This window comes from Chanodichthys erythropterus, chromosome 17 (genome assembly GCF_024489055.1).
Source record: "Chanodichthys erythropterus isolate Z2021 chromosome 17, ASM2448905v1, whole genome shotgun sequence".
Classification (NCBI taxonomy): domain Eukaryota; kingdom Metazoa; phylum Chordata; class Actinopteri; order Cypriniformes; family Xenocyprididae; genus Chanodichthys; species Chanodichthys erythropterus.
This window is the reverse complement of record NC_090237.1, coordinates 3631103-3763588: the sequence shown is the minus strand read 5'-3', so window position 1 is coordinate 3763588 and position 132486 is coordinate 3631103. Positions and strand designations below refer to the sequence as shown.

The window sequence follows — 132486 nt, the reverse complement described above, 5'->3', positions numbered from 1 at the left end:
TTGTGGGAACAGTTTGGGGATGGCCCCTTCCTGCTCCAACATGACTGCGCACCAGTGCATAAAGAAAGGTCCATAAAGACATGGATGAGCGAGTTTGGTGTGGAGGAACTTGACTGGCCTGCACAGAGTCCTGACCTCAACCCGATAGAACACCTTTGGGATGAATTAGAGCGGAGACTGCGAGCCAGGCCTTCTCGTCCAACATCAGTGCCTGACCTCACAAATGCCCTTCTTGAAGAATGGTCAAAGATTCCCATTAACACACTCCTAAACTTTGTGGAAAGCCTTCCCAGAAGAGTTGAAGCTGTTATAGCTGCAGAGGGTGGGCCAACTCCATATTAAACCCAACGGATTAAGAATAGGATGTCATTAAAGTTCATGTGTACATAAAGAATTCATTCTGGAAAGAAGCGGTACTGTACTCAGTGTGAGAGGAGTGTAGCATCTGTTTGTTACCTCAAAGATCCTAAGCAGGAACACTTTCATGGCCTCATGCCACCTAAAACAACTTCAACAGGTCACCCCATGGTGGGCAAAGGGCAATGTGGCCACAGACACTGGCCAAAACACCAATATACACACACACACACACCCATAGAAGAACTATCTGAATGTAACTTATAGGTTAACCATTCCAGAATGTACGTGATGTATTCCGTTTGTGTGTGCATGTCCTAATATTGTAATTAGCCTAGTTATGATTTTTAATTATTTTAGGATAAGTTTAAATGCTTGTAACCATATTTGTGTTTTCTAATGTCCTTCCACCATATCGTGTTTAGTCTAGATTTAATCCTCTCGGGATGCTTTAATATACTATAAAATGCATTATTCTATTATTATCATCCTTTGGAGTAAAAACGACTAATTTTGACACCGTCTTAAATTACGCAAATTAGGCCATAAAACATGTCAAAAGAAACTTTCTCTCGTGCAGAATCTACCCTCACTTTTGGCTGGTTCATCCAAGAAGGCTTTTTGGCTTATTTGTCCTTAAAAGACAACATGCCTGTTCTATCGTCTCTCGATTGTTTCTCGCCATCTCACGTACATTTGTCCTGTACGCCTCTCATCTTCCGGCGATTGCGCTCCCATCGTGCACTTATCCTCCGTGATGAACACACTCAGTCTTCACTAACTTTGGACGAGACAGATTCTTCCTTTCTTATTTTCCAGCTATTTTACCTTAGTCACATCCCAGGACGTATTGTTTTTCTTGTGTAGTATGTTTTGGTGGTGTTTATGGTCATTTCTGTGTATTGCTGCTTTTGTTATTCCCTTTCTATTTTCTTTCTATGCTGATGCTCTTCAGATGCTGATTGGAAACACCTGTACCATTGGCTCCTGTAAGAAGAGGGCCAGCAATAAAAGCAGCCTCTTCTGCCTCAGACATGTTGCCAATTTTTTTTTTTTTTTTTTTTTGGTGTTAAGTGAGTAATCTTAAGTGTTTATCGAAAATGTTGGATTGTTTCTGCCAATTATGTGCTATGGTATAACTCTTTGCTGACAGGTCATTTTGTTAATTATTTTCTGTTATTTGGAAACCTGTAGGGAGGTGGGTGCCTTTTTCTATTTTTTAAATTTTCTTTTTGTTGAAGGTAATTCAGAAGATTAAAATTCTTTTTGTTTATTATTTTGGCCTTGATCCCTCCTGAAGCTTTTGTTTCCTATTTCTTTTCTGTTTTAATAAATTATGCTTCAGTCTGATCTTTGGTTGGCAGTATATCTTCTTTAAGCTTGGGCTGGAGATGAGAAGTTCCCCATGGTTTCCCCCAATTTTGTAACATTTTCAAGTTAAATTCCATTTGAAAATCCCGCTGAAGACCCTACCTTGGGAAAAGACCAATCGGACGCTCTAGCTCGAAAGCACTGAAACTTCTGCAGAACGGCGAATGAACCACAGCACCTTTGCCTGTGTGTATATAGTCCCCAGTTTCCTTTTTCAGTGTTCTGTGTCATCAATGTTTAACGCAGGTTTTTTTTTTAGTTCTTAGTTATCTCCTGCATGTTTCCTTTTGGATAAAGAAAGAATAAGAAAAGAAACTTTAATATATCTGTAATATATCTCCATCATTACATCATTACAGCCACAACACAATTATTTACTATATATTGACATAAGTATTATATTATTCTGAATATCACCTCAAAAAAGATAATGCAAAAAAGACCCATAGTGTTCTCCAGTAAATTACATTTTTCTAAGTGATATTTGGTGCCAGTTTCTCAGGAAGTGACAATTTTGTTCTCTTCGTCTTGCTGGAAATGGTGCTTTATTTGGAAATGTTTTTATGCAATATTCCAATTTTGCGGCATTTGCAAAGTTGGATGGAAACAGTGTGTGATCAGAGTTTCACTCCATCTGGAACCCTGAAATCTGATATTTATTTCGTGTTCACTTTTTTCAAAGATGCGTTTTTTTTTTTTAAAATTAAAATAGGAATAATACTAAGTAAAACAATACTGTGTTAAATGTATTGTCAGCCAAAGCAATGATGACATGATACTATACTTACAGATTTTACATAAAAGAAGACACCCTAATTAGGATGTAAAGCATGTGCAGCAGAAAAGCAACATTATTTTTAACGGAGTGGAGTCTGTTTTTTTTTTTTTTTTTATAATAGCCAGCGAATGAATCATTTCCCAGTGCAGCGATGTGATTTATAGAATATGCGGCCCCTTTAAGAAGCTATGACATCGTGTGCACTGACTGAGGATGCGCAGAAGAGAGAAGCGCGAACAACAGTTCAAGAGGAGCGAGTTAATGTTAACTGATTAAAGACGATTGTGGAATATTTTCGACGGATGCTGTATATCTCTAGTCTGCTTAAGAGATGTTCCTAATCTACATAGCTTGACATTAATTAGCTCTAGTGTTTCAGCGCTTAAAGATGGAGTTTATTAAAGAGGAGATTGAAGACATGAGTGATCCAGAACCATCCAGAATAAAACATGAAGATACTGAACAAACAGGTTGGTGTCCATTTTTATGCTTTACTATGATTACTTTGGTAGCTATGAAATGTTAAGCAGTATATGGATGATAAATGCATCTAAATTATCATAAGAAATCCACCTTTTTTCCTACGAGCCTACTTTGTTTTATTGGTGGTACTTCCGGTTTGGGGAAGTTCCCCATAAAAAGACAGTTTGATGAATAAACTGTCAAATGTTTATGTTATATTTTCAGACGTCAGGAGAATACGCTTGGTATTCTAATGTAACAGGAGTGATTCGATCATTTTGTATTGACCGCGCATGCGCAACATTCCATAGGTTCTGTACATGAAACAGAAACTAGTTCACCTCGTCTTTGGGTTCGAGTCGTTGGTTCATCACGTGACAGCCCCATAAGGCAGGCAATTAAAGGACTTGAACAACATTTTACTCGTATGATGATTGACGCTCTTCAAAATTACAGTTAATTTTGTCAAATAGAATAGTGAATGTTGTTAGTTAATAATAGTTAACGCTAGATTCTGAGTGAAAGTAGATTGCTTGGAGCTTTGTACAACAGGTATAAAATTCACACTAATGAAACGTTAAACAACTGCTGCTTTACAGCAATCCACTTACATTCATATGCAGGTGATCGCTCTGTGTTTTTCTGGGAATCTATTGCGATTTAGTCAAGTCAAGTCACCTTTATTTACAGGTGCTGGTCATATAATTAGAATATCATCAAAAAGTTGATTTATTTCACTAATTCCATTCAAAAAGTGAAACTTGTTTATTATATTCATTCATTACACACAGACTGATAAATTTCAAATGTTTATTTCTTTTAATGTTTTTGATTATAACTGACAACTATGGAAAATCCCAAATTCAGTATCTCAGAAAATTAGAATATTACTTAAGACCAATACAAGGAAAGGATTTTTAGAAATCTTGGCCAACTGAAAAGTACGAACATGAAAAGTATAAGCATGTACACCACTCAATACTTAGTTGGGGCTCCTTTTGCCTGAATTACTGCAGCAATGCGGCGTGGCATGGAGTCGATCAGTCTGTGGCACTGCTCACTGCTCAGGTGTTATGAGAGCCCAGGTTGCTCTGATAGTGGCATTCAGCTCTTCTGCATTGTTGGATCTGGCATATCGCATCTTCCTCTTCACAATACCCCATAGATTTTCTATGGGGTTAAGGTCAGGCGAGTTTGATGGCCAAATAAGAACAGGGATACCATGGTCCTTAAACCAGGTACTGGTAGCTTTGGCACTGTGTGCAGGTGCCAAGTCCTGTTGGAAAATGAAATCTGCATCTCCATAAAGTTGGTCAGCAGCAGGAAGCATGAAGTGCTCTAAAACTTCCTGGTATATGGCTGCGTTGACCTTGGACCTCAGAAAACACAGTGGACCAACACCAGCAGATGACATGGCACCCCAAACCATCACTGACTGTGGGAACTTTACACTGGACCTCAAGCAACATGGATTGTGTGCCTCTCCTCTCTTCCTCCAGACTCTGGGACCCTGATTTCCAAAGGAAATGCAAAATTTACTTTCATCAGAGAACATAACATTGGACCACTCGGCAGCAGTCCAGTCCTTTTTGTCTTTAGCCCAGGCGAGACGCTTCTGACGCTGTCTGTTGTTCAAGAGTGGCTTGACACAAGGAATGCGACAGCTGAAACCCATGTCTTGCATACGTCTGTGCGTAATGGTTCTTGAAGCACTGACTCCAGCTGCAGTCCAGTCTTTGTGAATCTCCCCCACATTTTTTAATGGGTTTTGTTTCACAATCCTCTCCAGGGTGCGGTTATCCCTATTGCTTGTACACTTTTTTTCTACCACATCTTTTCCTTCCCTTCGCCTCTCTATTAATGTGCTTGGACACAGAGCTCTGTGAACAGCCAGCCTCTTTTGCAATGACCTTTTGTGTCTTGCCCTCCTTGTGCAAGGTGTCAATGGTCGTCTTTTGGACAACTGTCAAGTCAGCAGTCTTCCCCATGATTGTGTAGCCTACAGAACTAGACTGAGAGACCATTTAAAGGCCTTTGCAGGTGTTTTGAGTTAATTAGCTGATTAGAGTGTGGCAACAGGTGTCTTCAATATTGAACCTTTTCACAATATTCTAATTTTCTGAGATACTGAATTTGGGATTTTCCTTAGCTCCTCTTATATTGAAATCCTCCGACATTTCTCTTTTAGACTTTTTTAGACATTTTTGTTTTGGTCTATCCTCTGCATTTCCGTGTTTGTCAGCGGTTACTCTTCCGCCACAAATCGATGCGTACAGCCGTCTGCCAGATGGATGGATGCACTTTTTTTTTTTTTTTGCTTCAAAAGCTGACCCCCTGTTCACTACCATTATAAAGCTTAGAAGAGCCAGGATATTTGTAAATATATCTCTGATTGTGTTCGTCTGAAAGAAGATTGTCATATACTCTTAGAAAGGCTTGAGGGCGAATAAATCATGGGATAATTTTAATTTTAATTAACCCTTTAATATTGCGTTCATACAGCGAACCTTTCACTGATTGTTTACAGTTTAATGGAAGTTACACCCATAATTCCCAGCTCAGTATCTTACAACAAATACATTAGGATCATTCATTGTATGTTGTCTTATAGTTACTAGGCCTATCATTAAACATTTCATCAAAAATAAATAAAAAATTCTTGTTACTGTCAGTCTCTTTTTATTGTTAAATGCAATCTGCAAACCTTTCACTGAAGTTACACCCATAATTTGTGGGAAAAAAGTGGATAGCAGTTGTAGTAATCTGTTTCTTTCTGCTATTAAATTTGAGTTCACTTGAGCTTATTTAACAATATAATATTTTTTATTTTAGATTGGATGGAAGAGAAACAGCAAAGACATGAACTGAATGAAGTGGAGGAGGAACATCACAACTTCATAAATCAAACAAAAGCCAAAAAGAGACACACCTGCTCTCAGTGTGGAAAGAGTTTCACACAAAAAGGAGACCTTAACAAACACATAAGAATTCACACTGGAGAAAAACCGTATACATGCACTCAGTGTGGAAGGAGTTTCAATCGTACAACAGCTCTCAGTAAACATATGCTATGTCACTCTGGAGAAAAACCATTTAACTGTGATCAGTGTGGTAAAAAGTTTATTTCGTCATCAGATCTAAAAAGACACCTGAAAGTTCATTCAGATGAGAAGCCTTATGTGTGTTCTTTCTGTGGAAAGAGTTTTTCAAGGCTTGATCATTGTAAACAGCACCAGAAAACACATAGTGAAGTAAAAGATCATGTGTGTTGTGACTGTGGGAAGAGCTTTACTAGAGCTGACCAACTGAAACAGCACCAAAAAACTCATACTGGAGAAAGACCTTACAAGTGCTCATCTTGTGACCAGAGTTTCTCTCATTCTGGAAACCTGAAAGAACATGAGCGAATTCATACTGGTGATATGCCGTTCCAGTGTGCTCAGTGTGGGAAGAGTTTCAAACATAAAAAAAGCATTCCGTATCATAAGGAAAAATGTTGTAAGGTATTACAGTTGTCTGTTAAAGAGGAGAATGAAGACATTAGTGAACCAGAACCATCCAGGATAATTCATGAACATACTGAGCAACTAACAGTTTTGTGTCCAATCTTGATTCTTTATTAGTCAGGGATGTAACTGATGAATAATTGCCCGCACACTCTCCATTATTAACTGTTAAGAGGATTTACAGTTAAAACCAAGTATGCCAGTAATGGTGAATGAAGACCAGGGCTGTGTCTGAAATCCTGAGTAGGTACTAATTTTGAATAAGTAATTACTTCATGACTGCTTACTTTTGTCACATACGGTTTTTAACCTGCCTTATAGTAGGGAAGTATGTGATTTCAGATGAAGCCCAGGAATCAGAGATGCTGATGGAGCCAGATGTTATGATTATTCAACCCCTAGATGGCGGTGTGCACCAGTGGTGTAGGTCACCTGTTCATATCACATGATATTTAAACTTCCCATGGGTGGTATCAGGAGTGACGGGGCGGAACATGTGGTTCTTACCATAAATCTGTGTGCTTATATTTTTCATTAAATGGACTTCATTTAAAACCGATATTGCTGTGTGGACATTGTTTATTCCAAACTATGAGTGAAGAACCTGCCTTGGCTTATATGAAAGCCATTGCAGATGCAATCAATCTAATAATTTGCAGTTTTTAGTAGAAGTCAGCTTTAACACTCGTCAAGGAGTTTGTCTGCCACTGTTCACACATACAATATGCAGCAAAAAGTTTACTCTAACAGAGATAAGTAAACTATGTCAGTACTTCAAGTTTCATGATTCTGCCATCAGATTGTGTCTCAGATAATGTAAAATGTCTCCATAATCAAGTAAGTCCACACTTGCATACATGCCATAACCTCCGTTGGGCAGCAACCTACTTGAAACCTTCAGTTCATTCCCTTCCCTGTTTTTAAAAATATTCTTTAGAAGCAATTACTTTGTTCTTCTTCTCGAATCCCTCTGTCAAATGCTTCATATATTGACTAACAATAAAGGTAAAGTGTCTGTTGTTTTCAGTACATGCCATAAAAATATTTTTCTTACAGAACTAACATTTGGCACATCAAAGACCTGATACTTAAAGGGTTAGTTCACCCAAAAATGAAAATGTTGTCATTTATTACTCACCCTCATGTCGTTCTACACCCGTAAGACCTTTGTGAACACATGAACTGTTTCAAATATGTTTTTAGTATCTTTATGGACCTTGAGAGTTTGAATGGCTTTGCTCTCAATAGAAGCCTCACTGAGCCATTGGATTTCATCAACAATATCTTAATTTGTGTTCTGAAGATGAACGAAGGTCTTGCAGGTGTGGAACAGCATGAGGGTGAGTAATTAATGACATTATTTTCATTTTTGGGTGAACTAACCCTTTAACGTCACAGGACATGATGAAATATTTCGTGTATCCTATAGAAAACAGTTGTAGAAGTAGTTTGCTTACTATAAAAGCTTTGTTTTGTGACTGTGATTACAAGGGTCAAATGTATCTGAGAAGTTAGCTTGGCCACCTAGTTGGGACCATTATTAAAGGTGGCATGTGAAGGCTTCTTGTCTCTGTGGAGTGTTGATTGTCAATGTTACAATGTTTAATTTTGCCTATGACAGAGGATTGACCATCAGTTGGCCGAAAATGTGGTGAAAATGTTGGGGAGTACTCCAGGAAGAGTAAGGGAGAAGAGCACCTGTAAATGAGATCATGGAAAAGAACTGAAGGGGTGATTTTTTATCAGAGAATTAAGCCACTTTGATGTGAAATAACAGATAAGAAAAGTGCATAAGAACTGCGCCTTGGCCAGAGACCAATTCAGATGTGCAGCTGGCATCTCACTTTGCTGCTTGTCAATAAAGTTAAACTCCCATACAAACTCTTCACCTACACACACCACTGGCAACCCTCGCACATACATACAAACTTTTAAATAGGCTAGTTATTTGTGTTATTATGGTGTCTAAAAGAAATTACAAGACAAACATTTTTTTGAAGACATTTTCACAGTGTGTATTTGTATTTGTATAATGCTAGTTCAATGACTAAACAGTATACGAAACACCAGATTCTTTTGCTTAATTATATTTTTTACCTTCTACACAAACATTCAACATTTTAATCATTTGTTTTATTGATACTCTCTTTTCTTCGTCTTGTCAGTGAAGTAAACAGTCTCAACTGATGTTTTATGAATCTTGAAGGCTTCTATATGTACACATATTATTAATAGTATGCCTATGAAAACGATTTCGTCAGGGCTACAAGAATCAAGTTACATTTTCAATTAAAAATGGCAAAATTATACAAGGTTTATTAGTTTGCATCCCTGATATTTCTGTCGGTCGTTTAAAATGTTTACCATAAAAACTGCTGTCAAATCTTGTCTCGCACTTTATAACCGTATAACTTTATTATAACTCAGCACAACAGCTTCTGTGAACATAAAGCCCGCCTACTTTGATTTGATTGGTCATCTCAAACATGCTGACATTGACGAGCGGTTTTGCTAGACTGAGGCAGCTCAGATGAGAAGGTCGGTTATCTTGGCTTCTTACAATGTTCTTGCAGCACCAAAGGAGAGTTAATATCTGGGAATTACTTCACAACCTTTATATATACACAAAAATGTCGAGGGTTTAAGATTTGTCATCAAGGCAAAAACGGCATTTACATTCTTGTTGGCTCCAGTAATATAGCTCATGTTCTGAAGGCGGCGACTGACACACTGCGCATGCGCTTAAGGTTTGTTTGGGTTCGGAATACACCTAATACCAATGTAAACTATATGCGAATTGTATTGCAAAGTTTCAGAATCTGATTCATTACGAAAATAATTGCATGTGAACATCCAGTAGATGGCAGCAATACACTAAAGGGGTTTCTAGTTTGCCATGTAAATCCAAAAGAACAAATATAGGATATGCTGAAGAGAGATACGAGTGCTGAACGTTTGAAGACCACTTCAAGCATTTCTTGATATTAATCGAAGACTATTCAAGAGTTTGAATGGACAGTTGTGGAGTATTTTCGCCGGATGCTGTATATTTTCAGTCTGTTTGTTGTTTCCACTCGTGAGAGATGTTCCCGATGTTTACATGAACCAGCTTGAGAGAGGAGGTATTTAATTACTAATTATTATGTACCCAGGTTTCGTGTTAATATCGAATAAACTTGAATTCTTTCTTCTAAGTTTCTAATGTAAGTATTGTTGTCATTAACATAATATTAATAATGTGTCACAATGTAGGGCTAATGTTCTAGAGAACAGAATTCAGTCTTGGACTAAATCAAATAAAATTAAATAGTTTTGAATTAGATTTATGTGCCCTGTTTATTTTAAAATCCTGGGTCAGGGCAAAGATGAACTTGCTTATTTCATTTGTTTTTATATAGTAATAATATAGAGCACTCATATGTTCACATAATTTCAGCATTCAAAGTAGTTTAGTCACTTTGATTTTTCCAGATCTGGTCCAGTTTTCACCTGCAGTGAAGCTCCTCCCGTAACAATTCACCAGTAAATACGGGGAAAATTCACATCATCCTAAAAGAGAAGAACAATCTCCAGGAGTATCAGCTGAAATCTGTGTGACCGTTAAAGATGGAGTTTATTAAAGAGGAGATTAAAGATATGAGTGATCCAGAATCATCCAGAATAAAACATGAAGATACTGAGGAACAAATAGGTTGGTGTCAATTCTTGATTCTTCATTGTTGACTGTTGAGAAACATTAAGGTAACTGATTCTAACTGCTTAATATGTTTATTTCAGACCAAATGGAAGTGAAGGAGCAAAGACAGAAGCTGAATGAAGTAAAAAAGGAACATGACTTCAAAACTCAAAAGAGTTTTTCATGGTTGAACAGTTTTACGCAGAACCAGGAAACGCATAATAAAGTGCGAGATTATGTGTGTTTGGAGTGTGGGAAGAGCTTTGCTGCGTCTGCCAATCTGAGACAGCACCAAAGAATTCACACTGGAGAAAAACCTTACAAGTGTTCATATTGTGACAAGAGTTTCACTCAGTCTGGATCCCTGAAATTACACGAGCGTGCTCATACTGGAGAGAAGCCGTACCACTGTGCTTTGTGTATAAAGAGTTTCAAATGTAAAATCAACCTCAAGTATCATCATCTGCGTGTTCACTCTGAAGAAAAGCCATTTAACTGTGATCAGTGTGGTAAAGATTTTAAAATGTCATCAAATCTAAAAAAACACCTGATAGTTCATACAAATGAAAGGCCTTATGCATGTTCATTTTGTGGAGAGACTTATTCACGGCTGGAACATTGTAAGCGGCACCAGAAAACACACACCGGTGAGAAAGATCATGTGTGTTTGGAGTGTGGAAAGAGCTTTATTACAGTTGACCATCTGAAACTGCACCAAAGAATTCATACTGGAGAAAAACCTTACAAGTGCTCATATTGTGACAAGAGTTTCACTCAGTCGGGACACCTGAAAGAACATCAGCCAGTTCATACTGGAGAGAAATTGTACTGTACTCAATGCGAGAAGAGTTTTAGACATTCAAAAAGCCTTCTCAGGCACATGAAGAAATATCATAAGCCGTCACAGTGAGCAACATTTTATTTTCATGTCAAACACATTGAACTAAATGGTGTGAGATGAACAAAATATGTAGTACAGTAGAAGGATCAAAGGATTTTTAATGTACCTGTGCGTGTTTGTGTTTCTTCAACAGAGCAAATGTACATCTTTGTTGCGTTCTATTTTTTATATTTAATTTAATAATATAATCATTTATGTTGGTTTTCAAGGGATGTTTGTCTTGAGAGAATGTTTCCAATTCAAGGGTTTAACGTCACAGGACAATGTTGTGAAGCCGTATTTTCCATTGTTTTTGCTTTGGTATGATGATAACATTTGTTGTATTTGTATTGATCATACAAACTCTGAGCAACTAAGATTATTCAATAGAGTACTTCAGGGATGACGTGTTTTTGTAGGCAAAGCCCAGAAGCGAGTTAGCATTTTAGGACTTCTGGTTCCATTGCACTAAAGTCAATGGGTTTTTTAATGGGATTTTGCTAAATCGCCTGAAATAAGGTCTGTGGTTAACAAAGTCTCTAAATATTTTCACGTTTTGATCTATGACATAAAACACACCAGTTTTTTTTTTTTTAAACCTTTATTGTGTCTTAAAAACGGTGGTTGCCAACAAGTTGCTAAAAGGGACTACTTCCTTTGGCGGGGTCTTTAGACGTCATCATGACAAACAGGACATTTGGACAGCATTTCTCATGGAAAAAGTGGACAAGTATTCACACAACGCAGATCATAATCAGTGAGCATGTTTTTAAGTAAAGTGTCGTAACCCTTTGTTAAACACAGCTGATTTTTTACGATTTTCCAAAAGTATGGGAAAAATGCATAGGCTTCCGATAGAGGGATCCCGTGCGCTGCTAACTTCCGGTTTGGCCAACAAAAATACGTCATTTCTGAGGTATAAGCTCTTGATTTATTACAGTTTCATCTCCTGCTTCTACATTTTGTCAGCAGGATGTCAGCACTAACACGGTGTAAATGATTATTTGTGTCTCTGCTACTTGGTAATTACTCGTGAAATCTGCTTGAATAAGACATAATTATGTAATTTACTTATTTAGTAATGTTTACTGTTTTTTGTTCTGATTGTAAAGAATGACTAGTTAGAAAATAACTCACTGTAAAATGTTAAACACTAAAAAATAAAGTTGATCTCTTTATTTAGATGGTTTAAAATGCCATTAAAACTGCTGCAGTAAGTTGCAAGAAAAAAAAATACAAGAAAACATTCACTTGTGTGTATTTTGATGTGTATGCAAGTTGCACTGTACCCTTAAAACTACTCAGTCTGACACCAGTAAAACATTAACAATATAGCACATACCACATAAGATATTGAACATTTCCAGATAAACCACTGAATGTGATGATGTTTAGTATGTGGCAGCCCATGAAAAGGTTAAAAAAAATCATGAAAAGTGAACAGGTGGGGAAGACAACGGGAATGATGAGGCACAGGTGTGAAAGGACAACATTTATAGGCTACACAAATAAAGTGGGCAAAAGAAGTACGGTAGCATATCATCAACAGTCTAAAGTGCTTCTTACCACAATAATATGAATAAGGCACTGTGAGTTAAATGAGGAATCACACTTTTATCAAGACTCATAATGAACAATGTGAGAGATGCGACAAGTAATTTCAGTTAAAATAACATGCAAACTAATAACTGAATGGTCAATTTTTAGGGTTCATAAAAACAGCTTTCACAATCTGAAATCGAATGGGATTCATTAGAAAAATGAGTGCATGTACATATCCAGCAGGTGGCAGTAATACACTAAAAGGTTTCTAGTTTACCGTGTAAATCCAAGAGGATGCGCAGAAGAGAGACACCAGAGCTGAAAGTTTGAGGACCAGTTCAAGTTAATCAAGTTAATAACGACCGTATAAGAGTTTGAGTGAAGTTTTTCGCTGGATGATGTACATTTTCAATGTTGCTGCCACACGTGAGAGATGACATGAACCAGCTTGAGAGGTAACTACTACATTGTGCTCAAGTTTATTATTGAATAAACATGAAATCTTATAATTTATTAATGTAAGAATTGTTAATACTGATTAACAATATTAATTAATAATGTGCCATAATATAGAGCTAAAGTTAGTGCCCTAATCTAGATCTGAATTTAGTCTTTAACTTGATTAGTGTGTAGTACAGCAGCTGCTCTGCCTGAACTAATTAAGCCATCTTGGAGTCGCTAATTAACATTAACACTATAAATGACTATAAATCCCTTGTTTGAGATGTATATAAAGCTTACATGATTGTAATACATGTGTAACTTATTTATTTGCCACGAAAGCAGCTTTGGCGCTCATAGACACCGACGCATTTTAACTTTCTTTCTTCTTTTTTTTTTAAATGTACATTTATAACACTATAATATTATATTACCTTTACATCAAATTAATAATAATAATAATAATAATAATAATAAAAATAAAAAAAAGTAGTTGATGTGTGTTTCTAGAGAGACGTCACTTTCCCGCCGGAACGCGCTCCCTCAGCTGGACTGAGTGGCAAAATAACCTGCTGCATGGCTGGATTTAATAGAGAAAACTGCGAAAACACGAGTAAAACAAACGATTACAACAAAGGTTGAGGTCGAAAGTGTTCCTTGTCAAAGAAACCTAATCCATGGATATTGACATGCAGCCAGGAATCCTGTTTCCTGACATTTATGTGTGCCTGATTTCGACGCCAGGGAAACACATAAAACAAATCTGCCTGTGAATGCTTTATATAACTACAATATTAGGTAAGTCTAAATAGGAGTGATCACTTATCAATGTTATATATATATATCAGCATATCCTCCAGCCCTAAAACTTGTATAGTTTTTGTCAGTGTATATTTAAAAACGCCCAATACAGAATATAAGATGGTAAATGTTTAATTGATGAGTTGTCAACACAGTATGTGACAATTTTTGTCACATTTTGACACAAAATGATAACTGTAAAACATGTTTCTCTGTCTGGAGTACAGCTTTTTCTGTGAATTGCAGTGACTTATTTGCTTCTTTTCTCTGTAGCTTTCAGCAGCCAAAAATATATAATTTTGTGTCAGTATTTGTACACATTTGTAAACATATTTGTACAGTCAGTCGTGTACACTGACATCAAATAAAAACCAACAGAGACAAAACAGCTGTATTTACGTTATTACTTTTTAAGAACTGCTTGCACTTGCTTAACAAAGTAATATTTAAATGCCTTACTTGCATTCTCAGTCTGCGGCCAAAACACTGCACATATTCATTGTGTATCATACACTCGAATAAATCATTTTCACTGTTGTGTTCTGATGTTTCCAAGCTGGAAAGCAGAAATTGCACTTCATTTGAAATCCGTTTTCACGCTAATTGTGAGAGCAGCCAAAGCAGTTCATAACTAGGGATGGGTACAGAAATCCGGTATTAAATTGGGGCTAAATTATGAAAGACCGGTGTATCAGTAAGCTCTGACATTAAGGGTTCGGTACTGGAGAAATTATAAAGAAAATACACAAACATTTATTATTGCTATTTAGACATTATCATTATTCTATCTCGCCAGAGTCGCCAGCTGTGTCTGTATGCAATAATATTAGGACAATTGTCTATTATGCATTTTTTCTTTCGCAATCCAGAAGAGTTCACGCTCAAGCAGAGGAGCTACAGCGCGCGCAGTCCCTCGCATGAAAGCCTTGTTTAATGGTGACAATGGAGGAGAGAACTAAACTACTAAATGTCTGCTTACACTTTAGGCCATTGATATTAAGCTAATTTTATTTTTGATTTAGATTTTGGCTTCCAAGGATCAGAAAGAAGATATCTGAGGTAAAACAATTAAAAACTAGCCGTGTTTCATCTTTCGTTCACGTTCGTTCCTCCCTAAACCCAAACTTAAAGTCAGAATCAGCACAATCGATTATTGTTGTAAAATGCAGTCTTTACTGTCACTAAATTGTGGTAAATGTTTGATAATTATCAACGTTTTAAAACGCTGAAAGCACAATAATCCACGCAAGAGACACCGTTTCTCAGGCTAAATTGAGTGCTCGCGCTCCAAAACAGATCGCAAATAGACAAATAAATTACACGTTGGGCTTCAAGTAGCTGGAATAAAGCAAACCAGTGTCTCGCTATTAAAGTTTTGATGAGTGAGGATTGCAATCAAGGTGAAGACAATTGCGAAGATGTACAGGAGTCGTACAAAAAAAGCATTTGTGAGACCATTGTCATTGTCGTCTAGCCATCATAATTTGGCCTTTGTCAAACTCACTCAATTCCTTACGCTTGCCCATTTTTCCTACTTGTAACACATCAACATTGAGGAAAAACTGTTTACTTTCTGCCTAAAATATGCCACCTGCTAACAGGTGTTATCTCATCTAACATGTAAACGTGCTCTTTGCTGTTGCACTGTAATTATTTCAGCATAATTAAAGTAGTTCAGTATATATTTAGTCCCTTCTTTTTGATTTTTCCAGATCTGGTCCTGTGGGCGTCAGTATCACACAGTGATCACAGTTCACACTTGCAGTGAATAGAAGGACAAACTCCAGGTGTAGCAGCTGAAATCTGTGATGGAGTTTATTAAAGAGGAGATTGAACACATGATTCATCCAGAACCATCCAGAATAAAACATGAAGATATTGAGCAACAAATAGGTTGGTGTCCATTTTTGATTCTTCATTGTTGACTGTTGAGAAACCTTAAGGTATCAAAGCTTCAGTTCAACAGATCTACTGGCTGTAAAATAGTGAGCACTTATATTATAATAATAGAGAAAATGCATTGATGATAATTTATTTATGACAATCTTACATCTGTTTGATTGTATTAACAAGGGAATGACAAACTAACATTTTGGCACTTTAAAGATCTGATACTTACCTGATAGCTGGTCTTTTGTTTTCTGCTATTAAATCAGAAAACAAAAGAAACAAAAACAAAAGTTCAGTTGCATTTTCACATTTAACCTCCTTGAGCTGATTCTCTTATGTTTACTTTAGACCAGATGGAAGTGAAAGAACAAAAACACAAACTATACGAAGTTGAGAAGGAACATTGCAACTTCAAAACTCAAAAGAAAACACATCATAAAGTGAGAGATCATGTGTGCTTAGACTGTGGGAAGAGTTTTACAACAGGTTGCACACTGAGACGGCACCAAAGAATTCATACGGGAGAAAAACCTTACAAGTGCTCATATTGTGACAAGAGATTCGCTCACTCTGGAACACTGACAGTACATGAGCGACTTCATACTGGAGAGAAGCCGCACCACTGTACTCAGTGTGGGAAGAGTTTCAAATGTAAAACTGAACTCAAGTATCATCTGCGCATTCACTCTGGAGAAAAACCATATAACTGTGATCAGTGTGGTAAATATTTTAAATTATCATCAACTCTAAAAGAACACCTGAAAACTCACATAAACAAGAGGTCTTATTTTGCATGTTCTTTTTGTGGAGAGTTTTTTACGCGGCAGGATCATTGTAAACGACACCAGAAAAAACACACCGGTGAGAAAGATCATGTGTGTTTGGAGTGTGGGAAGAGCTTTATTAGAGCTGACCATCTCAAAAATCACCAAAGAATTCATACTGGAACAAAATATCACAAGTGCTCATATTGTGACAAGAGTTTCACTCATTCTGGAAACCTGAAATCACATGAGCGAGTTCATACTGCAGAGAAGCCGTATTGTACTCAGTGTGAGAAGAGTTTCAGATATAAAAGAAACCTTCTGAGTCACATGAAGAAATGTCTTCAGAAGTCGTCACAATGAGCAACATTTCATTCTTCATGTCAAATAAACATAGTAAATGGTGTGAGATGAAAAAATATATAAAAGCTCAATATAATCTAGTTTAACTTGGTGAATTTGAAATGTTTAGAGAATTATAAAGACTTGTAGTCTGATTAAGGAATTAAAAGAGAAAAAAAATGTAGTGTCAATAATTATTTGTATATTTCTGGTAATTACTTAGCAAAATCTGCTTGAATAAGAAATTCATGTCATTTAGTTATTTTCTAATATTTACTATATTTTGTTCTGACTGTACCAGAGTCAGTGATTGTAGTTAGAAAATAAGACACTGTAAAATGTTAAACAATAAACAAACTGCAAAATAAAATTGCAATTAAGTTTTCTTGATTTACAAATGGATGAAAACGCTATAAAAACTGCTGCAGTAGGTTGCAAGTTTTTACAAATATAAAGCTTTACAAGACAACATTTTTTAACATTCACTGGTGTGTAATTTGATTTGTATCATACGAGGTTAATGATAAAACATTTATTATCTAAATCCCCATTGGTCTGTTGCATTAAGCCAGTTTCGGTTGCTACCAAGCGGCAACCTCCCCCAGTTTCTCTTGAAGCCAATACAGAAGTGACTTAAAATGTAATTCATTGTCTGGCTGCTAGGGAGAGGCTCCAAAAGAGAGCAGAATCTCATTGAGTCCCATGTTAAAATGCCCAACTTTACAGTAGAAAAAAAACATGTTTACAGCCTGGTACAAATTGTGGTTTTGGTCTATAGTTGCTACCCAGTGGTGAGTTTCTCAAAAGCATCATTAGTCGCAAATTCGGTTGAATTGTGTTGGTAAATACAATTTTGGGAAACGCACCACAGGTAAGTTTAAAACTAGTTTGAGAACTTTTTTTTTAGCTTAAGAAGGCGGTGTAACGATCACCATCTGTTCCTGTCACGTTCCTGCTCACTCCGGACTCCATTTCCCATAATCCTCCCTTGCCTATCACATGCACTCACTCCACCAATCACCTGCTGCCACATACAGCCTAGCACTCCACACTGATCACCACACCCAGCTGCACATCATTACCAGGACTATAAAGGACTTTCACACACACCACCTCACCGCGAAGTCTTGCTTAACTGTTGTTACAATTCTGAGCTTTTTCCTGTATTCCCTGTCTGCCTGTTCCCTGTTGCCGTTGCTGCCTGTCCTGATCATTGCCTGTCCCTTGACTACGACTCTGCCTGTTCCTCACTGTTCCTGTTTGCTCCTGTTTTGACCCTGCCTGTACGACCACTCTTGTTATTAAATAAATGCTGCACTTGGATCCCCTGCTTGAGTCTCCATTCACAACAGGTGGATTGGTTTTCAGCGGCATTTAATGCCATAGTAAATTACACTACATGCCATTTATTCTGGGTTAGAGATCACAAACCAAAACTCGACCAATCCGCTGTGAGTAAAGTCACATATCTGAGGCAATAAAGATTTAGGGGGAGTTTTTCTGTAACTCTCGAAGCAAATTAAAGCAGTTTAAGACAATTAATTGCTTATATTATTTTACTTTATGCATATCATCTTTATTTTGTTGTGCATGGCAGAAGTTTAAACACAATATTTTGAGTTATCCTATGAGTGACGTCATCAGCAACGGACCGATCGCAGAAGTCAGACAGTAATGCTCCTCATTACACTGCAAAAAATAAAACCCTTTAAGCAAATAAAATAAAAAAAATAAAATGCTTTAAGCAAAGCTTTGAGTTAATATCAAGAATTTGAAACCAGAACAAGTGTGTATTTGTTTTCCTGTTAGCTGTTTGGTAAATATTTGTTCTTCTCTCTGTAATTAATGTATACAAAATATGTTATATATTGGTCACTTGAATTTATTTTGTCTGTATTTATGTGAATTGACTATTAGTGTTTTATATTTTATTTTCTTTAATGTATGCTTTGTTTGATCTGTCCACTATATGTTATACGATAACTTTGTAAAAATGTGTAAGTAGCAGAGTCTAATATCTCTCCCTGCTGCTAAGACTTCTCATGCAACATTGATGCACTGTATTTTAACAAGCATTTTGGGCCTGTTTGTCCCAGTCTTATTTTTTTCCCCAGTCCCAGTAACCTTGAGTGACCATCATCCACCTGATCTCAGTGTGAATTACTCCATCCAACACACACACACAGTCACATACTATATAAATGAATTGCAGTTGCTGAGAACAGTACCTAACATGTATTTTCTCATTCATCTTTCAGCTGAAAGAGTGAACATTAAAGCTTGAGTTGATTGTCAATAAATTCCAGGTATGTTTAACAATATAAGAAAAGAAAATCACTATCTCTAACAAATTGAGATTTATTGGCTAATTTAAGTGATTAAATGTACTGTTGATGTAATTTTATTTTTTATAATTAAATTTGTGTGAATGTGAATTTGGTTTAGTGAGACACATAAATAAATTGACTATTGTGAATGTGATACAACACTTTATTGTATACAATACATAATCTTTATCTGTTTAATTAAAAATTGACTGCATCCTACCAAATTAAAATCCAGATTAAATAGTTTGATAAGAACTTAAGTAAAAATTTAAAGGTGACAATCCTGTAGTTTGTTTCAGTCTGTTGACACCAATAAAATGTGCTTAATGTGGCAATTTACAGAAGATCTCAGACATCACCATAATGAATGAGGTGAAAACATGTAACTATTGGCTTTTCAGCAGCTCAGTTAAACATGATGGTCCTGTACTTTTTAACACTAGAAGTCCCAGAGAGCAGCCATTTGGCTTTTCTACCTATAAAACCCGCAGGACAGCCGATGGGCTGGAAGTCTTTAGGCTAATATCCTTAATCAGCTGTGAACAGTTGCTTTTGTTATGTAAACAATGTGGGGCCATGCTGAGCCACTTCAAGGAAACTTGTGTTTCACTTTGCCATCTTAGGGATAAATCAACACGTTTTTTTTTTTCTTTGTTGCTGAGATCTATTGATAAAAATAGTACGAAATAAAATAAAGAAACCAACCATTTGTACACATATTTACAAATAATATTAAAAAGCGAGTGAGTACATTTCAGCAATCACTCTTTCTGGCACTGCCTGGCAATATATTATAAATACATTTTGTATATATTCATTATATATTAATCTTATATTTGAAATACATCATAAGTCCATTTTTAAAAGTGTTTGAAAGGTGGGTTCAAGTGTACTACAAGTGGTAACTAAATACATTTTTCTATACAGATAGTATGTTAAAAGCACATTTTAGTTCAAATTCATGCGTCTCAAAATAGCACAGTTGAGTACACTTAGATGTTCTTAAGATTATCTTAAGAAGTACTAAAGAAGAGCTTTTAGTATATTAAGTACAAAATAAGTGCACAGAAATAGAGCACTGGACATTATGGAAGTGTAAAAGTGTACTAAAATAAAGTGTATTTTACTGCACTTTTTTTTTTCACCTGGGTAGACACTCCAACACTTTCCGTTTGCATTAAGATTATTTTTATTACCACACTGGCAGATATTGATCATTTTACTTTAGTAAAATGCACTTAATTTAGATCCCCCCAGGAAACAAGACTAAATATCATATATAATTTTCTCATATAGAAAATCCATCTTGATTTAAGATTTTTTTTTTAAATTTACTTGAAATAGGATAAAAAAATACTTAGTATGAAAAGCATTTTTGCAGTGTGAATGAGTGAGTTAACTTTTTAAACATCACTTGCACTCCCTCATTTCAGGGTTAACATACTCAGAGTTTTCACTTAACCTCCTTTCTGAAACCGGCCCATGGTCAATCAAGTTCTCTGCTTTTAGCAGCCCTCCCTCCGCCACACATACAAACAAGCCACCAGCAACCATTCACACACACACACCCCCAACCCCCCTGCAGATTGCTCAGGTAATGACCATATTTACACATGAATTGATGCTAATGATAGCCAAAAGACTAGCCAGTTAGCAACCACTTGGCTAAAGGAGGGTTACAAATCTCTGGGACTTCTAGTGTTAAATGCAGATTGAACAGAAACACAGTGATCACAGTTCACACCTGCAGTGAAGCTCCTCCCACTACAATTCAGCAATAAATACTGGGAATATTCACCTCATCCTATAAGAGAAGGACAAACTCCAGGTGTAGCAGCTGAAATCTGTGTGACTGTTAAAGATGGAGTTTATTAGAGAGGAGATTAAAGACATGAGTGATCCAGAACCATCCAGAATAAAACATGAAGATACTGAGGAACAAATAGGTTGGTGTCCATTCTTGATTCTTCATTATTGACTGCTTTGGTAGATGTGAATTAAAGGATTAGTCTACTTTTAAATAAACTTTTCCTGATAATTTACTCATCCCCATGTCTAAGATGTTCATGTCTTTTTTTCTTCAGTCGAAAAGAAATTAATGTTTTTGATGAAAACATTCCAGGATTTTTTTCCATATAGTAGACTTCAATGGGCACCAAACAGTTGAAGGTCAAAATTAGTTTCACTGCAGCTTCAAATTGTTCTACACGATCCCAGATGAGAAATAAGGGTCTTATCTAGTGAAACCATCGCTCATTTTCTGAAAAAAAATATTCTGCATTTATTGCATTTTTCATATGACCTCAAAACTATACATTTACAAGGACACATTGTTAACTGTGCAGTTACTAATCACACTATCCATTTCTCTGAACATCTTTATTATTACTATAGCGCTTTGACACAATAATAGTTTAGCGAAACCTGCAGACTTACAATTACGTAGACATATTGTACATGTCTGTATTATGTCTATGGATGGAGAATGCCACCTACGGCTGAAACAGATAATGATGGCTTTAAAACCTTTCAAACTAAAGGAAGGAATGTGTTTGTTTTAAAAAAATTAAACCAAAATGGAGTGCAGTGTGTCTAGATGTGTTATTAAAAGTTGAAGTTTGACATCATTTGACATGCCGTTTTAAAACACAGTGTGAAAAAAATGTAAAGCAGACGAGGCATCAAGGCATCTGTTTTTAAATCATGTTGTGAAATATACAGAACAACCTCTTTTTCATCATCATAGCCCAGGGCGAAGAATTTATATTAAGTGCAAGAATTTATACTAAAATCTATATTATTTGAAATCTATAACATGAGTGAATCTTCACAAATATCAAGTGACAGGTGCATCCTTTGCGGAAGACTTTATCCTCGTGAAACCTGACGCACGCATAAATTCTCCTCCCCCTTCATATCCGTCACAATAATTTAAATGTATGCTTTACTGTATGCAGTTTAAAGGGATAGTTCACCCAAAATTGAAAATTTGATGTTTATCTGCTTACCCCCAGTGCATCCAAGATGTAGATGACTTTTTTTTCTTCAGTCGAACGCAAATTATGATTTTTAACTGCAACCGCTGCCGTCTGTCAGTCAAATAATAGCAGTGATTGGGAACTTGAACAATAAGATTCGAAAAAACTTCCATAGACAAATCCAAATTAAACCCTATGGCTCGTGACGGCACATTAATGTCCTAAGACACGAAACGATCGGTTTGTGCGAGAAACCGAACAGTATCATTTTTTACCTCTAATACACCACTATGTCCAACTTCGTTCAGCTTCCGGTTAGAGAGGTCTGATCGCGCCCTGACAACGGAAGTGATGTCTCGCGCTCATTGAAGTATATGGGCATATTTATAACTGAACACACACACACACACACACACACCTACACACACACAGTGAACAAAGTGAACTTTATTCACTTTCACATAGCCTAATAATGTTTTTGTAATTTGGTGTTTAGTTGGTTGTATTGTTTGTTTATACTGTTCTGTCTCTGTTTTGTTTCCAGGAGCATCATATTGGCTGCTGCAGGCTGATGAGTTCTATAATAAAAAATGACTTCATTATATTGATATTGATGTTCATTTTATTTGTATTATTAATATTTTATTTACCCATAAACATGTGGAATCCATAAGTTATAGAGACAAGAATAACTTTGTGAAACCTTTGGGGACAGTTTCCCAGACAGGGTTTAAATTAAAATAGGAGTAGGCCTTAATCTGCTAATAGTGTTTTTAAAAATAAAATGGCTTTCTGAAACACAGATTAAGTACAGATTACTAACAAACAGAAACTGATGTTTTGTTTTTTTTTTTTGCATTAAAATAATTGTCTTTTGGTTTTTTTTATGGCAGTCTTTTTTGCTGCCATTTATGCTTCTCGGTTCCATGCAATTTTAAGATTTTCTTGGTTCATTCCATATAGGCGACCACTGTCACAGTTTGTTTTACAGTTTTTTCAAATTGCTTAGACACTAAAAGTGTGACTTGAGGCTCACTCACTGAAACCATTCACTCATGTACAGAATCTTAAGAACAAGTCTGCAAAACTACAAGCACATTATATGCTTTACACACAGTTTACAATTGAAAAACAACCTTTTTGCAAAACTCTAAACACAGTTTTCTACATAGATATGTCATTCAAAACGAACAAAACCTTTTTGGTCGGGGGTGGTGCATTGCCATTTACTGATGACCTATACAGCCAATGATCATGTGTGAAACACTTATACATAATTTGATCACTTAGAAATCAAAACTCAGGATTGAGAAAGAAAGAATATGCATACAAGCTATACTGTTTAGCTTCAGTAACAAATTCAAAACAAATTCTGCTGCAAAGCGGCTCTAACAAGCCAATATAGTGTCAATATAAGTGACTTCAGTGTTGATTCAGTTCAGTTGTGCATATTTGTGTGTAGTTATACAACATTAAACAACATTTTTGGAAGAGTTAAAATAGTTTTGCGCAAAGTGTTGCTTTTGCAAGAGATGTCTGATGTTTTGCATGTTCTGTGTTTTGTGTGTAGAGTTACAAGAAATGGAGCCATATTTTCAAATATTCTGTGTAAGCAATTAGATAAAACTGTAAATGAATCCTGTTTATTTTAGTTCAGGACTCATAGTCCAGGTGTTAGTAATCTGTGTTCCAGACAGCAATTTTTTAACCCACGATGAACTATTCATTAAGGCCTACTCTTGGCATAATTTAAACCCTGTCCAGGAAACCACCTCTTGAAAATCTGCATTGATAATTCATAAAATGTGGTGTGAGCTCAATTTAATTTACAATTACAGACAAACACACATTTATGATTAATAGCCATTTAGAAATCATTCACAGTGCAGGGTTGTAAAATAAAGTGAAACACTGCATTTATTAACTTTTTATCCTCAGAAAATCCTCTATCACAATTTTTTAAATAGCTGCATTTAAGTGTTTCTACCAATTTTGGACCATCACTTCTCAAAACTTTGTTTCATTTGATCAGTATTTCTGTGTTGTCTCGATTGCATCCATCGGAAGTATCCATGTATCGGAGAAAGAACGCAGGACAACTTAAAAGGGCGTGACAAATCATGACATAAGGCTGACATCACACACAAAACGTACCAATGCTCCCTCGATGTTTGTATATGTGCATACCAGCATACCATTACGACATCCTTAATGAATAAACATGACATCTGATGTTTGTATACGTATATACCAACCAGGCCATACGTACCATCGCCTCACATATGCAAATATAGTCTCAAATACAACAATTTCATTGGCTGCTGTGTGTGTTGTCGCGTTGACGCGACAAACAGTGCGTGTTGACACGGTCAAAAGTCACGCGTTTCGTTTAAAGACATTTGGCCCCGTTCGCGTTCCATACTATTAAGAATTGAGAAGAACCCCAGATTTCACAACCAAACACACGCGAGAGGAAACAACGCAATATCACGCTTTCAATACGAATTACCTGTGCGCTGATTTACAGCGAAAACAAGAAAAAGAAAAGAAGAATATGGAGGAGGAAATGGTTGGGATACGCGAGGAAGACATTGTGTTTTCTGCAACGATAGTTGGAGGTAAATACATAACTTTTCAATGTGCTACTGTTGCAGATGGGCAAGCAAATGTTTGTGCTTTGTTTCTGTTTGATAGAATTGTAATGTTTATGTGTACGAAGCTGTACTTTGGTGAACACTAAGCAGTGTTATATAGCCTGGAAATACTATTAGATAAATCTTACCTATTTCATTTACATATGACTTACAAATATGAATCACATTAAGTTTATTAGTTTGTTTATGTAAAAAAAAAATTGAATAGAAATTGTAATTCAATTACATAAAACTTATGTTTAGCCTGAAATTTTTTTTGAGTGTATAGTGGAATGACACAAGGCTTCTTTTCAGCAACTCTGTTATTGCTGCTACTGTTCTTTTTTTGGTTTATATTATACAAACAGCCATTGCACATTAATACAGGGCCATATGCAGTTTGTATATCGACATAATCAATGTTAAGGCGCCTCATTTGTCACTTTTTTCTGGACAAAAAGCACAATAAAATTTTACATGTCTCAACTGAAACAGATAGAAAAAGATTGGGCTTAAAGGTGCCCTAGAATTGAAAATTGAATTTACCTTGGCATAGTTAAATAATCAAAGTTCTGTACACGGAAATGACATAAATTGAGTCTCAAACACCATTGTTTCCTCCTTCTAAATCTCGTTCGTTCAAAGGACCTTTGAAAAACAGGCAAATCTCAACATAATACTGACTGTGACGCAACAGTCGGGATCATTAATATGTATGCCCCCAACTTTTGCATATACCAGCCCATGTTCAAGGCAGTATTAACGTTGTGGAGCTGCACAGCCAAATCATCAGAAGTTCTGCAGGTATTGTGAAGCAAACAAGCATTGACAATAGCGAAAATGGCAAATGGATGCATAATAACTGTTCATGATCCATGATATTATGATATATTTAGTGATATTTGTATATTGTCTTTCAAATTGTTCCGTTAGCATGTTGCCATCGTTTCTTTCTGTATTCATGGAGACCAGAGCCATGTCGTTATTTTCATTTTTAACCCGAAAACGGTTGCAGTCCGTAAAATTCATGAATGCATGTTCATTCTTATTGAGTCTCTCCAAAGTGTGTAGCTTTAGCCACTTTAACCGTGCAGCACGCTATCAAACTCAATCAGAATCAAATGTTAGCATCCACAAAATACATTGCCATATTTTATGTTGTTATTTATGATCTTATATGCTGCACCATGAACAGTTTTCAAAGATCCATTTTGAGAGTCATATTTGCTGTGTGAACGTACGGTATTGTTTATACAAGAGATTAAAGGTGCTAAAGAGGATGTTTTGTTTTATACATTTTTGCAATATTACTTAACTGTCTTTACTAACTGATAAAAGACTATTTATTAGGTGCACTGAAAGTAATAATATTAATATACATCATCTGTGCACGAGGTAGGGCCTTAAAAACATCAGCCAATCGTGTAAACGATTGGCCCTCTGGATTGTCAATCACTGCCGTGACGTTCCTTGTGAGAGATGAGCGCTGCTGCGCGCTCCAGTAACTTTCCACACTCCACAGGCGCCGCATGCAATGTTTTTGTCAGGAGACAGGAATAACAACTGCAGATTATGAGTTAACTGCGGTGAGTCCGACATAATGAAACCACTAACACGACACAGCGAATGCCGGTGGTAAACACTCGTGTTCCAATACTCGTGCACGAGTTTTTGAAGGCGTTCCCTCGAAAGGAGGGGGGTTGTTCTTACGCATGCGCTGATTTCAAAAACTCAGTAACTGTCTTTGGATTCTCAGTCGACGAAAAAAATCCTCTCTATCACCTTTAAGTACAAGAACATTTTGTAGGCCAGTAAGTTACTTGATTGGTGAAAAGAATTTACAAATTAGGTGAATAGTGTCTGCTGACATTTTTTATTGTTTGAACTGATTTTAACATTTAAAAAGGCTCATATTCACACTGAACCAATACTGTAACACAAGATATAAATCATTGTTATTTTTTCACTCCAAAGTTCCAAACTGACAAGTGATGAAGGCAAAAAAAAAAATAAAAATCCCAAAACATTGTGGGTCTCTGATACAAAAACTTGAGGAAATGAGATCCAGGCAGTAGATAAAGTTGATGAAAAATTATTTATTCATTACAATTAAATTTAGCCTCACACGCAAACTTTAATCGACAATGAAAATACTTAGTAAAACCAAAAGGCAAGATAACCATCATAAAGGAGTAGTCAATAGTTAATAATAAAATTTAGAGTATTGTAAAATCCAGAGTATTGTATCTAATAGATGAAGATCAAAAAGAGCAATGATTAAGACATTTGCAGATAAGAGACAAGAAGTAGAAGCCAAGGAGAGCAAAGAAGGGAAAAAGCTGAATTATCAATGACCCGGTCAGCTTTATACCATGAGCATATAGGAAAATTTACATCCCACACAAACGGATGTTTTTGTTAAAAGAAAAGGTTAAATGGTTTTACCCGGTGTCAAAAATAGATATAAGAGTTGTTTTGACACCATTTGGGAATTTTGCAAATCTTACCCTTTTAAATGTCATCAGGAATAATAGACATATTTTGATCAGATTTCAAATTCAAATGGTTATCTCTGAAAAAAAAAAAAAACCACTTATACAGTACTTGGCAGGCATCCAATGTCTAACCATAAACGTGTCAGCGTGACCTGTCACACCGGAACACTTGAAGAACAATTGAACATAACAAGCATACTCTTAAACATAAAATAACCATTAGGGGTACAATAACAAGTAAATCCTTGAAAATATGATAAGAATTATTATATAAAGTATTAGTACAAAAATATTGGAAATCAAGCCATAAATGATTAAAATAAATATTAATAGAAATGCATGAATATGAATATTGATCATTTTGGATGCATCAGTCTCCTACCTTTCTCATGAATATTCAGTACACAGTTATTGATCCAGTGAAGTAGAACTAGAATTTGGGAAGATAACTGCTACCAATGCCAAATAAAATGCATATACACATGGAAGAGTGACATTATCCGTTATTAAAGGATAGATAAATAGTAACATAATATAGCTTAATTTAGCCTGCTTTCATGCAACTGACGGGATAGCTGGAAAATCCCAGCTTTTTGTGCAATACCTCTCAGATCTCAGTGTGAATTATTCCATCAACACACACACAGTCACATATTGGCTATAATTTAAATGTGAATTAATTAACTGGAGATGCAATTTTATTTTGTGAATTACTATTGTGAATGTGATACAATACTTTATTGTATATAATACATTCTATTTGTCTGTTTTATTAAAAACATGATTGTCCTGTACTTTTTAGATGCAGATTGAACAGAAACACAGTGATCACAGTTCACACCTGTAGTGAAGCTCCTCCCACAACAATTCACCAATAAATACTGGGAATATTCACATCATCCTACAGGAGAAGGACAAACTCCAGGTGTAGCAGTTGAAATCTGTGTGACTGTTAAAGATGGAGTTTATTAAAGAGGAGATTGAAGACATGAGTGATCCAGAACCATCCAGAATAAAACATGAAGAAAATGAGGAACGAATAGGTTGGTGTCCATTCTTGATTCTTTACTAGTGGCTGCTTTGGTAGATGTGAAAAAATAAGCAGTATATGCAGTGGTAGCTCCAGGATTTTTTTCTTGGGGTTTTTCTTGTTCAGAGGGGGTGCCAAGAGATTTTTTTAAGTGCATCTATAACTTCAATGTTCTGCATTTTTCATTTGACCTCAAAACTATAAATTTAAAAGGTCACATTGTAAACTGCACATTTATTAGACACAATCAATTTCTCTGAACATCTTTATTATTACCAACGAGCTTTGAATAAATAACGGTTTATTGACACCTACAAACTTACAATCACATAGACATGTATGTCGGGGTCCCACCTACAGATAATGATGTCTTTAAAAGCTTTAAAACTAAAAGGAAGGAACGTATTTATGCTTGAAAATATTCAGACAAAATGGAAAAGACTGCAGTTTGTCAAGATGTGTTTTTTTAAATTTGAAGTTTTTATTTGACATGCCATTTTAAAACACGGTGTGAAAAAATTTTAAAGCAGACAAGGCTTCTAGACATCTTTTTTTAAATTATGTTGCGATAGATAAAAAACACAACCCTCTTTTTCATCATAGCCCAGGGTGAAGAATTTATACTGAAATCTATATTATTTTACATGTATAACATGAGTGAATCTTCACAAATATCAAGTGATTTTTGACAATAATCAGCGGCTCAAGCCAGCAAAGTAGATACTCATGAAGTGCTTCATATGATTATGATGAGGAGCTTAATGAGGAGCTCTTGATGAGGAGCATAATACGTTCATTATCCACTAATGTGCACATACATGAACATGGCCTAATTGACTCCTTCCCCATCAAGACTATTGAGTATACATATAGGCACATTAAAACATTTATTATATCTTCTTTTTTAAGGACTTTTTTTATATTTTTAATGAAAGTGACACTACGAGTAAAAAACTGGAAAATCATTAGAAATTCTTTGGGGGGCTGCACTGGTGCTATGCAAATTTGTGGGGGAAGGGGTGGATACCTGATACCTGTTTCTTTCTGCTTTTTCTGCGATTCTAACTTGATGTGTGTTTTAGACCAGGTGGAAATGAAACTGCAAAGAGAAGAACTGAATGAAGTGAAGGAGGAACATGGTACCATTAAAATTCAAAGAACAAATGCCAAAAAGCTGCAAACCTGCACTCAGTGTGGAAAGAGTTTCACAGGAAAAGGATTGCTTACAATACACATGAGAATTCACACTGGAGAGAAACCGTATACATGCACTCAGTGTGGAAAGAGTTTCAGACAAAAAGGACACCTTAAAAAACACATGAGATTTCACACCAGAGAGAAACCGTATGCATGCACTCAGTGTGGAAAGAGTTTCAGAGAAAAAGGAGACCTTAACAAGCACATGAGAATACACACTGGAGAAAAACCGTATACATGCACTCAGTGTGGAAAGTGTTTCAGACAAAAAGGACACCTTAATATACACATGGGATTTCACACCAGAGACAAACCGTATACATGTACTCAGTGTGGAAAGAGTTTCAGAGAGAAAGGAGACCTTAACAATCACATGAGAATTCACACTGGAGAAAAACCGTATACATGCACTCAGTGTGGAAAGTCTTTCAGAGAAAAAAGGGACCTTAACAATCACATGAGAATTCACACTGGAGAGAAACCATATACATGCCCTCAGTGTGGAAAAAGTTTCTCAAGAAAAGGAAACCTTAAAACACACTTAAAAATTCATACTGGAGAAAAACCGTATACATGCACTCAGTGTGGAAAGAGTTTCACAGTAAAAGGACACCTTAACAGTCACATGAGAATTCACACTGGAGAAAAACCGTATACATGCCCTCAGTGTGGAAAAAGTTTCACAGTAAAAGGAGACCTTAAAACACACATAAGATTTCACACTGGAGAAAAACCATACAAGTGTGATCATTGTGGAAAAAAGTTTATTTCATCATCAAATCTAAAAGCTCACCTGAACGTTCATTCAGATGAGAGGCCTTATGTGTGTTCTCTCTGTGGAAAGAGTTTTTCACGGCTGAGCAGTTTTAAACTGCACCAGAAAACACATGATGAAGTCAGAGATTATATGTGCTTTGATTGTGGGAAGAGCTTTACTAGAGCTGAGTATCTGAAACAGCACCAAAGAATTCATACTGGAGAAAAACCTTACAAGTGCTCATATTGTGACAAGAGTTTCACTGTGTCTGGAAACCTGAAAGTACATGAGCGACTTCATACTGGAGAGAAGCCGTACAACTGTACTCGGTGTGGAGAGAGTTTCACCCAATCACCTGATCTAGTGAATCATAAAAAGCATTGTTCTGTGTAACAAATGTTTTCTTCATATCCAAAACTTTAAATTAAATCATGTGAGATGTAAAATGTGGGAATGTGCATGTTGATCCAGATGTTGCGTCATCTTAAGTCCTCGCAGGAGTTGGTGACAATAATCAGTTATTTTTCAATATATGAAACAATTCCCTCAATTTGATCTTTTAGATTTAATATGGATTTTTATTTATTTATTTTTTTTAACTTTTGTTTTTATAACAGATTTATTGAAGTCTACACATTTCTCTGCAACATAAATATTGTCTATAAGTTCTGTACAATAACAACAAATAACAACGTGTGATTTTTCTGAACAAAAGTTAAATACAGATAAACTGTGAGATTCAGATATAGCAAATGTAAAGTGAAATAATTTTTTTTAGTTAACTTTCTGACCTGTCATTTAGCTGTCACTTTCATTTCACTATATCATATACATTAAAGATTTTTTTTCATAAACATAATTTATTTATAAATTCACAAATTTCTCATGTTCACTTTTATTGTGAAAGTATACTGTTGATTTATGACATGTTGCCATCCATAGTTTCTGTATAATAAATGTTCTAAAACTTCTAATTCTGAGGCAGGAACAGATTGTAAAACAGATTTCAATGGTTTGTCTCAGCATGTTAAATTAAATGAAATGGGAAATGTATAGTGGAAAGAGACAAGGCTGCTTGTGTTAATGGTGGTACTGTTATTTCAGTCTTTTTTGTTTTATATTATACAAAAAGCCATTGTACATTGATTCAGGGCCATATGCATTTTGAATATAGACATAATACATATAATGGTGCCTTATTGGTCTTTTTTTTTTTTCTGGACAAAAAGCACAATAAAATGTACATGTCTCAACTGAAACAGGCCTTAGAATTTAAATTTGAATTTACCTCGGCATAGTTAAATAATCAGAGTTCTGTACACGGAAATCACATACAGTGAGTTTCAAACACCATTGTTTCCTCCTCCTTATGTAAATTTGATTTGTGCAAAAGACCACTGAAAAACAGATGAATCTCAACATAACACCGACTGTGATGCAACATTAACATGTATGCCCCCAACTTTTGCATATACCAGCCCATGTTCAAGGCAGTATTAACATTGTGGAGCTGCACAGCCGAATCATCAGAAGTACTGCAGGTATTGGCAAGCAAGGACAATAGCGAAAATGGCAGATGGATCCATAATAACTGTTCATGATCCATGATATCATGACATATTTAGTGATATTTGTAAATTGTCTTTCTAAATGTTTCGTTAGTATAAGAGCCATTATTTGAATAAATCAATTTGATATTAAAGTTAGAAATGCATGAATAGGATACATTTTTATGTGTTTGGACATATATGTATATTCGTTAAACACCCCCATGTTTATTCTGTAATGGTTCGCTCCGTTTTATTATTGGACTGCCTTGGCGCCCTTTTTTTTTTTTGGTGCCCCTTTATGAGAAATAAAGAAAGACGGAGCTAGTTTTTTGAACGGAGTTTTATTTTCATTTTTTATTTCTGTTTTATTGTACAAGAACATTCAGTAAAAGATTATTGCTACCAGTGGCGGCTGGTTCAAAAAAATTTTGGTGGGGCACAATTAAGAAATAGAATTAATAGAAATGCAGGAATTAATAGGCTAATTGTTAAATAATCATTTAACAAGTGATATAATAATGTATCATTACTAATCTAAAACATGGAAAATTCTGTATTTAAGGCATGCATAGGACTGGGATCTAAAAAAAAAAATCTGTATTTAATAAAAAAAAAATGTATTTCATATCCTGCCCAATATTGTCCTAGAAACAATGTTCATATTGAAGGCTATAAAAACAAACATGAACTGTGTAGTATGGATCAAATAACATTACGCCTAGGCTACATTCTAAAATTGTAACTTTACAATGTAAAATCAAAATGTTTTTTAAAGCAGAAGTTAAATACACTCAACTAAAAAATGAAAATAAATAAAAACAAAAGAACAGACCAATTATTATACAACAGTCACACAGTTACTTCTATAGTACAAATACACTTAGTTGTATTTTCGAAATTGTACATATGGCATAATTATGTTCGCCAACAAAAACAAATTTTCAACTACAAATATTTTTAGCAAAATGTATTTTACTCAGATTGAACTCCGTCTGTTTGGCGCGCATGCGCGCGGCGGCGCTCGTTCACGGAAGTTTGTGCTTGCTGAAGACTCGTCCACGCCTGACTGCAAAATGGAAATATTTTCTCGACTTTCTAACATTTGCAGATGGAGAATATATCTGTGAAATGTAAATAATGGACTGAGAAAATTATTGGATGTCACTTCATCTTAAAGAAAAATATTAATGGAGGTATGTTTGTTTTCACCAATCGCTACACAAGTTAAGGTTACGTATGATGACGAAAGCACGTTAGTGCGAGCCCTCCCGGAACCCATAGAGATTGCATTGCAGTGCCTGCAGTTCGAAAAATAGTTCTTTGAATGGAAGTCTATGGGAGTAGTCGGGGCAAATCTCGGCCAGACTGAAATTGCCCAAAAAGAGGCGGTACTCTACAGAGCGTGACTCGATGCTGATTGGACTATATCCAGAAGCAGAACAAATGGCCTAGCAGTGACAGCTAGCGTAACTTTGGTTGATGTGATTGAAAAATTCGTCCCTTTCTCACTTTGGTGGTGCGTTGCCCTAATGAAGAAACCGCCCCTGATTGCTACTACAGTTAGTATGTTGATAATGTACTATTAAATGTGGTTAGAGTTACCATTGTTTTTTATTGTATTCATGGAGACCAGAGCCATGACGTTATTTTCATTTTTAACCCGAAATTCATAAACGCATCTTCATTCTTATTGAGTTTCTCCAACAGTGTGTAGCTTTAGCCCCGTTAGCCGTGCAGCACGCTTTCAAAATCATTCAGAATCAAATGTTAGCATCCACAAAATACATGCCATACTTACGTGTGTCACAGACATGCCAGGCTCCAGCATCCACCAATCACAGCGCACACCTTCCCCTGAGTACTAATCACAGCCACCTGCGCTGCATCCAGGACCGGCGCAAGCTCAACTGCCGCTCTAGGCAAAACCCGTCGTGCCGCCCCCACTTTACACTCACAATTAAACTCAATCTTTGAGGTGCATGTGAAAGACTGAAGGTTTTGTTTATTGATTTAATAATAAATTTGCATTAATATAAAAGCATGTACAAGCATGTTTTCTGATTTCTTTTTTCATTTTGCAATGTAAAAAAATAATCAACACGTAACCTCTAACTACAAATGCAAACACTTATGTTAAATAATAGTAAGAATATCACCTGGAAGATTCAGGAGAATTCCTGGTGGGCCGCTGATAAATTGGGTCGGCAGTAGCCTACTTCGACTAGACAGTTTTCAGGATGCGCAAAGCACAAGTCTAGACACAAGAAAGCCGCAAATCGGTGGTAGTTCTAGCTAATTGAGAAGCAACGGTGTGCAAGCGGTTCTCACGCCCAAAATCCCGTCACTTGCGCGTGCACAGCTCCATTATGAATAGAAGTTATAAATATATGACATTTATAAATATTGTGCACAAAGGTGAGCAACGTGACTCCTCCACTTTCTTTCACACACATAGGCAAAAATCTCACCAAAATCTCATTTGTTATGAGGCTGTCTATTAATAAAAAACGGGGACAATCATTTTTTTTAATGTTTTTGTTTTTTTAATTGTTGCAGGTGCCCTATATCATTACATTAATAATTATTATGATTTAATTTTATTAGGATTTTTGTTCTGTTTTTAATAGGCCTACAATTCACCAAACAATATTACACTGTTAACCAGGCCTAACTAAGAAAAAACTATTACACTATTTATACAACAACATAAATATTAGATTAGATTAATAAAACAGCATTTAACAAATATTTGTAACATTTATTAGTGAATTCAGTATTTTCATTTTTACAAGCTGCTAGCCTGCAGTCTACAGAAATTTAAACTTTTTAAACTTGTAATTATTATTTTTATTTTGTATTTTAGTCTCAATTTAAGCACTAACTCAGCGCACTCATCACCAGCACTACTTAAGACACTCACACACAGTCACATTGTCCGGTCTCGTTTGCATCAAGGACTTCCAACTTACAGTCTCCGTACAACATCCTGTACTCCAAGTCTGTGTGTGAGTGTCATCTGCCAGCATTGTCTCCAGTCTGCTACTGCTTCCAACCTGCAAACCACAAAGGACAGTATTATCTCTCATTCATTCATCATTCACTTCTACAACCACTATCTACTCACCTGTTGTCCCTGTAACCTCTGCTTGTATCCAATAAACTACCTGAAGTGTTATCTTCTGTCTCCGACTATATTGTAACAACATGATCAGATATGCTGCATCATGAACAGTTTTTAAAGATCCATTTTGGGAGTTATATTTGCTGTGTGAATGTATCGTATTGTTAATGCAATGTATTATGCAGTCGAGAGCTTGGGGTGAGGAGCATGAGCATTTAAAGGTGTACACACCCCAAATCAGAGCATTTTTAATACCACCCCCAAAATAGGCAGTTAAAACATGGTATAATATAAAATCTATGGGTTTTTTTGAGCTGAAACTTCTCAAACACATTCTGGGGACACCAGAGACTTATATTACATCTTGTAAAATATCAATTCTAGGGCACCTTTCAATCACGCATTGAATTTTGTGTTTTTTAGGGTTACACAGGGTTACAACTTAACAGGGAATGTCCTGGAAGAAAAAAACAGTAGCAGTAAAAAAGTCTTACAGTGTACCGAACTGAACAACAATAATAGGTATAAGATAATAACATGCTCCAAATAAGCAGTGCACCACTGAAACCATCATAATTACAATTCAAGGAGTTACAAATTAAGTTGTACACTTTGCCTTAAATGTGACCAGTGGACATGCATGTTACTCAATATATGAATCATGAAGATTGTGAACACTTATCCACTATATGCAAATCTATTTTATCTATGTAGTTTATTTTATCTGTCTATTTAATCTATCTCCTCTATCTACTAATTTATTTTTATTTAGGGTTCTTTTTCTAATTAATTGATTTTATCTAATCTATAATTTGATAATTTGATCTGTTTTTATCTAATTGTTTATCTATTTGATCTCTCTTATCTATCTATCCTTCTTAAAGAACAACCCTGTCTGGCCGTAAGTACCTGTCTGTAAGTACAAGAACATTTTGCAGACTGGTAAGTGACTTCATTGGTGAAAAAAAGTACAAATTAGGTGAATAGTGTCTGCTGACATATTTTATTATCTGTACTGATTTTAACATTAGAAAAGGCTCATATTCAGACTGAATCATGACTGTAACACAATGTATTAATCATCGTTATTTCTTTTATTATGCAACATATTTACAGAAAACCATAGAGTGACTGTAAAACATTAATTTAGAATTGACAGCAGAACTAACAGATAAATCACACACAGTCACATATTGGCTATAATTTAAATGTGAATGAATTCACTAGTGATGTAATTTTATTTATTGATTTACTATTGTGAATGTGATACAATATTTTATTGTATATAACACGTTTTATTAAAAGTTGACTGCATCCTACCAGATTAAGATCCACTTTAAATAGTTTGACAACATCTTTCAAAAGTGTAATTTCAAAGGTGACGATCCTATAGTTTGTTTCAGTCTGTTGACACCAATAAAATGTGCTTAATGTGCCAATTTACAGACATCACCATAATGAATGAGGTGAAAACATGTAACTATTGGCTTTTCAGCAGCTCAGTTAAACATGATGGTCCTGTACTTTTTAAATGCAGATTGAACAGAAACACAGTGATCACAGTTCACACCTCCAGTGAAGCTCCTCCCACAACAATTCACCAATAAATACTGGGAATATTCACCTCATCCTATAAGAGAAGGACAAACTCCAGGTGTAGCAGCTGAAATCTGTGTGAAGATGGAGTTTATTAAAGAGGAGACTGAAGACATGAGTGATCCAGAACCATCCAGAATAAAACATGAAGAAACTGAGGAACAAATAGGTTGGTGTCCATTCTTAATTCTTCATTGTTGACTGCTTTGGTAGATGTGAATTAATAAGCAGTATATGCAGTGTGTAACGAAGGCGGGACTCCAAATGCAGCGTTTTATTAGAAGTGAGCGTGGTCGTAGGCAGGGTCAAACAGGAGCAATAAGGAACAGGCAGAGTCGTAGTCAGGGTACAGGCAAGGATCGAGGCAGGCAGCAATGGGTCGTAAAACAGGAATCAGGCAAGATCAATCACAGACAGGCAAGCAGGATACAAGGAAACGCTCTGAAATGTAACACAAGTGAAAACAAGACTTCGCAGTTAGGTGGTGTGAGTGAAAGTCCTTTATAGTCCTGTTAATGGGCTGCAGCTGGGTTTGGTGATTAGTGAGGAGTGTGTGCATGGCTGTATATGGCAATAGGTGATTGGTGTGGAGTGAACATGTGACTGGCAGGGAGGATTGTGGGAAGTGTAGTTTGACAGGAGCAGACGGTGATCATGACACAGTGTTCACTGATTTTTAGGGCCCAAGCGAATTAAGCGCGCAGGGCCCTCTTGTTCTTCTAAGGATTATTAGGGCCCAAGCGAAAATTCGCGCAGGGCCCTCTTGTTCTTCTAAGGATTATTATTATTATTATTTTTTTTTTTTTTTTTTTTTCCGTCTTCCGGGGCTTTTTGGGGGCCTTAACATGCTCAAAAACTCTTGAAAATTGGCACACACATTGGAATCCGCGGCCATTAGGACGCCGGAGAGGCTGGTACCCGGGCGTGGCAGGGGGGCTCGACAGCGCCCCCTTGAAAAAAGTCTGAAAATTTGGTCCATATATTAAACATGCTTGCACGTATTAGTATGAAACTCGGTACACATATAGACCTCATCGGGCCGAACAACTTTCGCGCTCTAAGTTAATCGCCACGCCAACAGGAAGTCAGCTATTAAGGGTTGTTTGAAAAACGCATGCTCTGGAATTTGATATACTCCTCCTAGACGATTAATCCGATCGCCACCAAACTCGGTCAGCATGAAGTCAAGACACTGATGATTAAAAATTGCCAGGGGATTTTTGATATCTCGAACGGTTTGGCCGTGGCGAGGCAACGAATTTATGGCGAGAAAAAGGAAACAGGAAATGTGTTATAACGTCTTAATACATATATTGATCTTTATGAAACTTCACGAGTGTGTTCGTTATAGGAGTCTGATCACATGGATGTGACTATTGTGAGTCAAAGTTATAGCGCCACCAACTGGCAGCAGGAAGTGTATCACTTTTTGAAATGTTTTGAGATCACCCTCTTATTTTTACCTGATTTGCTTCAAACTTCATCAGTGTAATGTCAATACACAGCAGATGTAGACCTATGACAGGATTTTTGATATTTGAAATATTGTTGCCATGGCAACAGGTCAAACTGTAATAATATTCTTGAGTGTTTTTGAGGATCTTAACATGCTTCAAATTGCATGAAACTCGACACACACATCAATATTGTCAACCAGTAGACATGGACAAAGCCATAGAAATGGGCGTGGTGGAGGGGCTCAGTAGCGCCACCTTTTGACAAAAGTGGGGGGTTAGTTTTTCCTACAGTCACCAAACTCGGTACACATATTATTCTCATCAAGCCGGACAATTTTCTAATTTACATTCATTAGCTCCGACCAACAGGAAGTCAGCTATTTTGGTTTGAATGTTAATTTTTTGAAAAAACAGGCTATGAATTTTATACTACTACTCCTACAGGGTTTATCCAATTTACACCAAGCTTTTTTTAACTTGTTGCTAACACATTGAAGTTGTTTAATTGCAAACGGATTTTGGATATCTCAAACGGTTTGGCCGTGGCGAGGCAACGAATTTATGGCAAGAAAAGGGAAACAAAGTGTTATAACTTCTGCATACATTAATTGATTTTGATGAAACTTTGGCTTAGTCTTCGTTGTACAAGGCTGATCACATGGATTTGACTATTGTGATTCAAAGTCATAGCGCCACCAACTGGAAGCAGAAAATGTGTCACTTTCAGCATACATTGAGATCACCCTCTTATTTTTACCTGATTTGCTTCAAAATTCATCAGAATAATGTTAAAACTTGGCACATGTAATCCTTTGAAAATGGGCAGGGAGGAGGGGCTCTATAACGGCACCTTGTAGTGCAGTAAATGTGGAGTGAATTTGACATAGTCCTTTGATGTTTAACCGTTTTAAGTGCCTATTGCCCGCTGTGCACAGTTGCCCTGAAGCCACCGGGGTGGCGGTGCCACCGGGCTTGGGCCCGCCATCGCTGCTCGCAGCTATATTTATTATTTTTTTTTTTTATTTTTTTTTTTCCGTCTTCCGGGGCTTTTTGGGGGCCTTAACATGCTCAAAAACTCTTGAAAATTGGCACACACATTGGAATCCGCGGCCATTAGGACGCCGGAGAGGCTGGTACCCGGGCGTGGCAGGGGGGCTCGCCAGCGCCCCCTTGAAAAAAGTCTGAAAATTTGGTCCATATATTAAACATGCTTGCACGTATTAGTATGAAACTCAGTACACATATAGACCTCATCGGGCCGAACAACTTTCGCGCTCTAAGTTAATCGCCACGCCAACAGGAAGTCAGCTATTAAGGGTTGTTTGAAAAACGCATGCTCTGGAATTTGATATACTCCTCCTAGACGATTAATCCGATCGCCACCAAACTCGGTCAGCATGAAGTCAAGACACTGATGATTAAAAATTGCCAGGGGATTTTTGATATCTCGAACGGTTTGGCCGTGGCGAGGCAACGAATTTATGGCGAGAAAAAGGAAACAGGAAATGTGTTATAACGTCTTAATACATATATTGATCTTTATGAAACTTCACGAGTGTGTTCGTTATAGGAGTCTGATCACATGGATGTGACTATTGTGAGTCAAAGTTATAGCGCCACCAACTGGCAGCAGGAAGTGTATCACTTTTTGAAATGTTTTGAGATCACCCTCTTATTTTTACCTGATTTGCTTCAAACTTCATCAGTGTAATGTCAATACACAGCAGATGTAGACCTATGACAGGATTTTTGATATTTGAAATATTGTTGCCATGGCAACAGGTCAAACTGTAATAATATTCTTGAGTGTTTTTGAGGCTCTTAACATGCTTCAAATTGCATGAAACTCGACACACACATCAATATTGTCAACCAGTAGACATGGACAAAGCCATAGAAATGGGCGTGGTGGAGGGGCTCAGTAGCGCCACCTTTTGACAAAAGTGGGGGTTAGTTTTTCCTACAGTCACCAAACTCGGTACACATATTATTCTCATCAAGCCGGACAATTTTCTAATTTACATTCATTAGCTCCGACCAACAGGAAGTCAGCTATTTTGGTTTGAATGTTAATTTTTTTAAAAAACAGGCTATGAATTTTATACTACTACTCCTACAGGGTTTATCCAATTTACACCAAGCTTTTTTTAACTTGTTGCTAACACATTGAAGTTGTTTAATTGCAAACGGATTTTGGATATCTCAAACGGTTTGGCCGTGGCGAGGCAACGAATTTATGGCAAGAAAAGGGAAACAAAGTGTTATAACTTCTGCATACATTAATTGATTTTGATGAAACTTTGGCTTAGTCTTCGTTGTACAAGGCTGATCACATGGATTTGACTATTGTGATTCAAAGTCATAGCGCCACCAACTGGAAGCAGAAAATGTGTCACTTTCAGCATACATTGAGATCACCCTCTTATTTTTACCTGATTTGCTTCAAAATTCATCAGAATAATGTTAAAACTTGGCACATGTAATCCTTTGAAAATGGGCAGGGAGGAGGGGCTCTATAACGGCACCTTGTAGTGCAGTAAATGTGGAGTGAATTTGACATAGTCCTTTGATGTTTAACCGTTTTAAGTGCCTATTGCCCGCTGTGCACAGTTGCCCTGAAGCCACCGGGGTGGCGGTGCCACCGGGCTTGGGCCCGCCATCGCTGCTCGCAGCTATATTTATTATTATTTTTTTTTTTTTTTTTTTTTTTTTTCCGTCTTCCGGGGCTTTTTGGGGGCCTTAACATGCTCAAAAACTCTTGAAAATTGGCACACACATTGGAATCCGCGGCCATTAGGACGCCGGAGAGGCTGGTACCCGGGCGTGGCAGGGGGGCTCGACAGCGCCCCCTTGAAAAAAGTCTGAAAATTTGGTCCATATATTAAACATGCTTGCACGTATTAGTATGAAACTCAGTACACATATAGACCTCATCGGGCCGAACAACTTTCGCGCTCTAAGTTAATCGCCACGCCAACAGGAAGTCAGCTATTAAGGGTTGTTTGAAAAACGCATGCTCTGGAATTTGATATACTCCTCCTAGACGATTAATCCGATCGCCACCAAAGTCGGTCAGCATGAAGTCAAGACACTGATGATTAAAAATTGCCAGGGGATTTTTGATATCTCGAACGGTTTGGCCGTGGCGAGGCAACGAATTTATGGCGAGAAAAAGGAAACAGGAAATGTGTTATAACGTCTTAATACATATATTGATCTTTATGAAACTTCACGAGTGTGTTCGTTATAGGAGTCTGATCACATGGATGTAACTATTGTGAGTCAAAGTTATAGCGACACCAACTGGCAGCAGGAAGTGTATCACTTTTTGAAATGCTTTGAGATCACCCTCTTATTTTTACCTGATTTGCTTCAAACTTCATCAATGTAATGGCAATACACAGCAGATGTAGACCTATGACAGGATTTTTGATATTTGAAATATTGTTGCCATGGCAACAGGTCAAACTGTAATAATATTCTTGAGTGTTTTTGAGGCTCTTAACATGCTTCAAATTGCATGAAACTCAACACACACATCAATATTGTCAACCAGTAGACATGGACAAAGCCATAGAAATGGGCGTGGTGGAGGGGCTCAGTAGCGCCACCTTTTGACAAAAGTGGGGGGGTTAGTTTTTCCTACAGTCACCAAACTCGGTACACATATTATTCTCATCAAGCCGGACAATTTTCTAATTTACATTCATTAGCTCCGACCAACAGGAAGTCAGCTATTTTGGTTTGAATGTTAATTTTTTGAAAAAACAGGCTATGAATTTTATACTACTACTCCTACAGGGTTTATCCAATTTACACCAAGCTTTTTTTAACTTGTTGCGAACACATTGAAGTTGTTTAATTGCAAACGGATTTTGGATATCTCAAACGGTTTGGCCGTGGCGAGGCAACGAATTTATGGCGAGAAAAGGGAAACAGGAAATGTGTTATAACTTCTGCATACATTGATTGATGTTTATGAAACTTCAGGAGTGTGTTGGTTGTAGTAGTCTGATCACATGGATGTAACTATTGTGAGTCAAAGTTATAGCGCCACCAAATGGCAGCAAGAAGTGTATCACTTTTAAAATGCTTTGAGATCACCCTCTTATTTTTACCTGATTTGCTTCAAACTTCATCAGTGTAATGTCAATACACAGCAGATGTAGACCTATGACAGGATTTTTGATATTTGAAATATTGTTGCCATGGCAACAGGTCAAACTGTAATAATATTCTTGAGTGTTTTTGAGGCTCTTAACATGCTTCAAATTGCATGAAACTCGACACACACATCAATATTGTCAACCAGTAGACATGGACAAAGCCATAGAAATGGGCGTGGTGGAGGGGCTCAGTAGCGCCACCTTTTGACAAAAGTGGGGGTTAGTTTTTCCTACAGTCACCAAACTCGGTACACATATTATTCTCATCAAGCCGGACAATTTTCTAATTTACATTCATTAGCTCCGACCAACAGGAAGTCAGCTATTTTGGTTTGAATGTTAATTTTTTTAAAAAACAGGCTATGAATTTTATACTACTACTCCTACAGGGTTTATCCAATTTACACCAAGCTTTTTTAACTTGTTGCTAACACATTGAAGTTGTTTAATTGCAAACGGATTTTGGATATCTCAAACGGTTTGGCCGTGGCGAGGCAACGAATTTATGGCAAGAAAAGGGAAACAAAGTGTTATAACTTCTGCATACATTAATTGATTTTGATGAAACTTTGGCTTAGTCTTCGTTGTACAAGGCTGATCACATGGATTTGACTATTGTGATTCAAAGTCATAGCGCCACCAACTGGAAGCAGAAAATGTGTCACTTTCAGCATACATTGAGATCACCCTCTTATTTTTACCTGATTTGCTTCAAAATTCATCAGAATAATGTTAAAACTTGGCACATGTAATCCTTTGAAAATGGGCAGGGAGGAGGGGCTCTATAACGGCACCTTGTAGTGCAGTAAATGTGGAGTGAATTTGACATAGTCCTTTGATGTTTAACCGTTTTAAGTGCCTATTGCCCGCTGTGCACAGTTGCCCTGAAGCCACCGGGGTGGCGGTGCCACCGGGCTTGGGCCCGCCATCGCTGCTCGCAGCTATATTTATTATTTTTTTATTTATTTATTTTTTTTTTTTTTTTTTTTTTCCGTCTTCCGGGGCTTTTTGGGGGCCTTAACATGCTCAAAAACTCTTGAAAATTGGCACACACATTGGAATCCGCGGCCATTAGGACGCCGGAGAGGCTGGTACCCGGGCGTGGCAGGGGGGCTCGACAGCGCCCCCTTGAAAAAAGTCTGAAAATTTGGTCCATATATTAAACATGCTTGCACGTATTAGTATGAAACTCGGTACACATATAGACCTCATCGGGCCGAACAACTTTCGCGCTCTAAGTTAAACGCCACGCCAACAGGAAGTCAGCTATTAAGGGTTGTTTGAAAAACGCATGCTCTGGAATTTGATATACTCCTCCTAGACGATTAATCCGATCGCCACCAAACTCGGTCAGCATGAAGTCAAGACACTGATGATTAAAAATTGCCAGGGGATTTTTGATATCTCGAACGGTTTGGCCGTGGCGAGGCAACGAATTTATGGCGAGAAAAAGGAAACAGGAAATGTGTTATAACGTCTTAATACATATATTGATCTTTATGAAACTTCACGAGTGTGTTCGTTATAGGAGTCTGATCACATGGATGTGACTATTGTGAGTCAAAGTTATAGCGCCACCAACTGGCAGCAGGAAGTGTATCACTTTTTGAAATGTTTTGAGATCACCCTCTTATTTTTACCTGATTTGCTTCAAACTTCATCAGTGTAATGTCAATACACAGCAGATGTAGACCTATGACAGGATTTTTGATATTTGAAATATTGTTGCCATGGCAACAGGTCAAACTGTAATAATATTCTTGAGTGTTTTTGAGGCTCTTAACATGCTTCAAATTGCATGAAACTCGACACACACATCAATATTGTCAACCAGTAGACATGGACAAAGCCATAGAAATGGGCGTGGTGGAGGGGCTCAGTAGCGCCACCTTTTGACAAAAGTGGGGGGGTTAGTTTTTCCTACAGTCACCAAACTCGGTACACATATTATTCTCATCAAGCCGGACAATTTTCTAATTTACATTCATTAGCTCCGACCAACAGGAAGTCAGCTATTTTGGTTTGAATGTTAATTTTTTTAAAAAACAGGCTATGAATTTTATACTACTACTCCTACAGGGTTTATCCAATTTACACCAAGCTTTTTTTAACTTGTTGCTAACACATTGAAGTTGTTTAATTGCAAACGGATTTTGGATATCTCAAACGGTTTGGCCGTGGCGAGGCAACGAATTTATGGCAAGAAAAGGGAAACAAAGTGTTATAACTTCTGCATACATTAATTGATTTTGATGAAACTTTGGCTTAGTCTTCGTTGTACAAGGCTGATCACATGGATTTGACTATTGTGATTCAAAGTCATAGCGCCACCAACTGGAAGCAGAAAATGTGTCACTTTCAGCATACATTGAGATCACCCTCTTATTTTTACCTGATTTGCTTCAAAATTCATCAGAATAATGTTAAAACTTGGCACATGTAATCCTTTGAAAATGGGCAGGGAGGAGGGGCTCTATAACGGCACCTTGTAGTGCAGTAAATGTGGAGTGAATTTGACATAGTCCTTTGATGTTTAACCGTTTTAAGTGCCTATTGCCCGCTGTGCACAGTTGCCCTGAAGCCACCGGGGTGGCGGTGCCACCGGGCTTGGGCCCGCCATCGCTGCTCGCAGCTATATTTATTATTTTTTTTTTTTTTTTTTTTCCGTCTTCCGGGGCTTTTTGGGGGCCTTAACATGCTCAAAAACTCTTGAAAATTGGCACACACATTGGAATCCGCGGCCATTAGGACGCCGGAGAGGCTGGTACCCGGGCGTGGCAGGGGGGCTCGACAGCGCCCCCTTGAAAAAAGTCTGAAAATTTGGTCCATATATTAAACATGCTTGCACGTATTAGTATGAAACTCAGTACACATATAGACCTCATCGGGCCGAACAACTTTCGCGCTCTAAGTTAATCGCCACGCCAACAGGAAGTCAGCTATTAAGGGTTGTTTGAAAAACGCATGCTCTGGAATTTGATATACTCCTCCTAGACGATTAATCCGATCGCCACCAAAGTCGGTCAGCATGAAGTCAAGACACTGATGATTAAAAATTGCCAGGGGATTTTTGATATCTCGAACGGTTTGGCCGTGGCGAGGCAACGAATTTATGGCGAGAAAAAGGAAACAGGAAATGTGTTATAACGTCTTAATACATATATTGATCTTTATGAAACTTCACGAGTGTGTTCGTTATAGGAGTCTGATCACATGGATGTGACTATTGTGAGTCAAAGTTATAGCGACACCAACTGGCAGCAGGAAGTGTATCACTTTTTGAAATGCTTTGAGATCACCCTCTTATTTTTACCTGATTTGCTTCAAACTTCATCAATGTAATGGCAATACACAGCAGATGTAGACCTATGACAAGATTTTGGTTATTTGAAATATTGTTGCCATGGCAACAGGTCAAACTGTAATAATATTCTTGAGTGTTTTTGAGGCTCTTAACATGCTTCAAATTGCATGAAACTCGACACACACATCAATATTGTCAACCAGTAGACATGGACAAAGCCATAGAAATGGGCGTGGTGGAGGGGCTCAGTAGCGCCACCTTTTGACAAAAGTGGGGGGGTTAGTTTTTCCTACAGTCACCAAACTCGGTACACATATTATTCTCATCAAGCCGGACAATTTTCTAATTTACATTCATTAGCTCCGACCAACAGGAAGTCGGCTATTTTTGTTTGAATGTTAATTTTTTGAAAAAACAGGCTATGAATTTTATACTACTACTCCTACAGGGTTTATCCAATTTACACCAAGCTTTTTTTAACTTGTTGCTAACACATTGAAGTTGTTTAATTGCAAACGGATTTTGGATACCTCAAACGGTTTGGCCGTGGCGAGGCAACAAATTTATGGCGAGAAAAAGGAAACAGGAAATGTGTTATAACGTCTGCATACATATATTGATCTTTATGAAACTTCACGAGTGTGTTGGTTGTAGTAGTCTGATCACATGGATGTGACTATTGTGAGTCAAAGTTATAGCACCACCAACTGGCAGCAGGAAGTGTATCACTTTTTGAAATGCTTTGAGATCACCCTCTTATTTTTACCTGATTTGCTTCAAACTTCATCAGTGTAATGTCAATACACAGCAGATGTAGACCTATGACAGGATTTTTGATATTTGAAATATTGTTGCCATGGCAACAGGTCAAACTGTAATAATATTCTTGAGTGTTTTTGAGGCTCTTAACATGCTTCAAATTGCATGAAACTCGACACACACATCAATATTGTCAACCAGTAGACATGGACAAAGCCATAGAAATGGGCGTGGTGGAGGGGCTCAGTAGCGCCACCTTTTGACAAAAGTGGGGGGGTTAGTTTTTCCTACAGTCACCAAACTCGGTACACGTATTGTACTCATCAAGCTGGACAATTTTCTAATTTACATTCATTAGCTCCGACCAACAGGAAGTCAGCTATTTTGGTTTGAATGTTAATTTTTTTAAAAAACAGGCTATGAATTTTATACTACTACTCCTACAGGGTTTATCCAATTTACACCAAGCTTTTTTTAACTTGTTGCTAACACATTGAAGTTGTTTAATTGCAAACGGATTTTGGATATCTCAAACGGTTTGGCCGTGGCGAGGCAACAAATTTATGGCGAGAAAAAGGAAACAGGAAATGTGTTATAACGTCTGCATACATATATTGATCTTTATGAAACTTCACGAGTGTGTTGGTTGTAGTAGTCTGATCACATGGATGTGACTATTGTGAGTCAAAGTTATAGCACCACCAACTGGCAGCAGGAAGTGTATCACTTTTTGAAATGCTTTGAGATCACCCTCTTATTTTTACCTGATTTGCTTCAAACTTCATCAGTGTAATGTCAATACACAGCAGATGTAGACCTATGACAGGATTTTTGATATTTGAAATATTGTTGCCATGGCAACAGGTCAAACTGTAATAATATTCTTGAGTGTTTTTGAGGCTCTTAACATGCTTCAAATTGCATGAAACTCGACACACACATCAATATTGTCAACCAGTAGACATGGACAAAGCCATAGAAATGGGCGTGGTGGAGGGGCTCAGTAGCGCCACCTTTTGACAAAAGTGGGGGGGTTAGTTTTTCCTACAGTCACCAAACTCGGTACACATATTGTACTCATCAAGCTGGACAATTTTCTAATTTACATTCATTAGCTCCGACCAACAGGAAGTCGGCTATTTTTGTTTGAATGTTAATTTTTTGAAAAAACAGGCTATGAATTTTATACTACTACTCCTACAGGGTTTATCCAATTTACACCAAGCTTTTTTTAACTTGTTGCTAACACATTGAAGTTGTTTAATTGCAAACGGATTTTGGATATCTCAAACGGTTTGGCCATGGCGAGGCAACAAATTTATGGCAAGAAAAGGGAAACAAAGTGTTATAACTTCTGCATACATTAATTGATTTTGATGAAACTTTGGCTTAGTCTTCGTTGTACAAGGCTGATCACATGGATTTGACTATTGTGATTCAAAGTCATAGCGCCACCAACTGGAAGCAGAAAATGTGTCACTTTCAGCATACATTGAGATCACCCTCTTATTTTACCTGATTTGCTTCAAAATTCATCAGAATAATGTTAAAACTTGGCACATGTAATCCTTTGAAAATGGGCAGGGAGGAGGGGCTCTATAGCGGCACCTTGTAGTGCAGTAAATGTGGAGTGAATTTGACATAGTCCTTTGATGTTTAACCATTTTAAGTGCCTATTGCCCGCTGTGCACAGTTGCCCTGAAGCCACCGGGGTGGCGGTGCCACCGGGCTTGGGCCCGCCATCGCTGCTCGCAGCTATATTTATTATTATTATTTTTTTTATTTATTTTTTTTTATTTTTTTTCCGTCTTCCGGGGCTTTTTGGGGGCCTTAACATGCTCAAAAACTCTTGAAAATTGGCACACACATTGGAATCCGCGGCCATTAGGACGCCGGAGAGGCTGGTACCCGGGCGTGGCAGGGGGGCTCGACAGCGCCCCCTTGAAAAAAGTCTGAAAATTTGGTCCATATATTAAACATGCTTGCACGTATTAGTATGAAACTCGGTACACATATAGACCTCATCGGGCCGAACAACTTTCGCGCTCTAAGTTAATCGCCACGCCAACAGGAAGTCAGCTATTAAGGGTTGTTTGAAAAACGCATGCTCTGGAATTTGATATACTCCTCCTAGACGATTAATCCGATCGCCACCAAACTCGGTCAGCATGAAGTCAAGACACTGATGATTAAAAATTGCCAGGGGATTTTTGATATCTCGAACGGTTTGGCCGTGGCGAGGCAACGAATTTATGGCGAGAAAAAGGAAACAGGAAATGTGTTATAACGTCTTAATACATATATTGATCTTTATGAAACTTCACGAGTGCGTTCGTTATAGGAGTCTGATCACATGGATGTGACTATTGTGAGTCAAAGTTATAGCGCCACCAACTGGCAGCAGGAAGTGTATCACTTTTTGAAATGTTTTGAGATCACCCTCTTATTTTTACCTGATTTGCTTCAAACTTCATCAGTGTAATGTCAATACACAGCAGATGTAGACCTATGACAGGATTTTTGATATTTGAAATATTGTTGCCATGGCAACAGGTCAAACTGTAATAATATTCTTGAGTGTTTTTGAGGCTCTTAACATGCTTCAAATTGCATGAAACTCGACACACACATCAATATTGTCAACCAGTAGACATGGACAAAGCCATAGAAATGGGCGTGGTGGAGGGGCTCAGTAGCGCCACCTTTTGACAAAAGTGGGGGTTAGTTTTTCCTACAGTCACCAAACTCGGTACACATATTATTCTCATCAAGCCGGACAATTTTCTAATTTACATTCATTAGCTCCGACCAACAGGAAGTCAGCTATTTTGGTTTGAATGTTAATTTTTTGAAAAAACAGGCTATGAATTTTATACTACTACTCCTACAGGGTTTATCCAATTTACACCAAGCTTTTTTTAACTTGTTGCGAACACATTGAAGTTGTTTAATTGCAAACGGATTTTGGATATCTCAAACGGTTTGGCCGTGGCGAGGCAACGAATTTATGGCGAGAAAAGGGAAACAGGAAATGTGTTATAACTTCTGCATACATTGATTGATGTTTATGAAACTTCAGGAGTGTGTTGGTTGTAGTAGTCTGATCACATGGATGTGACTATTGTGAGTCAAAGTTATAGCGCCACCAAATGGCAGCAAGAAGTGTATCACTTTTAAAATGCTTTGAGATCACCCTCTTATTTTTACCTGATTTGCTTCAAACTTCATCAGTGTAATGTCAATACACAGCAGATGTAGACCTATGACAGGATTTTTGATATTTGAAATATTGTTGCCATGGCAACAGGTCAAACTGTAATAATATTCTTGAGTGTTTTTGAGGCTCTTAACATGCTTCAAATTGCATGAAACTCGACACACACATCAATATTGTCAACCAGTAGACATGGACAAAGCCATAGAAATGGGCGTGGTGGAGGGGCTCAGTAGCGCCACCTTTTGACAAAAGTGGGGGTTAGTTTTTCCTACAGTCACCAAACTCGGTACACATATTATTCTCATCAAGCCGGACAATTTTCTAATTTACATTCATTAGCTCCGACCAACAGGAAGTCAGCTATTTTGGTTTGAATGTTAATTTTTTGAAAAAACAGGCTATGAATTTTATACTACTACTCCTACAGGGTTTATCCAATTTACACCAAGCTTTTTTTAACTTGTTGCGAACACATTGAAGTTGTTTAATTGCAAACGGATTTTGGATATCTCAAACGGTTTGGCCGTGGCGAGGCAACGAATTTATGGCAAGAAAAGGGAAACAAAGTATTATAACTTCTGCATACATTAATTGATTTTGATGAAACTTTGGCTTAGTCTTCGTTGTACAAGGCTGATCACATGGATTTGACTATTGTGATTCAAAGTCATAGCGCCACCAACTGGAAGCAGAAAATGTGTCACTTTCAGCATACATTGAGATCACCCTCTTATTTTTACCTGATTTGCTTCAAAATTCATCAGAATAATGTTAAAACTTGGCACATGTAATCCTTTGAAAATAGGCAGGGAGGAGGGGCTCTATAACGGCACCTTGTAGTGCAGTAAATGTGGAGTGAATTTGACATAGTCCTTTGATGTTTAACCGTTTTAAGTGCCTATTGCCCGCTGTGCACAGTTGCCCTGAAGCCACCGGGGTGGTGGTGCCACCGGGCTTGGGCCCGCCATCGCTGCTCGCAGCTATATTTTTTCTTGGGGTTCTAAGAGGGGCTTAACAGTTCAGAGGGGGTGCCAAAACAATAACAATAATTTTAAGTGCATTTATTGTATTTACCTGAAAAGTATACATTTACAAGGTCACATTGTTAACTGTGCAGTTACTAATCACACTATCCATTTCTTTGAACATCTTTATTATTACTATAGCGCTTTGACTCAATAATGGTTTATCGAAACCTGCAGACTTACAATTGCGTAGACATACTGTACATGTTTATGTCTATGGATGGAGAATCCCACCTACGGCTGAAATAGATAATGAGGGCTTTAAAGCCTTTAAAACTAAAGGAAGGAATGTGTTTATGTTTTAAAAAATTCTAACAAAATGGAAAAGAGTGCAGTGTGTCTAGACGTGTTATTAAAAGTTGAAGTTTGACATCATTTGACATGCCATTTTAAAACAGTGTGAAAAAAATTTAAAGCAGACGAGGCATCAAGACGTCTGTTTTTAAATTATGTTGCGATAGATGCAAAACAACCTCTTTTTCTTCACCATATCTCAGGGCAAAGAATTTATATTAAGTGCAAGAATTTATACTAAAATCTATATTATTTGACGTCTATAACGTGAGTGAATCTTCACAAATATCAAGTGAATTTGACAATAATCAGCGGCTCAAGCCAGCAAAGTACATACTCACCAATTTGCAGATTACAAGAGGACAATATGTCAGTTATCTTCTGAGCAATTCTGAGATGTGTATGAAGTGTGATTGCTCTTGATGAGGAGCTTAATACGTTCATTATCTGCTAATGTGCACATACATGAAGATGGCCTAATTGACTCCTTCCCCATCAACCATTGTTTATACATAAAGGTACATTAAAACATTTATTAAATCTTCTTTTTTGAATGACATTTTTATTTTCAATGAAAGTAACACTTGATGTGTCTTCTAGACCAGGTGGAAATGAAACAGCAAAGAGAAGAACTGAATGAAGTGAAGGAGGAACATCATAACTGTAAAACTCAAAGAACAAATGCGAAAAAGCTGCACACCTGCACTCAGTGTGGAAAGGGTTTCACAGGAAAAGGAGGTCTTGAAAGACACTTAAGAATTCATACTGGAGAGAAACCGTTTACATGCACTCAGTGTGGAAAGAGTTTCACACATAAAGGAGACCTTACGACACACGTGAGAATTCACACTGGAGAGAAACCGAATACATGCACTCAGTGTGGAAAGAGTTTCACACAAAAAGGAAACCTTAAAACACACATGAGAGTTCACACCGGAGAAAAACCATTCAAGTGTGATCAATGTGGAAAAAAGTTTATTTCATCATCACATCTAAAAGCTCACCTGAACGTTCATTTAGATGAGAGGCCTTATGTTTGTTCTCTCTGTGGAAAGAGTTTTTCATGGCTGAGCAGTTTTAAACAGCACCAGAAAACGCATAAAGAAGTCAGAGATTATATGTGCTTTGACTGCGGGAAGAGATTTACAACAGCTGAGCATCTGAGACAGCACCAAAGAATTCATACTGGAGAAAAACCTTACAAGTGCTCATATTGTGACAAGAGATTCACTGTGTCTGGAAACCTGAAAACACATGAGCGAGTTCATACTGGAGAGAAGCCGTACTACTGTACTCAGTGTGGGAAGAGTTTCACCCAATCACATCATCTTGTTGCTCATATTAAAAAGCATTGTTCTGTGTCACAGTGAGAAAATGTTTTCTTCAGATCCAAAAATCATGTTTCAAATAGGTTCCCTTTGTAAAGTCTTTATAAAGGTGTTTGTTAATGACTAATAACTCATTTACAAATGCATTAAAAGTCATTGATGAGGAGTTATATAAATGCATAAATAAAAAGGGTAACATAATACCTGCCAAATAGTGAGTCATTTTTAACTTGCATGTTATAAATGCTCAATAAATGTATTTATTCACACATATATTACTATGAACCATGATAATCTGCAATATGGCCATGAGTCCTATTCAGAGGAATGTATAAAAACTGATTTCATGTTTATCAAGATGAAATGATCAAACTTTATTGTGAAAAAAAAAAAAAAACATACAAGCAAAAAAATCACTTGATGAGATATTAATAATGAAAAATGTAATTACATTAGTTACCTGTGAACCCTAATAAAGGGTGAACCATTTATTCAGGAGTTATAAACATTAGCAACCTTGGTATGACAATTAAGGTTATGACATTACTTTTAAAACGCTCTTGTTCAGTGGAAATCAACATGGATAATCATTGTCAGAATATTTTCATTGATAATGTTGATGTTCTAAAACAACAGTGTAGCAACAAGGTTATAAGAAATGCTCTTTGTTATTTTCCTGCTGCAAGATTTTTTTGGTCTTCTTTTTTTGGTAATATCTCTTGGGTTAAAGCATGGAAACTTTCAAATAAGTTCTGTCTCAATAACAAATTTAGGGAAGTGTCTTACAAAATACGTCATAGAATTTATCCTGCTAAGCATGTTTCCGAAAGATTTAAGCTCAGTATTTAAATACCTGTGAATTTTGTGGACAAGAAAAAGAAACTATTTTACATCTGTTTTTTCACTGTAATTATGCAAGATTATTTTGAAAAGATTTAAAATTCTATATTAATGCAACGTGTCGGTGTTGCAATAGAGATGAAATGTAAACGGATATCCACAACGATGGCTATTTTAATGAAGAACTACAGAACAGAAGCGCGCGCACACGCGCACACGCGCGCACACGCACGCACACACACACACACACACACACACACACACACACACACACACACACACACACAATATAACATTACATTACATTAAGAACGGACAGGGAGTGAGTCCAATATAAAGGGAGTGCTAACGAGGAAGTCCAGGTGATGATGATCGGTGATGATGAGGAGAAGACGAGGGAAGTGAGTGCAGCTGTGGAGAACAGGAGGATTATGGGAATTGGAGTCCTGGAGACAAGGGATCTGTGACATTACCCCTCCCCCCCTCCCGGTAGGCATGGCCTCACGCCGTAGGTGTAACAACAGGGAGGGGGGTGGGTGCAGGGAGAGGAGTGGACTGGAGTGGAGGTCTCCAGGGTGGGTCCATGAGCCATGGCGGGTTAGGAGTCCTGGGCAGCCATGACGGGTCAGGAGCTTTGGGCTGCCATGGCGGAGCCCTACCCACATGTGTGGCCCCCACATGTACCCCACCCACGGGTAAAGAACTACATATTATACATTTGTTTATTTTATTAGGAAAATACCATATACATAAGAAGAAGTAGGCTCAATGTAAACCAAAATTTTCACACTTTATAAATGACTTTAAATTATATGTAAATCTTTTGGAACAAACCAAAAACAAAAAAGCACTGAAAACACATAAATTTATGTAATATTAGTATTTTTTTAAAATGATTTCCCCCCTTCTTTTGTCCTTGGCAGCTAATGTATATATGATAATGTGAATCTTGTTCTTGTGGCATTGAATAAAAAAAAAAATAAAAAAAAAAATGGACCAATCAGCTGTGAGTATAAAGTCACATATATCTGACAGAATAAAGATATGGGGGGTTGCCCCTGTATCTCAGTTTAAGGGGAAAGCATCTTTTAGCGTCTTTTGCTGTTAATTATATTTATATTATATGAATTATAATTATGTAAAATGTAGTGTTGGGTGTTTGTGTGTGTGTGTGTGTGTGTGTGTGTGTGTAATTGTTCCAGCAAACTTTTATTTGTATTATCCTTTCGTGTTTCATCTTCGTCACACTCCAGTAGGTGGCGGTATGCACCATTTTGCAACGAGTTTGCAACCCACCAATAAATCCACAGAAGAAGAAGAAGTCAGAAGCGCGAAGAGAGTCAGGTATGTCTCAGTAGTGCCCCTTATTAAACAGCAAAAAAAAAAACTATGCTATAAGTAAAGCTTTGAGTTAATATCAAGAATTTGAAACCAAAACAAGTATGTATTTGTTTTCCTGTTAGCGGTTTGGTGTATATTCGGAGTTTTATTAACGTACATATTCGTTTAATGTTGCCGTCCGCGCGCCAAAATAGAGAACGGGTTTTTCCGTGTTAATAAGTTTTCTAAAATATAATTTTCGGTGGATTGAGTCTGTAGAAACGTCATTTAGTGTAGTGAACATGTGTAGCTTTTATTTTTATGTCAGAATGTATGCTTATTGCCAAATCTCTGGTCTATGAATTGCAGTTGCTGAGGACAGTGTTTTCTCATTCATCCTTCAGCTAAAAGAGAGTAAACCTGAAGTTATTAAATTAATTATTAATAACTGTGTTAATACATTTATGTGTAAATAAAATGCAGGTATGTTTGACAATATAAGAAAATAAATTCACTATCTCTAACAAATATATATAACTGTTATATTGGCTGGCTATAATTTAAATGTAAATTGATATACTGTTGATGTAATTTTATTTTTTATAATTTTATTTTATTTATTTTTTGCGTGAATGTGAATTTTTCATAAGTGAGACACAAAAAGAAATCAACTATTGTGAATGTGATGCAACCCTTTATTGTGTACATTACGTTCTCTTTATCTGTTTGATTAAAATTGACTATCCATCCTACCAAATTAAGTTCCAGGTTAAATAGTATCAAAGGTGATGAACCTGTAGTATGTTTCAGCCTGTTGACACCATGTGTTTAATGTTTTCAAGAAGGACAAACTCCAGGTGTATCAGCTGAAATCTGTGTGCCTGTTAAAGATGGAGTTTATTAAAGAGGAGGAAGACGTGAGTGATCCAGAACCATCCAGAATAAAAGATGAAGAAACTGAGGAACAAATAGGTTGGTGTCCATTCTTAATTCTTCATTGTTGACTGCTTTGGTAGATGTAAATTAATAAGCAGTATATGCAGTGGTAGCTCCAATTTTTTTTGGGGGGTGCTAAGGTGGGGACTTAACAGTTCACAGTGGGTGCCAAGAATTTTTTTAAAGTGCATCTATAACTTCAATATTCTGCCTTTATTGCATTTTTCATTTTACCTTAAAACTACCAGCCTGGTCTCATTGTTAATATGTAGGTATTATTTCGTAACTTTCAAAGACACAAAACACATTTTTATACGTTTGGATAGGTGCAAAAATGTACAAAATGGACACATTGGCAGGATTTAAACGTAGCATTATTACATTTTTACAGCGTGAAAAAAAGTTTTTACAGATCTTTCCTTAAGATATGTATAATTTTCCTTTTTATCATTTTATAGATAAATGTAATATCCCTAAACCCCACCCCTAACCAAAACAAACATTTTAAACAGAAAACCACTTCACTGACAACGTGTGATTTTTGTGAGCAAAAGTTAAATACAGATAAACACTGAAATTCAGATAAAGCAAATGTAAAGTGAAATAAACTTCTGTGAGTTTTGTAAAAAAGTTGTTTTTGAGTTGTAACTTTCTGACCTGTCATTTAGCTGTCAGTTTCATTTCAATATATTATATACATTAAAAAAAAATTTTCATATACATCATTTATTTATAAATTCACAAATGTCTCACGTTCACTTTTATTAAAGAATAATGTTGATTTATGACAAATTGCCATCCATAGTTTCTGTATAATAAATGTTCTAAAACTGTTCTAATTCTGAGGCAGGAACAGATTGGAAAACAGATTTCAATGGTTTGTCTCAGCATGTTAAATTAAATGAAATGGGAAATGTATAGTGGAATGAGACAAGGCTGCTTTTCAGCAACTCGATTACTGTGGTGGTACTGTTATTTCTGTCTTTTTTGGTTTATATTACAGCCATTGCACATTGATACAGGGCCATATGCAGTTTGTATATAGACATAATCAATGTAAAGGCACCTCATTGGTCTCTTTCTTCTGTACAAAAAGCACAATAAAATGTTACATGTCTCAACTGAAACGGATAGAAAAAGATTGGGTTTAAAGGTGCCCTAGAACTGAAAATTGAATTTGCCTTGACATAGTTAAATAATCAGAGTTATGTACATGGAAATGACATACAGGTGCTGGTCATATAATTAGAATATCATCAAAAAGTTCTTTTTTTTTTATTGTAAATTATTTTTAAAAATATAACTTTCGTATATTCAAGATTCCCTACATGTAAAGTAAAACATTTCAAAAGTTTTCGATTTATTTATTTATTTATTTATTTTTTTTTTTTTGATTTTGTTGATTAGAGCGTACAGCTCATGAAAGTCCAAAATCCAGTATCTCAAAATATTAGAATATTTCCTAAGATCAATCAAAAAATGCATTTTCAAATCAGAAAAGTTCAAGTTCTTTAAAGTATGTTCATTTGTGCACTCAATACTTGGTCGGCAGCACATATTACAGCAAATGACTTGCTCCTAGCACAAATTACAGCATCAGTGAAGTGTGGCATGGAAGTGATCAGCCTGTGGCACTGCTGAGGCACTATTGAGCCTTCAGATCATCTGTATATTGTTGGATCGACTGTTCTCATCTTTCTCTTGAAAATATCCCATCGATTAAGGTCACGCATGTTGGCTGGCCAATAAAGCGCAGTAATATCATGGTCAGCAAACCACTTGGAAGTGGTTTCTGCACTGTGGGCAGGTGCTAAAGTCCTGCTGGAAAAGGAAATCAGCATCTACATAAAGCTTGTCAGCAGATGGAAGCATAAAGTGCTCCAAAATCTCCTGGAAGATGGCTGCATTGACCCCCCCCCCCCCCCCCCAAAACATTACTGACTTTAGAAACTTCCCACTAGACTTCAAGCAGCTTGGATTCTGTGCCTCTCCAGTCTTCCTTCAGACTCTGGGACCATGATTTCAACATGAAATGCAAAATTTTCTTTTGTCTGAAAAGAGGACTTTCGACCACTGTTCAATGTCCAGTTTTTTTTCTCCTTAGCCCAGGTAAGATGATTCTGACGTTGTTTCTGTTTCAGAAGTGGCTTGGTAGTCCTTTTTTCTGAAAATGTCTGAGTGTGGTGACTCTTGATGCGCTGACTCCGGCTTCATTTGACTCATTGTGAAGCTCTCCCAAGTGTTCGAATCGGCTTTACTTGACAGTATTCTCAAGCTTGTGGTCATCCTAGGGCTGGGCGATATATCGAATGCTTTTGTCACGCGCATTTCGTCAGTAAAGCCGGTTCCCTGATTACCGCTAAATCGCCATCACCTGCTTTCAAATGAAGCGGCATTTAATAGACAGAGCCGTAGTTCACTGATAAGCCACGCAATATCGCGTTCAATAACGACGGCGATTCATATCGATATGAACGCGATATTACGTGGCTTATCAGTGAACTACGGCTCTGTCTATTACATGCCACTTCATTTGAAAGCAGGTGAAGGCGATTTAGCGGCAATCAGGGAACCGGCTTTACTGACGAAATGCGCGTGACAAAAGCATTCGATATATCGCCCAGCCCTAGGTCATCCCTGTTGCTTGTGCACCTTTGCCTACCCAATTTCTTCTTTCTAGTCAACTTTGCATTCAATATGCTTTGATACATCACTCTGTAAACAGCCACCACATTCAGTAATGACCATCTGTGACTTACTCTCTTAGTGGAGGGTGTCCATGATTGTCTCCTGGACCATTGCCAAGTCAGCAGTCTTCCCCATTACTGTGGTTTCAAAAAACAAGAGATACCTGGAATTTATACTGTAGGGATGGTCATTTAATGAAACTCAAGTGTAAATATTCTAACATTTTGAGATACTGGATTTTGGATTTTCATTAGCTGTATGCTCTAATCAACAAATAAAAAAAAAAAAACTTTTTAAATGTTTTAATTTACATGTAGGGAATCTAGAATCATTTACAATAAAAAAAAATGAACTTTTTCACGATATTCTAATTATATGAGCAGCACCTGTACATTGAGTCTCAAACACCATTGTTTCCTCCTTTTAAATCTTGTTCGTGCAAAGGACCTCTGAAAAACAGGCAAATCTCAACATAATACTGACTGTGATACAACAGTCTGGATTATTAATATGTACGCTCCCAACTTTTGCATATACCAGCCCATGTCAAGGCAGTATTAACGTTGTGGAGCTGCACAGCCAAATCATCAGAAGTACTGCAGGTATTGTGAAGCAAACAAGCATTGACAATAGCGAAAATGGAAAATGGATCCATAACTGTTTATGATCCATGATATTATGAAATATTTAGTGATATTTGTAAATTGTCTTTCAAATTGTTTCGTTAGCATGTTGCTATTGTTTCTTTCTGTATTCATGAAGACCAGAGCCATGTCGTTTCATTTTTAACCCGAAAACGCTTGCAGTCCATATAATTCATAAACGCATCTTCATTCTTATTGAGTCTCTCCAACAGTGTGTAGCTTTAGCCCCAATAGCCGCTTTAGGTCCGATAGCCGCGAAAATTTCTGGGGGGAAGGGGTGGATACCTGATGATATCTGATCTCTGTTGCTTTCTTCCATTAAATCAGGTTTCACTTTAACTGATTCTAACTTGATGTGTATTTTAGACCAGGTGGAAGTGAAACAGCAAAGAGAAGAACTGAGTGAAGTGGAGGAGGAACATCGTAACTTGAAAATTAAAAGAACAAATGCCAAAAAGCTGCACACCTGCAATCAGTGTGGAAAGAGTTTCGCAAGAAAAGCATTCCTTACAACACACATTAGATTTCACACTGGAGAGAAACCGTATACATGCACTCAGTGTGGAAAAGGTTTCACACAAAAAGGAAACCTTACAATACACGTGAGATTTCACACGGGAGAGAAACCATTTACATGCACTCAGTGTGGAAAAGGTTTCACACAAAAAACAACCCTTAAAACACACTTAAAAATTCACACTGGAGAGAAACCGCATACATGCACTCAGTGTGGAAAGAGTTTCATACAAAAAGGACACCTTAAAATACACATGAGATTTCACACGCGAGAGAAACCGTATAAATGCACTCAGTGTGGAAAACGTTTCACACAAAAAACAACCCTTAATACACACTTAAAAATTCACACTGGAGAGAAACCGTATACCTGCACTCAGTGTGGAAAGAGTTTCAGAAAAAAAGAATACCTTAACCATCACATGAGAGTTCACACTGGAGAGAAACTGTTCACCTGTACTCAGTGTGGAAAGAGTTTCACAAGAAAAGGAAACCTTAACACACACATAAGATTTCACACTGGAGAAAAACCATTCGAGTGTGATCATTGTGGAAAAAAGTTTATTTCATCAACATATCTAAAACGACACCTGATAGTTCATTGTGATGAGAGCATTTTTAAACCGCACTAGAAAACACATGATGAAGTCAGAGATTATATGTGCTTTGATTGTGGAAAGGGCTTTACAGCAGCCGAGCATCTGAAACAGCACCAACGAATTCATAATGGAGAAAGATCTTTCAAGTGTTCATATTGTGACAAGAGTTTCACTGTGTCTGGAAACCTGAAAGCATGTGAGCAAATTCATACTGGAGAGAAGCCGTACCACAATAATCAGTTATTTTTCAATATATGAAACAATTCCCTCAATTTGATCTTTTAGATTTAATATGGATTTTTTTTTTTTTTTTTAACTTTTGTTTATATAACAGATTTATTGAAGTCTACACATTTCTCTGCAACATAAATATTGTCTATAAGTTCTGTACAATAACAACAAATAAAATGACCATTTCACTGACAACGTGTGATTAAATTTTGTGTGATTAAGTTAAATACAGATAAACTGAGATTCAGATATAGCAACTGTAAAGTGAAATAATGTTTTTTTGAGTTAACTTTCTGACCTGTCATTTAGCAGTCACTTTCATTTCACTATATCATAAACATTAAAGATTTTTTTTTTCATAGACATTATTTATAAATTCACAATTTTCTCAAGTTCACTTTTATTGTGAAAGTATACTGTTGATTTATGACAAATTGCCATCCATAGTTTCTGTATAATAAATGTTCTAAAACTTCTAATTCTGAGGCAGGAACAGATTGTAAAACAGATTTCAATGGTTTGTCTCACCATGTTAAATGAAATGAAATGGGAAATGTATAGTGGAAAGAGACAAGGCTGCTTTTCAGCACCTCTGTTAATGGTGGTACTGTTATTTCAGTCTTTTTTGTTTTATATTATACAAACAGCCATTGTACATTGATATAGGGCCATATGCATTTTGAATATAAACATAATACATATAATGGTGCCTTATTGGTTGTTTTTTTTTTTTCTGGACAAAAGGCACAATAAAATGTACATGTACTGTTGTCACTGTAACCTCTGCTTGTGTCCAATATGCGTAAACATACTGTACATGTTTATGTATTTATTATGTCTATGGATGGAGAATCCCACCTATGGCTGAAACAGATAATGAGGGGCTTTAAAACTAAATGAAGGAATGTGTTTGTTTTAAAAAATTCAAACAAAATGGAGTGCAGTGTGTCTAGGTGTGTTATTAAAAGTTGAAGTTGATCAAACTTTATTGTGAATGTTATGAGCAGAAGTTATTTATTCATTCATCCCATCCTTTTGTCCTGTGTGTTTTTTTTTGTTTTTTTAATCTCTGTGTATGTGCCTGCATGTTTGTATTACAGATGGGCGTGGCTTGTGATAACCTGTTGGAGGCTGCGATTGGTTCTCCTCCTCACCTGATCTGAATATAAAGACCGCCCCAAACACACTGAAGAGGCCATCATTGTGCCATCGTGTCGTTGATCGTAACCTATCTCATCATTACTTCGTATCGTTTGTTAGTCTAGAGTGTCGTGCCAGAGAGATTGATTGTGAGTGATTATTTGGAGTTTGTATTTGCGAGTGTGACTGACTGTAGTATTTTGTTTGTTGTTATTTCTTGTTTATTCGACCCACGCCTGTTTGACCACCGATTACTGGATACTGATTCTGCTTTGTTCGCTACTGACTTCTGTAAATATTACCTGTAAATACTTTTGTATATATCTTTGCCCAGTCGAGGGATGTAGGGGGTTGGACGCCATTTTATTTTGGTACACATTTTTTTTATATTGTTTTTGGTTAGGGAGATAGGTAAGTTTAAACTGTATTTTGTTTTCTTTATTTTCAACTAGGAATTGTAGAGGTTTAAAAAAAGGATTCTTTTGTTTATTATTTTGGCCTTGTCTGCCCCTGACGCTAACCCTCTGTAAGAAATAAAATCTTTTCTATTTGGAATCTCTCTGGTAGTGAGACTCATTTCTTCCTCTTCCTGTTGCGGCCGACCCCTAGACGGTCGTAACAGTGAAAAAAAAAAAAAAAAAAGCACAAAAATCACTTGATGAGATATTAATAATGAAAAATGTAATTAAATTAGTTACCTGTGAACCCTAATAAAGGGTGAACCATTTATTCAGGAGTCATAAACATTAGTAACTTGTGAAAGTGAACCTTCATGTCTTTATATATGCTGCATCATGAAATAACCAGAAATCTGGTTCTGAGTAAAATATGTGTAAATAAATACATTTATTAAGCATTTATAATATGCGAGTTAAAAATGGCTCACTATTTGGGATATTTTGTTAAAGATATTCATACAGTTATAACTGCTTATCAACGCTTCATAATGTATTTGTAAATGAGTTATTAGTCATTAACAAACACCTTTTTTAAAACCCAGTAAAGGTGTAATTAGTTAAAGGATTAGTCCACTTCTAAATCTTTTCCTGATAATTTACTCACCACTATGTTATCCAAGATGTCCATGTCTTTCTTTCTTCAGTCAAAAAGAAATTAAAGTTTTTGATGAAAACATTCCAGGATTTTTTCCATATAGTAGACTTCAATGGGCACCAAACGGTTGAAGGTCAAAACAGTTTCAGTGCAGCTTCAAATTGTTCTACATGATCCCAGATGAGAAATAAGGGTCTTAGTGAAACCATTGCTCATTTTCTGAAAGAAATTGAAAATTATATACATTTGAACCATAAATGCTCATCTTGAATAGCCCTTTTCTTCTTCTCTATTAGAATTTCGGCAGTGTAGACACTGCTAAGTGTATTACTGCCCTCCACAGTTCAAAGTTTGAATGAAATTGTTATATACTAGCATATTGCATATAAAAATTTGTTTGACCTGTGGAGGGCAGTAATACACTTAGCAGTGTCTACACTGCCGAAATTCTAATAGAGAAGAAGAAGAGAGCTAGTTCAAGATAAGCATTTATGGTTAAAACTTATATAATAAAAAAAATTATATAAATATAATTTATTTAATAATAAAAAAAACCATTCCAGTTAAACACCAATTAACATATCTAGCTTTAGTAATCTGTAAAAATGAAAAACAAACAAATTTAATTTGTGGTTAATGAGGGATATATCAATATTTGGGAGGGTATCATTGTCAATGGCGGAAGGTATATCTAGATCTGTATATATGTCTTTATCACTAGATGTGTCTCCTAAGATTATTAAAGATTTTGATAAGATACTTTATGACTTTATTTGGAGAAAAAAAAAAAAAAAAACATTATTTGAAAAAGGAAGTAATTTGTAATCCTAAAGAGCAAGGAGGACTTGAGGTCTTTAATTATAGTACACTTAATGACACTTTCCAAATTAAATGGTTGATAGAGATTATGAAGAATAGAGAAAATCCTTGGAACATATTTCCTAATTATATATTTAATACTATTGGAGGTAAAATAAAATTGGTATAAAAGCACAATTTTTCACCCCATAACTATTTCATATGGAATAACAAAGGAATACTATTCAAAAACAAATCATTATTCTATCATACTTGGTTCAATGAAGGTATTATGTTAGTTGGTTCATTTCCATGGGTTGTCATATACTGAATTTCTTAAAAAATTCCAATTTACAGTTAAACCAAGAGAGTTTGCTATTGTTCTTAATGTGATTCTAAAGGGTATGACATTACTTTTAAAAAGCTCTTGTTCAGTGGAAATCAACATGGATAATCATTGTCAGAATATTTTCATTGATAATGTTGATGTTCTAAAACAACAGTGTAGCAACAAGGTTATAAGAAATGCTCTTTGTTATTTTCCTGCTGCAAGATTTTTTTGGTCTTCTTTTTTTGGTAATATCTCTTGGGTTAAAGCATGGAAACTTTCAAATAAGTTCTGTCTCAATAACAAATTTAGGGAAGTGTCTTACAAAATACGTCATAGAATTTATCCTGCTAAGCATGTTTCCGAAAGATTTAAGCTCATTATTTAAATACCTGTGAATTTTGTGGACAAGAAAAATAAACTATTTTACATCTGTTTTTTCACTGTATTTATGCAAGATTATTTTGGAAAGACTTAGAATTCTATATTAATACTTGAGTGTATGATAGAAATGTGTGTATTTGATGTACTTTTTTATACAGAGAATGACAATTTGAAATGTAAAGAACTACATATTATTCATTTGTTTATTTTATTAGGAAAATACCATATACATAAGAAGAAGTAGGCTCAATGTAAATCTTTTGGAACAAACCAAAAACAAAAAAGCACTGAAAACACATAATGCTCTGAAAGCACTAAAATTTATGTAATATTATTTTTTTTAAAAATGATTTCCCCCCCTTTGTCATTGGCAGCTAATGTATATATGATAATGTGAATCACAGAGAAAAAAAAAAACTGGACAAATCAGCTGTGAGTATAACGTCACATATATCTGATGGAATAAAGATATGGGGGGTTGCCCTTGTATCTCAGTTTAAGGGGAAAGCATTTCAAAGACAAAATTGACAGTCTTTTGCTGCTAATTATATTTATATTATATTAATTATAATTATGTAAAATGTAGTGTTGAGTGTTTTTTTTGTGTGTGTGTGTGTGCGCGCGTGTGTGCGTAATTGTTCCAGCAAACCTTTATTTGTATTATTTGTAATCCTTTCGTGTTTCATCTTCGTCACACTCCAGCACTGTAGGTGGCGGTATGCACCATTTCAGTTGGTTTGCAACCCGCCAATAAATCTATAGAAGAAGAAGTCGTCAGAAGAGTCAGGTATGTCTCAGTAGTGCTCCTCATTAAACAGCAAAAAAACTATGCTATAAGTAAAGCTTTGAGTTAATATCAAGAATTTGAAACCAAAACAAGTATGTATTTGTTTTCCTGTTAGCGGTTTGGTGTATATTCGGAGTTTTATTAACGTACATATTCGTTTAATGTTGTCGTCCGCGCGCCAAAATAGAGAACGGGTTTTTCCGTGTTAATAAGTTTTCTAAAATATAATTTTCGGTGGATTGAGTCTGTAGAAACGTCATTTAGTGTAGTGAACATGTGTAGCTTTTATTTTTATGTCAGAATGTATGCTTATTGCCAAATCTCTGGTCTATGAATTGCAGTTGCTGAGGACAGTGTTTTCTCATTTATCCTTCAGCTAAAAGAGAGTAAACCTGAAGTTATTAAATTAATTATTAATAACTGTTAATACATTTATGTGTAAATAAAGTGCAGGTATGTTTGACAATATAAGAAAAGAAAATCACTATCTCTAACAAATATATATAACTGTTATATTGGCTGGCTATAATTTAAATGTAAATGGATATACTGTTGATGTAATTTTATTTTATATATATATATATTTTTTTTTTTTTTTGCGTGAATGTGAATTTTTCATAAGTGAGACACGTAAAGAAATCGACTATTGTGAATGTGATGCAACCCTTTATTGTGTACATTACGTTCTCTTTATCGGTTTGATTTAAAATTGACTATCCATCCTACCAAATTAAGATCCAGGTTAAATAGTTTCAAAGGTGATGAACCTGTAGTATGTTTCAGCCTGTTGACACCATGTGTTTAATGTTTTCAAGAAGGACAAACTCCAGGTGTATCAGCTGAAATCTGTGTGCCTGTTAAAGATGGACTTTATTAAAGAGGAGGAAGACGTGAGTGATCCAGAACCATCCAGAATAAAAGATGAAGAAACTGAGGAACAAATAGGTTGGTGTCCATTCTTAATTCTTCATTGTTGACTGCTTTGGTAGATGTAAATTAATAAGCAGTATATGCAGTGGTAGCTCCAATTTTTTTGGGGGGTGCTAAGGTGGGGACTTAACAGTTCACAGTGGGTGCCAAGAATTTTTTTTAAAGTGCATCTATAACTTCAATATTCTGCCTTTATTGCATTTTTCATTTTACCTTAAAACTACCAGCCTGGTCTCATTGTTAATATGTAGGTATTATTTCGTAACTTTCAAAGACACAAAACACATTTTTATACGTTTGGATAGGTGCAAAAATGTACAAAATTGACATATTGGCAGCATTTAAACGTAGCATTATTACATTTTTACAGCGGGGAAAAAAAAGTATTCCTTTCCTTAAGATATGTATAATTTTCCTTTTTATCATTTTATAGATAAATGTAATATCCCTAAACACTACCCCTAACCAAAACAAACATTTTATACAGAAAATTAAAATAATAAAACATAATGGACAGAAATATATAGAAAAATTATGATTTTAGTAACAATATAGCATTAAAACGATATTTTGAGCTGCTAATCCTACACCTATTCCTAAACCGGCCCATAACCATTTCTTAAAACTATGCAGGGCTCAATGCTAAGATTTTTTTCTACTGGCCAGTGGGCCAATGGTTCAAATTTTTTTGCCCCGCCAAAATTGTCACTAACCCCACAATAAAAAAAATAATAAAGTAAAAGAAAAGAAAATGAGCCTATAAATAAGCCTAGTTATCATTTTCATTATTTTTGATATTGATAGGGGGTTATGATACCAAAAGTAACTAGATTAACTTAAATTTTAAATATTGTTAGACAAGTAAACAGTAAGTAATAAATTAGGAACAAATAATAAAATTACAAGTAATACCACAAATAAAAACAACAGAATAAACAAGTGAAAAAAATGCTTTTTTTTTTTCTTTTTTTTTTTAAACAGGAGATTTTCAGGAGCAGAAATTGTAATCTAATGTATAGTTAACTATATAACTATAGACTATACTATAATTATAACTATCAGTTGAGTCAAAAGCAGGTAGCAATGCATAAATAATGTTTTGAAATGTTGAAAATATAAAACATTAAATACTGTTATTTGAAATTTATAAAATGAAAAGGTACTTTAAATGTGAAAATAAACCCTCCAGGAGGTGGCAGCAAGTCACTGTTAATGAGTGAGTCATTGGGATTCAACAGATTCATTCAATCGGCTGATTCATTCAGTGTAGCTCAGAGACGCACAACAATTCAGTACACGTTGTTTGGGACTGTTTTTGATGGTGAAACAGAGCAAAGCAAGCTATTTGGGGTCTAAAATTTAAGTCACTTAATATAAACTGGCATGAAAAATGGGATAAATCAGACCGTGAAAGCGTTACACTCTACATATGCACACACACTAGGTCTAACCTACTAAACCACGTCAAGTATGCGTGCCGTGCACTCAGTGGGTGTGTTTTTGTTTAGTTTTTGTAGTGAGGGACAATGTCAGAACAATTACTAAATCTATATTATATAATATATATATAATAGATGATATATAATACACACCCTACAGCACTGGCCTGATCTAGCAAGTGACAGTTCCTTCAACTGTCACAAACATTGGTCACATTGGCCCCGGACCATCAGGCAGTCCTTATTGTCGAGGCCTGTATGTACTGTTATAAATAAAAGAACTGCAGACAAACAAGCATAATCATAATTTATTTATTGCGATAAATTGGTACCAAAAGTAGTTGAAATGATGAGTTCCAGTCGCAGTCCTCTCTGACGTTAACAGTATTTTTATGGGGTACAGTGCAGAATTTAAGTTATTAATCCATTAAAATATGAATTCGCTTTACCCGTGAAGGCACGCACTCATTTCAAATGTCAATCCACTGAAAACATGGTATGTCGCAATCTGTGACGAAGCAGGTGAGAACCAATGAGCGTTCAATATCAGTGCTGTAATCTGTGTCGTAACGCTTCTTGAGGGTGCAACTTAAAAAAAAATCGCTGGATAAAGGGCTGAATTTGGATCTGTTCCTTACAAACGTATGGATTCTAAAGATTTGGAGTACAGTGAAGAAATAAAATTGATGTAATTTGTAGGGCTGGATCAAAAATTTCTCGATTGTAATTGATTCTCATTTTTACGAATCAATATTGATTTTTAAATCCAAAGAATTGATTAGTCTAGTCTGTTTTCAGTTGATGAATGAACAGAATATGTAGCGCCTCCCATCCAATAAATCGCAATAATCTTTGTGCTTTGTTACTTTTGATATGAAGCAAAGTCTCAGATTTCAAATGACGTCCCTCTTATTATGAGATTCAGCCGTTTTGGCGCTGTTTAATGTGAAATGAGAGATCGCTTTTAGCGCCTCAAAGAGAAGCAACAGCACGGAGCACATGTTAACATCCTCTCCTCTGCTTTAATACCACTTACAGCGCGAAGTAAACATACATGAACATCTGAAGGTATGCTAAAATATTTTATCATCTAAAATATACAGTACAACTTACCGAAATCCGCCAATGTCTGTCTTGTGTTTCAACCTCGGAAAGTCGTCAATAAAACAGCTTGTAAACAATGTCACGTAACGTAACATTCACCTCAGACAAACATAATCAGTGACCATAAACTCATAAGTCAGCTAGAAAAGTGCTCTAGAAAGCAAAATTCTGATAAATATAGATATGCACTGTTACATATTCATTATAATTTTTAATGTTCATTATTTAATGCATGTTTGAATAAATCATTCATGACAGCCGCAATTTAAAGGTGCCCTTGATTAAAAAATTGAATTTACCTTGGCATAGTTGAATAACAAGAGTTCAGTACATGGAAATGACACACAGTGAGTCTCAAACACCATTGTTTCCTCCTTCTTATTTAAATCTCCTTTGTTTAAACGACCTCCGAAGAACAGGCAAATCTCAACATAACACCGACTGTTACGTTACAGTCGGGGTGTTCGCCCCCAATATTTTCATAATGCCAGCCCATGATGTTCCCAACATTATCAAAGGCATTAGACAAGGGCAGCCAGTTAACATCTGGATCTGCACACAGCCGAATCATCAGACTAGGTAAGCAAGAACAACAGCGAAAAATGGCAGATGGAGCAATAATAACTGACATTATCCATGAGAGCATGATATTTTTACTGAGATTAAATTGTCTTTCTAAAAGTTTCGTTAGCATGTTGCTAATGTACTGTTAAATGAGGTTAAAGTTACCATCGTTTTTTACTGTATTCACGGAGACAAGAGCCATCGTTATTTTCATTTTTAAACACTTAGAGTCTGTATAATGCATAAACACAACTTCATTCTTTATAAATCTCTCCAACAGTGTAGCATTAGCCGTTAGCCACTGAGCACAGCCTCAAATTCATTTAGAATAAAACTTTAACATCCAAATAAATACTTTACTCACATAATTCGAAGCATGCATGAAGCATGCATGACGAACATCTTGTAAAGATCCATTTGAGGGTTATATTAGCTGTGTGAACTTTGTAAATGTGCTGTAATATAGTCGACAGCTCATGTGGCAAGGAGCACACGATTTAAGGGGGCGGCGCCGAGTGTAAATCAGTGCATAGTTAATGATGCCCCAAAATAGGCAGTTAAAAAAATTAATTAAAAAAAATCTATAGGGTATTTTAAGCTGAAACTTCACAGATACATTCAGGAGACACCTTAGACTTATATTACATCTTGTGAAAGAACGTTCTTGGGCACCTTTAAATGTTTATATTTCAAAAAACAAATTGGAGTAGAAATATGATTTTGTAATTCTAAACTTTATTTATAATAAAAACGTCATTGAGTGTAATTTAAGTGTTTGTATATAAATAAGTTAATTTAACCTTCAGTATTATTATAGTAGTACCAACTGACTTAAATGTGTAGTTTACAGCATTAGTTGAGAGATTTTTTTTCCTCTAGAAAATTTGCCATGTGCAGTGTGAAACCCACTCCTTTACATAATCACCAGACGATCTCTTCTTGATGAACTGCTGATTAACAGATGAACTGATAAAGCCGCAAGATGCGTTAATTTATATAACAATAGTTGGCGGTAATGGACTGTTTTAGTTTGTGATCTGAAGACGCTGTGCTGCTTTATGAATGAATTAGGCTCATCAGAACGCAAAACGGAATGTAGCTTGTAGCTTTTGGTCGCGCTAAACCGCTACTTGTTGGAAAATGTAGTTAACTACTGGAAAAGCTACACTGTTTTAAAAGTAGCTGAACTACATACAAGCTACTGAAAAATGTAGTTAAACTAGTAGCGCTGCTACATGTAGTTAACTACTCCCCAATACTGGTATTGACGTCTTTCCGTGTTTGAAACAACATTTCTTCTGATGTTCATTCGTTTTTATTTGATGCTATAAATGAACTAGTAGGAAGAGATGATCGGTTTAAGAGCCTCTTGATCTGAGGCACCACAGCAATCTGTCATGACACATTAAAAAAAAACACAAATTGGTTTTTATTGTTCAAATTTCTTTAAAAAAACTACACAGTTTGAAAGCTGGGACTTTGTTTAATAAGTAACCTGCTCTGTCTTGTCTGTCGACGTGTTGTCAGTGTCCTCTTTGCTCCGTGATGTATTTTTCACTCTGCGTGGCGTGACAGCGCTACGGCTTGTTGGACAAAGCAACAGTAACTAAGGGGGGAGTGTCTTTGCAAAGGGCCAATTACAGAAATATTGTTCATTTTAAAGTGTAGTCTTGATTAACATTATGTAATCCTCCAAAACGAGTTTGCAGCACAAGTCACGAACAGATGTTATTTCATGTTAAATAGATGAGTAAACTGCGTTTAATAAATGTGACATTAATTAATAAACATTAATGCCTCAATTTTTATATTAATGGGAATTCGTACAGTGGTTCTGCCTTGATATTATAAAAGGACAAAAATACTTTACAATATCTATGGGCGATTTCAATTTCATTCGAATCAGTGGTTCGAAGCACCAAAGTCACGTGATTTCAGCAGTTTGATACACGCTCCGAACCACTGATTCAAAACAAAAGCTTTGAAGCTTAATGAATCATTGTTTTGATATAATAACAATAACACTGGTAACACTTTACAATACGGTTCATTTGTTAAACATTAGTTAATGGATTAACTAACATGAACTAACAATGAGCAATACATTTGTTACTGTATTTACTAATCTTCGTTAGTGTTAGTTAATGAGAATACAGTTGTTCATTCTTTGTTCATGTTAGTTCACAGTGCATTAACTAATGTTAACAAGCTTTTAATAATGTATTAGTAAATGTTGAAATTAACATTAACAAAGATTAATAAATGCTGTATAAGTGCAGTTCATTATTAGTTCATGTTAACTAATGAACCGTATTGTAAAGTGTTACCATAACACTCAATAACACTCCCTTTTTCAATGCCCAGAAAGCTACTAATAACATTTAAATCAGCTCATGTGACTACAGTGGTTCAACCTTTAATATTATAAATGGATGAGAATTCAACAATATCTAGTGATGGGCGATTTCAAAACACTGCTTCATGAAGCTTAAAAGCTTTACGAATGTTTTGTTTTGTTTTCGTTACATCAAAAGTGTTTTGAAACTCTTCTCTCTGAGGTAAATTCATCCAGTATCATTCCTCACCACAAAAGCAATTAAAAGTACATAAATCTGACTAAACTTGATGCATTTTTTTCTTGAGTTGATGAAAGCGGGCGGCGTTGACTGTTTAACATCAGGGGTGTTAAACTCATTTTAGGTTGTGAGCCGGAAGAGAAAAAATTTAATGTGAGGGTTGTAACCAACCCCTGAGATGTAATGTAGGACTATTCAAGTTATATATGTCAAGCCAAAACTAATTTAAAAAATGATCTTATATTTATTAGAAATGTAAAATTAATTTAAAGTGAATCTGAAGCCTACCTTTCTCATTCGGCACAAATCCAACTGTTTCTATTTTTTTTTCGACGTATACTAAACTATTATTTAAGCTTTGTACTTTACTCACATTATCATCATTATATATAGTTTTATTGTTTTCTCTGTTCACAGAAGCGCTGCATGTGTGATGTTTCAAACCACACAACAAGCTGCTTATTACTTTACATTCATTTTTTACTTAAATGTTGTGAAAGTGGCACTGAGATTAAAAAACAGGAAAATCATTAGGATTGCACCGGTGCTGGCCAAGCACCACAGTATTTGGATGCTAAATGATAGATGTATCTAAATGATCATAACCTTGTATATTAAATCAGGGTTCACTTGAATTGATTCTAACTTGATGTGTATTTTAGACCAGGTGGAAGTGAAACAGCAAAGAGAAGAACTAAATGAAGTGGAGGAGGAACATCATAACTTTAAAACTCAAAGAACAAACACCAAAACACTGCACACCTGCCCTCAGTGTGGAAAGAATTTCACGGAAAAAGCAAACCTTAAAACACACTTAAGAATTCACACTGGAGAGAAACCGTATACATGCACTCAGTGTGGAAAGAGTTTCCAATATATAGGAACTCTTAAAACACACTTAAGAATTCACACTGGAGAGAATCTGTATACATGCACTCAGTGTGGGAAGTGTTTCACAAATAAAGTACACCTTAAAGCGCACTTAAAGTTTCACACTGGAGAGAATCTGTATACATGCACTCAGTGTGGAAATAGTTTCAGAACAAAAGAGTACCTTAGAAAACACTTAAGAATTCACACTGGAGGAAATCGGTATACATGCATTCAGTGTGGGAATAGTTTCACACAAAAAGGACACCTTAAAACACACTTAAGAATTCACACTGGAGAAAAACCGTTTACATGCACTCAGTGTGGGAAGAGTTTCCGATATAAACGAACCCTTAAAGCACACTTAATAATTCACACTGAAAAGAAACCGTATACATGCACACAGTGTGGAAAGAGTTTCCGATACGAAAGAAACCTTAAAACACACATAAGATTTCACAAAGGAGACAAACCTTATACATGCACTCAGTGTGGGAAGAGTTACACAGTAAAAGGAACCCTTACAACACACCTAAGAATTCACAATGGAGACAAACCATATAATTGTGATCATTGTGGAAAAAAGTTTATTTCTTCATCACATCTAAATCAACACTTGAGGGTTCATTCAGATGAGAGGCCTTATGTGTGTTCTCTCTGTGGAAAGAGTTTTTCATGGCGGACAACTTTTAAACTGCACCAAAAAACACACAATGAAGTCAGAGATTATATGTGCTTTGACTGTGGCAAGAGCTTTACTACAGCTGAGCATCTGAAACAGCACCAAATAATTCATACTGGAGAAAGACCTTACAAGTGCTCATATTGTGACAAGAGTTTTACTCAGCCTGGAAACCTGAAATCACACGAGCGACTTCATACTGGAGAGAAGCCGTACCACTGTACTCGGTGTGAGAAGAGTTTCAAATATTTGACTGATCTTAATTATCATCTGCGCTCTCACTCTGGAGAAAAACCATTCGAGTGTGATCAGTGTGGAAAAAGGTTCAAATCACCGTCACATCTAAAAGATCACCTGAAAGTTCATTCAGATGAGAGGCCTTATGTGTGTTCTCTCTGTGGAAAGAGTTTTTCATGGCTGCAGAGTTTTAAACAGCACCAGAAAACACATAATGAAGTGAAAGATCATGTGTGTTTGGAGTGTGGAAAGAGCTTTAGTAGACCTAACTGTCTGAAACAGCACCAAAGAATTCATACTGGAGAAAGACCTTACAAGTGCTCATATTGTGAAAAGAGTTTTGCTCAGTCTGGGACTCTAAAAAAGCATGAGCGAGTTCATACTGGAGAGAAGCCGTACCACTGTGCTCTGTGTGGAGAGAGTTTCACCCAATCCAATAATCTAAGGACTCATATTAAGAAGCATTGTTCTGTGTCACAGATCCAAAACTTTGAGGTAAATCTTGTGAGAATCACATAAAGAAAATGTGTAGTTAGTTAATAAACTAGTGTTGCTGTGAAATGCCACAAGATTTGTGCTTAATATGTTGGAGAACAAGAAAATTGAGTTCTTTGAATGTTTACTTTAAGAAATACTAACATTAAAATGACTGGAAACAAATGTAAGAAAAACAACAATCAGTTATTAGGCTACATATGAAACAATTTCCTCAATTGTTCCTCTAAGCCTTTAGATTTAATATGGAGTTGTTGTTTTTTTGTTTGTTTTGTTTTTTACTGTTGTTTAGTTACTTAACCTGTTATTTCATAAACAGATTTATTGAAAAGTCTACACATTTCTCTGCAACATAAAAGTTGTCTATAAGCTCTGTACAATAACAACAAATAAAATTTCCATTTTCACTGACAATGTGATTTAGTGAGCAAAAGTTATCCACAGATAAATTGAGATTCAGATAAAGCAAATGTATTGTGAAATAAACTTGTTTTCTGTGACATTTGTTTTGTGAAAGTTGTTTTTGAGTTGTAACTGACCATTTAGCTGTCACTTTCATTTCAATATATACATTAAAGTGTAATTTATATATATATATATATATAAAATATGAGTTTGGTTCCAAAACGCAATAACTCCATTTTGATTAATTTGAGTAAAAATGTGTTTTCTTTACCAAGAAAGTGGCAAGATGAAAACCACTATTTTCTGTTTCAAACTTTCACATAGCATCTTTTGGTTATAAAAACATTAAAATTCAAATCTACATTTTAATTTTAAAAGGTTTATTATAAAAATGTTTTTTGTTTTTTTCCATCCAAAATGCAATTAATCCATCAATATAAAATGTATTTGTCATATTGAAAATACAGAGCAAAATAAGTTAATTCACATATATGACAGCCTCTGAACTTTGTAAATACTAATCTTCTATACAGTTATTTTACTAAAAATATTCAGCCGTCGCTCCTAAAATGAATTCAATGAGTCATCTTGTTAATTTTCTATTAATAAATGTGTAAAGTTGCTTATAATGGAAATACTCAAAGTAGGCTAACTATGGTTGATTGTTTGGATTCCACAACTGGTAAAATAAAACATATAAGACAATACAACATTTACTGTAGCAGCCATACAATTTGCTGGTGACTTCATTTAAAAAAAAAAAAAAAACTGTTCTATTGCGCTTCTGATTTGGCAGTGAAATTCGCAGATTTTGTGTGCGTAAGATGTGAAGGATTCAATGGTCCAGTTAGTATATTCACCCCATAATGGCGGCCACGCTACCGAAGTGCCATCTAGTGGCTGTTAGCAAAAAAAGTATTGAAGTGTCGCCTCTCTGGATTAGTTGAGAGGATATATCACATTCTGTAGAGAAAGGCGACTGGCGTTTATCACGTTTTGGAATGGCAGGAACAGATTGTAAAACAGATTTCAATGGTTTGTCTCAGAAAGATAAATGTAATGAAATGGGAAATGTATAGTGGAATGAGACAAGGCTGCTTTTCAGCAGTTCGGTCTAGGCCTCGCTCGACAGAACTTACCAATGACTTTATCAATGAACAACATGATTGAACAAAGCTTCATTTGGTCCAAAAGATCAATTTCCTGACAGGAAACACCTAGCCTTAACAGAAGTGATGACGTGACTTCTTTTAACAAAGGACTCTGTCTAAAGGACTTCTTAGCTCATCAGCAATAAACTAATCAGAACCCATCGCGTGGATCTGATCACATTAAATCTATTGATTGTCTCACAAAACCCTCTTGTATTATCGGACGGAACAGGAAAACACCCATCAACGGATTTAAAGACAAATCTGTCCTATCAATACCTCCCTTGTATTGAGCAATCCATCGTGACCCCGTCACTCGTGACTCCGGTCAAAGTTTATATGCTTAAGGACTCAGTCTTGAATCTCAAAAGGGTCAATTGTTTATCTGTTAAAATATTAACTATATCTAGAATGACGCATGATATGATGGGATTACTAATATGTTGGAGTCAATGCATTATATGTTTGTATTCCTGTATGCATCTTCTTTCTCTTATAATCATTGTTTTAATTAGGTCAGTCTAGTAATATGTGTGTAAGAAGTGTGTCATGTTTGAGCTCTAAATACAGAGTTTATAATTCTCTGTAATTCTGTGTGAATGAAACATTGAAATTCAGTACCAGGAAAATATTAAGAAACTTTATAAAGTTGTTAATAAAACAGGAGAATGTTCTGCAGATATCACGCGATGTGATCAATAGACAATAGACGAGGCATGTCTAATCTCCGTAGCAACGTCTCATTGGAGGATCGCATCTGAAGGATGGAGCCAAAATGGCTCCTTTAAAACCAGCCTGGTCTCATTGTTAATACGTAGTTATTAATACGTAACTTTAAAAGACACAAAACGTACATATTTGTACGTCTTGAATGGTGCTAAAACGTACAAATACTGACGTAATTATGGCACCAAAACGTAAACATACTTACGTTTTTACTGCGAATAAAACGTAAAATATTTACGAATCTTTCATGTCATAAAAATATATGTATAAAATATATATAAATGTTCCCTTTTTAACATTTTTAGATGAATGTAATATCCCTAAACCCCACCCCGAACCTAAACCTACCCATTTTATACATAATGTTAAAAGAATAAATCATAATGGACAGAAATGTGTAGGAAAATGAAAATTTAGTAAAAATATGACATTAAAACGATATTTTGAGCCACTTATCCTACACCTACCCCTAAACCTACCCATAACAATTTCTTAAAACTACATAACGTTACTGTTAATAAATGAAAAACAGACAAACAAGCGTAACGTTAATCACAATCATTTATTTTTTGCAAATATGTGAAAAGTGGTACCAAAAGTTAAAATGATGATGAGTTCCAGTCGCAGTCCTCTCTGGCTGTAATGTAATAGTTTTTATAGGGTACAGAGCAGAATATAATTTATTAATCCGTGAAATTATGAATCTGTCTTCTCTCCGTGAAGGCGCGCACTCATTTCAAATGTCAATCCACTGAAACACGGCATATCGCAATCTGCGACGAAGCAGGTGAGAACCAATGAGCGTTCGATATCAGTGGCGTAAACCATGTCGTAACGCTTCTCGAGGGTGGCGCAGGCGCACTGGCGCTATTTTTTAAATTTGAATCATAACGTGCGCGGGCTTTGACTGTGACGGTCGCTGTTGCTGAGAATGAAGGTGAAGATCGACAGATAAAGGGCTGAATTTGAATCTGTTCCTCGCAAACATATGGATTCTAAAGATATGGAGTACAGCAAACAAATAAAATGGGTGTGATTTGTTAATTTATGTTGTGCTTTGGTGTATCTTATGGTTGTATTGTCAGTCACTGCATAGGAAAAAAATCTCACAGCAAAATATTACAAAACGATTATAGAAATGTTATTCATTTTAAGGTTTCAAAGTGTAGTCTCGTTTAACATTATGTAACGTTAATGACAATTGAACACAACATATTTGAATCATTAAAGCCACGATTTTAATATTAATACATGGTAATTCATATACATTCACACTTTACGTTAGATGTTTTACGTTTTTTAAGCTGCTAATACGTAAGTATTTGTACGCTTTAGTGCTATAAATACGTCAATGTTGTACGTTTTTGTGTGTATGAAAACGTTAGTAAATGTACGTGTGGTAGAACCACACTTCACGTAAAAATACACACGTATTCTCATGAGATCACGTTGTTAAAACTATGCTGTCCGAACAAGCTAATGTCAGAAATCGGTCAGAAGTCGGACTGAAGCACAGTCGTTGAAGCCCGGTAGCCGAAGCACCGCTACTTTGACCACGGCGGAAAAGTCGCATGGGTCATTGAGAACTGATTGACCGGGGATTGACCTGATTTTCCATCTAACAGTCGCCGACGTCATCCACGAGCTGCGCCGCTGATCATTCAACAGCCGTCACATCCAGACTCCAAAACACTCTGTGAAATATCCGACCAAAGTCTCCCAAAAAGAGAGCCGCTCAAGCCAGACGCTCAGAACAGTTGCACCAGCCAGCAACATCCTTCAAAGCTTCCGCGCAACCCACAGGGCTTTCCCGAGAAGACGTCACATGAAAGACAGCCAATCCAGAACGGGACTCCACTGTACACGAGTCACGGAACAACCCGATTACCTCAGCTGTCAGAGCAAACGCAGGTACAAGCAAACTTCTCTCTCTCTTGCTGGAAACTGTTGAAACTCCTTTAACCTAAAGAATCAAGCCAAAGCTCTGCTTTTGTGATTTTCCTCAGGTTATGAGTTAAGTTAGCACTGAACTTGGGACTTTTCATAACTCATATCAACTCCGCGAATGTGTGTGCATGTATGTATGTGTGTGTGTGTGTGTTTAGCTTTAGTTTCCTGTAATCATTAGAAGTAGTCAATAAATCTTGTTTTGATTTTCACATATACGAGTTTTTTGTGCTGTGTCAAATTACTGCCTTAAACTTAAAAGATCAAGTTACCTCTTGCTTATAATAATATAATAATTACAATAATAAGAATAATAATCATAATAAAATATTGTTACTGTTGGCCACAGAATATTTTATCCAGAATTGGTAAAATACTCTAACCTCAATTTTCGCTGGACGAATAATTGACGAAGTGTTAAATATTAATTCTGAATCATTCACAGTGAATCATTTACAGTTGATTCAATTCTTATTCCCTGTAACAATTAAATTGAGCTAAAAAAAGACCTAAGGTCCGTACATCGGTTAATATGGTGTTACTGTTATTTTGGTCTTTTGTTTCATATTATACAAACAGCCATTGTATGTTGATATAGGGCCATATGCGGCTTGTATATAGACATAATAAATACATAGGCGCCTAATTTTATTTTATTTTTTTCTGGACAAAGTTTACATTTCTCAACTGATTTCAACAGTTTATGATCTGCGTGTAGTTAAAAAGATTATGTAATTATTTTTATTCTCGGTAGTTAGAAGTGTTAAAACTTGCGCTTGTCAATAGACTTGGTTTATTTCTCTTGGTTAATAATTGTGAAGATGTTCCTAATGTAATATAATTTAATGTACATGAAATGTGCACAATATTGTTTTTTTGTGAAAATAGCTTTTTCTGTTTTCTACACCATTTTAGCTTTTTTCTCTTGTGCCTTTAGCTTTTTTTCTCTTGAATCACATGTTAGGATGTCACAGGACAATTTTAAATTAATGTAAATTTGAATTTCGTATTTATCTGAAGCATTTATCCCAAAGCCCTTTTCATTTTTATAATTTATTTGTATTGTGTTGCCTCCTAACCTTATGCTTACAGTTTAACACACAAGTGTTTAATTATTCATAACACAATAATAAATGTTTTATATAAATTTTATAATGATTTATAGTGAAAAAAGACAAAAAAAAGGTCTTCATTTTAAATGGACAGCATTATATCTTGTCTGGCAACTTGAAAAATGTGTTTTATTGGTGCCAAGTGAAACATTTAATGATCTATGAGCATTTCACAGGAATACTGTCGGTCCACTCTAGTTATACAAACGAACTAAATGCATATATTTCAACTACAGTAAAGTATAAATGATATGAAATATAAGTGTAATATGAGGTCGGATGTAATAGTTCAATATACAGTATATGGCAGTTTTATTCTACAGAATATTATTATTATTAATAGCCTTTGAATACAATTGAGTATATTGACTATGAGAATAATATAGTAGTAATATAACTGAATAAAATAGCAAATAGTAAATATTTCATAAATAATATAGTCAAAATAAAAACAATAAAATAAAGAGTGAGTAGTGTATAGTATAATAAATATAATTGAAGTAAAGATACTCAGAATTATAAACATGTTTTCTTTATAAATAAATATTTTCCAACAACGTAAGTTTATAAGACTACATGTAAAACTATGTGAAAATGTATTTAATAGGCAACTCAATCAAGTGTTTAAAAACAACTAAAAGCCAGGTATACATAAAAATACTTTATTCTTTTAAGTATAAGTATAAGCGAAATGTACATTTTCTGTGAATGTAATTTTAAGTATATTTCTGAGAAGCACATAAAAAGTAGACTGAATATATATATATATATATATTTATTTTTATTTTAAAAGAATTATACTAATAGCACACTTGAATAAACTTATTTTTCGTAAGAAGTTTAAAGAAAATGTAAATAGGGTATGATGCTCTGGATTGGTCTGATTTGCTTCTCCAAAGATTGGATATGAGAGTGTCTGGAATTCCTTGAGGTGCTGGATGAGGTATCTGGACTGAATAGTTAAGTGGTGGTGACACTACCCTTTTCGTTTCATTACTTCCATTCATGTGCGATAAGGTTTGTGTTTCACTGTGTTTTCACATTTAAACTGATTCTAATTACTTAATATGTTAATTTAAGACCTCCAGGAAGTGAAAAGGCAAAGACAAGAACTGTGAAATTTTAAAGGTGGTGATGCTGTAGTTCGTTTCAGCCTGTTCACACCTATAAAATGTGGCAATTTACAGAAGATCTCAGACATCACCATAATCAATAAGGTGAAAACAGGGAACTTTTGTAGATTGAGGCCTTTCAGCAGCTCGATGGTCCATTTATTTCTGTCAAACTATCAGTTCTAATTAAACCAACCATTTAGGATTATCAGGTGTTGTGTGAGAGAGAATTCCATGAGAGATTGTCACTCTTGAGTTAAGCCCCAGATAAATTGCAAAAAAGAGAGAAGGAAACTAGAAAATTTTGAAAGTAGAAGATTCAACATCAAAACAAAGCTTTTGTTGAATTTGGACCATTTTTGACCATGAACTTGCCACTGTCATGGCCCACGGTTCAGAGTCTTCATTGAGGATTTTGAACAAATAAAAATGGTGGTACTGTCTGATGAAGATCCCTTAGAAGATGACAACAAGGATGACAATGATTTCAGCAACTATAATTTCATCTCCAATGTCAAGAATGAAAGACAAAGTTTCCCTCCTGAATGCAGAGGGAGTAAAAAATAATTATGTCCCATCTGAAAGACGGCAAAAACACGGAACAGCTTACAAATGACATGAAGACAGGTTGAATATCTGCAAAGACGCAAAAAAGTCAACGGAACGTCAAAAACTAAAGTTGAACTAAGTGAACTAAAATCAACTTTAGGAAAAAACGGACAGCTTCTGACTAGAGCCAATGGTGCAGAACGCACCAAAAAAACGAAGCCACACCATCGCTCAAAAACGGCCCGATGTTGCAGAAGACTGACCATCGTCTTGTTGTATCCTGGCCTTAAAGCGTCATGCCAGATCATAAAAGTATGTGCAATGTGTTATTTTGATTTTATGGTTTTATGTGCATTGTTTAATTCCTAATTTAAAATCTTTGGTTATATAGTAATGATATCGATATAGTATGATATAGTAATAATCAGCCTTGCCTGATCACAGTTCACACCTGCAGTGAAGCTCCTCCCACAACAATTCACCAATAAATACTGGGAATATTCACATCATCCTACAAGAGAAGGACAAACTCCAGGTGTAGCAGCTGAAATCTGTGTGACTGTGAAAGATGGAGTTTATTAAAGAGGAGATTGAAGACATGAGTGATCCAGAACCATCCAGAATAAAACATGAAGAAACTGAGGAACAAACAGGTTGGTGTCCATTCTTGATTCTTCATTGTTGACTGCTGAGGAGCACTATAATTATAACTAAATTTAATATAATCTGACATCTATTTGATTTTATTAACAAGGGAATGAGAGAACTTTTGGCACATTAAAGATCTGATACTAAAAAATGATCTCTGTTGTTTTCTGCTATTAAATCAGGATTCAGTTGAATTTTCAAATTTAACCTTGATCTGATTTTTATTTTAGACCACAATGAAGTAAAAGAGCAAAGAGACCAACTATATGAAGCTGAAGAGAAACATTGCAACATCAAAACTCAAAATAGTTTTTCCTTGAAGGAAAACTGTAAACAGCACCAGAAAACACATAATGAAGTGAGAGATCATGTGTGTTCAGAGTGTGGGAAAAGCTTTACTACATCTATTCATCTGAAACGACACCAAATAATTCATACTGGAGAAAGACCTTACAAGTGCTCATATTGTGACAAGAGTTTTTATTCACTTATTCACAGCTGGAAAATTGTAAACGACATCAGAAAACCCACACCGGTGAGAAAGATCATGTGTGTTTGGAGTGTGGAAAGAGCTTTGCTAGAGCTGACAATCTGAAACTGCACCAATTTATTCATACAGACAAACCTCACAAGTGCTAATCTTGTGACAAGAGTTTCACTCAGTTTCGACAACTACAATTGCATCAGCGAATTCATACTGGAGAGAAGTCGTACCACTGTACTCAGTGTACTCAATGCTATAGATGTTCAAAAAGTCTTCTCAAGCACATGAAGATATTTCACAAGTGGTCGCAGTGAGCAACATTTCATTCTTCAGATACATTCTATGGTGTGAGATGAACCAAATATGGTGTTACATCACAATAACATCTACTTTAACTTTGTGAATTTGGTGAAATGCTTGAAAAGTGTGGTGTTTGATGCTTCAGAAAATAATTCTTACAGTGTAAAAAATTATTTTTATATTTCCTACTCTGAAATAATAGCAACATCTACTTGAATAACATATATTTGTCATTTACTTATTTACTAATGTTTGCCATATGTTTTCTGGTTGTACTAGAGTTTTGTAGTTCAAAATGATAGAAGCTGTAAAATGTAAAACAATAAACAAACTGAACAAATTTATTTCAATATAAAATCACAAACTGAATGGCTGACATTTGTTTATGAATTATTTCAAGCCATTTAAATACATAATCTTGTATAGCAGCTGTCATTCACATGTTGACTACATTAAAAAGAGAATGACAGAACTAACATTTGGCAAATTAAAGAACTGATACTTGATCTCTTGTTTTCTGTTAGTAAATCTGTGTTCACTTTATTTTTCACATTTATCCTCAAACTGATTCTGACTACTTGTAATATGTTTATTTTATATGGAAGTGAAAGAGCAAAGACAAGAACTGTGAAATTTCAGAGTTGATGATGCTGTAGTTTGTTTCACTCTGTTGACACCAATATAATGAGCTTAATGTGCCAATTTACAGAATATCTCAGACATAATGAATGAGGTGAAAACAGAGAACTATTGGCTTTTCAGCAGCTCAGTCAAACATGATGACCCTGTTATTTTTGTCAACTATCGATACTAATTAAGTTAACCTTTTAGGATAATTAGGAGAGATTATTCAGTGTAAATGAAGTAGCAAGAGTTTGGTGTAAGAAATGCAGTTTCTAATCGTTTAATGCTACATTAAACTATTTAGTTTGACTCCAATAAAACATTAAAAATATAGAACATACTCATTATCTATTTAAAATAATCAATGACAAATTGAACAAGCAAAGATGACAATGGGAATGATGAGGGTGTAAATATGTAATATAGGCTACAAAAATAAATACGCAAATATAGCAAATCATGAGACATGAATTAGTCTGAAGCGCTTCTTACCACAAGAATACAACCGTGAGTTAAATGAGGAATTACACTTTATCGAGACACATAACGGACAATGCTGCATATCTGAGTCTAGATGTAATTTCAGTTAAAATGTGATTTGGATAAAAAGCTTATAAATGCACAAGTAATTTTAAACTTTTGATAAATACAGTAATGACTGGATGAACACTTGATTTTTTATGGCAGTCAATAATTGGACAAAAAACATAAATGATATTAAATTGAAGAAGGATCTTAAAATTAAGATATTTGAAGACTAAACTATAAAGTTCCAGAGGTTGACATCACACAATCTAAACGTCGCCATTTTGGCAGGCCATCGGGAGAGCACTATAGCGGCGGTACCGAAAAATTTCAACCAGACTGTTGTAATTTTACTATTTCAACATGATGGAAAGCTGCTGTGTGCCCAGATGCCAGAACAGGCGGGGGAAAGCAAAGGGAAAATAATTTTATTGTATTCAAAAGGATCCCGATAGATGACTGAAAATGTTCACTGCAATAAAACATGTTAACCAACACACCAATTTTGACAGATGGGATGTTAAATTCCTAATTTTAGATGTTCTTTTATATAGTAGGCCAATAATATACAGCCTTACTCAGTACAGCAATACAGAATTTCAGAGTAATTAAAGTAGTTGAGTACAGATTCAGTAACTTATTTTGATTTTCCCCAGATCTGGTCCTGTGGGTGTCAGTATCACACAGTGATCACAGTTCACACCTGCAGTGAAGCTCATCCCACAACAATTCACCAATAAATACTGGGAATATTCACATCGTCCTACAAGAGAAGGACAAACTCCAGCTGAAATCTGTGTGAAGATGGAGTTTATTAAAGAGGAGACTGAAGACATGAGTGATCCAGAACAATCCAGAGTAAAACATGGAGAAACTGAAGAACAAACAGGTTGGTGTCCATTCTTGATTCTTCATTGTTGACTGCTGAGAAACTTTAAGGTATCAAAGCTTCAGTTCAACAGATCTATAAATGATGAGCACTATAATTATAACAGAAAAACTCTAGAAACACCAAATAATTCATACTGGAGAAAGACCTTACAAGTGCTCATATTGTGACAAGAGTTTCACTCAGTCTGGAAACCTGAAATCACACGAGCAAATTCACACTGGAGTGAAGCCGCACCACTGTACTCAGTGTGAGAAGAGTTTCAGATGTAATTCTGAGCTCAAGTCTCATCTGCATGTTCACTTTGGAGAAAAATCATATAACTGTGATCAGTGTGGTAAAGATTATACTTCATCAAATCTAAAAAAACACAAGAAAATTCATACAAACCAAAAGCCTTATGCATGTTCCTTTTGTGGAGAGACATTTTCACGGCAGGATCACTGTAAAAAGCACCAGAAAACACACATCGGTGAGAAAGATCATGTGTGTTCTGACTGTGGAAAGAGCTTTATTAGAGCTGACACTCTGAAACAACATCAAAGAATTCATACTGGAGAAAAACCTTACAAGTGCTCATATTGTGACAAGAGTTTCAGTCAGTCTGGAAACCTTAAATCACATGAGCTAACTCATACTGGAGAGAAGCCGTACTGCTGCCCTCCATGTGAGAAGAGTTTTAGATATTCAAATGGCCTTCTCAAGCACATGAAGAAATATCATAAGTCATCACAATGAGCAACATTTCAATTTCAAGTCAAATATGAGATGAACAAAATATGGTGTTGCTCTCAAAAACACAATATAATCTAGTTTAACTGTGAATTTGGTTAAATGCTTCGAAAAGTGTGGTGTTTAAAATTACAGTGTCAATAATTATATCTTTCCTACAGGGTAATAATTGCTAAATTAATGAGACATATTCAAATTTATGTTTACTATATTGTTTCCTGATTGTGCAAGAGTCATTTGCTTTAGTTAGAAAATAATGAAGCTGTAAAATGTAAAACAATGAACAAACTGAAAAACATAGTTGTTTCTTTATTTACAGATGGTTTAAAACCATTAAAACTGCTGCAGTGAGTTGTGTAGGACTGGAAAATGCCGGGCCGTCTGGTTGAGAAATGAACTCTTGAACTGACAAAGGACGTTTCTTGAAATTAACATCTGAACTCTTTATTGCAAAATTAGCATCCAGACCCGAGATGCAAACACAAAGTAAATCTGTCCCTTTACCCCCTTCTTCCCCAATTTTGTTTCTCCACAAGCATTTGAAATTCAGCCAAGAATCTATAGGGTTTAATATGATATTATTAAAATATTTTAATTTAAACCAGACGGTAATAAGGTTTTAAAAGTTTAGAGATATTTTGCTTTCTATGTGGGTGTGACCCCTTTCACGCAAATGGATTTCTGTCCCCAAAAAGGTGTAAACTACTCAGTCTGGGACTCTGATTAATGCAAATACCCTTTGTAAACTCGTGTTTCCATTTCAAAGAAGTTTCTGTCTTAGTCTGAGTATTTAAAGAGATGCTGCAGGAGGCTCAAGGCTTCTATTGTCAGATCAGCTCACATTGTTGAGTGATCTTTTACTCTATTTCTGAGCATTTGATGTTAAGCATTGATCATCCTTGAATTGGTTATGTAATTGGCATGAGACATTTACCTGACTAATAAATTGTTACATTTGGTTTTATTCTGACTTACTCTGAAATTATTGACTCGGGCCTAGATTAAGTGAAGCAAATCTGCGTCCATGCAGCTGTCACAGATAAAGTTGTATTTTTTTTTTTATAACAATTTTAAGTTATTTACTTTTGTGCAATAGTATATTGTGTATTACAAATGTTGTGTAATATATTATGAATTAATATTTTGAGAATTGCAATAATTTGGTAATAGCGACACCTACAAGTGAACGTTGTGTAATGTTAGAACCAGTCATGTGATCTAGCTGTGTGAATATCACAACCATGAGAAGATGTAAGAGGTGTTTGATCGAGACGAATATTTGTTTGGAAAAAAATGTCTCCTGGATTTTTGATTAGAAGGTGCACACGGTATGTTTGTTTATTTTTTGGATTTCATCTGTTAATTCTCAAGTTAATGTGCTTGTAAACTGTGATATGGACAGAAATACACTCACACATGATGCAGCTATGTGTAATTTTGTTTGTTTCAGTTTTTCACTGTGTCATGACGTAAAGATGTGAAATATCGAATGATATCCAAAGGGTGTCACATTGTTCAAATGGTGTCAAAATGAGGCCAAGATTGCGTAATGCTGACTTTTGCAAAGGAGCCATTACAGTTAGAGCTTACTAGATCTCCCGAAAGAGCAGTGGTTCAAAAACTTTTTAGAGTGGAGTACCCCCTGAGGAAGTACTGATAAATACCTTTACAATATTAATAATATTTTAAATGAAAGAAGTTAAATAGAGAAATATGCATAAGAACAAATAAAGTTAACTTTACATTGACAATGTACTTTTCTACAGATCCAGTACTTTAAATAAACCGTGAGATTCCGATAAAGCAAATGTATAGTGAAATAAACGTATAAAATAAAAGTAAAAAATAAAACTCATTTTAATGCAATATTAAAATTTTAACTTTTTCTAGACATTTAACAAGTTTAATTTCTCATTATTATGATTATGACCCAAATCCTCTTCCATAGTTCTGTGACATCAATTTTGTGCAAGTTGTTTTTAGTTGTAACTTTCTAACTTGTCATTTAGCTGTCATTTCAATATTAAGATTTTTTTCATAGATTTTTCATAATTTTTTTTCATAAGTTCAAGTTCACTTTAGGTTTGTGAAAAAATATTTTTATATTTTTGACTTGACAAATTGCCATCCATAAGCTCTGAATAATAATTGTGCTAAATCTCTTGTAATTCTGAAGCAGGAACATATTTTAAAATAAATTTCAAAGGTTTGTCTCGAAATTAAAGGAAACGGAAACTATACAGGTGCTTTTCACAAAAAAAGGGGGAAAAGTCTATTATCAGACATTAATAGTTTGAAGCACTTCTTACCACAAGAATACGACTATAGGGCATTGTGAGTTAAATGAGGAATTACACTTTATCAAGATACATTATGGACAATGTGAGAGATGCAGCATATCTAGAGTCTAGATGTAATTTCAGTTGAAATGTGATTTGGATGAAAAGCTTCTGCTAAATGCATACATGTGTAATTTTACACTATTGATACAGTAATGACAGTCAGTACAATGTATGTATGTATAATAAATGTATGTCATATAATTGGAAAAAAAAAAATTCTGAATAGACAGTTCAGCATCTTTCTGTTAAATAAGACTAGACTGGCAAAAAGAACTTGAGTCAAAATTTGTCAGCATGTTATCTACGTTTACATGCACCCAGATAATCTTTTTATAGGCAATTAGAAATCCAAACAGAGCTTTCAGAATCTGAAATCTGATGGGATTCATTACAAAATGAGTGCATTTAAACTTCCAGTAGGTGGCAGTAATATACTAAAGAGATCACTAGTTTACCTTGTATATCCTAAAGAACAAATAGAGGAAGATGCACAGAATGAGTGCTGAATGTTGAAGTTAATAATCGACGACTGTAACGACCATGTAGTTTGAATGAACGACAATTGTGGAGTTTTTCGCTGGATGCTGTTTATTTTCAGTCTGTATGTTGTTGCCACACGTCACGTGAGAGATGTTGAACCAACTTGAGACATGAGGTATTTCTAATTTATACGTTAAATGCTCAGGGTTACAGTGAAAAGTTAATAAAGATGAAAGCTCCTAATTTTCTAATGTAAGAATTGATGTTAACATTGATTAACAATAAAAATGCCATAATGTAGAGCTAATGTGTCTAATTTAGACCTGAAAAAGAATACAGAATACAGTTACTTTTGTGTTGATTACATGTCATTCCAACAATGACTGTAAATTATTCATTCAATTCACATTTATTTGTATAGCGCTTTTCAGATACATATCATTTCAAAGCAGCTTTACAGAGAATGCATGTCAACATTACAATTTAAAGAATAATTGCCTAATAATTTAGGCAATTAATTTTACAATCACTATTAGCAGTTTAACTGAACGTAGAAGCAATGAGCTCCTGGAAAAATTAATTACATTAACAATAATTAGGTTATAGAAATTGTGCAATGTGCATGTTGATCCAGATGATTGCGTCCTCTGAAGTCCTCGCAGGAGTTGGCGCCGTCTCTTCATAGGTGTTGGTTATCTGAGGTCTTCTTAATTCATAATTAATTTATTCTCCCTACTATTATTTTTTATCTTTTAAATTTTCCTTTCTTAAAAAAAACTTACTGCTTTTATACATACAGAAGGTCTTCCAGGTTTGTGGAATTGACCAAGAGTTTGATTGACAGGCGATGTAACCAATCATAACGTCATTTGGACTTGAACTTGAAAAATGGTGTGTACTGACACCTTTCCGTGAAACAACATTCCTTATGATGTTCATTCATGTTTATTTGATGCTATAAATGAACTTGTAGAAAGAAATGATCGGTTCAAAAGCCGCTTGAACTGAGGCGCTACAGCGATCTGTCACGACATATTAAAGATCCACAAAATGGTATTTATTGTTTAAATATGTGGCGAGAGATCAGCATGGCTTGTCGGACGTAGCAACAGTAACTAAAGGGGGCAGGTCTTTGTGAACGGTCAATTGACTAGTTGTGACTGAGACTTTCACTGAAAACTAAGACCCAGAGCATTTTTATATTAATAAATATCCTGACGCATCAAAGCTTTATAATGGCGGTGAATGGGATGAATGAGTATGAAGCTGAAGAAAGTACATCATCCAACCACATCCATCCATCATAAAGTACTCCACCACGGCTCCAGTGGGTTAATTAAGGCCTTGTAAAGTGAAGTGATTCATTTGTGTAAGAAAAATATCCATATTTAACGAGTTATTCCTGTTATTCCGCCTTCTGTATTCAACTTACAAAAAAAGCATAACTGACGCAACATAAGCTAAATATGGAAGGCGGTGTGGCGGAAGCTATTTTGCTTGTTAAATATGGATATTTTTTTCCTCAACTTATTTGTCAGCAGAAACTCTTTGACCTAATAAACTTTCTTGAAGATGACTCTGAGATTTTAGGTTAATAATTTAAGAAGTTAATAATGTCAACAATAAAATTAAGTCAATAATGATAAATAATAACATCACAGTTTTTCGGATATCGGTTAATAAATAGCTTTTCGTTAAACTCACAAACTCTTTGCAGTTCAGTCATGAACTCCAGTCTGGGAAACCCTGATGTAATGTAATATTTAAAACATAAATAATGGAATATATATTCTTTCTCTTTGTATTTATATGTCATTTTGTTACATGGTTATCCTATATTCAAATCAGTGTGATAAATGAGTTAGATCAGAAATAAACTAAAAGTAATCTAAAAGTAGTCAGACTATATATTTAGTCACATCTCTCCCCCCCCCCCCAGATCTGGTCCTGTGGGCGTCAGTATCACACAGTGATCACCTACAGTGAAGCTCCTCCCACAACAATTCACCAATAAATACTGGAAGTAGAAGGACAAACTCCAGGTGTAGCAGCTGAAATCTGTGTGAAGATGGAGTTTATTAAAGAGGAGATTGAAGACATGAGTGATCCAGAACCATCCAGAATAAAACATGAAGATACTAAGGAACAAACAGGTTTGTGTCCATTCTTGTTTCTAAATCATTGACTGCTGAGAAACATTAGCCTTAGAATGAAGGAACCAAAAAACCTACACAAATACATAAATTGGGTCAAAAATACCTGTATTGGAATTAGTTTTCTTTAAATAAATAAGTAGGTGTCCTATTAATTAAAATAATGACAAATGTTTTAATACATCAAACATGTTTATTTGTCCACTTTCCTTGAATGCATTTCAAAAAGTAAAATGTAGTATTTTTCAAAAATGCAGTTGTTGTTTTTTTAAAACTTACTTTAAAGTAATTTAGATATTGTAAAGTATATTCGAGTCTGAACAGTTAATCCTCACATTTCTCACAGAACTTGTGAAAAAAATCTTTTCAGACAAAAATGGAACATTTCACATAAGATTTGCACCTTTTTAAGCATAGTTTTCACCTCTTTCTTTGTTTGGGCCCTCGGCTGTCCTTTCCTGAGGCCTTTCTCTACTACATCTGAAATAGCATTTGAAATGTACATTTCAGAAATTTATGACTGTTAAAAAAGTATGTGTTGTATGATTTTAAGTATTGTAGGAATTCAGGGCGAACCAGACAAATTAATCTTCCAGATGATTCATTCAAACCTAATTCCACGCAAAAACTCAACACTCCAGACACCAAATCAACAATCTAGGACCATAAATGAAGTGGACTCCAGCCCGTCTGAGCTAACTAACGAACATCCCCCCCCAGTGAAATTTAATGGCTTTGCAAACTTGTAAAAGAAGAGCCAAACTAAGTAAGTACTTAAGCTGTTTGTAAAATATGTATTGGTTTGAAGAGGTCACAGCTTTAGCCCCACCAAGATAACACCTGGGGCCGGTTTCATAAACTGCTAAGTCTACTCTTACAAGTTAGTCATCAATTTTTTTTTCTTTAAGACTGTTCATAACTTTTTTAAATCGGTTACATAACTTATAGTTGTCTAATTTAATACCAAAAGTAAGGCTGATTACCCCTAACTAACGGTCATACTAGTTCTTAAGATAATGGCTATGTTTATGCAACTGGCCCCAGAAGTTGTTTGATCCCCAAACATAGATACAAAATAGACGAAATGGAATCCACAGGAAAACTGCATCAGATCATCCCAAAACAATTCTAAACGGACTTGTAATCAAATGTCGTTCAACTGCATAATTACATATCATATCTACACACTATATATGTGACCATTATGGTTAGTTTACTCACAATTCATGTAATTGTTATAACTATTGAATGTTTGATTGAAAGTGTGCCTTGTTTTGTATGAATGTAAATCTCTATTCATAACTTAAATTTTGGCTTGAATGAAATCTGTGTAAAATGTAAGCTGTACTCCCTCTCTGCTAATAGCAGGAAAGTTAAGAGACCATAACATGACATAACAAAGCCACCTCTGAAACAAAGACAATACCTAATTGGTCAGAACTCCTCAAAGAGGTTGGACACAAACTCAAGACAATGACAATCAGACTATGAAGATCAAGATTTGGGAGATGAAAATGGGTTAAGAACAAACAGCTATAATTAAGCCATCCAACTATTCTCGTATCACTTTTACTTACTTTTCACCTACTATATAGTAGGGAGATGTGTGTGTGTTTTCAAGTGTAAGTTTTAAGAAAATAAATATTATTGACAAAAATGTATCCAAACATACTGTTGAGTCAAAATTCTGTAGGAAATGAATACGGGTCAATTTGACCCCCTTTAAACATACTTGGGATAGTGATACAAAAATGTGAAAATGATGTTGATTAGGGTCAGAAACATTTTTTTTTTTAAAGAATTCATAAAATATCAAATAGATTAAATTTTTTTAGTGATAAAACAATTTTAAAATCACAGCAATGCATTCTTGGGTTAAAGTATCAAAGCTTTAGTTCACCAGATCTAGTGGCTGTGAAATAATGAGCACTATAAACAGAGAAAATGCAACTCTGTCATCATAGACAAAGTCATAGCAAAAATAACCCTGCCTACACCTTCATTAGTAAATCCTGACAGTAGTTTTTTTTTAATGCCAAAACAGGATTTGTGTTGGCACAAGCTGTTAGTAAATCTGGCACCTGGTCTCTTGTTTTCAGCTATTAAATCATAGTTCACTTGAAATTTCATATTTATCCTCCTTGAACTGAATCTAACTATGTATTATGTTTATTTTAGACCAGATGGAAGTGAAAGAGCAAGAACTGTCTGAAGTCGAGGAGGAACATTGCGACTTCACAACTCAAAAGAGATTCTCATTGATGGAAAACTGTGAACAGAAAACACATAATAAAGTGAGAGATCATGTGTGTTGTGACTGTGGGAAAAGCTTTTCGAAAGCTTGCTGTCTGAGACAGCACCAAAAAATTCATACTGGAGAAAAACCTTACAAGTGCTCATATTGTGACAAGAGTTTCGCTCAGTCAGGAACTCTGAAAATACATGAGCGACTTCATACTGGAGAGAAGCCGTACTGCTGTACTCATTGTGAGAAGAGTTTCAAATGTAAAACTGATCTCAAGTATCATCTCCGTGTTCACTCGGGAGAAAAGCCATATAACTGTGATCAGTGTGGTAAATGTTTTAAATTATCAGCCAACCTAAAAGAACACCTGAAAACTCACATAAACGAGAGGCCTTATGCATGTTCGTTTTGTGGAGAGTTTTTTACTCGGCAGGATCATTGTAAACGACACCAGAAAAAACACACCAGTGAGAAAGATCATGTGTGTTCAAAGTGTGGGAAGAGCTTTATTAGAGCTGACCATCTGAAACAACATCAAAGAATTCATACTGGAGAAAGACCTTACAAGTGCTCATATTGTGACAAGAGATTCGCTCAGTCAGGACTCCTGAAAGAACATGAGCGACTTCATACTGGAGAGAAACCGCACCACTGTGCTCAGTGTGAGAAGAGTTTCAATCGTAAAAGAAGCCTTCTGACTCATATGAAGAAATGTAGTAAGAAGTCGCCACAATGAGAAACATTTAATTTATTAATCTTTTCTCACTGGATAATTACTTTGCAAAATCATTTTTCCCCCCTGGTTGTACAAGAGTCAGTTGCTGTAAAAGGAAAAAAAACCGGACTAAACCGTTGTTGTTTTAGTTTTTTTGCAGATGGCTTAAAATGTCATTAAAACTGCTGCACTAAGTTGCAAGTATGCACAAATATCAATGATTTGCAGTGTTGAGAGGTTTTTGGTAACTGTTCCAGCAAACATTTATTTGTTTTATTGAATTGATAAAATAGATCTGAAACAATAAATTTTATGTTTTAATTAATTGTTTATATTTTTTTCCTTGATGTATATCATATTTATTTTGTTCTGCAAGAAATAGGGAAAATATGTATTTTGTTCATAAATAAGTGTGTGAGTGACGGAAATCCTAAGTATCATAATTCCACCATGGATATTTCCAGAACCTATGGTTAACTTAGACTTAATTAAAAAGAAAAAGGAATGGTTGGAGAATGGAACAGGGGGAAAAAATCAATTTAATACAAGAATTCATTAACAAAAAATATAATGGATATTAATACAGATGACTCTAAAGATCCAGGTAATGGGCATATAGTTGGCATTGATATTCCAGAACTCAAAGTAAAGATCAATAAAAGAATATCCAATCATGTTTTTGTATATACAGCTGAACTAGTGGCAGTTTCTCTGGGTTTGCAATGGGTGGAGGAAGTCACAGAATGATAATATATTCAGACTCAGCAGCAATATTACAGACTCTTATTTCTAGTAAAACAACTAGAGAAGATATTTTAATAGAAATGTATACAGCATTGTTAAATTTAGAAAGATTGCAAATAGATGATGGTTTGATTTGTTGGATAGACCTGCACATATAGGAATCTTAGGTAATTAGGAAGCTGATAAATTAGTGAAAAAAGTATCAAATCTTACTGATAAAATTGAGATTTCTCTTGGAAAATGAAGGTAAAACTGTAATAAAAAGTAATATTGACAAAAATTGGCAAAAAATATGGGACTTAGATAATTAAGGAAGAGAATATTACAGAGTTCAAAAAACATAAAGTTAAAACATGTTATTTCTTATGAGTAAAATAAGAATAAAAATAAAAACTCAGATACGTACATGAGGTATGTAATTGTAAAGAAAATGTAGGAAATTTCAGGAAGAGAGAAGAAAATGTAAAGAATGTATTATTAAAATAGGGATGGAATGGGATATAAGAAGTATTTTAGGTATAGGAAATTCTCAAAGTGAAGTTGTTGAGGCATAAAGTTTATGCAAGAAACAGGTATAGGTAAAAGAATTTAAAAAATGATCAACGAAGCCATGATTTTACACGCTCCAATATAGTAGGTGGCGGTTTGCACCTTTAACGATGGTCTGTAACCCGCCATAAAACTAAAAGAAGAAGAGTCAATCAGGTATGTCTCTGCATTAAATAGTGAAAATATGCTGTATTAAGTTAAGAATAAGTAAGAATTGTATTTATTATAAAAGTACCATAAAACCAGAAAAAGTTTCTGCCAACAGTTTGATGTATTTTTGGATTTTTATTAAAACTAACCTTTGGTAAATCAAAGATCTGATATTTGATAGTCAGAGACCTGTTCCCTTTCGATACTTCACTCGTACTGCGTATGGGGAAAGGTCTCCCTTTTTCCCCGCTGCTGAAGCCTTTTTCAATAACGCAGTGTAACTGCACCGTCATTGGTTCACTCATAGACAAGTTGTTGAACCAATGACGGCGCGGCATAGCTGCGCGGCCTATGGCGACAAAGCGTGCGAATATTCCCGCCGAAATGGGCGGGGTTAAGGGCTATATAAGCAGGCGTTTCGCCATAGGATTTCAGTGTTTTCTCCTTCAGCGACAACCTCATCATCTCCTCGCTGATCTCCGCCTGAAGCCGAGAAGCTCGCCGCCTTCCTGACTGCTCTCGCCGCCGTCTGAAGAGGCTCCCGCAGCGGACTCGCCTGGACTCGCCGGACTGAGGACAGCGCCGGCGCCCTCTCCGACTGCAGCGTCAGCGCCGTCGCCGAGTCGCCGCCTCCCGCTTCCCGCTCCCGGCCGCTTCCTGTGTGTCCCCTGCCGCCATCCGGCGCGCCGTCTTGAGAGCTTCACCGCGGCTTAACGCCGCTCTAAAAGAGCGAATTTCAGCGGTTTTCACCGCTTCTAGAGCTTCCGCGGCCCTCGCCGCTCTAAAAGAGCCACCCAAGTGCCGTTTTCACGGCAACGGCGTCTTCTCAGATGCCCCGCCACTTGTGTGGCACGTGCAGGGCCCCCCTGCACGACGGTGATGGTCACAGCGAGTGCGTCGCTTGCCTGGGCAAGCCCCATGCAGACGGCGCGCTCGCTGGGGACTCATGCCCACACAGCGAGCAGCGCCCTTTTTTCCCGAGGTCCACGAGGAGCTGACGAAGTCGTGGCTCGCTCCGTACTCCGCCCGCCTTCATACCACGCACCGCTCCGCCCTCACTGCCGTCGACGGCGCCGAGGAAAAGGGATACGAGCACCTGCCACCCCTTGACGAAGCAGTGGCTGCTCACCTCTGCCCTCCCGCGGCTGTGGGATGGAAAGCTAAGAGGTCACTCCCTTCCAAGCCCTGCCGAACTACTTCTACCTTAGCTGGTCGAGCTTACACTTCGGCAGGACAGGCCGCTTCTGCGCTACACTCCATGGCCATATTCCAAGTCTTCCAGGCCAAACTCCTCCGCTCTCTGGACGAGTCTGGGATTGACGCGCCGGCTTTCAAGGACCTTCGCAGCGCTACTGACCTTGCCCTGCGAGCCACGAAGGCTACGGCTCAGGCCATCGGCCGTTCCATGGCCAGCCTAGTAGTGTTGGAGCGCCACCTGTGGCTTAACTTGACGGAGATCAAGGACAATGACAAGACGGCCTTCTTAGACGCCCCGGTCTCTCCCTCTGGTCTCTTCGGCCCTGCAGTGGATGGCTTCACTGAACGCTTCACAGCGGCACAGAAATCGTCTCAGGCCATGAGACATTTCCTGCCCAAGCGCTCCAGCTCTGCTTCCAGCCGCCCCAGGACTGCGTCGGCTCAGCAGCACAAGCCCGCTCCACCTGCAGCACCGCAGTCAGCGCCACCTAAGGAGCAACGCCAGCGCTCGCGCTCTGCCAAGCGCCATCCCTTCCCGAGACGCCAGGGACCCCGGCCCAAGATTGTGCTGGACCCGGTGCCTCCGAAGTCATCCTGATCTGCCAGGAAGGAAGAGGATGGGGAATCGTCCCGTCGCGACCGGACCACCCCAAAAGCTCCCACGAACATTTTCCCCTCCGCCTCGTTTAAATCCGGGCGTGGGAAACATGTTTCAAGTGACAACTGGGCCCACAACTGTTGCGCCCACTCCAAACGCCGTTTTCACGGCGAACAAATTTTTATATCATCTAAAAGGGAGCAAATTTCCTCTTCCGCTACTCTCGGTGTACAACCCCCTCAGCGGCGGTCTGTCACACGATATCATTCAACCCCTTGCCACTCGGGCCGAGGCTTGGCAGGCCATCCCCGATGTGTCAGATTGGGTCATGGGGATCGTAACTCAGGGTTACTCGCTCCAGTTTGCACGCCGGCCCCCTCGCTTCGGCGGGGTGCTTCAAACTTTGGTCAATCCGGACGACGCCCATGTCCTCCGAGCCGAAGTCATGACGTTGCTAAGAAAAGGAGCTGTGGAAATAGTTCCCCCCGCGGAAAGCGAGTCAGGCTTCTACAGCCGCTATTTTCTGGTCCCCAAGAAAGATGGTGGTCTCACACCCATCCTGGATCTCAGACTTTTGAATCATTCCCTCATGAGACGGAAGTTCAAAATGCTGACACTGAAACAGATCCTCGCGCACATCTGCTCCGAGGACTGGTTCTGCTCGCTGGACCTGAAGGATGCGTATTTTCACATCCAGATAGCCCCTCGTCACAGACGATTCTTGAGATTCGCATACGAGGGAGTGGCATACCAATATACGGTCCTGCCCTTCGGGCTGTCTCTGGCTCCTCGCACTTTCACCAAGTGCATGGACGCGGCACTTTCCCCTCTCAGACAGGCGGGAATCCGAGTCCTGAATTATCTCGACGACTGGCTCATTCTAGCCCGTTCGCGAGTCGAGCTGGAACACCACAGATCCGTGCTCCTCAGCCATTTACAATGCCTGGGTCTCAGGATCAACGCAACCAAGAGCTTGCTGTGCCCCACTCAACGAATATCATTTCTGGGATGTTTTCCCAGTTTTCGACTCAGTCCATATGACGGCAGTAGTCTCGCCAGAGCGCACTCTGACGATTCAGCAGCTCACAGCCTCAGTCAAGAACAGAGCCTGCCTCCCTCTGAAGTTTTTTCAGAGGCTGCTAGGGCTAATGGCTTCCGCCTCTCCGGTACTACAGCTCGGCCTTCTTCGGATGCGGCCTCTTCAGTACTGGTTGAAGTTCCGGGTTCCTCCCAGCGCTTGGCGGCACGGCCGCCTTCGCCTCAAGGTCAATCAGGCCTGTCTTCTAGCCCTGAAACCTTGGACGAACCCTGTATGGTTCAAGCGCGGAGTGCCCTTACAGGCGGTCTCACGAAGGACGGTGCTAGCAACAGACGCCTCCAACTCGGGTTGGGGCGCTGTGTGCGACGGCAGACCTGCCTTCGGCTCATGGAGCCAAGAGGAAAGCCTTCTGCACATCAACTGTCTAGAGATGCTAGCAGTGATGAAGGCCCTTCAGTTCTTTCAGGCTCATTTGACAGGGCGTCACGTTCTAGTCCAATCGGACAGTATGACAGTGGTGTCATATTTAAACAACCAGGGCGGTCTCTCGTCCAGCCGCTTATGCGCTCTGGCGAAACGTCTACTGGAATGAGCTCTTCCGAGGCTTCAGTCGCTCAGAGCGACTCATGTTCCTGGCAGGAACAATCTGGGTGCAGATATGCTGTCACGGAGCAACGTCCCCTCCGACGAGTGGACGCTCCATCCCCAGGTTGTCCTCAGGATTTGGGAGCTCTTCGGGAAGGCAAAGATAGACCTCTTCGCCTCAGAAGACAACTCTCATTGCCCAACATTTTTCTCGAAGGAGGTCGACGCTCTGGCCCATTCATGGCCCAGCACGCTCCTTTACGCTTTTCCTCCGATCGCCCTGATCCCTCAGGTCATCAGGCGCATCAGAGAAGACCAACACAGAGTCCTTCTAGTGGCCCCGCTCTGGAGGAACCAGATTTGGTCCTCGGAGCTGTTCAAGCTCTCTCTGAGAGCCCCGTGGCCGATCCCCCTGAGACGGGACCTCCTCTCTCAGGCGAACAGGGCAATCTGGCACCCACAGCCGGAGCTCTGGGCTCTGCACCACTGGTCCCTCGATGGGAGCCTACTAACCTCCCCAGGGACGTCCTAAATACCATTTCTCAGGCTAGAGCGCCGTCCACGAGACGCCTCTACGACCAGAAATGGTCGGTCTTTGCTGACTGGTGTTCGTCACGCAACATAGACCCAATGGAGAGTGACGTATCTTCTATACTGTCTTTCCTCCAAGAACGCTTGGAAATGGGGCGCACCCCTTCCACGCTCAAGGTTTACGTAGCAGCCATTGCAGCGTTCCATGCTCCTATTGCTGGCCAATCAGTGGGACGAAACGGACTTGTCATCCGTTTCCTGAGGGGCGCTAGGCGATTGAATCCTCCTCGCCCCTCACCGTTCCCTCCTGGGACCTGTCTTTGGTCCTCAGGGCCTTAAAAGGAGCCCCATTTGAACCAATGGGCTCAGTCGACCTCAGGCCATTGACGCTAAAAACCGCCTTGCTGTTAGCACTGGCCTCGGTTAAGCGTGTTGGCGATTTGCAGGCCCTCTCTGTGAGCCCTGCATGCCTCGAATTCGGGCCTGGAGACTCTAAGGTCGTTCTGAAACCCAGGCATGGCTACGTCCCTAAGGTGCTCTCAACGCCGTTTAGAGCTCAGGTCATCTCGCTCTCTGCTCTGCCCCCTTCGACGGAAGAGCAAGGGCTGGAGTTACTCTGCCCTGTCAGGGCATTGAGGACCTACATAGAGCGATCGCAGTCTTTCAGACAGTCAGATCAGCTCTTTGTCTGTTTTGGAGGCCACACCAAAGGATCTCCGGTCTCAAAACAGCGCATTTCTCGTTGGATAGTGGACGCTATTACGCTGTGCTACTCCTCACTGGGAGCCGAATGCCCCATAGGAGTCAGAGCCCACTCCACTAGAGGGATGGCCTCCTCATGGGCTTGGTCCAACGGAGTTTCCATCCAAGACATCTGTGTGGCGGCCGGCTGGTCTTCGCCGTCCACCTTTGTCAGGTTTTACCATCTCGATGTCCCGACCTTACAGGCTCGAGTCCTTTCAGTGTGATTAGCGGCCTCAGATGAGCTCCGCCTCACACTATCATGGAAATAAATTTCCTCTAAGTGTAACGCAAGGGTTCGGTAAGGGCTTGCCCTCTCGCTTGTCTTTTTGGCCCCCTCTCAGGTGTCCAAACTTCAAGCTATATCGTTCCCAGCCGTGGCACGGCGTGGTTGAATTCGTTCCCCATACGCAGTACGAGTGAAGTATCGAAAGGGAACGTACTCGGTTACTAACGTAACCTCGGTTCCCTGAGATACGGAACGAGTACTGCGATACTTGCCGTGCCACGAGGCTGCGGCTCAGGGTCGTCGCTTCAGTCGAATGACACTGAAATCCTATGGCGAAACGCCTGCTTATATAGCCCTTAACCCCGCCCATTTCGGCGGGAATATTCGCGCGCTTTGTCGCCATAGGCCGCGCAGCTATGCCGCGCCGTCATTGGTTCAACAACTTGTCTATGAGTGAACCAATGACGGTGCAGTTACACTGCGTTATTGAAAAAGGCTTCAGCAGCGGGGAAAAAGGGAGACCTTTCCCCATACGCAGTACTCGTTCCGTATCTCAGGGAACCGAGGTTACGTTAGTAACCGAGTACGATTTCTTGTTTTCTGTTATTAAATCAGAGTTCACCTGAATTTATCATCATTTAATGGATTCTAACTGCTTAAAATGTTTATTTCAAACCAGATGGAAGTGAAAGAGGAAAAACAATAAATTAAGTGAAATTTCAATGGTGATGATGCTGAGATAGAGAAAATGCAACTCTGTCATCATAGACAAAGTTGACAGAAAACACATAAAGTGAGAGATCATGTGTTGTGACTGTGGGAAGAGCTTTACTAGAGCTGACAGTCTGAAAAAGCACCAAAGAATTCATGCAGGAGAAAAACCTTACAAGTGCTCATATTGAGACAAGAGTTTCACTCGGTTTGGAACTCTGAAAATACATGAGCGAGTTCATACTGGAGAGAAACCGCACTACTGTACTCGGTGTGAGAAGAGTTTCAATCGTTAAAGAAGCCTTCTGATTCATATGAAGCAATGTAGTAAGAAGTCGCCACAACGAGCAACATTTTATTCATTCATCTTTTCTCACTGGATAATTACTTTGCAAAATCTGTTTTCCCCCTGGTTGTACAAGAGTCCATTGCTGTATAGAACCCAAAACAGAAGCTGTAAAATGTTAAACTGACTTTCTTAATTTGCAGATGGTTTAAAATGGCATTAAAACTGCTGCAGTAAGTTGCAAATTTGTACAAAAATATTTTATAGTGTTGAGTTTTGTTTTATTTTTTGTAAACCCTACAATGAGACTAGTTTAATGCCTACTGTTCCAGCTAACTTTTATTTATTTATTGAATTGGTAAAATAGACCTGAAACGATACCTTAACTGATTATTTTTACTTGATGTATATCATATTTATTTTGTTCTGCAAGAGAGAGGGAAAATATGTATTTTTGTTTATAAATAATATTTTTGAGTTCGTTCTGTAAGTGACGTCATCTGTAATGGACCGGTCGCGCGCGCTTGCTCGGAACAGCCTGTGACTGGAGAGAGTCGGTCAGGTAAGTCTCTGATGTTCTTTGCGTTAAAGAGTGAAATATGCTGTATTGAGTTTCGAGCTGGTATTAATTATAGAAGTGCCATAAACCCTGAACAAGTTTATGTATGCGCTTTTCTGTCAACAGTTCGATGTATTTTTGTCGTTTTATTAACGCATGTCTTTGTTTTATGTTGCCGCCAAATTAGAGCGCGGGATTTTCTCTGTTTCTCCACATATAATTTTGGAGGATTGTGCCTCTTGAAATGTCGTTTAGTGTAATAAAAGCGTATAGCTTTCATTTTAATGTTAAAATGTATGTTTATAGCCATATCTGTGACCTGTGTATTCAATGAATTCCAGTTATTAGGGAAACATTTTGACTATTAATGAGAATGACTGAAATATTCTTTGGGTCATCACAAATCTGATTCATGATAGATACATGATCTCTTCTATTCTGTTATCAGTGTTCACATGAATTTTCACTTTCTAACTACTTAATCTTTTTATTTTAGACCAGATGGAAGTGAAAGAGCAAAGACAAGAAGTACTAAATGCAGATTAAATAAAAACACAGAAAAAAATAAGAAGGACAAACTCCAGGTGTAGCAACTGAAATCTGTGTGACAGTTAAAGATGGAGTTTATTAAAGAGGAGATTGAAGACATGAGTGATCCAGAACTATCCAGAATAAAACATGAAGAAACTGAGGAACATATAGGTTGGTGTCCATTCTTAATTCTTCATTGTTGACTGCTTTGGTAGATGTTAATAAACAGTAAATGGATGATAAATAATAATAAAAATCTTGTATATAGCAGTTGTCAAACACATTTTAATATTAACAAGTGAATGACATAACAAACCTTTGCCACATGAAAGATCTGATACCTGATCTGTTGATTTCTGCTATTAAATCAGGGTTGAATCACTTGAACTTATTCTAACTTGATGTGTATTTTAGACCAGGTGGAAGTGAAACGGCAAAGAGAAGATCTTAATGAAGAGGAGGAGGAACATCATAACTTTAAAATTCAAAGAACAAATGCCAACAAGCTGCACACCTGCACTCAGTGTGGAAAGAGTTTCACAGAAAAAGGATACCTTAACAAACACATGAGAATTCACACTGGAGAAAAACCGTTTACATGCACTCAGTGTGAAAAGAGTTTTTCCCAAGCATCAAGTCTCAGACATCATTTGCTCTGTCATTCCGGAGAAAAGCCATTTAACTGTGATCATTGTGGTAAAGATTTTAATTCATCATCATATCTAAAGCAACACCTAAAATTTCATTCAGGTGAGAGGCCTTATGTGTGTTTTTTCTGTGGAAATAGTTTTTTGTGGCTGAACAGTTTTAAACAGCACCAGAAAACCCATATTGAAAGGAGAGATCATGTGTGTTGTGATTGCGGGAAGAGCTTTATTACATCTAGTCATTTGAAACGACACCAAAGAATTCATACTGGAGAAAGACCTTACAAGTGCTCATATTGTGACAAGAGTTTTGCTCATTCCGGGACCCTGAAATCACATGAGCGAGCTCATACTGGAGAGAAGCCGTACCACTGTACTGAGTGTGGCAAGAGTTTCAAACATAAAAGAAGCCTTCTGACACACATGAAGAAATGTCATAAGACGTCACAATCGGTAACATTTCATTTTCATGTCAAATACGTTCAAGTAAATGGAACAAAATGAACAAAATATGGTGTTTCCCCCAAAAGCACAATATCATCTACTTTAACTTTGAATTTGGCAACTAGAACTAGAAGACTTGTTTGCAGTGTAATGGCCACCTAACATTAAATATTGTTCATGACATCAATGTTGATGTGTCGTATCTGATTGCTTGGAGTATTCACATCAATGAACAAGTAAAGGATTTGGTTGGAATATTACTACAACAGAAGTCTATGGTTTAAAGAGATTTGAGTAAGTAAGAGTATGTAAGAGAGTATGGGCAAACACAGTATGAGGTAATGTCCCTCCATGGATATTTCCAATTCCCAATGTTGACTTTAAAGGTGCTCTAAGTGATCCTGGGTGGATGTAACTTCCTGTTGACGTTCAAAGTGTTGTCAAACAAAACAGAGGCTAGCTAGACCACGTTTTTTTTTTAGAGTGTGTTCAGGAGACAGGCAGCTAGCGGATAGTGAGGAGATGTTTGCTGTATGTTTGCTTTTGGCCTAAAAACGTGTGACATCACTTAGAGCACCTTTAAGAAAGAATGGAATGACAGGAATGCTGATAATATTATTTGGTTCATGAATATGTTAAGTGAAAATATCTACCATTATTCACTAATGAATCTAAAGATTCAAGGAATGATCATGTAGGAGTAGGAGTGTACATACCAGAGTTTGATGTGACCATATGTAAAAGAATTAACGATAAATTATCTGTATTTACAGCTGAGGTAGTCGCTTCAATCTTAGGGTTGCAATGGGTAGAAGAAGTAAAACCTCAAAGAATAATCATCTGCTATGACTCTGTTGCAGCTCTCAATAGCTTTATTTCAACTGTAACGATAAGAGATGATTTATTGCAAGAAATATTCATGATAATGCTAAGAATAGAGGGAATTGGAATTAATGAACAGTTTTGTTGGGTTCCAGCTCAAATTGGTGTGGAGGGCAATGAGATAGCAGATTTGCCTGCAAAGAATGCACTTGAAATAAGGAAAATAATGAGTGTCCCCTTTTTAATAAAGTCATTAATTAAAGGGTTAGTTTACTCAAAAATGAAATTTCTGTACTCGCCCTCATGACGTTAAACACCCGTAAGACCTTCTTTCATTTTTGGGAACGGATTAAGGCCCTGTTGACACAAAGCCAGATCTTTCCCTATTTGTTCATCAAAGAAAGATAAAGATTTTGTGTTTTTGCACACAAAAGGTCACTTCATATTTTTAAGGTTGAAACACTGCAGTCACGCTAACTGTTTGAACTTTTCTGGACCTTCAATGTGGTAATTCCATTGCTTTCAATGGAGGATAAAAAACCTCTCAGATTTCACCAAAAATGTGTGTTCCGAAGTTGAACGAAGGTCTTACGGGTGTAGAACAACATGAGGGTGAGTAACTAAAGACAGAAGTTTAATTTTTGGGTGAACTAAACCTTTATAAGAGAATCATGGAAGAAAAAGTGGGACATGGATAACAAAGGGAGACATTATTATAATATTCAGAAATTGATTAATCAAGGCTTTTAAAGGGAAATGCAGAAGAGAAGAAGTGATTATAAAGATCAAGAATTGGACATACTGGTTTAAATATATATATATATATATATATATATATATATATATATATATATATATATATATATATATATATATATATATAAATTCTTCATTTCCATTTAATATATATATATATATATATATATATATATATATATATATATAGAAAGGAGCATGAGTTGAAACAAAAATGGAGTTTAAAGGAGAGTTTGGGGACAGATGAGAAAATGTGTACATGAAGTACGCTACATGAAGCACCTGAACAGGTTGATTGCGACCTGCCATAAAACAAGAGGAAGATGGTGCGTTCAAGTCATGTCGGAAAGTTCGTAGGCTATTTATGAGCTGAATGCACGTGAACGCCACCATGATGTCGAAAAATAAGAGTGGTACATTTGGGATTTTCTTTAAGCACCAGTCTGTAAGAGTTGGGAGAGTACCAGTGAGAAACATAGCAGAACTACAATATTATAGGTAGCCTATTTAGTAGTGACATTGTCCAGCTTTTGTATTTACATATTATGGAACGATAAAGTTTACAGTAGCTTCATAAATTAAAACGCCCCTTACGAAAATTAATCATGGTTTTACTATGGTAAAACTGTAGTTAACCATGACCGTCTGGTGCGATTCATGGTTTTAAAACCACCTGGTGCACATTCTTTGTTCTTCATTTTCTTTTAGTTAAAGCCCTGTATTTATGTGAAATCCATTAAATCTTACTCAGAGGAAACTTGAACGCACCAGGGTAGTGTTTCCCAAAAGCATCGTAAGCCTAAGTTGATAGTAGCTCCATATGCTTTTGGGAAACTGCCCAGAGCGTTCCTTGAGTGACGTCATTAGTATTGGCCCGGTGTTGCAGTCGATTCTGTTCCCTTTGGAATGTGTGTTCCCCCTGCTGACTGCGCATGCGACATGAAACACCGCTGGATGAACGGAAAGCGAAGGAGGACAAAAATATTGGCGCTACGTTTAAATGTCTTGCACTGTAGCATAATAAAATGATTCTCACTGTCCAGTTTTATTTCTGTGAATTGAATTAATCTTGGACTTGTTCATAGTTTATGTATTATGCCTGTATTTACTTTATTATGCCTGAATTTATTCAGTTGAATTGTGCCAACACAAATTAGCTTATGTCCAAACTTGATGCCTCATATTACTGCATTTTTATTTTTTAGCATTATTATTATAGCAAAAATACAGAGATGACATGTTTATGATATACAACAACAGTATACAAAATGTATTAACAATATTCACTGTTTCCAAAGTAGCCTACACATGCTAAAATTTGAGTTCCTCAAATTATTGTCACAAGGGAAACAGATACTATGTTATATTTTGTTCCTTGTATAAAATAAAAATGAATAAATATATATGGATACAATTATATGTTGTCATTATTGCCTTCTTTAATATTTTTCACATGCAAGATGCAAGGGTGCAATATAACATTCTTAACAAAATTAATGTGTAATTTCAAAGGGCACTAATGAAATCAATCAATCAAGAAGAAAAAGTGTTTGGAGGCAACAAGGTATTTTTCATGCAACACAATCAGATGTAGTGTTATTGTGAAACATGTATGCTTGAAAGAAAACTCTTGTTTGTAGAGCCCTGATGATGGCAAAAGGTGTCTCAGTTTCACACTGGGTTTGTGAAAGCCTGCCTCACCCACTTCAGAGGGACACTATTTCATGTGGCGTGTTTGCTTTGAAGGTGTGATAGCATTATATAAAAATATTAAATGTCCATTGAAATGGTACAATACTTTAAAGTTAATTTGTCTTATTACTTCAGTTTGCAGAACACATTGTGCAAAATTCTACAATAAACTTCTCCAGTGAGCCACAAGACATAACACGGTTCAGAATGGAGATTGCTTTACCACTGCTACACCAATCTGGTATGGCTACTTATGAATACCATTGATGTGCTTTTTGGTGTGCACCTTCACTAGTGTTGTACCTCCATAGATGACCTAAGTGAACTGTGCCACTTTTGTGGAGAGGCAGAAACAGTTGAATACACTGGAGGAGAGACTGAAACATTTGAAGACTCTGAAGTTCTTTTATGTTGACAGATTGCTTGTGACTACTGCGGGCGGTGGTTCCATTTAAAATGTGTGGGCAATCCATCTACAGAGAAAGAATACAAATGTGTTTCTTGCAATAAATGACTCAGTTATGAAGCCTTTGTTTTTGGAGGGTTTTTTTTCTCAATTTTCACTTTGGGTAAACTCTTTTCTTTTATAAAATTTGCCATTTAAAATCACCTGTGAACTCCTTGTGGTTCAAATAGGCCTGCAATGGAGGCTTCTGTACTAACCAAAGCCTTAATAAACATGGCATTAAAATCTGTAGTGCATTTTAAATTGGAAAAGGAATAAAGATTTAAAAAAATAAAATAAATAAATAAAAAATGCTTAAAAAAAATACCACCTTCGAGGGGAAAAATAGTTTTTTGAACCTTTTGGGTTCCCATGCTTGTGAAAAGGGGAACACAGATTCTGAAGGGAACAATCAAATTTGCATTAATGCTAAATGGTAATATGAGGCATAAAGTTTGGACATAAGCTAATTTGTGTTGGCACAATTCAAATTTATAAATTCAGGCATAATACATAAACTATGAACAAGTCCAAGATTAATTTAATTCACAGAAATAAAACTGGACTGAATCATTTTATTATGCTACAGTGCAAGACATTTAAACGTAGCGCCAATATTTTTGTCCTCCTTCGCTTTCCGTCCATCCAGCGGTGTTTCATGGCGCATGCGCAGTCAGCAGGGGGAACACACATTCCAAAGGGAACAGAATCGACTGCAACACCGGTCGCAGTCATCTCAGTCAGAACAACAGCCTGTGGTTGGAGAGTCAGTCAGGTATGTCTTTGCAGTCACTGACTCTCTGCATTAGAGTTATAATATGCTGTGTTAAGTAAAGTTTCGAGTTGGTATTAATGCCGTGAAACCGGAACAAGTTTATGTTTACTTTTTCTGCCAACAGTTCGATGTATTTTTGTAGTTTTGTTAACGCACGTCTTAGTTTTATGTTGCCGCCTGCGCGCCAAATTAGAGCGCGGGATTTTCCTTGTTAATACATTTTTCCCACATATAGTTTTCGTGGATTGAGCCTGAAATGTCTTTATAAATATGTGTACTTGTGTTGATGTTAAAATGTATGTTTATCTATGTGTATTTGATGAATTGCAGTTACTATTAGGGAGGATGATACTTAACGTGTTTTTTCCTCATATATCCTTTAGCTGAAAGACGGTGAATCTGAAGGTGTGTGTGTTGATTATCTGTCCAGTCAATAAACTGCAGATGTGTTCCCCAAGGACCCTGTGTCGGTCCTTAATTTGAGGTAAAATCTGTTACATTTTTTGACAACATTTAACATTTATGCATTGTTTCAATTAGTTTAATGATTACTGACTGTTTAGTTTAGTGTGTGTATGTGTGTTGTGTGTGTGTGTGTGTGTGTGTATATATATATATATATATATATATATATATATATATATATATATATATATACATATACATATACATATACATATATATACATATATACATATATATTAGTTGGATACCAGTCGGAGCAGTGAAAAATAAGCAAATGAATTAGGCATAGCCTTTATGATGTTATGCACTTAGATCATAATCTTGTACAACAGTTGTCATCCACATTTTGACTGTATTAACAAGAGAATGACAGAATTAACCTTTATCTCATCAAAGATCTGATACTTGATAGATACCTGATCTCACTTGTTTTCTGTTATTAAATTAGGATTCACTCGCGTTTCCTCCAAAGAGAACTGAGGTAACATGTTTTAATTACCTTTTTTCACTCTATGTAGTTTGAACTGGGCATTAGCTATTATAACGTTACCTAGCTTGTTTGGTATAGCTTGTACCGTAACTTGTTGGATAGTAAGTCACTGATATTTGGCTAATATTGTAGATCTACTGTTGTGGTTTTGCTCAATATGATGTGTGGGGGATCAGTGGGCTTGCTGTTGAATATCTAAGTAAGACACGTCCTCTGCCCCAGACGAAGCATAAAATAGCTACTATGTGGAGGATGCAAGATAATAATTGTTACATGACCATGTGGTAAACCTATAACTCGTATTTAAACAACTTTCGCTTTGTGTTACACATGTCCTTACAAATACAATTTTGGCTGTATTATTTGTGCCCCCTTCAAAAATTACTCTTGAGATGAGAAATTTTGTTGTCCTCCCAACTGTTAGATGAAAATTAAAGTCATGATTCTAAATTAAGTAGCATGTGTTTATTTCAGACTAGATGGAAGTGAAAGGGAAAAGACAAGAACTGAAGTGAATGATGCTGTAGTTTGTTTCAGCCTGTTTACACCAAAAAACAACAACAAAAAAATGGTTAATGTGCAAATGTAAAGATCTCGGACATCAACATAATGAATGATGTGAAAATAGGGAACTTTTTGCTCTTCAGATGCAGTGTTAAACATGATGGCCCCTGTACTTTTTAAATGCAGATTGAACAAAAACACAGTGATCACAGTTCACACCTGCAGTGAAGCTCCTCCCACTACAATTCACCAATAAATACTGGGAATATTCACATCATCCTACAAAGAGAAGGACAAACTCTAGGTGTAGCAGCTGAAATCTGTGTGACTGTTAAAGATGGAGTTTATTAAAGAGGAGATTGAAGACATGAGTAATCCAGAACCATCCAGAATAAAAGATGAAGAAACTGAGGAACAAATAGGTTGGTGTTCATTCTTGATTTTTCAATTTTGACTGCTTTGGAAGATGTGAAGTAATATGCAGTATATTGATGATAAATGATAGAGAATGCACCTAAATTATCATAGCCTTATATGGCAGTTGTCAAACACATATTACCTATATTAACAAGTGAATGACAGAACAAAACTTTGCCTCATGAAACATCTGATACCTGACCTGTGTTGCGAGAGAAGCGACACTTCCTCATGCATAATTCCGCAATTATAATCTTATGCATACTACAGCGCAGAGATTAGATTAAATTAGCTTTATGTCATGAATATATGTTGAGAATCGCTCGAAACGGTCTACGTCAGCGTGTTCGACCGTGCCCATACTTGGGCCGAAAGTACATGATTACGTCAGATTTTGTGACGTTGCTCCGACTCAGCTTTTCAAACCGGAAGACAAATTGCTCCGAAAAATGCAAAAATAACTATTTTTCACTTATGAATAACATTAATGAGTACATTTTCAATGAGTGTTTTCAATGATTTGCAGCCTATACACATCTGTTTACATCTCAAAGTGTTTTGGGGTTTCATGACACTTTAAAGATACATAAGAAGCAGCTAGCGATTCAATGCAATCAATCATTCACCCCTATAATGATGCAGTGCGATCATATTTCGATTTGATGCAATGGAAAAAAAATTGATGCCAGGCAATTCAGTATGTAGGGTTCTATGAAATACTTTTTTTTTTTTTTTTTATCAAATTCGGTATCTGTTTTAATTGCTCTGGACTCCATTTTAATGGTTTAATCAAAAACATGTCATTAATTGAATTGAGAAGCAACTTTAGTAATTTGTTTACAATAATAGTTTCTGTGTGTGTAAATGATACAACAAATGTTTCTCTCAAAGGGTAAAATGCTCATGACTCTCTGCTCATGATCACTGCAAGCACGGTTAAGGTTAAATATTCACAGACAGTAGTCCATATCACTTTTTGATTTTTTTTTTTTTTACCAATGCAAATACACTATATTGCCAAAAGTTTTGGGATGCCTGCCTTTACGTACACATGGAATTTACTGACATCCCATTCTTAATCTGTAGGGTTTAAGATGGGATTAACAGGCTCAGTGCCTGACCTCACAAATACACTTCTACGAAAATGGTAACAAATTGGACAAGAAGGCCTGGCTTGCAGTCTCCACTCTAATTCATCCCAAAGGTGTTCTATCGGGTTGAGGTCAGGACTCTGTACAGGCCAATCAAGTTCCTCCACACCAAATTCGCTCATCCTTGTCTTTATGGACCTTGCTTTGTGGACTGGTGCACAGTCGTGTTGTAACAGGAAGGGGCCATGCCCACACTGTTCCCACAAAGTTGGGAGCATGAAATTGTCCAAAATGTCTTGGTATGCTGAAGCATTAAGAGTTCCTTTCAATGGAACTAAGGGTTCAAGCCCAACCCCTGAAAAACAACCCCACACCATAATCACACTCCACCAAACCATTCTCCTGGCAACCACCAAACCAGACTCGTCTATCTGATTGCCAGACAAAAGTGTGATTGGTCAATCCAGAGAACATGTCTGCTCTAGAGTCCAGTGGCGGCGTGCTTTACACCACTGCATCTGACGCTTTGCATTGCACTTGGTGACGTAAATGCTGATTTATACTTCTGCTTTGAGTGTACGCCATAGCTACGGTGTAGGCTGTTTGTACCACGTGTAGCTTACGACGTAGCCTGATGCACACCTCTTCAAAAATGTAACAATGTGTCAATTCTATGCGGATTAGCCTTAAGGCTTGGATTCATCTGCTCGGCCATAGGAACCCATTCTATGAAGCTCTCTATGAACTAGGGGTGTCACTAGGGTTGACTCTTTCCGCACATAAACTCTTACGCTCTACAGTGCAACATCGATGCACAAAAACAATCAAATTAATTTACAGAATTTAATTAGAACAGAATATACCATTCTAATAAATAATAATAATAATAATAATAAATGAAATAGTCTTAATCAAGTCACAAGTGCAAAATGCCTAAAGTGCAGGGGAACATCAAAACACAAGCCACAAATAGTTAAATTACATAACCCAGAGTGATCAACAAATTAAAATTATTAAATTGTTAACATAAACCATCGCCAAGGGATGGTTGGATATATTCACACACATTAAAAATATTTATTAACAATTCTTTTTATTTTATTCAGATTTTATTAATAGCATTATCATAATAGGCTGTATATTAACTTATTAGGAGAAAACTGGTAGGTCTATGTAAAATGTGATATTACGCATCCCCATATCTCTTCTCATAACACCTCTGCAAAGATTTGACTGAGATAAGTAGTCGAATCTGGCTCCTCCTATCTAAGCTTCAAATTGTCGACTATTCAAGGTCACCCCTACTACGCACTGTTCTTGAGCTAATCTGAAGTCCACACAAAGTTTGGAGGTCTGTAGCTATTGACTTTGCAGAAAGTTGGCGACTTCTGCACACTGTGCACCTCAGCATGCGTTGACCCCGCTCTGTGATTTTATGTGGCCTACCACTTCGTGGCTGAGTTGCTGTTGTTCCCAATTACTTACACTTTATGATATTATTAACAGTTGACCATGGAATATTTAGTAGTGAGGAAATTTCACAAATGGACTTACTGCACAGGTAGCAACCTATCACGGTACCACGCTTGAATTCTCCTGAGAGTGACCCGTTCTTTCACAAATGTTTGAAGAAGCAGTCTGCGTGTCTAGGTGCTTGATTTTATACACCTGTGGCCATGAAATTAATAGGAAGACCTGAATTCAAAGATGTGGAGGGGTGTCCCAATACTTTTGGCAATATAGTGTATGTTAGAAACGATGCATCCTGATTCAAATAACAACTTGTATCCTATACACACTTTTTAAATCACATAGTTAACTATTATGCAGATGCACTGATGCGAATCAGTGAAATTTACCATCCCTACTTTCTGCAATTAAATCAGGGTTCACTTGAACTAATTCTAACTTGATGTGTATTTTAGACCAGGTGGAAGTGAAACAGCAAAGAGAAGAACTGAATGAAGTGGAGGAGGAACATCAGAACTTTAAAACAAATAGAACAAACACCAAAACACTGCACATCTGCCCTCAGTGTGGAAAGAGTTTCAAACGTAAAGAACAACTTGAAACACACACGAGAATTCACACTGGAGAGAAACCGTATACCTGCACTCAGTGTGGAAAGAGTTTCAGACAAAAAGGAAACCTTGACAGACACATGAGAATTCACTCTGGAGAGAAACCGTATACATGCACTCAGTGTGGAAAGAGTTTCAAATGTAAAGAACAACTTAAAACACACATGAGAATGCACACTGGAGAGAAACCGTATACATGCACTCAGTGTGGAAAGAGTTTCACACAAAAAACAACCCTTAAAACACACTTAAAAATTCACACTGGAGAGAAACCGTATACATGCACTCAGTGTGGAAAGAGTTTCAGAGAAAAAGGAGCCCTTGACAGACATGTGAAAATTCACTCTGGAGAGAAACCGTATACATGCCCTCAGTGTGGAAAGAGTTTTACTATAAAAGGATTCCTTAACACACACATGAAAATTCACACTGGAGAGAAACCGTATACCTGCACTCAGTGTGGAAAGAGTTTCACAGAAAAAGGAGTCCTTAACAAACACATGAAAATTCACACTGGAGAGAAACCGTATACATGCACTCAGTGTGGAGAGAGATTCACACAGAAAGGAAGCCTTAAAACACATATGAGAATTCACACTGGAGAGAAACCGCATACATGCACTCAGTGTGGAAAAAGTTTCACAGTAAAAGGACAACTTACAACACACATGAGAATTCACACTGGAGAGAAACCATTTTCATGCACTCAGTGTGGAAAGAGTTTCGCACGAAAAGGAGAACTTGCAACACACATAAGTATTCACACTGGAGAGAAACCGTATACATGCTCTCAGTGTGGGAAGAGATTTAGACAAAAAGGACAACTTACAACACACGTAAGAAATCACACTGGAGAGAAACCGCATACATGCACTCAGTGTGGAAAAGGTTTCACACAAAAAGGAGAACTTACAACACACATGAGAATTCACACTGGAGAGAAACCGCATACATGCACTCAGTGTGGAAAGAGTTTCGCATATTTCACTGGTCTCAGAGATCATCTGCTCCGTCACTCTGGAGAAAAGCCATTTAATTGTGATCGGTGTGGTAAAAGGTTTATTTCTTCAACACAACTAAAACAACACCTGACAGTTCATTCAGATGAGAGGCCTTATGTGTGTTCATTTTGTGGAAAGAGTTTTTCAAGGCTGGGTATATGTAAACAGCACCAGAAAACACATGATGAAGTGAAAGATTATATGTGCTTTGACTGTGGGAAGAGCTTTATTACAACATCTCACCTGAAACTGCACCAAAGAATTCATACTGGAGAAAAACCTTACAAGTGCTCATATTGTGACAAGAGTTTCACTGTGTCTGGAACTCTGAAAAAACATGAGCGACTTCATACTGGAGAGAAGCCATAATTACTTGGTGTGGAGAGAGTTTCACCCAATCAAATCATCTAGTGGCTCATATTAAGAAACATTGTTCTGTGATACAGTGAGCAAATGTTTTCTTCAGATTCAAAACTTCCAAGTAAATGTGTAGTTACTTATACTAGTGTGAGCTGTGAAATGGCACAAGATTTATATTTGATATCTTGGAGAACAAGAAAATTATTGAAATTCTTTGAATATTACTCAATGAAATACCACAATTAAAAGAGACTGGAAACAAATGTTATGTGTATATTATGTGAAACAATCCACTGAATTTGAGTTTTTAGATTTAATATGGAGTTTTTTTCCCCCAATTTTGTTTAGTTACATAAAACCTGTTTAATAAACAGATTTATTTAAAAGTGATGAAATGTAGAATAAACGTGTTAAGAATTCGTACAGCTGTAGAGCGAGGGACTTTTATTCTGTTGAGCGGAACCGATGAACAATTGATGACTAAATGGTTCGTTGTCTGGTTGACCAATCAGCAGAAAGAGGCGTTTCATTCCCGCCCAAATGTAGAGATTGAATATTCAAGCTGATTATTCTTTTCCAACCCCAGAATAAAAAAAAGAAAAAACATTTAATTTTTTTTTTTTTTTTTTTTAATGAAAAAAAAAAAAAAAAAGTGGTTTTAAAAATATTAAATGCCCCTTTCTGCTGGTTTGTCAGCTGAAGATCAAACCGTGCCATCATCAGTTCTTCCTCAGTTTTGCACAGAAGAATAATAGACTGCAGTTGTACAGATTCTTAACACGTATATTGCAACTACATTTCTTATCAAACAACCAGAGTATCTAAAGGCTCAACACAACTCATACTGGGGCACGTCCTAGACAGGGCTTTCTTCTTTGTAGACCAGTGGTTCTCAAAGTGCCAGGGGAGTCTGCAAAATAATTTGCTATAGCCTACTGTTGAGGAAATTTTAATTTTTCATATGATTTTTACCTGTATTCTTGTGAAATATAATGCTTATGGAATATGATAAGATGTTAGAAATAGAAAGAGCAAGATATGGTATGGGAACATGCAAGATGTATGTTAAAAACATGTTTGTACTAACAATGTGTGGAAAGTTACAGTCACAAAGAGATGTTCCAAATATGGTAAAAGGACAGAGGCTTAGGCCTTGGAGGTTAGAGATATAAAAGTGAGGGGAAGCTTTCGTTCTTGGTCTTATACTCTGCAGCTACTTTTGAGCCTGTATGACTGTCTGACCTTTCTTGCAAGAAATAAAACTTTCGAAAGACAATTAGATGTGTTTGTCTTTTATATCACAGCTATGCAGATGACACCCAGATTTACCTAGCCCTATCACCTAATGACTACAGCCCCATAGACTCCCTGTGCCAATGCATTGATAAAATTAAAAATTGTATGTGCCTAAACTTCCTTCAGTTAAAGAAAGACAAAACTGAAGTCATTGCGTTTGGAAACAAAGATGAAGTTTAGATGAAGTGAACACTCTAGGGGTCAAACAACTAAAAATCAAGTCAGGAATCTTGGTGTGATTTTGGAGTCAGACCTGAGTTTCAGTAGCCATGTAAAGACAGTAACTAAATCAGCATATTATCATCTCAAAAATATTGCAAGAATTAGATGCTTTGTCTCCAGTCAAGATTTAGAGAAACTTGTTGTTCATCACCAGTAGGGTGGATTATTGTAATGGGCTCCACACTGATCTTCCCAAAAAGATCATAAGACAGCTGCAGCTCGTACAGAACGCTGCTGCCAGGATTCTGAGCAGAACCAGAAAACATGAACACATCACTCCAGTCCTCAGGTCCTTGCACTGGCTTCCAGTTGCATTTAGAATTGATTTTAAAGTACTGCTACTTGTTTATAAATCACTCAATGGCCTAGGACCTCAATATATTGCAGATATGCTCATAGAATATAAACCTAACAGATCACTCAGATCATCAGGATCAAGACATTTAGAAATACCAAGGGTTCACTCAAAGCAAGGAGAGTCTGCTTTTAGCTGTTTCGCCAGCCGCAGCTGGAACCAGCTTCCAGAAGAGATCAGGTGTGCTCCAACAGTAGCCACATTCAAATCCAGACACAAAACATATATTTTTACCTATGCATTTGCTGATTGAGCACTGTGCTATGTCCGAACGGTGTATACTTTATTACAAAAAACTCCCTGAAATTTCCTAACTCTTCCATCTAGATAGCGAAATTATCTGTTTTTTCTTATATCTATTTCTTATGTGTTTCATTATTTTTATGTGTATGGTTCTTCTTTATGTAAAGCACTTTGAATTACCATTGTGTACGAAATGTGCTATACAAATAAAATTGCCTAAATAAAAATAAAATTTTACTATAAACAAATAATTTTTGGTTTAACTTTCTGGTTAGGGTTTGGACATGCTCAGAATAAGTGAGATGTGAGTCAAGAGAGACTCCCAGATACTTGTACGTGGATACAATACAAGAGCTTTTGATTGGATAAGGTGATGGGATTGGATATGGATAGCTGTTTCCTAGATGAGTAAAAGTACATACATTCTGTTTTCTTGATATTGGGGCGGTTTCCCAGACAGGGTTTAAATTAAGCCAGGATAGGCCTTAATCCAGAATAGTTAATCATGGTTTAAAAAATGGATTAAAAAACACAGATTAAGTTCAGATTAATAAAACCTGGACTATGGAGCCTTGAATTAAAATAAACCAGATTAATTTAAAACCAACTGTGCTAATCTAAATTAGCATGAGAGAGGTTGCCTGTAAAACATGGAATGAACCAAGAAAATCTTAAAATTGCATGGAACTGAGAAGCAAATCCAAGGAAAACAATGGCAGCAGCAGAAGACTGCAATAATAATAAAAAATTTGAGTAAACAAGAGACTGTTCTTTAAAAGCAAACAAAATACACCAGCTGCAGGAAAAAAAAAAAAAAAAAATGGAAATCTGTTTGTAATGAATTATTTTTAAACAGATGAATTCTATGATTATAAATGCTTTTGTTTTGTCCTTTACATAGCAACAAACTAAACATAAGTATTTACACATGATCAGTGTTGTCAGTTTAGAAATGACACTGGTTTGAGCCAAAGCACATAGCATAGTAGTTCTTTCGTGATTTATTTATTTATTTATTTATACAAAGCCAATTCTTATTAGCAGGTCCTCAACCCAAACACAAACTCAACACTTCACCACAACGGTAATCTCCAAAAAACACTAACATATCAAAAACTTTTACAAAATAGAACTTTAAGCTGTAAGAATTCTCTCCATATTCTCATCTTTCTAAAAAATGCATAAAATAACATTTACTCACCCAATACAGCCCGGTGCAAAGCATGATGGGAAGTGAAAGTCCTGTTTAATTGGGTTACTTTACAGAAACATGTTATTTCAAAATGAAAACATCATGTGAGTTCTAGTAACCATTTCAAGGCAATTTAACATGAAGCAATCACATCTGAACCAAAAACAATGGTGTTAAATCAAAATAAATTGTTTAAATAAACTGAACAGCATCTATATACAGTCCAGTCCAAAAGTTTGGAACCACTAAGATTTTTAATGTTTTAAAAAGAAGTTTCGTCTGCTCACCACGGCTACATTTATTTAATTAAAATACAGTATAAATACAGTAAAAACAGTAATATTGTGAAATATTATTACAATTTAAAATAACTGTTTTCTATTTGAATATATTTCACAAAGTAATTTATTCCTGTGATGCAAAGCTGAATTTTCAGCATCATTACTCCATTCTTCGGTGTCACATGATCCTTCAGAAATCATTCTAATATGCTGATCTGCTGCTCAAGAAACATTTAATGTGTACAATTGTACAAAATATTTGTGTACAATATTTTTTTTCAGGATTATTTGATGAATTGAAAGTTCAAAAGAACAGTGTTTATCTGAAATCTAATCTTTTGTAACATTATAAATGTCTTTACTGTCACTTTTGATTGATTTAATGCATCCTTGCTGAATAAAAGTATTAATTTCTTTAATTTCTTTAAAAAAAAATAAAAAAAAAATTCTTACCGACCCCAAACTTTTGAACGGTAGTGTATAATGTTACAGAAGCTTTGTATTTCAGATAAATGCTGTTCTTTTGAACTTTCTGTTCATCAACGAATCCTGAAAAAAAAAGTACACAACTGTTTTCAACATTGAAAATAATCATAAATGTTTACTGAGCAGCAAATCAGCATATTAGAATGATTTCTGAAGGATCATGTGACACTGAAGACTGGAGTAACGATGCTGAAAATTCAGCTTTGCATCACAGGGATAAATTACTTTTTCAAATATATTTAAATAGTACACAGTTATTTTAAATTGTAATAATATTTCACAATATTACTGTTTTTTACTGTATTTTTAATTAAATAAATGTAGCCTTGGTGAGCAGACGAAACTTCTTTTAAAAACATTAATAATCTTAGTGGTTCCAAACTTTTGGACTGTACTGTATATATATATATATGCATATTACATACTTACATACATACATACATACAGTGTATATCAATATCGATATGTATCCAAGTAATACATGTGTCTTCTTTGAAACACAACGTTAATCTGAAGATAAACCTGCCTCCTCTGCATGTGAAGATGCTGATTTATGTGTATTGGGACCCGACTGAAGTACGAGCCTTCTTTACATTAATAGTTTAGCATCCAAATGTTCCATCACAAATACGGAAACTTTGGACCAAATGAGAGATGCACGAGCCCAACATCGGTGCAGTTTCAGTTTCGATTCAAATAAATAAGCTTAGGCTTGGCTTAAAAGTAAACAGCTTTTCTGTTTGAATGACACCATTTTTAGGCTTATTTTTATTATACATGCTTATATTTTTTCATTCTTGTTTTTTTTTTGTGAATAACATTCATTTTAAGATTTGTCATGGAGGAAGAGGAAGTATACGCATAGCCTACATGTTAATAGTGTTTATAATGTTTATTAATGTTGCATTTGTGTAGACAAATTCATTTATGGCCTTAACTATGTATGCATATGCATATGCAAGAGAAATAGGCTAGGATAAAGGCACTTATTTTATAAATATGAATTTTGCATTTTCTCCTGACACTGTCCATTAGTCTACTTCTTAGTTTTGTTTAGCTGGTCATCTCTCAAAATCTGTGTGAGAAAGCTGCAGGACGAACTGAACAGAGCGGAGAGAAAGCTCAATGACTTTGCTTTGAAATTTGTCAGAAAAAATTACACATACAATTTTGTTTGACATCAATTAATACTCAATATTAATCAAATAAATGCAGCAAAAACAAAGTTATGATTGCTGCGTATTTCCTGTACACTGGTATACTGGTTCCTGTTTGCTTAGAGTCAGAAATTTGATTTTACAGAGTCAATAATTATTTGCATCTTTTCTTACTTGATAATTACTTTGCAAAATCTGCAAAGACATATTCATGTGATTTACTTAATTACTAATGTTTATATGTTGTTTGTTTCCTGATTGTACAAGATTCATTTGCTGTAGTTACAAAAAAAGCTGTAAAATTTTAAACATACTGAAAAATAGATTTGGCTGTTTTCTTGATTTGCAGATGTTTTAAAATGCCATTAAAATTGCTACAGTAAGTTGCAAGTGTGTACAAATATAAAGGATTTGTAGTGTTGAGAGGTTTTTGGGTAACTGTTCCAGCAAACTTTTATTTGTTTTATTATTGATTCTGAAACAATGAATTAAACAATTAAATATGTGCTAAACAATTAATTGTTTATATTCCTTTACTTTATGCGTATATCATCTTTATTTTGTTCTGTAAGACAGAGGAAAAATATGTATTTTTGTTTATAAATAATATTTTGAGTTCGCATTGTGAGTGACGTCATCTGTAATGGACCGGTCGCGCGCCTGCGGTTCAAATTCAAAACAATCTGTGGAGAGAGTTAGTCAGGTAAGTTTCTGCGTTAATGAGGGAAATATGCTGAATTAACTTAACTTTCGATTTGGTATTAATTATGGAAATGCCATAAAACCGGAACAAGTTTATGTATGCCCCTTTTCTACCAACAGTTCGCTGTATTTTTGTTGTTTTATTAACGCTTTTATTAACGTCTTTGTTTTATGTTGTCGCCTGCGCACCAAATTAGAGCGCGGGTTTTTCCGTTAATGAGTTTCTCCAAATATAATTTTGGTGGATTGAGTCTGTGGAAATGTCGTTTAGTGTAGTAAATGTGTATAGCTTTCATTTTTATGTTAAAATGTATGTTTATAGCCATATATGTGACCTGTGTGTTTGATGAATTGCAGTTATTAGGGATGACGATACTTAACGTGTCTTTTCTCATACATCCTTCAGCTGAAAGAAAGTGAATCTGAAGGTGTGTGTTGATTTTCTGTCCACTGTCAATAAACTGCAGAAGTGGTCCCCGAAGAGCCTGTTGTTGGTCGTTCATTTGAGGTGAAGGTAAAATCTGTTACATTTTTTGACAACATTCACTGGTGTGTAATTTGATTTGTAAAAATGAAAGTTCAATTTCAGCAGTGGCGCTTCAATGTGATGACAAAAAAGACAGCATAATGCAAAATAATGTCACAAAAACATGTCGTTCAATAAACTGCATGATGGTTGCACACGCGCATAGTGCGCCCAGTGTTGTCAGCTTCATTAACAAATCATTCTAATGAACCGGTTCTTTGTGAGTCAAAAACACACAGCACAGCCAAGTTCACCTACTAATTGTTTTCCCATTTGTAAATGAATTGGAAAATTACTGCTTCTTGGCTAGTTCAGAAGTCCTCTGAGAAATGTGATCCCATCCGAATATGCCTGAGATTCATTTTGTGTTTTTTTTTTTTTTTTTTTTTTTTTTTTTGGTGAGCCGATTCTCCAACCACCCATTCCACTTTCATCATGGATAAAACCATCTGACGGAAAAATAACATGAAATCAATAAGGAGATCCCAAACACAGAAACTAATAGCAGAGTTAGTGCATTTTATTTTTTCTTGATTGCTAACACATTATAAGTGATTCAGTTGGCTCAGTTTCCCAAAACCATCAGTTCTCAAAACAAAGACACATCTGTTAAAACGTTTAACAACGACAATGTTAGGAAGAAAACTTAAGACACACCAGTCGTAATCTTAGAGAAAAGTTTAAAAAGACAAATTTATAATGGCTTGTCGGATGAGACGTTGAACTGAAAAAATCCTGTGCACTTCTTGTAAATACCGTAACTTTAATACTGTAACTTGTTGGATAGTAAGTCACTGATATTTGGCTAATATTGTAGATCATCACCATATTGAATTAATTTAAAACAGGGAACCTTTGGCTTTTTCAGAAGCTGTGTTAAACATAATGGCCCTTTACTTCTTTAATGCAGATTGAGCAAAAACACAGTGATCACAGTTCACACCTGCAGTGAAGCTCCTCCTACAACAATGTGCCATTAAATACTGGGAATATTCACATCATCCTACAAGAGAAGGACAAAAACCAGGTGTAGCAGCTGAAATCTGTGTGACTGTTAAAGATGGAGTTTATTAAAGAGGAGATTGAAGACATGAGTGTTCCAGAACCATCCGGAATAAAACATGAAGAAACTGAGGAACAAATAGGTTGGTGTCCATCCTTGATTCTTCATTGTTGACTGCTTTGGTAGATGTGAATTAATAATCAGTATATGGATGATAAATGACTGAGAAATCCATCTAAATGTCATAACCTTGTATACAGGTAAATGTAAAATGCGTTAGCAGCAATACATAAAAGCAGAAAAATACTCACAATTCACACAAATACACATATATATCAGTTGTAAAACGCATTTCACCTATATTAACAAGAGAATGATGACAGAACAAAATTTTGCCTCATGAATAAAACTTTTGTAGATGTCATCCTAAAAGTGTGCATGTGCATAAAAGCCAGATTCTGTATGCACAAACGTTTTCAGATTTATAATACCATGCTTACCTCAGAACCTGCGCAAAATTCCCTTTATAAAACCTAGTCAGCTGAAGATTGTGCGTACAAGAATCTCCACCCCGTCTCCTCCCTGAAATAACCATTTATGGAGCTTATAAAGCCTAGTTTTACTATGCATTAAGTCATCTGCATATTATTTCCACACATATTTTCATCCATGTTTAACTACAAGATAAAAGAAAATTATAACAATAAATGATAAAAATCATTCACTGTCCTTGTCTTGTTTTAGAAAATAAATAAATCAAAATTGTTTAATACTGTTCAGAGAATGTTTTCAATGGAAAGTTACTCTCATTCTTTTCCACTGGCCAAATAGTATTTTTATTTGTTTTAAACATATCAAAATTATGCAATTTTTACCCTAAGGTAAAAATATTTAAGAATGTTTATGCATTTTTAATGGAAATGGATAGGCCACACTCTTTAATTGTAAATAATTGTCTGACTCAGTGTATCACTGACAAAACATTTTAAAAATAAAACATAGGGCCATTCATTCATTCATTCATTCATATCTTAGGCTACGTCCACACGAAGCCGGAGCTTACCCAAACCGATCTTTTTTTTTCCTCGTCTCAAAAAATATCTGCGTCCACACGAAACCACTGAAACGACTCAAAACGGTGTAGTATACATGCCAGACCATTATGTGGCGCTGTAATTCTGCCGCAGAAATGCACTTAAAGCAGCGAAGAAGACTTGGAGCATGCGCATAAACCTTGCGCGCTGAATACAAACTTTAGCAAAGCTTAGAAATAACACTTTATTTTGGTTCAGTAGCTTCTGTAGCACGAACACAAGCATGTAGAGTCGGCTATTTCTGTTGTTGGTGGTGTTTTGTGGTGTTAGCGCGTCTGACTAGGGTTGACACGTGGGGTGATGACGTCATTGTTTCAGAAAATATACGGATTGCCCCGTCCACACGACAACGCCAAGCCGGCGTTTTCAAATTTTTCCACTCTGGCACCCGGTTTCAAAAAATACCGGTTTCACCTTTCGAAAACGCCGGATCCGTGTGGACGAAACGCATATCCGATAAAAAATTTGTGCGGTTTCACTGAAACGCGTCTCCGTGTGGACGGGGCCTTACTGTGTCTTTCAAATACAATGGCATTTTTCAAAATATTGGGGAGACCATGTAATTTGTGTTAAACTCCATTAAGGAGAGTGACATTTAATCTAAATGTGAAAACTGCAATTTTTGAATTGAGTTTAAAATCATTCTATTTACTTTATTACGCTCATTCCAGTAAAACAGTGCATACGCATGGTCTAGAGCTCCTGAATGGTACGCCAAGTTTATTTTTTATAAATCCTGATATGTGCGTGGAAAATTGAGTGCACATTTCAGTGCCTTTTCTGTGCAAACGTAACGTTTAGCCAACGATACATTAAAGATACATATGAAGCAGTTACTGATTCGATGCGATACAATGCACCCCTATTATTATTAACATTACTGTAATATGAAGTAGAGCAGGACAGAGTGTTGTGGGAGCTGAATGAGGCCACTGGAGTGATTGATCAACACACAGCTCAGAACGGCCAGAGCGGCAGAACTTTTATTATGGCACAGTCGTCGGCGCTGCTTCTCCTTTTCCGGTCATGAGAATGAGGTAACACAGCTCTGTTTATCATATTAGATACATTTGAGAGTGTTGAAAATGATGTTATAACGTTACTCTGTGCGTTCGCTCGGTGGCTGCTGTGAGACACTGTTACACACTGCAGTAAGATAGATCCATTTTACAATATCTTATTAAATGCTGGATGATTGTGTTGATAAATGACATGCAATTAATTTTAAAACTTATTGTATGAATGAGAAAAAAAGACTAGACACGTTGAGCTATATAAAAACAATTAGTTTTCTGTTTATAAATGTATCAAAACAGTTGTTCCCTTTATTAAAACATGTAATATATTAAAGCTTCTTTGGTGTTTTCATGGTTTCTACAAAATAAACCGGAACCTGAGGGTAACGCGGGTATGACGCCATTGACAGGCGACTTCTCACACGTCCCGGAGCCTTGGTTAAAATTGCAATTTTCTCACGATTTACAAATAGTTGGAAACATTTGGGATGTTGTAAGTTCTCAAGTGAACAAAATATATAACACTGGCTTAGTGGTTTTTGGATATTTTACTGCAAAAATATTACATATTGCACCTTTACATTTTTTCTGGTAATCAAATGAAGGGAAAAAAACGTTAATTTATTTTTAATTCAATTAAATTTAAATAAACCCCTTTAATTTTTTGGCAAGTAAAGTGGTGCACTACAGGGTTTACTGTTAAAATTAAAACATGGATGAAAAAAACTGATTCCTTCAAAAATAAAATCTTGATGATATTATTATTATTATTAGTAGTAGTAGTAGTAGTATCACATTAAGACATACATAATATGGTACAGTAGTAATACAAAATTAGTATATAGTACTACAATATTAATATGGCTATATTTCTGTTAAACAACTTTTATTTTGATGGGTAGTGGTGAAGATCTCAAAGTTTCTGTGTGTAAATGATATGACAATAGTTTTTTCTCAAATTTAAAGGTGAAATGCCCAGGGCCCTCATTTATCAACAGTGCGTAGAAAAGGTTCTATATTTTGCCCTATGAATGAAATTTAGAATGTGCCTAAGTACAAGAAAATCTGTATTTATCAAACGTGTGCACGCAGTTCTTACGCACATGAGTAAGCAATCATTGTTGATAAATCCCACATGTGCGTAAGTACCATGCTCGTTCATGTTCATGGTCATTAGCATTCAGAAACGCCTCCAATGAACCATATATGGTGACAACACTTCCTTTTAAAAATCACGTGATTGTATTTTTTCCTGATGACAAATAATGACAAAGAGAGCACTCTCTGTGGAGCGCATTGTTTGCCAAGTCTTCCAATAACGCTAGATAAGCCATTGCACTGAGACAAACATTTTTCACAGCTGTCTTTTATAGGGTTTGACACCAATTATGCATTGTGTTTAAAACTAGACAAATTATAAACTGAGTGTTTTATAATTAAAGGAAACACAGGGCATATGTGGATTGCTTAATGCATACTGTGATACTCTTAAATTCTTTTTATGTGTAGTGTCGCTATTCTACCACTAGATTCTCTGCGTAAGCATGCTCAGAGGTATGCTTATATTTAGACACATTTCTACGTATAAGTACAAGTTGGTGAATCCCACACTTTGCGTGAAACTGTTCTTACACACTCATTACGCACAAATCTGTCCGTACGCACCGTTGATAAATGAGGGCCCTGGAGACTCAGAGCATCTCTGGAGATGAAGTTTGTGTTCAGGGGCCTGATGTATAAACGTTGCGTACGCACAAAATGGGCATAGAAATATGTGTACGCATTTTTCCACGCACATATCGGGATTTATAAAAAATAAACTTGGCGTAAATAAGTGCGCACCGTAAGGATGCTCTTGACCGTGCGTACAAACTCTTTTAGAAGAGTATGTATTTTGGCGACACCAACTGGCCCAAATAGCAATAACTATTTAAAATGAAAAACTTCTAAATTATCCTATTACATCACCCAATAAATCAAATTGCATCAACCTGAATTATCATTATCAGCATTCTTAACCAGGTGCAAATACTTTGAATTTACCATTTTTTTTTTTTAATGAATGGGCTATAAAAAGGTATGTGCGTATATAACATATCATCATAATGGATGCTCCCACTCAGGGGAGACAAAAGTGATATGAATTGAGATAGTAGATGTGCTACTTTCGATCACTTTTCCAGTGACACGCTGTTTTAATGGCAGCGAGGAGCGCTGGAAGCACAATAATTCCTCTTTAAACTAAACTGCAGATGTTATGACAAAATATGTTTTCGAGAATGATGATCAGTGATGCACACTTAACTTAGATATTATGGAAGACACTGCTGGATTCGGTGGTCGAACGGTCCGTTGTCCAGTTTGAATAGGTCCAATAATATCTTACTGTACAACCACAGCTGCAGGAGGTGTTCGTGTGAAGGATCTTCAAATAATTACCATTTGAAGGATATAATTTGAGTAAAACGGTAAGATTTGCATGTTTTCTTTTAAAAATACTTTGTCAGTGACGCGCCATTTCAGACAATTGTATTTACACTGCAGTAAATAAGTGCCTATAAATAATAGCCTATAAACTTCCTAAAAGTTATGTTCACCTTATCAGCAAAACTGCATAAATTTGCATAAATACTATCTGGCCAGTGGAAATGAATGAATCATCTCTATTCTAAAACCTTTTTCTGAAGTATTTTATACAATTTTGTTTTATGGATATTTTGATATATTTATTCTAAAACAAAGAGGATATTGGATTATCTTTATCAACATAATGTGTGGCACAAATTGCATTTATAGTCCATATCTAATATTTTCCAATGTCTTGTACCTTTGACGGTGTCAACCGTGGATGTCACGTGGATGGGAACGTGTATGGAAATTATATGCAGATGAGGTTATGCATAGTAAAACTAGGCGTCGTAAGCTCCATATATGGTGATGTCGGGGAGGAGACGGGGTGGAGATGCACGTACACACAATCTTCCGCTGACTGGGATTTACAAAGGGATTTGTGCGCAGGATCTGGCGTACGCATGGTTTTATAAATCAGATTTTTTTGTGCGTACGCAGAATCTAGCTTTTGCGCGTACATACACTTTTAGGATGAAATCTACGCAAAGTTTTATAAATGAGGCCCCTAGTCATTATATAGTCAAAAAACACTGCGAGCACCATGTGCTTCTAAACTTATTTGTGCGTCTGCCATCGATTCATACACAGAACATGCAAGATTCATATTCAAATAGTCTTCTTGCAGTTTAATATTCACACACTAGTCCATATCAGGATTTGATTTTGATTTAATAAGTAGTTTTTACTGATGCAAATATGTTGGAAACGATGCATCAATACAAATGCCAACTTGTGTCTGATGCTTTAAATCAGTGCATCCCATCCTTAACTTTTATGCCAATGCACTGATGCTAATTTGTGAATCTTACCAGCCCTACTTTCTGCTATTAAATCAGGGTTTACTTGAACTGATTCTAACTTGATGTGTATTTTAGACCAGGTGGAAGTGAAACAGCAAAGACAAGAACTGAATGAAGTGGAGGAGGAAAATCATAACTTCAAAATTCAAGGAACAAATGGCAAAAAGCTGCACACCTGCACTCAGTGTGGAGAGAGATTCACACAGAAAGGAAGCCTTAAAACACACATGAGAATTCACACTGGAGAAAAACCGTATACCTGCACTCAGTGTGGAAAGAGTTTCACACAAAAAGGACAACTTAAAACACACATGAGAATTCACACTGGAGAAAAACCGTATACCTGCACTCAGTGTGGAAAGAGTTTCAGAGAAAAAGGAGCCCTTGACAAACACACGAGGATTCATGCTGGAGAGAAACCATATACATGCACTCAGTGTGGGAGGAGTTTCACAGTAAAAGGACACCTTGACAATCACATGAGAATTCACACTGGAGAGAAGCCATATGTATGCTCTCAGTGCGGAAAGAGTTTCACAGTAAAAGGAGAACTTAATACACACATGAGAATTCACACTGGAGAAAAACCGTATACCTGCACTCAGTGTGGAAAGAGTTTCACACAAAAAGGGCAACTTAAAGCACACATGAGAATTCACACTGGAGAGAAACCGTATACTTGCACTCAGTGTGGAAAGACTTTCACACGGAAAGGAAGCCTTAAAACACACATGATAATTCACTTTGGAGAGAAATTTTATACATGCACTCAGTGTGGAAAGATTTTCACACAGAAAGGAAGCCTTAAAACACACATGAAAATTCACATTGGAGAGAAACTTTATACATGCACTCAGTGTGGAAAGAGTTTCAAAAAAAGGGGGTACCTTAATACACACATGACAATTCACACTGGAGAAAAACCGTATATATGCACTCAGTGTGGAAAATGTTTCACAGTAAAAGGAGACCTTAAAACACATATGAGAATTCACACTGGAGAAAAACCGTATACATGCACTCAGTGTGGAAAATGTTTCACACAAACAGGACAACTTAAAACACACATGAGAATTCACACTGGAGAGAAACCGTATACATGCACTCAGTGTGGAAAGAGTTTCAGAGAAAAAGGAGCCCTTGACAAACACATGAGAATCCATGCTGGAGACAAACCGTATACATGCACCCAGTGTGGGAAGAGTTTCACAGTAAAAGGACACCTTGACAGTCACATGAGAATTCACACTGGAGAGAAACCATATGTATGCTCTCAGTGTGGAAAGAGTTTCGCAGTAAAAGGAGACCTTAATACACACATGAGAATTCACACTGGAGTAAAACCATATACATGCACTCAGTGTGGAAAGAGTTTCACACAAAAAGGACAACTTAAAACACACATGAGAATTCACACTGGAGAGAAACCATATACTTGCACTCAGTGTGGAAAGAGTTTCACACGGAAAGGAAGCCTTAAAACACATGAGAATTCACACTGGAGAAAAACCGTATACATGCAAGTAGTGTGACAACAGTTTCACACAAAACGGACAACTTAAAACGCATTTAAGAATTCACACTGGAGAGAAACTGTATACATGCACTCAGTGTGGGAAGAGTTTCACATGTTTTACTGGTCACAATTAAGATGTGCTCTGTCACTCCGGAGAAAAGCCATTTAACTGTCATCGGTTTGGTAAAAAATGTATTTCTTCATCACAACTAAAACACCTGAAAGTTCATTCAGGGGAGAGGCCTTATGTGTGTTCTCTCCGTGGAAAGAGTTTTCAAGGTTGGAACATTGTAAACTGCACCAGAAAACACATAATGAAGTGAGAGATCATTTGTGCTTTGACTGTGGGAAGAGCTTTACTACAGCTGAGTTTTGAAACGGCACCAAAGAATTCATACTGGAGAAAGACCTTACAAGTGCTCATATTGTGACAAGAGTTTCACTCAGTCTCCACCTGAAAACACGAGCGACTTCATACTGGAGAAAAGCCGTACCGCTGTACTCAGTGTGAGAAGAGTTTCACCCAATCAAATCATCTAGTGGTTCATATTAAAAAGCACTGTTCTGTGTCACAGTGAGCAAATGTTTTCTTCAAATCCAAAATGTTCAAGTAAATCATGTGAGATTCACATAAAGTATATGTATGTTAATGAATAAACTAGTGTTGCTGTGAAATGCCACAAGATTTGTGCTTAATATGTTGGAGAACAAGAAAATTATTGAAATATTCTTTGATTGAGTGAGCAAAAGTTATATACAGATCCAGTACATTAAATAAACTGAGATTCAGATAAAGCAAATGTATAGTGAAATAAACTTTACATTTGTTTTGTGGAAGTTGTTTTTTAGTTGTAACCTTCTAACTTGTCATTAAGCTGTCAGTTTCATTTCAATAAATACATTAAAGATTTTTTTGTAATGTATTTTATTTTATAAATTCACAAATTTCTCAAGTTTAGTTTAGGTTTGTGAAAGAATATTGTTGACTTAACAAATTGCTATCCATAGGCTGTCGGATTTTGTGGTGTCTTGAGAAGCATATTCTCCAGCCATTGTCGTAGTAAATCTGGCAGACAAAAGTTTTAAACAATGCCAAGATGGTCCAACAACATGTGTTTTGTTTATCTTCTGCATGTGTGCACATCTACACAGAAGCACATCTGTCTCGATCTTAAGCACAGCAAGCCATTTTATTTGATAATTGTATTAAGTAATCCCCAAAAAAGCACAAACACAGCAGAGATGCCAAATTCAGCGGCTGGAATTAGCTGAGGTAAAGTGACGGCTCACAGAAAGCAGCGGCAAGCACCTGTCACTCAAGTAGCCACGCCCTTAATTATGCAGAACTTTAAGGCTTAATATAATTTTAACAGATGAGTTAAAAAAAAATGCACCACCCTCAGAGTTCTCATGAAGAGCAAAATTTGCTGTATAGACCAAAACAACAATTTGTACCAGCCTGTAAATATGTTTGCATTTTTTTGCTGTAAAATTAGGCATTTTAACATGGGACTCAATGAAATTCTGCTCTGGTGCCTGTCCCTAGCGGTCATTTGATGAATTGCAGTTTAAGATCGGATGCGAAAAAATTGGATCTTGTTCTGATTTTTGTGTTTACACATGTGCGACAAATTCCGATTTGTGTCAGATGTTAGCAAAAAATATAATTTTTTTGTGCCAGTGTAAATGTAGACACAGTTGCAATATCACTGTCACACAACTGCCCCAGCTTTATTATGGCAGCAAATTCCTCTACAATATCTGCAGTTGTTTGAAAGCACGTGTCCAAATCACAGATACTGTGGTATACGGCAGTGAAAAAAAAAACAGTGTTGCGAAACACTTTGTCACTACTGACATTCTGACCTTCTTCAGGGCAAGGGGTCTCATCAGATAATCTCTTTCAATCAAGAATTCCTCTGAGAAAAGAGTATCCCAACTATCCCTAATATTTTGCATCTCATTTTTAAGATCCCTTACATTAGCTGCCTCAGCCTCAAGGGATAATGTCCCTGACTGGAGAATTTTATACTGGAGAATTGTACACCAATGCACTGCAATACTTTTACCCAAATGGTCAAAAGCAAATGAGGTACTTTCCGAGTTAAAAAGCTTCCATACTGGCCTCATGTGGACTGGCACCCACAAAGCTGTACATGCGATTGATGTAGCCTAAAAAAATGTAGAAACTTCAGGGCTTGACCCTGCAGCATGCACAACCACAAGATTCAATGTATGGGAGGCACAATGTGAAAATGTAGCAAGATTATTTTTTTGTAATATTTGGGCCTGGATTCCCTTGATATTCCCTGACATATTTGCCCCAATTATCATACCCTTGCCCCCTGCAATCACTGATGTCTATCCCTCGATCCATAAGCACACTCTCTTTCATCCCTATTTCACTTCTTTCCTGAAATCCTTGAATTCAAGGAATCTTTCAGTAATCTCCCATTCATCCAAATTTTATTACAATGCACATAATCGCATGAGCACAACATTCTGCTGTGTGGGAAATTTCAGGCATAGTTTCACAAATGATTCCATAATATACGGCATCCTCCCTTTCCTTCAAGATTCTTTTCTGTACTCTTTTGCCACAATTCAATGAACTCATTTTGGATGTCTAGGCTCAAATAATGAGTTAACCTGCTTTCTTTTTTGAATGCTTTGACTTTCTCTAAGTGGTCTTTTAACAGTGGATCATAAAAGGACAAAAGCTCTAGAGTGCCTAAGAAATTTCCATTATTGATCTCACCCAAGTGTTTAGTTTTACCTCTGAAAGGTATTTCCTTGATGCTAAGTGCAGAGTTACAGCAAGGAGCCTCTGCAAGAGAGCTTTATTTCTCTCTATTTCAGACTAACTCTTTCTGCATTTGAATGTCGATGACACTTGCAGCTTTTGAGATATGAAAGCAATCCAACCCAACGAACCAAACATAATTCATAATGGGAAATGTGTTATATAAAAGCAGTAGTGTCCGATTCTGTGAGTAAGCACATTATTTACAATAGATTAAAACCAAGGAGTGCCTCTTCATCGTAAATGTTGTGTAATTGCACTTCTCTGTGTGAGAATGCTGTCCTGACAAAGCCTTGATTCTCATTATAACATTCCTATATGGTCTCGACACACTGACACAGCCTACTAGACAGTGCTGGGAGATCCAGAGAGAGCCACGTTTGAATCTGGCGCAGCATTTATATGAATGTAGTATAGAATTTAAGAGTGGGAATGATGATTTGCGTGTGTCTCAACAGTTACATATAAAGCCAAAATAAGCTCGTGGAGCAAACTTGTCGATCATTATTTTGATGGATGACGCTGAGAAAACTCTGAACAATAAGAGAACAGTTGTACTCGCATGTGACTTGCATAACTGCATTTTGGTACGCTTTGAAATGCTGACTTGTGAATGCGAACCGAACCAAGAAGAAAATGCAACATTGTAGCAAATTTAGTCCCTGTTTCGGAACAACACAAATGATCCATAGGTATGAAAACATCCTAACTATAGTAGTCTACTGTAGTTATCCACTAGATAGAATACACGGTGGAAGTTAGCCGACAGGAGAATGTTGGCAAGTGGCTACAAATTCAAGATCTATATATCTGGACAAAAAATTTGATTCTTTTCATTTTCAGTGGTGAAAAATGTAACCTACTGAATATTGAATTGACTGTCAGGTTATTGGTCCACTCAACTAGTGCTAACATTATAGCAAAAGAAGCTCAGCGATTCCGTGGCACCGGCACGAATAAACATACATATACCTTTCTTTTCAAAGAACTGGGTGAGTAATTGACTATATCCACGGACCTTTCTTTTGAACTTCCACAGTAATATAAGCAAAGCTGAAAATGTCTTCCAGTGAAATGTGTCTTGCTGGTGTGTTGAGCATCAATAGTATAATACTTAGTTTATAATCAAAATAGTCAGGCATCGTATTAATTTAGTTATTCAAACGTAAGATGACATAAAAAATAAATAAATAAAGACGTACCTCAGTCTTTGGCTAAATTAAATTTGACCATCAGTTTTCACACTTTCTTGTTAAAAAAAGCATCAAAAATTAAATATTTATTGTGCACTTTAGTTAGATTCATTGAATAAAATGTGAGTTTTCACAAGTGTGCCAAAATCATTGAGCTTGCACTGCACTGACTGACAGCTGCTGTGATGCAGAGCAATGGTGGGTTTCTGTCGATGTACAAGTGTGTACAACATGATTTTGCTGTTCTTGTTGCATTTACACAGCTTTAACCAGCAAATGTCCTCAGCATGCTATGTTTGGCGTGAATAGCTAGTGTAATCAATCTAATCTAACAGTGAATTTAGCTGACAAAGTCAATATAGTGGAATAAAAACAACACCTAGTCTTTTTCACTGCAACTGCAAAGGAAGCAAGACAATGTTGCCAAAACTAGCGCTGCAAAGCCCCTTAGGGCAGGGATGGACAACTCTGGTCCTGGAGGGCCAGTATCCAGCAGAGTTTAGCTCCAACCCTAATCAAACACACCTGAACCAGCTAATCAAGGTCTTTAGGATTAGTAGAAAGTTATAGGCAAGTGAGTTTTTATCAGGGATGGAGATAAACTCTGCAGGACACTGGCCCTCCAGGACCGGAGTTGTCCATCCCTGCCTTAGGGCGTTCACTACGTATAACAATGGTTTACATTGTTGAATAAAGTTATTTCCATTTTGTTTTTGTGCACAAAATGTATTCTTGTCGCTTCATAACATTAGGGTTGAACCACTGTAGCCACGTTGACTGTTTTAACAACAAAATGTGCAGTGCTGCCTACCCTCAGATTTCATCAAATATATCTTAATTTGTTTTCTGAAGATGAAAGGTCTTACTCTTACAGGTGTGGAATGACATGAGGGTGAGTAATTAATAACAGAAATTTCATTTTGGGGTGAACTATCCTTTTAATGTTCTAAAAGATACAGGGTTACAATGCAAAAAAAAAAAAAAAAAAAAAAAATGCTTTTCTTAGATTTTTTGTCTTGTTTACAGTCCAAATATCTAAATATTATAATTAAATCAAAATGTTTGCTTAAAACAAGCAAAATAATCTGCCAATGGGATAAGCAAAATCTTGTTTTCAGTTTGAAATAAATAATAAATAATACAGTTTATTTTTCTGAAAACAAGACAATAATTTTTACTTGTCTAG

At 36.6% G+C, this 132486-nt stretch overlaps 5 protein-coding genes and 2 pseudogenes across 5 annotated transcripts; all 7 read left to right on the top strand.

Moving 5' to 3' along the window:
* The first annotated feature begins 2739 nt into the window (after nt 1-2739).
* Nucleotides 2740-6982, top strand: LOC137004370 (zinc finger protein 501-like). The gene is made up of 2 exons (XM_067364629.1): nt 2740-2976; nt 5801-6982. Exons 1-2 carry the CDS (start codon nt 2895-2897, stop codon nt 6589-6591), a joined length of 873 nt encoding a protein of 290 aa, XP_067220730.1. The 5' UTR covers nt 2740-2894; the 3' UTR covers nt 6592-6982.
* A 2038-nt stretch (nt 6983-9020) lies between these two features.
* LOC137004368 (zinc finger protein 501-like) lies at nt 9021-12076 on the top strand. The gene is made up of 3 exons (XM_067364625.1): nt 9021-9596; nt 9946-10165; nt 10252-12076. Exons 2-3 carry the CDS (start codon nt 10081-10083, stop codon nt 11058-11060), a joined length of 894 nt encoding a protein of 297 aa, XP_067220726.1. The 5' UTR covers nt 9021-9596; nt 9946-10080; the 3' UTR covers nt 11061-12076.
* A 3981-nt stretch (nt 12077-16057) lies between these two features.
* Nucleotides 16058-16831, top strand: LOC137005179 (zinc finger protein 3-like). The gene has a single exon (XM_067366001.1). It carries the CDS (start codon nt 16058-16060, stop codon nt 16829-16831), a length of 774 nt encoding a protein of 257 aa, XP_067222102.1.
* Nucleotides 16832-24563: 7732 nt separating this feature from the next.
* On the top strand, nt 24564-59746 carry LOC137004322 (zinc finger protein 850-like). Its single transcript, XM_067364560.1, has 6 exons — nt 24564-24733; nt 28046-28286; nt 29356-30232; nt 30317-30604; nt 51474-52054; nt 58989-59746. The coding sequence occupies exons 2-6, from the start codon at nt 28202-28204 to the stop codon at nt 59618-59620; spliced, it is 2463 nt and encodes an 820-aa protein (XP_067220661.1). The 5' UTR covers nt 24564-24733; nt 28046-28201; the 3' UTR covers nt 59621-59746.
* Nucleotides 59747-65127: 5381 nt separating this feature from the next.
* On the top strand, nt 65128-84415 carry LOC137005178 (zinc finger protein 850-like; annotated as a pseudogene).
* Nucleotides 84416-87246: 2831 nt separating this feature from the next.
* Nucleotides 87247-102199, top strand: LOC137004382 (zinc finger protein 135-like). The gene is made up of 6 exons (XM_067364645.1): nt 87247-87406; nt 89171-89384; nt 89938-90150; nt 91563-92342; nt 100760-100791; nt 101301-102199. Exons 3-6 carry the CDS (start codon nt 90114-90116, stop codon nt 101943-101945), a joined length of 1494 nt encoding a protein of 497 aa, XP_067220746.1. The 5' UTR covers nt 87247-87406; nt 89171-89384; nt 89938-90113; the 3' UTR covers nt 101946-102199.
* Nucleotides 102200-107345: 5146 nt separating this feature from the next.
* On the top strand, nt 107346-128173 carry LOC137004380 (zinc finger protein 585A-like; annotated as a pseudogene).
* Nucleotides 128174-132486: the final 4313 nt, after the last annotated feature.

Bases quoted from the DNA above. Each gene is read 5' to 3' on its own strand.
- LOC137004370 (XM_067364629.1), top strand. From the start codon at position 2,895: ATGGAGTTTATTAAAGAGGAGATTGAAGACATGAGTGATCCAGAACCA. The intron at 2,977-5,800 runs GTTGGTGTCCAT...TTTTTATTTTAG, and splicing joins TGAAGATACTGAACAAACAG to ATTGGATGGAAGAGAAACAG.
- LOC137004368 (XM_067364625.1), top strand. From the start codon at position 10,081: ATGGAGTTTATTAAAGAGGAGATTAAAGATATGAGTGATCCAGAATCA. The intron at 10,166-10,251 runs GTTGGTGTCAAT...TGTTTATTTCAG, and splicing joins AGATACTGAGGAACAAATAG to ACCAAATGGAAGTGAAGGAG.
- LOC137005179 (XM_067366001.1), top strand. From the start codon at position 16,058: ATGGAAGTGAAAGAACAAAAACACAAACTATACGAAGTTGAGAAGGAA.
- LOC137004322 (XM_067364560.1), top strand. From the start codon at position 28,202: ATGGAGTTTATTAAAGAGGAGATTGAAGACATGAGTGATCCAGAACCA. The intron at 28,287-29,355 runs GTTGGTGTCCAT...TGTGTGTTTTAG, and splicing joins AGAAAATGAGGAACGAATAG to ACCAGGTGGAAATGAAACTG. The intron at 52,055-58,988 runs ATATTAAAAAGC...TCCTTACAACAC, and splicing joins ATCACATCATCTTGTTGCTC to ACATTAGATTTCACACTGGA.
- LOC137004382 (XM_067364645.1), top strand. From the start codon at position 90,114: ATGGCTTTGCAAACTTGTAAAAGAAGAGCCAAACTAA. The intron at 90,151-91,562 runs GTAAGTACTTAA...TGTTTATTTTAG, and splicing joins TAAAAGAAGAGCCAAACTAA to ACCAGATGGAAGTGAAAGAG. The intron at 100,792-101,300 runs GTACTAAATGCA...AATGCCAACAAG, and splicing joins TGAAAGAGCAAAGACAAGAA to CTGCACACCTGCACTCAGTG.